Raw genomic sequence first — 109,979 nt, forward strand, 5'->3', positions numbered from 1 at the left:
AGCTTCACACCAAAATCTCGTAAGAGGTCCTCAGAGTTTATTTTCAATTTTCTGATAGATGGAGGAGGGGGCGGAGACAGCTCTCTCCAATGTTTTTAATATGAACTGCAGTACCAATTTTAAACAATTTTAAACTGGCATACAGTCAGTGGCAATACTTACTCAGCCCAGGAAGTTTATATAGCTTTGTATTTGGATATCAATACTTCACTTTAACTCAGTTCCCACTTTTCAGTTTTCTGTGAAATAATACAGCTTGACGTACAGGCTGCCTCTGTTGTTGAGGCATTTCACAATGTCAGCCTTTTTTGCACATCAATCTATAATCTAGATAAACTTTAGTTTGGGCCGCAGAAACACCTGAGGCTGAATATTTTCACTTTGAGAATAAAAAAGGGAAAACAAGTTGTCGCCATGCTTGAATTTTCAGGGAACATCTTCAGCACTTCGGCTCGGATTAAGACATTGCTGACTAAACAGCTTGTAAGTCTGCGCCTTGAAAGCAAATATATGCAAAGCTGTGTGAGATTTAAATGATGCAGCAAAAGCTTAAGAAATACAACTGATGAGGAAATACTTTTTTTAATGAAACTGTAAATATTTACTTTCCAGTATTTTATTTATAACCACAGGGGCAAATTGGATTTGAGCAGAGCATAGCTTCTAGCTTAAGGCCATTTGTCATTAAAGATTTATGTATTGCATTTGATAAACTAGCAAGTAAAAATATACTCTGTATTATTCAAAAGGTTTTTAACCAGATAAAGCTGGTTTTGGCAGATGTTTACCAATCGTGTTCACTTCTTTTCCGATCTTAACAAGTTCTGAGAACTTTGTTATCTGTCGTCTGTGTTCTCACAGGGTTCATTTCAGGCCAAAAGTTGTAGAAAGTTTATTCAGTGTGATATTTCAAAGGCTTCTGTCAAAAACTCTCCAGTAAAATGAAATAAGATAGAAAAGAGGATCTCATACCAATCTCTTTAAGTTGAACTGACGTCGTTGTTCATTTTAAACTTGGCAATTGCAGATTTGTAACTCCTTTGATTAGAGCACATGTTTGAAAACTGTAAGGGACTCAGCCAAAGCAACATGAGCATTAAACGTTTCTGCAGCTAAAAATATAAAGTTATAGTTTACCACCAGCTGACACTTTCTGAGCAGAATACAAACTTGATAGCAACATTTTCCCTTCAAAACTTGATGAACAACTTGAACCACTAACAGTTGACAAGCTACCGCATGTCACTAAAAAAGGAAAAATCTTACATAGATGACTGCTTTTTCAATTGGCCCAACTTGGACCCTTGATTATATAACACTCTCATGCTTACAGGTATGCGCTTATCCATGCTAATTTGTAATCAGGAAGAGGTTCATTATTTCAGTACTTAGCACACTTTCAGCAGTTATAAAAGGAAGGAATAATTAAGCGTCTGGAAGGTCCCCAGAAAAGGGATTTTCTCTTTGAAATCCCAGTGAACTCTCACACTGACATTCTGTCCGAAAAAAGCGAGACATCATAACTGATGACTCATCGACTAGAAATAACCTTTACAGCAAAGTAATGTTTGATTGACTCTCATCAGGCTGAGAGATGTTGATTTGATAGAAAGTAGTTTATTTTAAAATTATCTACACAAAGTGTGAAAATGTACATCTAAGCTCTGAAAAAAAGACACAACATAATTATCATTTTACTCTGGTTAAAAGGGACAAATTGTTAGTGAATGTTGTAAATGTTAACATTTCAAGTTCACTTTTTGGGATTCAGGACTCTGAACTTCATGGGAAGTAAAACAGTCCCAGACTAATCTGGTAGTCACTGTTGTCCTCCCTCAAACATCTGAATCAACATGCTACAATAAAGATAACTACAAGTTTACTAACAACGCCATGTCAGTCACTGCTACCATTACACCCCTCCGGATCTTGAAGTCTAGACAATTTTGTCCAAAACATTTTCCTTCAGAAATGTAAAGCAGATGCTTTCTGATTACAGTCCATATTTCCTGAGTCATAAAGTGAAAGATTTATCCCCAGGCTTCTCTTGTGATCCTTTTTGGGGGTCTCAAGCCTCAAGTTGGATATTAAAAAATAAGATTGAACTAGCTCGATATTAGCATTTTTGAGTGACACCTGCAAAATCTGGTTTCACAGTATTGATTACAAGAAGTTACAAGAAACCAATGTCAATGTAAAACTCTCATATGCAATTGTTTGGGCTCCAGTCATTCGTGAAAGGTGAGAAGCCATTACTATCCTCGCAGGCTGGGCAATGGTATTAATCTTTAGTAGCTGCTGCTTCTCCTCACTAATGTCCTCATCTAGTTCAGTATGGAGAAAACAATGACCAAAGTGAAATTACGTGTGCAGTTGTATTTATCCCTGCTTTTTCCAAGAAGGTTACGTTATCCGTCACAGCCTGCAGGCTTGTGTACATTATAACACATCTCCATTATAATGAGTTCCGCAATATAACACTTTATCTAATAAGTCCTAAACAAAGGCAGGTTTTCTTTTTTTTTTTGCACACAAGATACAATGGCTGTCAGCTCTAATCCTCTTCACAGTTTCAAGTACATGATTATATCAACAGGCGGAGGAAGCTGTTGACACACTGTACACACTGTACACACACACACACACCACATGCCTTTACCATGGGTGAATGTAAGTACAGACACACACACATGCCTGCTGTGTTGCTCTGCACATCAGGCTGCAGGGTTCATAAGCTGCAGCACACTAATGTGCACATGTCACAGTCGGTCAGGCACCCATGTAAACTTGTTCTCTGCCCTCCATGACTGTTCCCGTGGCTCGTATCCATATGGTGACCAAGGCCTCTTGCTGAAAGAGCTTTACTGTCTTCACTGTCTGTCTCTGTATCACCACGCAGCACAATTTTCTAGAGAGAAAAACTGTCCACTGCATATTTAAATGAAACCACTTTTAAGATGTTCCTCTGAGTTTCGGTCTTACTTCTTGCGTCTGCACGAGTTGACGTCTAATAATGTCTCTCTTAGTCAGAGACTGTCTTGTCTCTAGGTGTAAAGCTCAGTAGGAAATGTGTTGTAAAAATAGAAAAGGTAACAGCAAACAGGATTATGTGCAGTGAGTAAAAACACACTCTGAATGCAGTCATATATTTAAAGCGCATTCGGATGTTTTGCTGCAGAGAGGCTTTAGGCTTCAACTATGCACTGTTGTTTATTTATTGTTTCACTCACTAGACTAGAATTATTAGCTAATAAAATCAGTGTGTGTTTGTTTTTGCCTAAAGCAAGTGCCTCCTGTGCGGTTTTATGGATTTATCCTGCCATTAGATTAAAGAACTGCAAAGACGGTTCCTTAGGTAGTTTGGACTTCATTGTGAAATCTATACATGAATCAATCTGACATATTGGCTAGATCTTCTCAAGTGAAGGGAAATCACTTTTGTGAGGCTTAAATAAATGTTCTCTCAACCTTATTTGAATCAATATGTTTATGGTTTCTTTTAAAGAACTCCTTTTTCATAAGTCTTTGTTATATGAAGGCAGTTTCCTCTCATATCTGTCACCCTCCGTTCCCCTGAGCTCACCGGCATCACAACAGCTGCTGTATTTCTTTATTCCATGTTGCTATCGGCTCTTCCCTTTTCACCTATTCGTACATTTGGAGTGCTAGTATTTCCATCCCACAGGATTATGGACCAAAGAATCTTGCAATACATCAGGGTTTTGTATCTCAATAACAGATAATACTGAAGACACAGTATAGACCCAGTATACGGCGACCTCGAGTCACAAGCCTGAGAATTAACAAAAAGGACCTTGGTGTTCTCAGGTTGTTTCTTTTGTTCTTCTTGCCTCTGTATGGCATTATTCTGTGACAACAGGAGTTGCTTATCCCCTATAGAAATCTATAGGAAGTGTACTGTACGTGGTTAGGAGCTCAATAGTTAGTTTGCGTTTCCGGGACTTTATCTTGTATGACTATGATTTTCTGCACATTTCTTTTGCTTTGTGCCTCTTTCTGTGCAGCATACATACAGAAGAATAAACATATAGCTCCTACTGTCAGTTAATTTAAAAACTACAGGAGCTCCTTCACATAAAGAAGGAATAGAAGCTCCTGATCAATCAGATACATCAATAACAAATGTTATGTTAGCTAAGCATTGCTTCTCACATTCTGCTAAGTGTCTTCTGTTTTTGATGTGTAATGGTATTTCTACATTTAAACTAATTCTTTTAATATTTGATCACAATGAACACTATTGGCTTTTAATATTTGACCTCATCGGTTATGAGGTCTCATTAATGCCGCTCTGTGTGGTGCCTGTCAGATCCAGGTGCAGAAACTACAGAGACCGTCGAATAAAAAAGTGTCAAAGTCTCGAGAAATATGTCTAAAAAACATTGACGTTAAAGTACCAATTAAAACCCGATTTTAGTTGACTGTTAATAGTTTTGTCAGGCTTTAAATGAAACCGTGAAAATATGATGTGCTCTATGTTAGGATAATCCAAAATGCAGGCAAAGATAAGACAGTTTACTAAGACACGTGTTTTGTTCTTTCTTTACTTTTTTCTTCCATTTTAACCTAGTTATTAAATATTATTTAATACAGTAAAGAGTCAAGCTTATCTTAACCGTGTGAAATCACACATTCATTCAGAATGGTTTAAAACAAGTCCATAGAAGTATATCAGAAAATGACCTCAAATCTCCCTTGCTTTAGTACCTTGCTGAACATTTTCGGGAGTCAAGTCTTTTTTAATACAATAATGTTTAGTCTGTAAATTATTGACACATTAACAGTAGAATAACAGACGAGCATGCATAAGTTGTCCAGTTTTACAACTAAAGTGGCTCTTATTTTACAGCTGGTTAAAGAAACCATTGTGGTCACAGTTTGTCTTCTGTATGTAACCAGGCTGATGGCCTCGCTGATGTCATTTGTTCTTGTCACAGCCTTTGTGGACTCTGTCGTGGTCAGCTGTTTTCACCGAAGCACTAGCACCCGCACCCGACATAATTGGTGTGGAGAGAGCACGTAACGACTATGCAGTCATAAGAATGAGATTTTCAGTTCTCATAAATAGGAGGCAGTAGAGGAGAGATATGATGCAGAAGAGGAGGAAGGTATTAGAGTAAAGTCATACATTTGATACAAGGTTTGAAGGCTCTTTTGTACGAGTTGGCAGTGCGTGGTTGCGCTGAATTGCGCTGTGTGTGCATGCGTGCGTGCGTGTGTGTGTGTGTGTGTGTACATGTGTGGCATGAGCCGTTAGCATGAAGTGGGAGTCTTCTCTGGAGGCCTGTGTTCATTATATTGCTGTGTTAATGCACTCATGCATGTCTGTGCCATGGCATCAATTTAATGGAACCAGAACATGTATGCATTTGGTGTGTGCTTCTATGACTGTGTATGTGTGTGTATGTTTGACAGAAAAAAGAGGGAGTGAGAACTGAAGAGGGGGCACGAGATAAGAGAGGAGAGCGACATGAAGAACACTACTGAACAAAGACGTCAGGCTTTTTTTTAAAGATAACACAAAAAAAAAAGCAGCAGTAAGTCTATTCAACAGCCTCTTCTGAGTGTGACAGCATCCTGGCTTCTCGTCTTGATAGATAGATCGTTTTGGAGTGTGTGGACACTGAACTAAAGAAATAAAAAAAAAAGGGGACAAGTCAGATAAAAACAGACAAGGACACAGAGACAACACCAATTTTGTCCCTTCAATAGACACAAGGGGAAAATAGCATGTTTCCCCTTGTCTATCACTGGCTCAAGAACTATTAGCTTAATTATATAGAGGAACTGTAGACTGTAGAGACTTGTGCGTGCGTGTTTGTGTACTTATAGAGCTGACAACATCGGGACAGAAACTAGGATTGCACAGTCTTAACTGGACCATTGAGTTTTTTGTTTTTTTATTGAACATTACACTTTAAATGTACTTCCTGTTTTAACGTCACTGTGACATTCTCTTCTGGCTACAGCTGTTGATTATTAGAATCTTCCATAAACCCTATGAAACTTGATTCCAGTAGCTTTTTTCAGTTGTTTTTAATTCGAACATGGGTTAGAAAAATGTTTAACTAGTTGGGATTAAATAAAAGGGGGTGTATATTACTCTCATGCATGTGCATTAAGTGCAGACACTGACCTACGAGGTGGTTTTGACTAGCATAAAGGAAGACAGATAGTCTGGCTCTGTCAAAATTTACATCTTGACAAAGACAAAATGACTACTTTACAGGAGCAATGGCAGCTTAGTGGTTAGTTTGTGCGCCCAATATATAGAGACTGTGGTCTTCAAAGCAGCCGGGGTTCAAGTCCGACCTGTGGCTCCTTTTCCACTCTCTCTCGTTTCCATTTCTGTCCGCTATCCTGTCCAAAAAACACATACTTTCAGTTGACATACTCTGAATGTCGCATTGTATTTTTGTAACATTTAGGGATACAAAATTTAGTCCTATCTTCTTTAATAATATGCAACTGACCTTTGTATTGTGGAAGTACTGATAGAGGCCAACCTCAGAAATCTTTGTTTGGTTGTTTATCACGTCACAGTTAGTAGGAACATTGAGTACAGTGGTAGACTTGGTTGAATATGTAATTTTTTTGTTTGTTCTGAGACCACATCTTTAGCGCTTCCTCCCCCGATGCCTTCTAGAGTAGAAGACAGAGGAAGTTGTCTTGACCCCATCCGAGAAGCAACAAATGGAGTTCCTTCATGTTTGATTCTCATACTGCTTCAAGAAAGAAGATTAGTGATCTGTTGGCGTAAAAACCGCAGGACATACTTGAAGTCACATCAAGATCACAAGGAATCATGGGGGCTGTAGGTAGATAGCTGTCGAACTCTTCAACGCATTGCTGATACAAAGGTTTTTTTTAAAAAGAACTTATTTTGCTTTCAATTTATTGTCATTGAGAAAAATGAAGAATATCATCAGCCTTATCTGTCAAGGTTAGCTGAATTCTTTTGGAAATGAACGCAAGTCAATAAAATGGCCTCCAAAGTGACAAAAACAAGTGTGTGTGTTTGTGTGTGTGTGTGTTTGTTTGTGCGGGCACATGTGCGTGTGTGTGTGTATGTGTGTGCGTGCTGCACGGATGGTGGGGGGAGTGAGGCAGAACAGTCACATGCACAACAGAATGTCAAGGAATATCTCCCCCTTGCTTCTCTCTCCCACTCTCTCTCTCTCTCTCTCTCTCTCTCTCTCTCTCTCTCTCTCTCTCCCACTCTCTCTCTCCTCTCTCTCTCTCTCCCACTCTCTCTCTCCTCTCTCTCTCTTTTATACTTGACTCCATCCCTCCTCATCTATCTCCTCCAGTCTGCCGCTCTCTTCTCCCCTCTCTCTGCTCCTCTTTTTTCATCTCAACTTGAACTGTTCGTGCATTTATTTTTTAAACATATGCGTACAGCTATCCCTCTTTCTCTTTTTCCCTCTCTCTATCTCTGTCTCTCTCTCTCTTTCTGTGTCTTCCTCTCCCTCATCTGTCCCCCCCCCCCTCTCTCTGTTTTTTGCTCCTCTTCTTGCCACCTGTTAGTTAGTCTCCCTCTCCTCGCTGCACTGGAATCCCCTCTTTTTTTATGAGGAGTTTCACACTTGCGCTATCAGTGGGGTAAGTCATCCTTTTGGTCCTTTTTTATGCAGACAGGTTCAAAATGTACATGTTGTCATCTACATTTATGTTTGCTTTTATTTTTTCTGCATGAAAAAACACCTCTATGAAAAGAAATCGTTGTGCTCTGTCATTATATTTTCATTTTCCTTTTTTTAAATGTAAAAAACTAATGCAGCAAGAACTGGACTTAGTGACGCACAGATTAGTTCTGCATCATTTTCACACAGCAGGCAGGTGCAACATGTGTCTTCCTACCCGCTTCTTCACTTTTTCTTTCACACCTTCAAACATACGTAAGAGGCGCACACTCGCACACACTGAAGTTTACTCAGCTGTCTGAAAATAACTTGGCTCTAATTGACAAGTGCTCACTGTCACTGCACCTTGCTATAAATGATGCGCTGACTGTCAAACCCTAATGAGTAGCTACAGTGTGTGGCAACTGTACTATACCATCTGCCTGTCAGCCGGCAGCTTGTTATTTAAAGGTGAACAGAGACCGCCACAGGGGCCCCATTGTATGTAGGACACAAGAGAAGAAGAAAAAGAAGAAGAGGAGGACCAGCCCAGAGGGAGGAAGAGGGATAGATCCTCTTATACTTGGGCTACAGGTGGAATTATGGTGGTCGTGAATGACTGAAGGAACAGTAATGACTGGAAAAAAGAGGGGGGCCAAGAAGAAGAGGTGGATTAGAAGGTGGAGAGGAGGGGGTTTGAGGGAGGGGCGTCCATGCTGTGATGTGACTCTAATTTAAAGTGAAGGAGCAAAAAAAAAAAGAGGAGGAGGAGGGGAGGATTAATGTTGCACAAAGATATTCCTTGTTGCTGGTTTTTGGTGGCTTTATTCCTAGTTTTCTCCAGAGCTATAAACCAATGTAACTGATACATATGCACATTCAGGGAAACCATGTTATAGTATCGTATGTGGTTGCATAACTAACAGCCATGGGGCTACTGTACATTGTAGCTGCTCTGGACAAGTTGGACTAAAGGAATTATGCAAAGTCTTTCTGCCATGTGCTCCGAGGCTTAGAGTCGTGCAGAAGCTTTAACGCGCAGAAATCTGCAAAGTGTGAGGTGAAAGCCGCACCTCATTATTGTGTGAGCGTGTATTGTCACTCTTGTCAGCAACAAGCGGATGATGAAAAGAGAAGATGAGAGAGAGATTCCAGCTGGCATCATGAGGGCGATCAATCATGAGCTCTCTGTGAGCTTCTGCTTCCCCACAAGCGGCGAGCCTACGGGCCTCCAGGCTGTACGTGCACAGCCTGGAGGCTGCTGCTGCTGCTGGTTCTGGGTGGTGCTTGTGGTTCTCCAGTTTATGGCCACATCTGCCAGGACTGGGAGGCGACTGACTGTGCACATTATATCAGCCGATGCAGGCTTACAAGCCTGCTAAGCTGCTGTGCGTGTAGAGAGATGAATAAATGATCTGAAGGAAATGTATCCGTGAATGTATTGTAACAGTGTGTGTGTGTGTGTGTGTGTGTGTGTGTGTGTGTGTGTGTGTGTGTGTGTGTGTGTGTGTGTGTGGATGTGCACGCGCTTTGAGGGATTATATTTCTCTTAAGAACAATCATTATTATCTACTCACCAAAGTTTATTCATCTTTAATTAATTCTTGCCACATTTATCTTCATCAAAGGGAGTTTCATTAACTTGTTTTCACCTTCTGCCTATTATTTTATCTTCAACTTCACATTGTGTAGGCTACTTCAGTGGAGGGCTGCACTGTTTTTATTGTCATGCCAGACTACAATGATGTAGTAGCTGTGATGAGCAATTATTTTTTTAACTGTCGTTTAAACTTGACTTACAGTGTCTCTTCCTGACGTGTTATCTCCACAAAGCTTAATTGGATAGCGATGAACTCTGACCTCCTCAGAAGTCATTAAATCTGCTATTGTAGTCCTTAGTGGCGTTGTTTCTTCAAAGGAAAATACGTCAATCATGTTCCATGCCAAGGCCAGTGGTCTGTCAGAGTCCTTTCAGCCGGACGAGTCGAGGAAGTTTGCTTGCTGGCAGACAGCTGCTGCATATGAAGTTTGTTTCATCTGCAGCCAACAGAAAGCTGGATGAGCTGTGTGGTGTGTTTCGATCACTGCTGTGCTCACAGTATAAAGAGACCGGACCACACATGACAAACGACTCTCGTCTCCTGTAATTCTGCTAAAGGTCAACAGTCAGAGGCAGCAATTTCAGAGCCACTTCAAGCCCCGGCGCCATTGGTTATACCTGATGACTCAGGTGTCTGAAATCGGAATTTTTTTACTGGTTTGGACCACATGTCTATACGTAAGCCATGGGGGAGGAGAATTTCAAGGTTCTGAAGACAAGTTTGGGATTTTATTCTCAGAGAAGATTAACTCAACACCTGCACTCTGAAAATATTTATAGTCAACAACTTTAGAACTTTATAAAATTGGTTCTAGCCTAATGTTTCAGTTGCCGTTCAAGCACTTGAGGTTAGCGTTAGCTAGCATGCTATTGTTGACAGACATTAAAGCTGTAATTGATGACAGTTAAAATCTTACCTCGAGCTCTCACTGAAAAACAGACAATCCATGTTGTCCACATCTCCTCAGCCATTTTTTTGATGTTTTTTTTTCTCTCTGCACAAAGAATTAAAATTGCAAATTTAACCGCTGGCTCCATTGTTTACGTGAGGTCACGTGAGGTGGTGCGCTCCTCCGCCGGCCGCAGTAATCTTAATAGAATACTCTATGAGGGATGTGCTGTTATTTTCATATCCTGAAGGTCACTTTATCCTGATTTCTTTAGAACCAAATCGCAAAGCCACTTTTTATGCTTGTCTACATGTCTCTGTCAACTAATGCACAGTGTATGTTGTTGCTTGGTCGTTAGTTGTTGTTTGGTTTGTGCTTGTTGTTGCGGTTATATATAAATTTGTGTGTGTGTACCGTGTACCAGCAATCTGCCAAGAGACTACAGATGGCTACTATCTGATATTTACATGTTTGTGTTCATTAATGTGCATAGTCCCTATTTTAAATGAAGAAATGAAAAAAATAATACAAGCTGAAATAAATCCCCATAGGACACTGTTCTAATCAATACAAACCCAAAGTTCCTCATAGGATCTTCAACTTAGCTTGGCCTAGTTTAGTTCAGCGTACGCTTGAACATAAAGGTTAGTTAAGGGAAAGCTAAACTAAACTAGGGTAAACTCAGCGGAAACCTTTTCCTGGTTCTATTGAAATAACACAAATAACATTACAAAATTGTAAAACAGTTTGGGACTATTGCTCAATTGGCGTAGTAACTTTGTGAATTATAGGAGGGTAGTCTTGACAGATATCTCGAGAAATCAATCAGCTCCTACTTTCAGCAAGAGAGAAAAACAATGTTCTCTCATGGGTGCATTTTAAAGGTCGTCCATTTCTGTGCAACTGAATTACATTATCGAAAAAAAAATAATGTTCTTGATTTTTAACTCGTATTTACTTTCTATAGTCAACAGAAAAAAAACATGTACTCTTCCAAAGTATTTCTTGAACCTCTCTCTGTGAGTCTTCATTTTTGATTTTTTTTTTTTTTAACTTCACAGACATTCACCTAACAGACAACACAGAGAAAGTGCAAATATCACAGTGCAAATATTCACTTCTCAGTTTCAATCGATGATTGAGAGAGCAGAAGGTAGTCCAAGGGGGGATTTGTTCAGTATTGAGGACAAAACGCCCCCTCAAGGGCTGCTGTCTTTAGAAAAGCAAAAGCTGTGAGATATTTGTAATCCACCCCCCTCGTTTTTATTTCAGGAAGAGAGCAGACACATCAGCCTTGTGGTCAACTCCACTCCCTGCTACCACAACTTTATATAATCACCAGAACTCTTCACTGCTTCCGATTTGCTGAAGAGCCTGTGAAGACTTCATCCTGTAATTACTTGTCTGTCTGTGGAGGATTGTTAAGCACTTTAGATAACATGTGTGCCTCGTAGGCTCACACACTGCAATTTTATCAGGAATGATTAGAATTGGGGGAGACCCCTTTTGTCTATTATCCTTTTTCCTTCTCAATAGGCTGGATTTTAATCGGTTGAATTCAATTGAAATGCAAATCTGAGCACGTCCTCTGCTGTGTTTGTCAGCTGATGAGTAATGTCTTTTTTTTTAAGAGATCTAATTATGTTCAAGAAGATTTCAGTTTGAGATAAGTGTTTCCTAACAAGTTTTGCTTCTTATGCAGCAAATGAGAAACTTCTATTTTGTGTGATGATATCTTGGAGAAGGCAAGACACACAAAAATACCTTATTTATCTACAGTCATCTTACTAAGCCCTCCCTGCTAGACTTGGATTATCAAAGGGGAAATTGAGAAAAACCATATCTGAGGATCAATGTCTTAGCTCTGGCTTCGGCTGGATAGATTCAAATATATTTATCGCTGTATTCTCTAAAAGTGATATGATTTGACTTTGCTAACTCTTCCATCATTCTTTCTTGCTCCTCCCGTAGCCCCATGACTGTGCGAAAAGGAAAACCTTTAGCCATCTCCATCCAGGAGAACATGGCCATCGACGTGTGTCCGGGCCCCATCCGCCCCATCCGTCAAATCTCTGCCTACTTTCCTCGCCTTTCCCCCACTTCCTCCTTCACCGAGCCACTTTCGCCCAATCACAAGGCAGCCCCCACTTCCCTCAGCCCTGGTAGCATGGGTCAAGGCGGAGGGGCTGCCGGGGGAGGAGGAGGGGGCAGCAGCCTGCTGTCACCACTGTTACCAGGAGCTGGTGGTGGAGGGGGGTCACTGTCAGCCATGAGCAGCATGGACACCTCCATCGAGATCGACAGCTGTGACAGCGATGACAGCAGTGAGTCACCTGGAAATAATGATCTGGTTTAACGACAGCGGCCTGAGACAGACAATAAAACTAACTCTACACAGGTTTGGCATCAGGAGAAAAGGTCACACATATAACATCATAAAAGAAGACCTATTGTACTCATCCTTATTTTAAAACATGCATGTCATGTTAAAATGATCGATATCCACACTGAACCACGGGCAAATTTTCAAATCATGAGTTTCACATGTGTGGGCGTATTCTTCAGACTTCTTTTCTGGCTTCTCTGAACATCCTGTTTCAAGAGTTTCGCGTGAGTCCAACGAGTCTGGTCACAACCTGGCATCATGCTCTACGTCATATACGGATAAGGACGCTTCCTTATGTCTCCACCCTGTAGTTCAGCACAGTTTTTAAAGCTTGCAGATACAGACAAAACGTTGCAATACCACTGGAAATCATGGGGGCAGTGACGGACAGTGTAGCCAACATTTCAAGCCAGACCAGCAAAACACAATGAAGAAGAATACTTTGGAAATACAGTAGTGGAACTTTATGAGGAAAGATTTTGAGAGTTGGTTAGGAACAACAAACACATGATGTTACCCTGCCTGGGCACAGGGAAAGACAAGCGCAACAGAACATCTGGGCAGAGATTAGACAGGAACTGAATGTCAGCAGCGAAGGGTATACGCAGGTCTTTGCAAGAATGCGCCCTCTAGTCCACCACAACTTTAGCGACACGTGGGTTTAAAGGTTTTGACAGTTATATTGTTTTTATTGTGGGTATCTATTTTCATTCCTAAAGAGAACATAAATAAGACATGAAAATAGCCCATCCTCTGGCAAGTTCAAGAAAACACCAAACCCACAAGGCTTCCAGAGAACTCGACCAAAAAGAAAGAGGGCATTTAGGGAGGAGGGATGAGATAAGGGTTTTAAAAGGTGCTAGTTAGAGATATGTCGGAGTATATGGAGTTTTTGTTTTTTTGCTTTAAATCTTGCAAAGCTACTCTATGTGGTTCCCAGAGTGACATTATGAAAGTTGAAAATGGTAATAATATGTCTACTTTAATACCAAGCTCTGAAGTCAGCTTCCCAGTTAAACACTTCTCCCATGAGAAGAAAGCGTTTTCTTTTTTGGTTTGAGCAAAAAATGACAACCAGGTTAACTTTCACAAGACACAGTTCATTCCCTGAGATGAAAACAGAAATTGAATTGAACAAATCAGCCCAAGGTCTATACCTTTACCATGGTTACTCTATCCAGCTATGTGATTCAGTATTAGACTGATACCTGAAGAAAAAAAAAGTGTATTTCTGTTTATCAAGTTTTAAAACAGTACATAATCTACAATTATGGTTGTAGCTGAAACCAATTTTTGTTTACAGGTCTTTGACTTTTGGAGAAAAAAAAGGAAATAAGAGCCAGCATATCATTTTAAAATGACAACCACTGTCTTTGAGTGTAGATTTGACAACTATCATTTAAAATTATGCAATGCGAACACACCTGAATGATTTGGTCTAAAACTTGTTTTAAAAGAAGAACCTGCGTATAGGTTATAGACTTATTGCTCTCTTGCCAGGAGGTGTAGGAAATTTCCCTTTCTCTGTCCAGAAGCTCCATATAACATTTCTAAAGCTAATTTAACCACTCATTAATTTTAATGCCCTTTTGAGACTATACAGAGGGTTATTCAGTGTACTACTACTTCGTCAGAAATGGTCACCTACTGTGGTGTTAGCTGGATTAGGTAGCTTTACATGTGCAGGTTGTGTTGTTTCCAGGTTATGTTACACTAATTGATGAGGATCAGGAAGAAATTGACCAACAGTATCCTCTAAAATGATTAATGTGTTTTTCAAAGTGTCTTAATGACCAAGGGGAGGCTAGACAGGATATTTAAATCACATCACGGCTTCTTTCCTCTGTAAGAAAAAGATGTTGTAGGCTCAAAAGCAATAATCAAAATAACTGAAACATTTGATGAACTCTCTTCCAGCCTCGTTGGGGACGTTACAGTTTGACCTACTGTATGAAAGAGCCACCAGCTCACTACACTGCACAGTCCTGAGAGCAAAGGTAAATACTGCCCTCTAAAAAACTCCTTTTGAGCAGCTAGTTTGACTTGTACTAAGCTGACAGTTCTAGTTTAAACAGGTCAGGTTTGTATGATATTTGTACGTTCAAAAAAGCTGTTTAACTTTTATTTAATCCTAAACTCTGCTGTGTGATTAAGTTGATTGTGAGGTTGAAATTATTACCATGAAACATCTTGGCAATGATTGTACTTTGTGTTTAAAGATTATTACCAGTTGATAATATATTAAACAAGGACTGTGCACATGGTAGATGGCAACTTTATACCTGCTACTTCAACATGTTTGCATTGTCCATCTGAGCATGTAAGAATGCTAATATTTACATTTAGGCCTACCTTAAAGCCATTAGAAACCCAAATCCATAATAGTTTATAATACATAAGGGTTTCAGTTCTATAATAGCAAGCATAAAAACGTTTTGTAAATAAGTTTACCTTGAAATATTCTCCATTAATTGTCTGTAAACTGTATTAGGCCTTAGTAATGTTGTGAGTCGTGTATTAATACTACTGTAACTATCTCCAAACCATTCATAGGAATAATTCTATGGCAGCCATTAGGCTATTTACACCTATTAGCATCATCCACAAGTGAATATAAATGACTGGTGAGGATTAATGTCAGCAAGTGTCAACCCAGTTGTCCCTTTTCACTAGGTTGGGCTTAGTGTGAGCTGTTTATGATATTTTTGATGGTGGGTGTTTAGTGCTGTCAGGTACTGTAGAGTTGGGTTGTGCAACAGTATGATACTGGCTAATGCTATATTTAGCATTTAGGTTCAAGATATCAAATTGTTTAGGGCTGCAAAATTCTGATTGTCACATACTATGTTAGGAGCCAGAGAGATGTCAATCCAAAACTGATCTACCTGAGAAATGGTCTAAACAGCCATTTTCCTAAGAGCTATCATTATTCATTTTCACACAGATTTAGTTGTATAAAACTCTGATATAAATATTCAATTGAACTATGTGCTTTGACTTCAGCTTCAAAGAGCAGCTTGGGTGGCAACAGAATCTCTGTCCTATTTCTAGTTACTTTGAATAAATAGCAGCAAAAACGGATGTCAATGCATAGTCTAGTTGTTTGGGGGGGAAATACGCTTGGTGTACTCACAGGTCAAAGGGACCTGTACATGGGGAATTACTGTGACAGTATCAATATGAAAAATTAATTGCTTTTGTCGTGCACCTGTTGGTACTGCAGGTAACGTTTGCATAAAGAAATGTCTCCATCTGAGGTTTCTTGTCACATATCCTGTCTCCTCAATTCTGCAGTCTGTAGCAGAAACAGCTCAACTGATTTTCATTTCATTTATTTAAGACAGAGACATTGCACATGATTTTAGTAGCATTATGCAGTGTTAATATCATTTTTTATTATTAAGTGTACCTCTTCACCACATGATCCTCACTGGTCAACTGTCTGTCAAATTAAAGCCCCCCCCAACCCCAACCTCCTCTATGGAGCTCTGTGGGTTATATTCAATTTGTCATTGAACCTTTCACCTCTTACTCGGGGTAAGGTTTCACAATTCATTACTGGTGCTGTCAGTTGTGTTCCCCACCAATTATTACGCAACCCTCCCTTAAATCTTCCCTTTCTGTCTCTATTAGGGTCTGAAGCCGATGGATTTTAACGGTTTGGCTGATCCTTACGTCAAGCTGCACCTGCTTCCAGGAGCCTGCAAGGTCTTGTTTTAGTAGCAGATCACAGTTTTGTTCCTGTTTTGTTCTTTGCAAATGAAAACGTGATTTTTGCATCTTCGACCCCAGCACTTTTTTGAGTGCAGATTTTATTTATTAGCTATGATTTTGAAGCTGCATGATGAAAATGCAACAGCACAGCAGTAAATCTGCACTAAGATAAAATAACCTTGCAGCCAGGAGACAAAATGTTTTTCTTCAGAGATTGTTTTGTGGTTAACGCCTCTAAAAAAAAAAAAAAAGGCTTTTAGTAAAATGGCTGTTTTCCTTTTTGCTTTGACTCATAGGCCAATAAGCTGAAAACCAAGACAGTACGCAACACGCTGAACCCCGTTTGGAACGAGACGCTCACCTACTGTGGAATTACTGAGGAAGACATGTACCGCAAAACACTCCGGTAAATGTTTGATTTAGAGGCCTTCCTGCTATTTCTGGCTCCTTCTCTGCACTTTTTTCTGATCTGTCAAGCCCATCAGAAAGCCCGCTATCGTTCACAAAGGAACTCTTATCATGCATCTCAGTCTCAAGAGGGTTGTAGCACCCAGTTTAAAGGCTTTTATCTTTCTCTGGTTTCAGTGTGATCCCTCTCTTCTTTCATCACCACTGATCCTTTGACTCTCCTTTGTCACCTCACCTCACCTCCCCCCCCCACCTTGTCGTCCGCATCTCCTCTATCCACTAAGATCAGAAAAGATCTCCCCTCTCATCTCCAAAACCATCCCTCTCCAATTGTCTTTCCTTCTGTCCTCCCCCGCTGCCTTCTTCTCCCTCCAAGTTACACTGACAGATTGAGGTCAGACTAAGCACCGTGGGGTGTTTTAATTTCATTGACCCACTCCAGAGGTGACGAAAGCTGCGAATTGTCGCTGCCTGTGACTAAAACTTTGCCGATGCACACGAGAATGGGATTTAAATAGGATTGACGGGGCGATCTCTCGAGGGAAATTAGACAAACTGGCCCTACAATCGGCTGACAACACGGTGTTTACTTGGAAGAGGCGTTTAAAAATCAGGAGACAAGAAGTTTAACCTGCTATAACATGCAAACATGTTGACATCGCTCACTGCAATGCATCAATGCCAGAAACTGTCTTAGACATCCACGCACGTGGATCTTATTTTAGATTTGTACGGTGGACGTCTGGACAATAATTGCACTGGCATCATTAAAATCTTTCTTCAATCTTTCCCTTTAAAAAAAATACTCTGAAACTGCTTAGTAACATACTTATTAGTCAAATGTCCGACAATAACACTTTAAACAGGTAACGGTTTGTCAAACTGAATAACATTTATCAGCCTGCTGCTCCATCATTATGTAATCCTTTTGGTGTAATGAGAAATGTGTGCTGCCATTAACATGCATCTCATACTGTGTACCTGCTGAACTGCATCAGTCACATTGTAATAACGAGCCTGTGCATCATTCTTCATGTAGGCCTTTTGTACTTTCACTTCAACCTCAAGCGCTTTTGATCACAAATGTGCTTTACTCATACATCTATCCCACCATCTTTCACATCTCATCTCCCTCATTCCCTCAGCTCCTTCTTTCTATTCTACTCTTCTTTCTTGTAGTATCATTCTTTCATATTTTCATTAAAGAGTTCAGGTCTGCTTTTTGCACATTGGCTCCTAGATCAGAAATGACCTCTGGCGATGTCAACACATATCTGCTCTCCCTCAGGTTATTGCACACTCTACATTTCTGTAATGCTGTGGTTAATAGCAAAGACACATACGTGTGACATACTGATGTTCCACTTCTGCCTATAGAAACGCACATTTGCATGCATAAATGACTCTTCACACACACTCACATTTGAATAAATTCATGCATTTTTTATCTTCCCCTCTTACCCACCTCACTCCATCCTTGGCTCGGTGGCTTTTGATTTCGGCTTCTCTCTATCTCCTTCATTCCTCTCTGTTGCTTCCACCCACTTATGCGATTTGTTGACATAATGGCTGGTGTAAAAGTTTGCCAGGCCCATAAATATGGATTGACTTAACCTTGCATGATGCACTTCCACACTGTCTAAATTCCCAGTGGAGGGAAAATGGTAATTGTTTGAGCAATGTGTGTATACAGATGCAGGATCTATTTGTGTGTGATTTCTCAGGTCAGGTGTATGTTGACGATATCCTTCCCTCATTATAATGTAGCCGACATTCAGAATAATTGAATGGGTCATAATATTTGTCATAAATTACAATATGTTATCTTTGTGACGTCTTTTAACCCCTGTTCCTGCTTCCCTCATTTCCCCATGGGTCTCTCGTTTTTCCTCCCTCCTCTGTCTCTCACTCCCAGGGTGTCCGTGTGCGACGAAGACAAGCTGACACATAATGAGTTCATCGGGGAGTCGCGGGTGGCCCTGCGCCGCTTGAAGCCTGACCAGACCAAACACTATAACATCTGTCTGGAGCATCCACCTCCTGTGAGAAAATGAGAAAGAAAGACGACATGGGAGGATAGGAAAGTGGGAGATAAAAGGGAAGGGAAGAGGAAAATGAGAGTTTATGAGGGAGATGGATGACTAGAGGGTGCAGTTATATTCAATATGATGAGGCTGTTTGACTCATATCCTCATCTATTAACGTAGAGACGAGATAGGAGGAAAGATGCAAAGCGAGGCTTGAACAAGGTGAACGAAAAAGGCAGGAAATTGTTTACAGGCCAACAGGGAGGCATTAAAATGTCGATATTCTGTAGACATATCAATCAACTCCAATAATGACACACCTGGGTCTGAGAGAAAATAAAACACCAGTGTGCCCGTACAATCACTGCAGCAAAGCCTTCATGAAAGCATTTCAACACAATCAACCCAAATTCAAAAGATTCTTCCCTTTATTTGATACTGAAGACTCTCGCTCCGTTGGAAAATCTTTGATTTGGTAATAATAATAATAATAATAATAAAGTTTGATATCATTGAAATTCTTCAATGACGTTTGGTCCGTACTTTCTTCATCTGTTTTTGACTTTACTGTCAAATCAATCATAACATGTACTCAGCAATTTTATCACCCGTTAGTCGAAATATAAATCAATTATTTACAAAGGGCAAATTGTGGATGTCCAGCTAATCCCTAAAGATCAGGACTCTCTGTAGAACGGTAGAGAGCTTCCTCATCAACTGTCCACAAACTGCTGCTGCAAAGTTTAAAGCAAACTCTAATAACTATTGAGAGCAAACTGAAACAAACAGCCCCAGACTTTGTCTCCCTAAAGGACAGTGGTGTCCACATGCTTTTGGCCGAATAATATACTTTGAATTTAGCCTATATCAGCCCAGATTAATATCCCACTGACATAATGGAGATGACTTTGGCCTGGAAATTACAATTCTTACATAAACAGAGAAGTGGGGTTTCTATTCTTACAGTCCACAAGTGCTTTTCTGTGCAGGCTAAATGTCAGCATTGGAAAAGGGTAAATAGAAAGTGGGAGAATAAAGGAAGAGGAGAAAGAGCGAGAGGAGGGGGGCCGTCAATAGACAGAGGGAGCAAGTGAGGGAGATGAGAAACAAATGGATTAAAAAATGAAAGAGGTGCATAGCGGGGTGTATGTGTGTGAAAAGGGGCAGGAGGGTGGTATGTTTTTGTTCTCCGTGTGTTGGTTCTAGATTGCCTCTCTGAGGCTGGTGGCCACTGTGCGATCAAACGCTGAAGCAGCTCTGTCATCCTGCGAGCCAGATGCCATGTCAGGCCTGCCATTTTTAAAGTGGATTCACCCCCCATCCAATACTTCTAACCCTCTGTATTCTTTTTTTTTTTTGTTATGGAGCCTGTTTGTACAGCTTTTCTGTCAGACATATCCATTCATTTTTAATATTCCTCTTTGCTTTCTGTCCTCTCTCCCTCCAGCTGCCCTCACCTACAGCCATGAGCACAGCGCTGAGAGGAATCTCCTGCTACCTGAGAGAGGTGAACTCATGACTTCTTTTGTTCAACATGATCCCCCTCCTGTCTGTCTGTCTGTCTGTCTGTCTGTCTGTCAGTCTGTCTGTCTGTCTGTCTGTCTGTCTGTCTGTCTGTCTGTCTGTCTGACAGGAAAAGTCTGAGTTTGGTCACTTAACCCAATATTAAAGTACAGAATGGTTCCTGAATTGTATCATTAAAGTAAAACTAACTTCTAAAAGTAGAATAAGGCTGCAAAAGTTAAATTCTCGATCATGTTTAATTCTGACTTTAAAGAGCATCAGATTTAAATGTTCAAATTTAGCTCATGCTGAAACAGGAAGCCAGTTAGTCATTAATTTGCATCAATAATTGACTGATTCTTGATTATTGATCAATCATTCAATTTACTTCTAAAGCTTAGTCCATGTGAGACTTTTTCGCTTTGCTGTATTAACATTATAGTAAAAAGATTGATGGATTGTTTTGGAAGTACAACGGCCTGCCACGCTCCAGATTCTCACTATCAATTGAGTTGTCAGTAGCTCATTAATCCAGAAGATATGATTATGATTAATGCCTTACATTTACACCACTATACAGCCGAGAACACAGCAGTACATCTTGACTGCATTAGCGCTTCCTACCCTGAGCGTGTCATTACGGAAAATGGCCGCAGTGTGAATATGATAAATTAGAAGCAGAGCTGAGGGGCGACATTGAATCCAGGTCTTAGTAACACATCTATGAATCAGTCAGACCTTTGTTGGAGCTGGGACATGTAGTGTGTTGTACTCTTGCTGTGTGAGACTTAGCACAACAGTCACACGTGGAGATGAATCATGAAGTCAATGAACTGAATTAGTAATTTCAGCAGGCCTATCGCAGCAGACACTGTCTGCCATTTTGGCTCACAGGGCGATTAATCCACTCTAATACACAGCTGTCTTGTTCTATCTGTATGCAGTCTGGTTCATTATGACTTACTTCAATCTGAAATTGGCTCTGTTTTATTTTTGTATTCCCTTTTTCATTTGTCACTTGATCAACAGTTTCAAAGCATTTTTTTTGTAAAACTGAATAAAAGAAACAAACATAAAAACACACAAATACTGTCAATATCGTTTGTGTAGCATAAAACCAGGAGAGTTAAAGCACAACTGGATCACTTTAGAGGAATCTGTAAGTGTTCATTAACCCAATTCATCCGTTCCTATATTGATCAAACAGGACCATCATGTGTCTCAGGGTTACATTTGCCCATCACAAAGACTCCATGCATGATGTAATCATTCCTCAAGGGACAGTCAAGTGTATCGTTGTCTTTTTACCGTTACGCTGTATACTTGATCGACGTTTAGAAATTGACTGTATTTAGTTTGTAGTCTGTTTATAATTAACTGGACCAAATAAGGCTGTAGCAGCACCAAGTGTGTTTGTCTGTGTCTATGAATACATCTACTGCTGTTGAAGTTTAACGGAAGAATTGTATGTTTAAAAAGAAAAAGGTGAATCATGCATGAATTCTAGTTATAGAGGGAATACTTGCAAACACACTGGTCTTAATAACATAATGTAACATAAAATGACACATAAACCCTCATAATCAATAACGTTATCAGGCCAATCCTCTTATCACAGTTTTGGTAAATTAACAAAAAGGGCCAAACCAGAGGGTAGGCGAGAATCTGTTAAGATAACAGGAGTAACACAGATGCCTCTGTGTTTCCCACCATATCCCAGGTTGGTTAATGTGCCTCGGCTGTTCTTTAGCCTTGCCTTCCCACCCACAAATGTATCTGTTTCCCATCCGTCTGTCACTGCATGTGTGCGCGTGTGTGTGTGTGTGTGTGTGTGTGTGAGTGAGTGTTTGTATAGCTCCACACTGACGCATGTTTATTTCCGCCTCCCTAATGAGTTGCTCTCTATCGATCTGTGAAGGTCTGAGCTGTTTCATTACCACATACCTGCTGCAAATTATCCCCATTAATTGCAAGGTTTTAAAGTCAGCTACTCAGTCACGGCAGATGGAGGACTGGCTGTTGGCACAAATGATGATTTCCCAAAGAGAAACAGAAAAGGGGGAGGAGGGGAAAGAGAGAATTGGAAAAAGGAACGGGGCAAGCTGTTGAGACAATTAGTGAAAAGAAAGGAGAAGAGTGAGATATTGATGGCCCTGTGTCCACCACTTGCCTGGAGATAAGACTTAATGAGAGATGAAATGATAGGAGAGCAAGGAGAGACATTTTGTGAAAAATGCACTCAAGGAGTGATGGAACTCATTTTAAATTCAAAAGACATTTCAACAGGCAACAGAAAAAGCTTTTTTTTGTAGCCATTTTCTCTGGAGAAACATCAAACATACGTTGAAGAAGAAGAACCTGAAGTGATGAGAATCCACAAATAGCAAACATGCGTCTTTCCTATAAATAACATAAATGTATTGGTGCTGTCGGCTGCAAGGGTGAGTCACGGTCCTGTGAGAACATCATCCTCCCCTTCCCCAACCTCTGATGCTGCTTCCTCGCTCTCTTTCATCTGTCACTTTAAATCTGCGCCGTTGATCCGCTTGTTGTCAAATGATCCTGCAACAGCTTGATGTTGTCCAAGGAAAAACACTCCAGCCAATGCAATAATAACATGACCCTGAGGTTGGTCCGAGACAGGTCTCTGCTGTCAGATCGACTGCACTCCTTCTTATTTGTGATGGTAGTTGGAGTTTGTTGAGCTCAAATGAATGTAGGTGAATGTTGGTGAGCTCCTTAGCGTTGTCTGCTCCTGAGAGAAGAATAGGTGAACCAAATCACAGCAGAGGACTCGAAGGACATTTTAAATCAACACCACGATAAATAAAAGGTGGAATAAACATAAAATGTATACACTTTAAAGTAGTTTGATAAATACTTATCTGCCCAGGTATGGCCAGTCAGATAATGGCCATTAATGAGTCATTGTGATGCCTTTATGACTCCTCTATACTTGTATACTTTTAAAAGTTATGCTTCCTGATCAGAGACAAGCAGTCTAGTGTCAGTTGTTTGGGGGGGGGGGGGTGTATGACCTAGTAATCTTACTTCAAAAGGATGCCTGTACTTATTTATATGCATTTATTCCCGTATATTTAGTTTGTTTGCGAGTTCGACAGTGTGCAGGAGCTAACCTTTAAGTTTTGATGGACCCATTGCTCGCTTACGCCCCTGTCCATTTTGAACACAAACCTTCATGCACTTTCAATTTTAATTAAATGAATCTTTACTTTTTCATGACTTCATGACAGAGAAAAAGAATTCACAGCATTATGGATCTGAGCAGGTTCAGAGACGCAAGACTTTTTCCTATTAAATCAGTGTTCTCACAGTAGTTTGTGTCAACCTTTTTGCCGTTTATTGATTTTCTTTTTTTCAATTTTATTTGAAGTTAAAATAATTGAAGTTTCATAGTCTCCTCAGTGTTAATTTTAGGTTAGTTTAGGAACATTTCGGAACTTGTGTTTGTTCACTTCTTCTCCAGTTAATAAGTTTTATCAGTACTCATTTTTTTACATTTCCTTGTCTGCTTGGAGAAAAAATGTCTTTGGCCACCTTTGGTTTTTGGCCAGTAAACAATGAAGTCAGGCACACAATGAATCTTGGATTGGTCCTAAGTCTCAGATTTGTCAGTAACCTGTGTTTATTCTGACTGGGTTTTAAATACATGGTGGAAATTGGCTAGAATCATGTTTTTGCTTCAGGCCTGCACAGATCTGTGTTTAAGCATGCGCGTTGTCACTGGTAGCACTACTAGATGTTCTGCAAGAGTTAGCAATCATTGCTTTGATTTCTGCTGCAGGAAGATCTGCTCTGAATTTCAACGGTTTATTTTTTACTGCAGCTTTAAACCTGCCTCCATTGATTTGTGGCCTCAGTAAACACAACATTGATGCATTATCACCTCATTCAGAGGGTATGGTGAGCTTGCAAGCCACAAGCTTTGCTAATTTACACAGTGGACAGACGTAGAGCGTAATGAGTATTTATTTGAAGTTGTGTCTCAGTCAACAAGTCCAATATTCACTCAGCTTTTAAACCCTGTTTTAGTCTGAAAAATCAGACTATGAATCTGCTTAAAAATTCTCTTTGATCACCGGCAAGTGTGCCAACTTTGTCTGTTTGTTGTTGTGGTGCTGACCAGATTGGGAACAGTGGGGTTATTCATGCCTTTTCCACTGAAACAGCTTCCTTCAGTAGCTGGACACAACGCTGAAAAGAGAGTGAAGAAAACAAGGAAGATGTTGGCGAAAAAAAACAAAACAGGGAGCTGAAAGTCACGAAACTGCTCTGCATATTTAAGCCACTAGTACAATAAAAATATAAATTACTGCAGCTTCAAAGAAAAACGAAAACTTTGTTGCCTTTTTTATAAACAGGTCACATGACGTCGCTTCTGATGCTTCAGAGGCCTCCTGTTTAAGCCTTCACCTTAACTCGCAACTTGCAACATTTTTCCTGTTGATTCTTTCCATTTCAATCTCTTTTATCGGCTCTTTACTCTCAGTGGGAGACCGAACAGCATCGAAGTCTGGAGGAGAGAGGCCGCCTGCTGCTCTGTCTGCAGTTCCTCCCTCCGTCCGCCGCTGATGACGACGTCAAGGGCGAAGCCAAGGAGAGGGCTCGTGGAGGGCTGTGTGTGGGTGTCAAACGCTGCGCCCACCTGGCAGCCATGGACGTCAATGGCTTCTCGGACCCCTATGTTAAAACGTAAGAATGACATCAAACCACTGACATGGGATTAAATTGCCGGGTGAACAGATTGCCACGTTTACTGCTGCTTCTATCTTCTTCTTTTTTTAATATATTGTAAAGGCAATATTTTTCAAACATATAAAGGTTAAAGATCCCGTCTGTAGTTTTCAAAGTTTTCTATTCACAGAAAACAAAAGTCTGTTTTAGTCCGTCTCAGTTTCACATCCTTACTTATGGCGGGGGAAGCACAGCGCCTGCTTGATCTTACTGAATGTGTAAATCTATAAAAACACATCAAGAAATCTGAGCACAGACTTTTCCTCCAGCAGCTGGGAACTGTAGTTCTTTGGTTTGTTTTTTGTTGCAAACTAGTCAAACAGGTAGGAATACTTTCACCTTATTGGGGACTATTTCTTCTGTGGATGAATACACATTCAGATTCAGATGACTTTATTTATCTGAGAAGGGCAATTCAGTTCCACAGCCCACCGAGGCTCATTACTTCAAACGCCTGGGTAGACTGATAGCTAAAGAATAATAAGTTATATCAGGCACAGAACAGATTTTTCCTTGCATGAAAACTAATAATTGTGGTTTATTTTAGCAATTGACCTCAACACAAGCACACATTCTGACTCAGTTAAAATAATCATCTTCGACTGATGGATTGTCTTTTCAGGACATTATACTCACAACAATTTACACATGGCCATTTCAAAAGCAATCTCCATCTCCACCTTCAAACCCGCGCTCGGTTTTCAATGGCTGTTTTCTTATACTGACCCTGTGAACCATCGTTTGTCGCCACTCACAGGTGATAGACGCCACCAGTTTACCTCTGGTAAAATAATGGTGACAAACGTGGGCTGTTTGTTTTATAAGGCATCATGAAATATAGCACTCGTTCATATTATAACACTGTGTGCGCGTTATTGATAGCCTTCAATAAACACCTTCAAAACAGAAAGGCATGATCTAATATTATGGGCAGACTGTATCATGGGGGGGGTTGGTGTCATGGAGGTCCCTCCGAGTTTCATTACTCACTGATGAAAGAAAAGCAATACTGAGGTTGTCAGTGTGTGTGTTGGTGTCTCGGCCAAGGAGGGCAGGAAGGTTGAGTCATGAATCCTAACAGAAACTGGACAAATGAGCCATAAAGTCCTGCTCTTCCTCACTCAGTGTTCTCTTGATGGCTGCTTCAGGATTTGATGCTTTTTCTTGTGCGAGTAAAACCAAACACACACACACACACAGACTTTCAGTACACACTAATCCCCTTTCCCCTTTCCTGCCATGCCTCAAACTCAGGTTTTATCCCTCCGTCATTACACCCACAGAGCCTTTGCTCACACATCCCTCACACATCGAGCACCTTGTTTCATTTCACATGCGTACATGCATCTCTGCCCTTTGGCGGGAGTTTTTTTTTTTTCCCAGATGCTTTGTTGTGTCTGTGAGCGTGTGGGAACATACGCTGTGCGAGCTGTGGGTGGTGGGTGGAAAGCAAATGTGAATAGAGATTTCGCCACGCTCCTTCCAGCTGGCTTAAAAATATCCTGAGAATTTAATGACACCCTGCGAAGGCATGCTGGGCTGCTTCAATCTGTGCTGTGCTGCTGAAGGTTTTGCTGATCAGTCCTCATACTGTGTTCTTGTTTCTACACATACATCTTTACTCGTTCGTAAACCTTTGTTTGGACAGTTCAATAATTTGGGAACTACAATAAATTTGTTCACTTTATTTACAGGCAAACAAGAAAATGGACACTGTGTTAGGCGATGAGGGGAGTATCAATACAATTAAACCCAGGGAACAAAAGTAGGAACTAAATATTAGCGAATCTTAAAAATGATTTATGAACAAACTTAAGACAAATGTTCAACACAAAACAAAAGAAAAGCCAATTTGCTTTAAAGCAAAAAGTCAGAAACACACTCAACAAAACAAGTTATGTCTGTACGGATAATATGAAGGTAAAGCAGCAGCTAGGTAGATTAGCTAGTTAGCATAGCTTAGCAGAACTGGGGCGCAGTTCTCTAAAAGTAATCAGATCGGATTTATGCTTTTGGATAGTGGATTACCAAATTCGGATCAAACCAGAATAAACCTTAATTCAACCAGGGGAGAACCGCTTAAGCCTGACTCTGTTAATGACTCTGCGGGTTAATGTATTCACTTTTTCTCCGAGTCAAGTCTATTCTAACGGAGCTAACCAGCGGCTGGCTTTAGCTTTACATTAACCATACAAACATCTCACTAAGCAGTATAGCAATAAGGGTATCGAAGGGTTGATAATATTCAGTTTTAGCCAATATCAAGTATGCTGTTATTTTCCAGCTTATTTTGGCCTATTTGCCGTTTCCAATTCTGAAATATGCACATATATTTCCATCTTAATGCAGTCACCTTAAAGTGGAATTAGCATAAAGCCTAATCTTGTGGCGGTCCAGAGAAAGAAGCACACAAGAAGTACAATGCTTTTCGAACTCTACACACTGTCACTGAACAAGAAAACTACTTTGGTTACATGTGAAAACAAATGCCATCGTTTTTTCATTGAACAATTTGAAAGGGGGCATATTGCCACCTAGTGTTCAGTAGTGTGTATTGACTTAGATTAGATCAACTGAATTGCTGATGGCTCCTGTCTCCAGACAGAGTAGTCCATTTGAAAGTCCTCATCTGCAGATCATTTTGTGTATTACTGGACATATTTCCCCCAAATTTCAAACTATTCCTTGAATCACAAACTTTCTACTACAATTCTACAATTCACTTAGCAGACGCTTTTATCCAAAGCGACGTACATCAGAGACACTGAGTCACCTGTTAGTAAAGAAATCACAGTGAATTATTAGAAACAGATGATGTTAAAAAAGACATAATTGATCCCTCAGGATCGTAATTCCTTGGGGAACGTATTGATTTTCTACATGCATGAACTTACAGTGACCTTTATATAGTCCTCTTCTGGGTTTTCACTCACCAGTGCTTTCATGTGAATGATCATTTGTGGGTGTCACTTTCCTCCTCTTCCTCAGGTACCTCAAGCCAGATGTTCATAAGAAATCAAAGCACAAAACGGCGGTCATCAAAAAGACTCTCAACCCAGAGTTTAATGAGGTAGACTTGCATGTTTGTGCATGGCAGCTCATTTATGCTCCCGCAGTCCTCGGAGACACTGCATGCAAAGTTTCTGCAACCTATTTGTAAGATGGCCAATTACTTTGTGAATATTTTTATCCGCTGCCTCATTAGTGCAGAGGTTTATAGGCAAAGAGCAACATGTGAGTTGGATATGACCTTTGCATCCTTTCCCTCCTTTGTTTTTCTCTCTCAGGAGTTTTTCTATGAAATCACCTTCTCAGAGTTAGCCAGCAAGACCCTGGAGGTCACGGTGTGGGACTACGACCTCGGAAAGTCCAACGACTTCATAGGTGAGAGGTCACAACAGACACACGCAGCTAAGGGCTGCCCTGATAGTGCTTTTGTGATTACTGATAAATAGACTGGCTGTTTAATGAGCCGTTGAATAATGTTGTACCCATAGCAGATGTTAGCTGTCATCTGATCAGTCTGCTGGAGTGAAATTGTTAGGATTGGATGCAAGGAAAGGATGGTTTTGACATTTGGAAGTATAATTTTACCATGGTATAACTTTAGTTTTTCTATAACTTCATGTATTAACAAATCCTGTGTTTGTCCGTCTCTGTCCATGGCCAGCTTCTTTTTACAGGTGTTCATCTTCATCAGACTCCAAAAGTAGTTTCATTTTTTAAGAAATCATTGACTCCTTCAACAGTTGTCTGTAGAAATGAAACTTCAAATGCAATTATCAAACAGAACTAACCTATTTCTGTTCATATGATTGTGTAATTAACACTTTTTGGTCAAAAACCTATATCCAGTTTGAACTCGTTTAAACTGAATCTCTTCATTTGTCCCTTTTTGAAAAAACTACAAGTAGAGTTTAAAAGAAGAACAGACCTTGTAACAGAGTACTATCTGAGGAGGTCTTTTTTTTATCATTGGGCTCAGTTTTAATCTCCAAAGTTTCATTAAAAAATACAATATTGAATTTAGTGAACAAAGTTGGTTATGCGCGCGGATTGATGATGATTCCCTTTAAAGTGCTATCTAAAAACACATTTTGAAATGACAGTTTTGATTTGGTTATAAAATGATAACAACATTTCTTCTCTTTTGGTTTCACTTCTCTATTTATTTATGTATTTAAGTAATTACTACACAGTTGGAGGGAAAGAAAAAAACTAAATGTGCTAAAGCTGCAATTTGAAAAAGCTGGGGTTGTTCTTATTTGTTGATTTCAATTGTATTTTTTTTTTTTGGGGGGGGGCTTTTTATACCTTTATTAGAGATAGGATAGTGGATAGAGTTGGAAATCAGGGAGAGAAAGAGTCGGGATTGACATGCGGGAAAGGCGCTACAGGTTGGATCTAAATCTGGACCGCCCACTTTGAAGACTATAGCCTCCGTTCACGGGGCGCACGCACTAACCACTCGGCCACGGGCCCCCCAATTTCAATTATATTTTTCACCGTTAAACTGTGACATAAATTCTCCGGTTAATAACAATTCATTCTTAGACTTCGCTGTGTAATCAAGCTCCCCTGCGGTGCCTCAGGTGATGCCTGAATACAAGTCACGCTCTCTTACTTTCCAGGTACTTTACCAGCCTCTATGAAGGTCATCAGTGTCTGTCCCACAGCGTGGAAATGTCAAACCCCTTCTCCCCTTGAGGAAATAAATACCGACAATTAGGCCACTTTTTTTTAACATGCTCTTTCCCTTCACCTCACACTTACTTCCTGTGCGGTCTCTGCTCTGGTCAGGTGGTGTGTCCTTTGGGTGCCACTCACAGGGAGAGACTCTGCAGCACTGGATAGACTGTCTGAAGAACAAGGGCAAGAAGGTGGAGCGCTGGCACACTCTGACCAATGAACTGCCCGGATCGAGCCTGCAGGAGTGAACTGATCCTTCCTCACTGCGCTCTGACACCGGAGAGGCGGCTAAAGACTCAGGATGAGGGACGATTCATCGCATGCTCTGAGGAATGTTCTGCATGACTATGATGAGGATTCACATCCATCTTACTTTGTGTCATAAATGAGATCGTAATTCATAACACAATGCGCCCAAAGGGGTCACAGTCAAGCATCAATACCGCAATCTTGGATTTGAATAGAGTTGATGCAAATGTGGGGAACGCGTCCTCAGCGTAAAGCTAACAGTGTGAGAATTTTCATAATGATATTCATAGAGATCCATGTCTCTTTTGTTCATTTTTTTGGTAATCTAAATGCTCCTCTGTGCAGCTACAAACTGGTCAGATCTCAATCAACGGGAAAAAATTGAAAACGTGCAGAAATATAATGAAGAATTTAAAATATTCTGCCTGTTATTTTCATTCCAATTCATCCACCGTCCCCCGTTGCACACACCTCTCCTTTGCAATAATGTTTTGCTGAATGCTTCCGAAGATTTCCAAGTGGTCTTAAGGATGCCACAGAGTTTGTATCTGAGATTGATCTGATTGCCACTGGATGGTGTGCAGACAGCACAGCCCAATAATAGAGTTGGCTCTTCCATGTTGTTGTTGTTTTTGCATGTTTGATGTCGATGGTTCAAGCTATAAGACAAAGATGTGCTGCAGGAGGAAATCACTGTTCCCCAATCCTCCAGAGGAAGAGATTGTTAATTACATTGAAGGGTTGCCACTTGTTAGTGTTGTTCACAGTTGTTTCTCATGTCAACTCTAATAAACAGTGTCAGTTTCTCTTAGTGACACGCTGATGTTGACATGTGTTTGCTTCTTAATCCCTGGTGTATATGGAACAGTACAGAGGTGTAATTAACAGGAAGGTTTCAGAGCAGAGAGATGGATATTGGGGACAGCCATGCATTGTAATATCTAAATTACTCTGTTGAATATCTAAATTACTAATATGTACTGAATGGTGTGTAGAGCACAGTGTTGTGTGATGACTCTCCATGCTGAAGGTTGTATCTGTGCTGGGTCTCATGTTCTCAAAGAGACATGCCAAAAACACTAACGGTGTTTACATGTAAATATATCTATTGTGTTTGCTTTGGATGTTTGTCTTTTGGAACTTCAGGTGTGCATGCCTGTTTGATTTTTTTCATAAAATATTCATTTTGAATTGTTGTGTGAGTTGCTGATTTATTTCATTATATTTGATACATGAAGGGGTGGGGAGGAGATGGGATGAAGTAGTATTTTTCAGTCTTTTCTGTAAACATACAGCACAGTGGAAATCCAGTAAAGCCAACACTGCCACCTAGCCTTTAGGATCCGCAACTGCAGCAAGGGTGAAAAAAAGAAAATAATCAACAGCATCAGAGTTGGTTTAACGCCCACATGATTAAAGAAAGAACAAATTAAAGATGATTGGTCAAATTAACATAACCCTTTAGTCAATAAGTGTAACCTTTCAAAACTATTACATGAGCAAGATAATTATCAAACACTTAATAAATACTGCATTTATACATCAAACAGAAAATGTTAACAGAAATATTTGATCACCTGATGTGATGTGACTTGAATTTTCACAATTTCAGATTTCAAGTTTCAGAATGCATCTTTAAGTAGTTCAGTCTGTCGGTCAGATATGAACGAAACAGTTGTAAAAAACAGGATAAAAATCAAGTTCAGCCCATTTTGTTCCTCTTATTCATGGCAGAATGGAGAATGATGATGATTGGACGGACTTTTTGGTGTCTAAACATCTTCCAAAGACAAAACACTTTCACTTGACTAGAATTAGAGACACTTTAAAATATGTTATCTCATTCTCTCGCTGTGATCGTTATATCTGCTGCTTTGAATCATCATTAACACTTAAAGTCTTCATCAGACAAACATGTATCTTTTTCTGTATCTATTTACCTCAGTTAAAACACAAATTAACTATCTTTTTAAAAATAAATAAAAGTTAAGCATCTGTGCTTTGTTATTATAAGAACTTATTTTTAGATTTCCTCCTTCAGTCTAATTGAAATATTGCTTTTGTAAAAGTGATCAAGCTAAATCACTGACAAAGAGATTGGATTTCTTCTTTTATTGTTTATTGATTTGTTCCCACAATGGCGCAATAGGCAGTTGGTTTTTAGCACTCTCTATTGATCTAGTTTCATTTGACAAAAAAGGTCAAAGGTCATCACCAGTGTCAGGACATCAGGGTGTTTGTTATGATGCTGCTCAGACTCGTAGGTCAAGGACGAAGCTCGGTTTGGATATTTAATAGAAGAACTACAGAAGTTCATTTTTGCTGCAGAGTTTGTGATTATTTTGAACTTCTCGTGTATCCTGAGTGGGAATTAAGCTTTTTATGGAATCAGAGAAGGCATCTCTAGTTTCATCTTAGTCACTGTTTGTCCGTCACTCTGCTATTGGTCAGACTGACAAACACTGCGACGTCTGTCCTCTGCAGATCCTGACACTGCACTTAATGTGGGAACAAAGATAATCAGTAAGTAGCATGGACAAAACTACAACATATGACATCATTTAATTCAAGCTTCCTTGCGTAGAACAGACATTCAGATATTATCACACACTTTATGATCTGTGACTTCTTTGGTGATCTTCTGTCTTTCCTCTGGCTCTACCATGTGGTTCACTTGGTGGTTTCAAGGAAAATATCTCACAAACTATCACTGCCATGAAATGTGTGCAGACTTTTAAGCCCCCAACAGCATGAATTGTAAAAACATGAATCATCAGGTCAAACTTTGAGTTCATGACAGAATTATTTCAAAACTAATGACTACCGTTTCCATCAAGGTAACTTTTAAAGCAAGAGTTTTTCCAGCACACTAAACTGCATGGTGAACTTTGTGGACATTAAAATCGTTTAGCATCATCAGGTAGGCTTGCTAATGTATGCGTTTAGCTTAAATGACCTCTGTGCAAACAGCCTCAGAGATCTGATGATGATATGTAATTATGTGACAACAACTTTAATAAGATGAAAACCCTAGAGCCATCAAGTTTAATCAATTGAGTCTATAGAACATGGTTGGCAAACTAAGTGGGGCCAACTCTGGCATTTAACTCTCTCTCTCTCTCTCTCTCTCTCTCTCTCTATCTCTCTCTCTCTCTCTATAGCTGAGAAGTTTGAGGTTCTGTGGACTCCTATTGAGAGTGTTTATGGTAACACAGATACAAAACACAGTATGAGCTCTAGTCTAGGTGTGATGTAAAGCTTTTCACATTCAAAGGTCTAATCGTGTATTCACTTTAGGACATTGTTAGAGGACTGTCCATTGATTTAAACTGAGATTAGGCCTACTGTAAAAAATGGGCAGGTACGTTTAAAAACAGTAAATATTCTTTCTTTTTTTTAACTTTCTGCATCAGAAATAATATCAAAGATAGACTTTAGTGACAAAGATGTTAGATGACATTCAATTGATTCACAACTAAAAGAAGAATTTATCAGACATCATGTGATGACATTAAAAGACGATAAAGGAATTACTACAAAGTCATTTTCAGTGTAATTACTTTTCTATTGATGCAGACAGATTCTAACATAGCTGCCAATAATAAAAAGGGTAGTGATGTTTAATCTGGGAGGATTACTCCAAAGGTTAAGCAGATTTGTGGGAAACCACAGACATTTATTTAAACCAATCGACCATGTCCTCCCACAGGGACAAGTCCAGCAATACTGCTGATTGAGAAAACACAATATGGATAAGGGTAAGAGCTACTGTTAGAGCAACATGTCACACGATAACCATCTGTCTGTGGCTAATGCTTTGAAATGGTTTGATTTTAATAAACCAAAGAAAATATGTCTTTACTTTTGTACATGTTATCAAGGCTATACTCGGACGTCCACTAACTCTAAGTATTCCATCTGAAGTACTTTTTCATGCTTTTGTCTTTGCTGCTTCGATGCCACTTATAGACAGAGGATGAAAAGAGGAAAAAAAACACCATGATACAAAATAGCTCTTTGAAACTAAGACAATCTGAGCGCCATGGTGGAAATATTAAAGTGATGTTACTTCACAGAAAAAGGAGCCTTCAATTCTCTCTGTTCTGTAAAGAAGTTTCCATTTAATAGACATTCATGAGCACTTTACTGTCACCTAGCCCACACTGTTATGAAGAGGTAGCAGCTAGCACAGATTGCTTACATGTGACAGTAGATATAAGGAGTATATTGGGCCAAATATCATCCTTGAGCTCACATCATTAGTCAAGATCTGGAGAAAACAACAAGACTTTCTTGTGAATCAAGTCTAAGAATGCATGTTTGCCTATGGGGCTTCTGTTATTCTCTCTGTTTCCATGCAACATAAAATGAATATAGTGTTGCTGTCCTTCTTTTGTATATTCAGGAGTTAAGGATTTGACATCAATTAATAAGGTTAAATAATTCACTGATGACATATTGCATTAGTTGTTGATGATTTGTTAAGACAAAAGTAAATGTAGATTCATTTAACAAACTATACCGTCAGTGAAATTGGAAGTTTTTGTTAAACACTAGTGATGAAGAGACTGAAAGGTGAATTTGTTTCTCAAGGAAACTCAGTTCTGACATTTCTCTTCAGGATTCACGTGTCAGATTAAGAAATGTAAAATTCACTACATGATTAGCTACATAACAAATAAACATTTTGGAACACTGCTGTTAAAACTCTGATTAAAATTCCCAAAAATGTAAATTTCTAAAAATGCCTCTAATTTCAAACCTAACCTCTAACCTAGCAAAGATTCAGCAAGATTCCAGAATTTTGCACAAAATATTCCAAAACATTTTTTAAATAAAGTTTCTCAAAGTTCCTGGAAATGTCCAAACGCAAATTGGGAAATTTTCAGGAATTACCTCAAAAAAATCCTGCAAAATGCCAGTTGAAAATTCCTGAAAACTAATGGGGAAATCGAAAATGTTTGAGGAAAAGTTTCCTAAAAGAATATTTCAGACCTGCATGTGAGACTCAAATGTTTCCAGGAATTCCTCAAAGTGCCGGATAAATCCTAGAAAATAATCTTACAGGAAAATAACCAAAAATTCCTCACCAAATAGTAACATTTTGGGGCAAATTCCAGAAAATTGCTGTGAATTTCAGAATGATATTCAAGCCAAGTCTAGGGAAACATTTTGGAATGTTTCAAAAAATTCCAGGACAAATTATTTTAAAAGATCCTGAAAATTTCCAATGAAACTTCATGAGAATCTTAAAGGATTTTTTTCTTCTTTTTTCTCTCTCAAAAAGAGCCTAAATATCATGAACACTTCAAGAAACTTCTTATAATATTCCTGAAATTTCCCCAAATTCCAACAAAAGTTCCTTTGTATCTCTCTAAAACTTCTCGAAATATTGTTAAACAGAGTCATTTTTTTAAGACATTAAGAAATTCCTGAAACTTCCAATAGTAATTTAGAGAATTTCTGATGAAAGTTTCTGAAACTTCAAATGAACGTTACCTGTAATTCCAACAAAATTTTCAACAAATGTTTGAAAATATCTAACAAAAATACCCCAAAATCCCCTCTTCATCAGTTTTATTTTTAAGCACTGATTCCCTCAGGAAATAACCCTAACCCCAGGTCAGTTATTTTTAGTCTCATTATGTTGTTATTTTCTTCTCATACTGACAGGATGATTGTGATGCATCCAAACACTCCCAGGCTGACTCACTGCCTCAGTGTTTATATGACCCAGCTGGATTATCCCTGACCCACTTACTGCAGCTGGATGTGTCCCTGTCTGATGTGCTGATCCCTTCATAGCCCTGTTCACTATAGACCTCCTGTTAAATTAGCTGACTACAAAATAAATTACCTTTTGCTGTCAGAACAGTTACATTGGCAAAGGGGAATTTGCTGTTGTCAGATGTTGTGTTTGCAGTAATATTTCTTCTACTGTTGATTTTTTTTCACTTTGACCTCTAGAAATCTTGTTCATACAGAGAAGGACAGGTTATTTAAAAAAAACATTTTTTTATTTCTAATAAGTGTTTGACAAGGACTCTCTTCATCTTATAATGGAAATTATTTAACTGTTCCTTTCCATGACATGCATTAAAACATATCTTAACTCCCAGTAAATTACATTGTTCTTGTGAATGGTGAAATGTTCAATTCATCATACTTAGCTGTTATCTTTATGTTGTATCTAGTTTTTGTTTGTTTGTTTGTTTACAACATTTTATTTTAAATTGTAAAAGAAAGAAAAAGGTTTCTTACAATGTTTCTAAATGCCTTTATATACCTCAGCATGTCGAGTTTGTTCAACTAATGATCAAAAACTTCTAGATGATGAAATTACTACAAAGCAAGGGAAAGGTCATTAGGCAGATTTGAGCTGATATGGCTTTTTGAAATCACAATAACAGCAGGATTGATAGCGAGGGTCTTTGATCCAGACATAAATTGTTCAGAGGATTGATCTGTGTGACTTTTGTTAGATTTTGGCTTTTCAAGAGCCTCACCTGTTTGCAAATTTTTGATTGTACACCTTCCTTTTTTCTAGATTTATTTTTGGGCTTTTTGTTCCTTTATTGTATAGATAGGAGAGTGGAAAGAGTCGGATATCAGTGAGAGAGAGAGAGAGAGAGAGAGAGAGAGAGAGAGAGAGAGTGGGGATTGGCAAAAAAATATTATTATAACAACTTATTTATTTTATTGAATAATTCCTCTAACAACAGTTTAGCTAACCTGAGTTTTTAATACAACTTTATAATTTGTTATGAATTGGTGCTAAAGGCCTAAATAAAGATTGAATGATGGATTGAGTTGCCAATCCTAAGTGTTTTCATTCCTTCACTGTCAGTATTAAAAAAAATACTAATATATGTTTTATATCATATTTACAGACTTCTCATTTTCCATTCACGGTTGATATTGCTGAATGTTTGTCTTTGACTTGGTTGAGGTTATCTGGAGCTTTAGCTGCTGATTATTCAGTGTATATATATTCTTGGCTGAGTACAGTTCCTTGGCTTCTTACAGCGTATTGCTCTTCCTGCTGTCATCACTTCACTGCCCACCAACAGTGTGCGTTTCAAATCCCTGCAGCTTACACTCTATCACTGAACGAACAACTACAGCACGTTAATACTTTCCTGGGTTTTTTTCTTCTTCTTTTGGCTCTGCAAATCTCTACAGTTTTCCTAAAGCTCTCAGGATAACTTCCCCTTCTGACAATCATTCTCCCTAAGGACAAAACCCAACTCTCTTTAATCTGCTGCTCTTTGATCACTTTAAAACAACAATGAAAACAGTTTGCATGCATTGTGTCTTTATTATGAATGTGCTGCAGAATTATAATATTCCAAGTGCCAGCCTATCTTTGTCATTTTCAATTTGTATCATTTTACATGAATAAAAAACCCACAACATGCCAATAACCACAAAGATTATAGAAGCCCCATGGTAATACAACGACTGTCTGGTCTGACAGCTTGTGTGCCTATGTTAGATCCAAACTACTTGATGCTAACTCATACCAACTAGAGAGTTATCACAATAATAAGATCTATATCTGCAGAACACATCAAATGCTGATTACAATTAAATGTACATATTAAGTACTAACAGAGGGAGAGAAATGCCACATTCATCTTTACAAAATTGTCTGCAGGTGTGACAAGACTTTGAGGTTGTGGTGTTTCTGTACATGATTTAAAATCCAGTATAAAGCAGATAAATAGCATTTGACCCATTCTTGATGTTTCAGTTCACAGTGAGCATGACAGGTAGATAAGGATTAGAGGTTAGTTAAGGACACACAGGAAATAGAACAATAGATAGAAACCAGATTGAAACCCATGAAAGCATTTTACCTTTAACCTGTGGTTTACAGATTCACCTTGTAGAGAAGGAATCCTCCTTTGGATGGCAACTAAACAGGCATAGTAAGAGTGGTGGCTGCTATATATTTAAGGGGTTGTTATTGGGGGGGTGGGATTGGGGGGTGGGGTGGGGGGGGGCACACTGTCTGCTTTGAAAGCTCGGGCTAGTGAGACTCTGAGGCTACAGCCACAACTCTGTTTGCAATCACAAAGCTATTAAATTTGTTAACCAAATACGATCTCCCTGTACATACAATACTTCCACCACCTGTCATCTGCAGGGCAGCCTTTCAAAAGCATCCTGTTTCATAATCCTGCTAGTTTCAAAATGTTTTACAAATATTATCAAAAGTTTATATATGACGTAGCATAACTAACTTCTTTGTAAAAACAATTATGTTTGGTTTTTTTTTTTGCTACAGAGGGGTTTTTTTTGGTGAACGTGTACCCTTCCCCCCGGCTCACAGTGGTCACATAGAAAGGAAAAGGTGCAGCAGAGCAAAAAAACACGTTTTGATGTTCCTCTCTGCAACAGCAATTCTGTGATTAGAGTTGGGTCTTTACAAAGCAAGAACATTTCCCTCTAAATTCTTTTTTTTTTTCCTTACAGTTCTTCCTTACAGTGATGACTGTGACATGTGTGTGAGACTTTTCATAATCCCTTTCGTTTTAGCACTCACAGCTAGTCCTTGGTAAGCCTCCATTTCATGCTCTTTTACCAACCGTACGCCCGCTCTCAAACACAAGAAGACATGGGATTTAGAGAAGTGAGTCTCAAACAAAGTGATGCAGAGTGACACATTTGGTTTTTCCATGTGAGGGATGAATTTCTTGCTCTGTAATTCCAATGAGGCCCCAAATTTCCAGAGCCTCTCCACGTATCCGAGGAGATTTAACAGGAAGCTGACACTCTGATAGGTCCAGTCCAGGCGGATATTTGGTTGGTACTTCTATGTGGAGCTGAAGTTGGGAGTACACTTTGTACCCCATCCGTTGGTCTTTGAGCTTTCTAGTCCACCTCTCTCTGAGTCCCTTCTGACTGATGAAAGAATTCTCAAAGAGTTTTTTGTTTTTTTTCTGTGTCTTTCTCGAGAATCGTTCTGAATGTGTTGACCAGAATACAAAGGGACTGATTAGACTGTCTTCTCCCTTCTCACCAGACGGACAACCCCCTTTTCCCCACCCTTCCCCACCCCACCCCACCCGGCCAACTCAGAGCAGCAGCATTTGCATATTTTATTTTCCTCCATTAACAAAAGGGATTTATATAGATTACAGAGATATAAGTAAGCACTGTATATCGGGTGCATATTTGTCACACATCCAGGTAATGACTAGGCGGTAAAGACGGTGGTGCAGGTGCGGGCCGGATGGTCAGTTTTCAGCCTTATCCAGTTTCATCCTGGGATGAAACTCAGGTTTTCACATTTACTAAAAACAGAAAAGGAAGCGTATTAGATTAAGAGCTATACATTCTGCAACTTAATATGGATGTATAAACTTTCATAGACCACAGAGGACAGTTATATAACGAGAGAAAAACAAAACAAGGATTGTTAAGTCCCAGAGCGTCTAAACTCAACTTTAATGTGTGCACAAATGCTCTTCTAGTCATTAAGTGAATTAGTCCATCACTTGGCTTAATGAGACCCAACAGGCTGTCACTGTGTGCATTCAAGTCACACCAGCTTAAAGAATCATTTAACTGACTGACCCTTGATTCATGTGTTTGAATAAACTGTAAGAGTAATGCAAAACACACATACTATTCCCTTTCTTTAAAAGTTCTGTAATCAGAACCCTTTTATTTGCCAGGTACAATAAATCATTAGTGAGCAGATCAACAACTCACACGCTGACATACACTTTATGTAAGTATACATATCATACAGGGACAACAATGACTTCACTTTTTTTTTTTCTTTTCTTTTTTCTTTTTTTACAAGCAAACAGAGCAAGGCATACAACAGACACGGACTACACATATTTCACTCTACAGTTACACAAACAGCGGTCTGAGGCATGCATTCAGTTACAGCTGGAGGCCACCCTGTGGGAATGGAGAAACATGTCAGAAAATGTAGATTTGACCGGCGCAAATGTGATTAATATGTTCTGATCTTTGTGCAGCGTTAGTTCCTGAAGGCTAAAGTGCTGCAGTGTAAAAAGACTCGTGCAGGCTTGGGAACTGGTGGAAAAATTGTGCAAACAGTGACGTTAATAATATCATTGGTTACAGTCAGACTGTGCTAACACAGCTACATGTCATGTTGTGATGATATAAACAGTGACAGTAGTAGGTTGGAGCAGCTGGATCAGGATTGAGGACACACACACAAAAAAAAAAAGAAAAAAAGGAGAGTTCAAGAGGACGTTTGAGCTGTGCAACAACTACACAGAAGGTAAAAGAGTTGAGGTTACGGTTTAAAGGTCAGATTTGGGACACTCACTGGCCAGGTTGACAATGCAGGCGATGATAATGACCGTCCCTCCTACTAGTGACACCATGGAGAGCATCTTAGCCACTCGTCCGAGGCGCACGGCTCCATCCAGGTTCCCCTGCTCCAGACTGTTCTTGGACTGAAGTAGAGGATTCAACCGTTAGCATGATTACAGTGTTTTTGTTTGCTCAAAGTCATTTACCAAAACTCGAGAGCACAGCACGACTGATATATTACACAGCAGACATTATTGGGCCAATGTGGGCCTTTGACAGATGTGTCATAAAACACCATTAATAATAATAGTTAGAAAACAATGCTATGGAGTAATCATGAAGCTTGTCAAACCAATTAGGTCCCAACTTTATGGTTTACAATACTCTAAGCACGTGCTGCACTGGTCTGCACTGCAGTTAATATTAATGCAAAATCCCCATACAAGCTGTACAGGACTCCATATTGGTATAGGATTTAATATGAGTGTTGATTGATTTAACATCAAAACAAAAAACATGGACGGTCAGTCTCTCTGGACAGCAGGCCGAAGGTCCTGTTCTTACCATGATGGAGTAGACAAATCCCACGATGTTGATGGGCCACACAGGGCAGAAGCAGGCCAGCACAGACAGAAGGAGGTAGTCTTTGACTTTGGTGCGGTCCAGAGGTGGGTTGGTGGCGATGCTGGAGTGTCGAGAAAGTGACGGCCTGGGTGAGAAGGCGGTGTAGCCGATAGAACTCGCCCTGCTCCCCTTCCTAGTCTTGCCATGATGGGGGTAGGAGATGGAGTGCTGTCTTCTGGGAGGGGAGGAGATGACTGGAGAGGAGCTCTCAGTAGGTGTTTGGTGGATCCCATTACCTACACATGAGGGACGAAAAAAAGGACGGGGGACTGTTTGAAACGCTGCAGGAGCTCAATGTGCATTTGCCATCCCAGGAGCGTTTTCATGCACTGCAGTTTGACTTGCCCGCTGTGAGCTGACTAAGCAGATGTACGATCCCACCTATCTCCCTCCACCAACCCAGTATCTTATTAAAAGGTCAAACTCAGTCACTTACTGTTCTTCAGCTTCTCGTTGATCACTATCACTAGCTCTCCTTTGGATTTGCTGCGAGGGGGTCTTGTGCTGGCTGGGCTGCTGTGGATGAGCTGGTCACCGCTGACTGGTTGGCCCTGCAACGAGGCGGGGGCTTGGCTCGACAGAGAGCCCTCCTGGTCCAGCAGAGACGGCTGTTCTTCCCCTGGCCATATGTCAGGGCCTGGCATCATGTTTACAGCCATGCTGAGAGCAAAATCAAGCCTCTGTTTGTGGTCTGGTCCTGTGTGTGCTGCCTGTAGTTACACATGAGGGACCAGAAGTGGGTTTAGCCATTTTAAACTTAAGCTCTTCCCTCCAAGCTGCTTAAGAGACTTCATTTAAATTAGTGAGGTGGGAATAGGAATGTGAAAAGAAGTAAATAGTGACTTATTTATCATTTATAAAAGGGTCATGTTTTTCTCATTGCAAAGTTAGATAACATTTCTCTGAAAAAAAAAACAACTTCAAAATTTTTTAAAAAATTGTATGCAAAACGTATCATAAGGAGTGTATTCTCAGTATATTGTGTCTACATCAGGGGCTATTCGTCCTAATTCAAATCAGGTTGAGGCTACTGTGCCATTATCTACATTTTGAGGAACGGTCCAGACTTTGCAAATCCAAAATGAGATCACCATTAATTACAAAGAGCTAAATGTTTTTTTCACTCGCCTCATGTAGTTCTAGTTAACACTTGGTTTAAAATCGCTTTGATGGTTTCAATATATTGTTTTGTTAATTCTCGCCCCATTCCTGTTGACTGATTTGGCTGCTATGTAAAAGACATACTATTATTATTAAAGGCACAGTGTGTCATTTCAGCAACGAGGTCTCTCAAACAAAAAAGAACAAAAGACGCAGTTTGACGACTTTGGAAGTGCTGGATCAAGGACATTGTTGTCATTGTCAACGACCAATTATTGCAAATAAATCTATGTGATTTTACTTTGTGCAGTCTTATGTTGAGTATAGGCATCTATATTCATGTTTTTTTCATTAATTCTAAACAATATATGCAAGTTTTGACAATAACTTAAAAACTATGATAACTAACGCCCTCATCTGTTTCCCAGAAAACAGGAAACTAAATGAACGTGCCGTTACCTCATAGATTAACAGATATATAAGATAGGAACATTCTTGAAAAGATTTCAGATACCAAAGTCTCTCGGGGAGCCGTTTAACTCATTTGAAAACATCGTAAAGAGCCTGAGAGTGAACTGTGACAAATGTAAATTAGAAAACACAGCCACTACTATCAGCAGAATCTCTAGTGATTGCGTTGCATCGTGGGTAATTTAGGCGCCAGGTATTGATTATAAGATTAAATGGAATAAATAAAGCATACGTCTTGCTTACATTTGGGCAAAAGCAGGAATTCTGGAAATGATTTCATAATGTCAGTATAGTATCATAGTGGCATGTATATTTTATTGAGGCATGGGGAGGAGGAGGAGGAGGGGGGGGGGGGGGATTGCATTTGTTATTCTAAGTCAATGTGAGGTCCAAGGAAAATGGAGGGCCACACTTTCAAAAATGTGAACCTTTCAGCACACTACTCTCACAATGATGAACCTGAAAGTAGTCTTGAACCCTGTTTAGGCTCAATGTCACTTTAATCCTCTTTTAATAATCCACTTCCATTATTTGTTAAATAACTCCTTACGTCATGTTCATCAGTAAATAAAGCGAGTGAGGGTAAACAGATGAAATCCACACATGTTCCAGTGCAAACCAGTCCTCCATCACGGCAGATTATTAAAACAGCAAACAAGCAAGGGAAAAGGTGAGAACAAAAAGCAGGTCACAATGACTCGAGGAGCACAAAGGCATGGCAGATGGAGGCAGGTGTGTACATACCATTATTTCATCGTGTGGACACAGGCTCATTGTGGCATATGGAGGCCGTGATGGGCCCAGAACAAAAGGTAAAAGGAGAACGGACAAGTAATAAGGGTGATTACAAAAGGGGGAGATTGTCAGACAGACGGGTGAAGGAAGGGGACGGAGAGGAGCATTAATTATCTGCTGGGGGTTTGAATTCAGTGTCTTGTGGGCTGCCACCAAGAAAAAAACAAAAAACATGCTTTTAAATGAAAACAAAACCACACAATAGGAGTAGATATACGCGATGGTTGGTTGTGCATTTAAGGGCATCAAATAAAGGGAAAGAAAAAGAGGTCATAAAAGATAAATCACACTGACCTTTTTAATTCCGTGCCTGTTTCAATTCAGCCGGAGCGTCCCTGGTTTTTGCATCGTGGTAACGTTATTCTCAAAACCCCCCAGAATCAGGCAGCATCTCTAAAGCCACGATGTATTTGCAAACAATGTCTAAAAAAAAAAAAAAAGGAAGAAAATCTGTGGAAAATCCCGTTGCTTTGTCGTAAATGGAGCCGGAGAGTGAGTGTTTGTGGCGCCGTGTTGCAGCGCAGAGTGCTGAGGAGGAGAGATGGATGGTGGGGGAGGCTCCTGGATGTCAGGGTGGATCACAGAGGAGGGGGTGTGTGTGTGAAATGGAAAGTGAAATCCACAAGACTACGTGATGTGGGAGGGAGGAAGGAAGGAGACAGTGGATTGAAGCATCCTCCTTCCTTCACCCCGAAACATGCATGCTCCAATATTCTTATTTCTGTCCTCTGATGCTGCCGGGGATTTAAAAAGGACATCCCCCTCCCCGCCGTAGAGGACACGAGTTCATAAATGAACTCAATATAGGGTTTCAACACAGAAATGGGTTGTTACGTCTCTGACTGAGCGTTCATGGTTCAGGGTAACTGTTATGAAGGGCCATAAGATGTGATATTGACCATAAGATGTATGCATGACCATGAAATAAACAGTCAAATATGCTATGTCATTTAAAAATTTTTATTAAAAGCAGTGGTACGCCACCAGCTGGAGCAGAGTGGCAACTACAAAAACAGAATTAAAACCAAGCATAAAATAACAAATAAAAGTCTTTGAGTAACAATTTATATACATAACACAGGATATAGCTAAAGTAAAACAAGGTCATTTCCCCATGGCACTCAGGATGTTTGTCTGGAAAAGAAAAAAGAAACTAACATTAGAACCAAGTGAACACAAGACTAATCCAAAAGCTTCATAATATGGTTTTACATCCAGCCAGAGTCAGCAGCCATTAAGAGGCCGTACCAGGACACAGAGAAGCTTTCAGATAATGCTAACATTTGCTAATGAACATAAAAGTCTTCATTATTGGAAATAACAATGTCAATTGCTTCCCCGTCATGTTTTCTCTTGGGAGAAGAGGACATCATGTTTTTGTCAATATAGAGCTCCAGAAAATGTGTTGGAGACCCCTTCAAAAATATGTTTTTCTCTGGTTCCACTTATTATAGGTTTATGTTTCCAATATTTAACCCTACTCCCAGACCTCCAAGTGAAATATTTTCATATTAGAGTAGGTATTGTATTGGAGCAGGTTAAGAAAAAAAAAAAATACAGTATTTTCAGCCAATACTGCAACAAAGTTCCTACTCAATTTTAAGAACAAAAAAGTATTATTTTTAAAAAAGTAGTGAGACTTCAGAAATCATATTTGGTGTAATAACCCTGATTATAAACTTTTCATTTTATCTTTTATTTTAGCATGTTATGCAACAACTCAAGCAGCGAGGCTTTGTTCAATGGCTTGTCAGTTGAATCATCACCTTTTGAAGTAGAATGAGATGTGCCTCCGTTTGATTTGATCAACATTAGTAGTAGTCTCTTCATTTATTATGAAAGCACCCCCCAAAATAAATCTAAATAAGTTGGTCTGAACTCTTTCCGGGTAATAACATTATCATTCTTTTTGTTTTAAAAACAAAGAAAATCATATGTTTTGGATTCATTGTTTGCAGCATGAAAAATACTGCTGTTTCACAGCTGGGAAAATATTTTGTCTGGAAGCTGGGAAAATGTTGCATATAGTAAGACGCAATGCTCACTTTATTTAAAATAAACCTTTAAAAAGTTTTTCAGGAGCTATAGCTTGATAGATAGCTAACAGCACTAAATGTGACAACTTTCAAACTGTTAATTTCTAGACACTAGGCATCATGGGGAGGGTCATAAAAATTTGAAGACCTCAGAGAGTGCACGATGAGTCAGCAACATTTTTGGAAAAACGGTAAAATTGCTTAATATCCAAATGACTTTGTTTGACCACTAACAGGGGCAATGGTGACAACTGACTATTTTTGGTGCAAAAAAAACAGGTGAAAAAAGAAAAAAGGTAAACCATTTATTCCATGGGAATCTATACAATAGTTGAGTTTATTGCATTGCATTCATGCGCAATTATTAAAACTAATAGATTATTATTCCAAATCAAGTCTCACTTAGCGCTCCCCTGAAGCCTATTGCACCTTGGTGTGAGATAACTGGAGAGGATGTTTTTTTCTGTTGCATTTTGATTTGAAGTATTGATTTTAAGCAATGCAATTATTCAGTGTTCAGTTATTTTTTATTTGGAACCCTTGAAGCTATGACATTAAATATACACAAAGGTTCATTCAGTCTTGGCTTACCTTCATGAAGGAGGAATATCGCTTTTCTGTCATACCCTCAACTTTTCCCAGATCTTCCAACTGCAAAATACATCATTTATAGAGTCAGCATGAGTTACTTAAACTCTACACATATCACATTTTTAAGATTGAAAAGTCCCTTAAGAAAAAGGGATTGTTCTGATTACACAATAAAACAAGATCTATACTCATGCATTTCTCAACCAACCTTTGTGAAGTGACCGTGGATCTCCCTCCAGCCCAGTATGAGCTTTGCCTTCTTGTCACCGATCTGCTGCAGACCCTTCAGGTCTTTGAGGGAGCCGGTGTTAAGAACCTGCAGGATCTTCTGTCTTGACTGCTCCAGCACCGATGTGTCGAGCTGGGACTCCCAGCCGTGCTCCATGATGTTTTCTTTACCATCCGGGGCCTGAGAAAGGTGAAGAAACAAATCAAACGTTATGAAAACTAGATTTACTTTACACACTATCCAGACACATTTACCAATGATTTTAATATATAAACACTCTTTTAGACATTTGTATGAAATGTTAAGTATCAGTACATGAAAATCTAGTTCATGTGTCAACTTGTTTTTGTCCACATTGGTCGAGGAAAGAGGTTAATTTTGTCACAACAAATTTGAGATCCTGCAGCTCCTGTCTAGTCCAACAACAAATTGAATCCAATGCACCACGTCAGCTTGTTTGTGATGCTTGCAACTCTGCAGATGTGTCAAGCTAAGCACAGCCGAGGCTCGGATGCTGACCTCAACCTGGTCTGAAAGCTTCCTCTCCTTCTTCTTGACGCAGACGGACTGTTTCTTGACGACTGCAAGCTGCTGAAGAGGCTGGAGCTGAGACACTGGTGGAAGAAAAAAAAAACACAAGAGATTAATAGATGTATTTATGTTATAAAGGACAATTTTCTCAGAAGTGGAATTAAAAATGACAATATTGTGATGAAGAGCAGTCAAAAGTTCTATTTTCGTTTTGGGTGTTTTGTTTTGGCTCAGAGCCAAATGCATGAGACATTCATCCAGCAAGTGATCTCGCTTACTCTCCAAGCAGCTTACGGTTGTAAAAATAACTCCTCCTCATCGTCATTTGATATATTCCCCACCTGCAGTATCACAATGCAGCTCATCAACAGCTTCTCTTATTCAACATGACTGATCTGGCCAGTGACAACTTTTTGTTAACCCTGAGCTGCAGAGATTTCTACCTCAGGAAAAAACATCAAGGGTCAAGGGGAAACACTGTATTGCTTACATTTTGTTAGCTCAGACTACAGTTACTCTTTTAGCACCACAATGTTACTGTTCATCATACGTCGTCATCATCGTTACTGCTATCATTAGGAGTTCTACTTTGCTGCTCTTGAACAGCAGCAGTCTCTGGCAGGCAGTATTCATCCATGGTAAGGACTAGATTCGAAGACTGTCGTAGGGGGATTATAAATAATGGAATCAAATTAGTTTATAGGCACACCCTTGCTTTTACTCATACTGCAAATAAGACAGTATGAAACTTTGTTGTACTTTCCTACAACTTGAAATAGATCAAGATAATAATTTTACTTTAAAATCAGTGAAGTTAGTCTCAGCTGTTAAACGGACCTTTAAGGGGTTGAACCACAGCCTTCTGCTTATTAGCTGTTGTTGCAGTTGACGGTTTTCTCTGCAGAGGAGCTGTGTTGTTCTTGAAGACGGACTCCTTGGTGGCAGCAGACTTTTCTCCTGCCAGGCGACTGAACAGCAAGGCCTTGGTCTCCAACTCCTTCTGCTTCTCTTTGAGCACCTGCCAAAACAAAAACAGCAGTGTGGTTGGATATCAAATATCCATGAATGAGTTGATAAAGATCATACAGCATCAGCATCTGGTACATTTCACACAGACAGAAGGGACTGAGGTTGAGCCAGGAGTTCCTATCAAACTCCCAGGAGGATAAACTTTACTTTTTTTGTACGCGTGTCATCACCTGTATCTCCTTGCGAGACTGGGCTACATCTTTAAGCTGCTTGTCTTTGTCTTGGCAGCTCATCATCAGCTTCTCCAGAGCGAGTAGTCTCTCCATCACCGACGGACTGAAAGAGAAAAACACACAAATAATAAATTGTCAAAGTTATGTCAGACAACAAGGGGGGGCTGCACAATCAGGCGCTTTGAAATGTACTCAAAAGTAAGCATGTCGACTACGTTGAAGTTGATCAGATTGAAGGCCCAGACACACTTTTACACCTGGTAACAGATGGCATGAAATCAGTGCCTGAATGTTTTTCCAAAAGGGATCCCAGTGGGCACAGCAGCTGCAGCCAATCAGAGCACAGCATACAGTTGCTTTAAGGCTATGGCCTGTTTGAGGTGCAGCTGTACAGCCTGGATTTGATGCAGTAGCTTGGGGCAGATGTGGTCTCTAGACAGTTAAACATCAGAGTTGCCAAGTCTGATAAAACAGCCAAACAGTTAGCCTCAGTTGATTTGTGTGAGTGTGTGTGTGTGTGTGTGTGTGTGTGTGTGTGTGTGTGTGTGCGCTGATGTTAACCTGTGAATTTGTGCAGAGGGGGAGGAACCATCTTGTTCTGTTTTCCGCTCCTCTTTCAGTCTCTTCTTCTGTGGCTCGGTTACAGACCCCCGTACCCCGTGGTCCTCTCTGGTCCGCTTCACTGGAGATGAAGGCAAAGGGGAAATTAACAGTTTAGTATTCAGTGCAGTCATGCAACGTCGTTGTGGGGGTTCTCTAGAGGGTAAAGCGACTCAGATAAGGATGATACCGTATCAGTCGAAGCTGGCATGCAATGCCTCGATTAAAACAGAGGAACTGTGTCTGGGATGTTTTTAAAGGAAAATTTTTTAGGTTAAGGAGTGGATTGAAAAAGCTAATTTTAGAGGTGTTAAAAGTATATAAACAATGTCAATCACATCCAAGCTGCCTGGATGATTACACTTTAAGGCCTCTTTAATTTGACACTGGCACCCTCTATTGGTCTTGCATCGAACTGTCAGAATGTCTTGTCTACCTGTTTAATTTCATTAATACTTCAAAGTTCTCAACATAAAAAAAAAAATGTAGTTTCACTCACCTGACAGCACAGGTGCGGCCACTGTTTCACGCGTGAAGGGCTTGTTCACAATGAGCTTGGATTTGGCTGCAAAGTTCAGTGCATTGAAGGTATCAAAATAGTATTCGTACTCGGGTGAAATGTTGGTGATCATGACCGAGTGCGCCGAGCCGCCCAGAGAGTCTTGTAGCAGCCGTGTCAGTTTACTGTCTCTGTACGGCACACGGACGGCGGTGCCCGAGTTAAGAGAGTCTACCACTTTGCTGAGTGTGAAGAGAGACAGGTTGATGGCGCCGCTCTCCTTCAGACGGATGCCCTGGTTGCCGGTGCGACGGTTGTCCTCCGAGCCGGCCAGATCGACCAGGTAAAGCTTTCCTGTCTGTTGTCTGTGAGGCAGGTCACGCTGAGTCCGCACGACCTGGATCATTGAAAAGAAAAGAACGGTTTAGCCGTGACACAGAGGTGAGAAATGATGGAAGCAGAGAGAAGAAGAGAGGTAAGTGTAGACAGCAAAAGAGACTGGCATTTTATGATAATTATAACATAATAAATTATAAATACATTGCATTAGCATTTTGCTATAAACACTAAGAGCAGTGTGTCAGGTGTTTATGCATGGTTAAATGTTAGAACACCAATGTTACTGTATGTCCATGTTAGAAAAACATTAGGGGAAGTAAAATATTAGTAAAAAAGGATTGAATGACACCAGTTTGTTTCTCTCCCAGTAAAGTCCCAGAAAGAAACCAGTTGCTAGCAGGAGAGTTGCGAGAGAGAATTGATGTTAGCACCAGCTACCAAATCCTGGCCTACTGCTCAGAGGCCACGACCTGTTTAAGATGCTTTAAAAGATTATAGATCAATAATAATCTCTTCTTCAGACCTTGAGGAGGAGGACAGCATGGCTGCGGCTGGATCGCTGGTTCAGTTTTGTAGAAGCTGTGGTGCGGTTGAGGCTGGCAGGGATAAAGTGTTTGTCAAAATCAGCGAAGGAGGAGATTGTTGTGAGGGTGAGGCCGGGGATAAGGATGTTTTTGTCTTTGTCCTCTCTGATTGGTAAATCCTGGGAACCTGGTGATAGCAGATCGAGCACCTGAGAAAAAGAAAAAAAAAAAAAGGAAGCATTGATGGGTTGTGCAAACAGATCTACAAATTATGCTTCAAACTGCTAACAAAGGATGCATATTATTTGGTCAGTCAATAATCACACTTATCACAGGGCTGGATCCAAACATAAAAATATATTTATATTATAAATAAAAAGTTTAATTTATAGAGGGGAGAGGTTATGATTTTATTAAAATGTGGGGACTGGATATATATTTTAGAAGAGAATTAGGTGTTCTTAAGACATGAGGAGTTGAGTTAAGAAACAGTATACAGAAGCTTTTTAATGGATTATATTACTAGTTTGAAACTTAATGTGGAAATTGGTTTCCATTATTTTCTAATTTAAAGGATTAGGGACAATAGGACAGGACGTGGCCATTTTTTGGTATGTACACATAAGTGACATTTGGCAACCTTTCTTACCTTCTCGTTGTAAATTTCTAAATAAGACATGCCAATGCTGTAGTCCCATCCGCCTTCCTCTTCTTTGGCTTTGACCAAATTGAAGACCTCACGCACGGCGCGGGGAATCACGCCAGGCTGCTCTTGACTGCCCAACATGGTGTGGGTCTTACCTGCGAAATAGGATAGAGCCATTTAAACACACACACACAAGTTTCTCAACAAACTGCTCAGTGAGAGGCCAAAAGTTGCTCTGTGAAAGCTACGCAGGTCTAATACCAAACTGTTGATTTGAAAAACAATAAGAGACAAAAGTATTAAAGACAAGTCATTCATGAAATAGGGGCGGGTTCAGCATGAATACCATCTCTATTACATCAAGTTAACATCAGTGTATCATACCAGCTCCTGTTGGTCCATATGCAAAGACACTGGCATTTTGTCCGTTCAGTACATGTTGGAGGATGGGCTTCACTGATGAGCGGAAAACCTCTTGCTGTGTTGTTTGCTCCGCATGGAAAACATCAAACCTGTAAAACATCCACAGGAGTCTCAGCATTTACTCTTGAAAGGTGATTACAAGAAATTAAAAAAAAGGAGCTTAGCTGTGGACACTGACTGGTATTTGACGGTTTCTGTGGCGTTCCTCCAGTTGACTATCTCCAGGTTCTGGGAGTCCAGGCCTCTTACACATGGTCCTTCGTCCTTCTCGTGTGAATTCCCCACACAGGGTCTCAGACGAACAGCTACACGAACTCTTGATGTCTTCTTGTTTCCTCCTTCTGCCAACGCCACGCGCTGAGCCATGTTTGACCTCTTGAAAACAAAAGCCTGGATAGTCACAGATACATGTTTAAACAGGAGACCTTGAGATATGTTTCACTTCTGCTAGATTTAAAGCATTAAGAACGATAATAATGCGGATTACCCCCCCCAAACAAAACATAGAAAATGTGCAGAGTTTGGATTAAGGGCCTTTAAACAGCTAATGCTAACAACAAGCTAAGAAAAGTTTGGCCACGAAAGCTTTATGCATCGTACACAACAATGTTTCGGTCAGAAAATACAACTATCGACTGAAATTCATTACAATTCTTACCGGTATTATGTGCAGACTCCGTGTTCGAAACTTTTGCTATTCTCCCAGTTTTACTTTAAGCAACATAACGAACTCCCGACTGTCAACAAAAGCGACGGAGGTAGAGCCTTCACTACTAACCATAGCTACTAACCGAACATTTTCAAATGTAGAGCGCTTAAACCGGAAACGACCATTAACCAATCAGAGGCACTGGCGCCTGTTCGACGTCTGCGGTGCTTATTTATAATCAAAAATATATCGAATATACAAATATATGTTGCGATATATAAACATATATCTACCCCTTCAATTAAGCTATTATCTAAATGGGAAAGCAAAATAGGTTTATCAGGAACCACTTAAAGGCATTCAGACTTTTATGCGCTTGCGCACTGAGCAGGAGGCCACATCACTAGATCGCTATAACATTCAGCGAAACTGATGTCGCTTAGTCGTGGTGTCGCTCAACCATCCACATGGTTTTTAATCAGTTGAAGTGCGCAGGATCGCAAAAGCAGGCAGTCACACCGTTCTTGGAGCCAAAATGGCGCTATGTTTACGTCTCTACACAAACGTTTATTATCCTTAGCAAGTCCCGTGGAGAGCTATGGTGTTTTTTCTCATTGGAAAAGATAGCTTAACAATTAGCGAAAGCCCAAGGGATCCAGGATCAACCGGACATTAGGTAATTGCGATTTTAATTCTTGTATGTGGTCTAATTGTATTTTACTGTTTATAAATACTGGACGGTCAGGCCTGACGTTAGCTAGCTAGTTAAGAATGAGCACACCGTTACAATAAAGTTGTGTGTTTGTTCGTCCGAAATCAAAGCTAAGAGCTATCGAGAGGGTTTTATGAATGACTCTTCTGGCTTTCTAAAAATAAAACCTGTTCTCACGGGTTTCTTGATGTGTATTAAGTTTAACAGTACTCTTTTAAAATCATCTTTCTTTAAATAATGTTTTTTTTTTTTTTGTACAGATTTGCAGCAATAAAGTTAAGCAGCAGCTGGGAAGGCTACAGGCTGAAAGGATGCAGGCAGAGGCCAAAGAGTCTTCGTTGACAGAGGGCGAAGAGGCTCTGGGTGTGAAGGACACAGAAAAACCTGCAGCACGAAAAGAAGAAGAAGAAGAAGAAGAAGAGGGCAACACAGAGACACAGGACGCGGAGATGACTCCTGCAACAGAAGATGGCACAACTACAAAGGAAGAAACGGGCAAGTCCAACAATACAAAATAAGATAAGATACTTTATTCAACCCAGCAGGGAAATGTAGGTGTTCCAGTGGCCAGCATACATACAAACAACACAACACAACACAACACATATATACATACATATACCACCCATACAAAAAAAAAACATGAGCCCACAATACATAGCCAGGATAAAAAAAAAGTGGTATGGATGGAAGTAGCTGTTACTCATAGATAACAGTACAAAATACTAGCTCTGCCAGTGCATAGTATGATAAATAAATAAAGAATTATGATAAAAAAGCAGTCAAGTGTGCAAATATACAGGTGCAAAATACAGTTTGATATATATATATATGCAGCTCAGGCTAAAGTTCAAAAGTTGTCCTTATGTCTTCTGTCCTTAATTAAAGGGGAGTCGTTATAAAGTGCAATTGCAGTAGGTAAAAAAGTATTTTTAAATCTGTACTTTTTGCAGCTTAGCCTCCCACTAAAAGCACTCTTTTGTTCACACACAAGATTGTGTAAGGGATGCATGTTATTGTCCATAATGTTCAACAGTTTCTGTATCATCCATCTCCCCAGCACAGAGCCAGCCCTCTTAATCAGCTTGTGAAGCTTTGTAGAGTCCCAAGCCCCTGATGATGCTGCTGCCCCAACAGACGGCTGCAAAGAAAATGGCACTTGCCACGACAGTCTGATAAAACATGGATAACATTTTGCTACGCACATTAAAAGACCTAAGCTTCCTCAAGAAGTAGAGTCTGGTCTGACCCTTCTTGTAGACAGCCTCTGTGTGGTGCGTCCAGTCCAGTTTTAGTTTATAAAATATAAAATAATAATAATGAGAGAGGGGAATCTAGTATGTGCAGCTTAACATCGCAAAAACGAGGGATAATTTTAATGAAAATGACTGCACTGATTCTGCTGAAGATGTGAATTGTACTGATTAATAGCAAATCTGACGAAAATGCTTTTAATTGTCAGGGATTAAAGGTACCGGGTAAATAGAAATCAAGTAAAAAAATAAACCTTCCTGAAACCCTTGAGACTGCAAAACAGTCGTTCTGTAGAAAGCAACTGTACTCTCCCAATTTAAATACATTCAATCAAGCCTGTATGTACTGTGAATCTTACTACACATTTGTGTACACCTCAGCAGCTGTAGCTAAAGTGGCTTTCTATGTATTTCTCTTTCTTCTCAGATGGAGACATGGATGTGTCGGAAGGAGAGGAGCACAAAGATGACGCTCAGTCAGATGCTGGATTGGAAGGTGACAAGGGAAAGCAGGCTGCAGTAACAAATGGTGAATGGGAAATTGCATACAGCGACGAAGAAATGGAGGACCCCAAAAACTGGATGCCACCCCCCGCTGAGATTAAAAGACTCTATGAGCTCCTTGCTAAAGGGGAGATGCTGGAACTGAACTTTGTGCCCCTTCCCAGAAGGCCACCTACACCTGAACGCACCCCGTCACCGGAGAGAGATGATGAAGACGAGGCAGCGAAGGAAAGAGAGAGGGAGGAGAGAGACCACAAGTCAGTATTTTATTTTTCAAGGTATGTTTGATCGTGTACAGGTCAGGTGTATGTGAAGCCTCATGACCTTCTCTCTTTCAGGCCTGTAACTCCGACCGAGTTTGACTTTGACGAGAAAGAGATGCAAGCAACTCCCAAAAATTCCTTCATCAACAGACGCAGAACACCAGGTTAGTCAGTCAAGAACTCATGATTTACAGCAAAGTGTTGTGTTGGCTATTTCATGGATAGCCCGTTGATTTCTTTTTCATCTCCCAGGATCTTCAGCACGCTCCTCAGTGAAAAGGGAAGCTCGGTTGGACAAGGTTCTTTCAGACATGCAGCGCCACCGCAAAATCGAGGAGCACATCATGCGTACGGGTCGGGACCTCTTCAAGACTGAGAAGAAGCGGGAGGAGGCTCTGTCACCGAACAGCCAGAAGGAGCGAGAGAAAGAGAGGGAGCGAGACAGCAACCCCAACACCATCTTCTCCCCGAGACAGAGAAGATACTGAAGTATTAAGAGATGATCGAGGATTTGCTGAGGACTTCTCAAAACTTGAATTTTTTAATGTAATGAATTTTCTATGTTTTCTATGTGTGTTTTGTATATTGGCAATAAACGATTTAAACCTAGACGATGTTCACTGATCTATTGAGTGTCATCTTGCATGATTGTAAACTTATTCTGGAGCCTCCTAGTGGCTACATATAGTGGAGCAGAGCATTTCAATAAATAAACATTTCAACAGAGCAGAAAAAAAGACAACACTGGAGGCAGCTCAGGACAGAGAAGTATATTTTAGCTAAGTTTGAGTAACAATACAGCCTTCACATACGGCTCAGAAGCATATAGTAGAATATGTATGCATAAATATGCATTCAAAACCACAAACCAAATAAATAAATAAATAAATACTTACAAATAAATAACAAGCAATTTGTGGAATATACAGTACATCAGTTGAAATGTTCTAGTAATGTCAAGAAGCAGTACATCATGAGTTCATGAAACAGGGGAATGCATACTCTGTGTTCAACATGCCCACAGATGGTTTTTTGGCACACGCTGCGCCCTGTCTTTATGGTTTTTGGACTGTTTTTATTTATTTTTATAGACCCATTAGGATAGTGAATCTGCTTAAAAGAAAACATCAAATGATTAAAAACTCAGCAGTTTGTTCATAATAGTCCATAGAACCAGAGGATCAAATGAAAACAGCTGGATGATTGAAGCAAACTATATAATGTAAAAGGCTTTAACAACTCAAACATAACTCAAGAAAGGTTAAAAAAAAAAAAAAATTAAAACTAAATCAGAAATTATAATGGACATGCTGCATGTCAGTCACAAGGGAATGCTTCCCTAGATTACGTTTGTTTCCCTTCAAATTGCATCATCAGGAGGCCCCTAACAAAGCTAAAACATACTCCAATCTCATGGATCCCTTTGTGAAACCAATCACAGAATATTTGGAGATTTACAACAGCATAAACAAAAAACAAAAAAGACAAGTCAATTAAAAAAAAAAAAACACGAGTGCATGTGCATCACTTCCATGAAAGCAAAATGCAAAACACACTTTGTGATAGCGGTAAATGGAATGAAGTCGTATCTACACTGAAACAAGAAGCACAGCCAGAAGGTTTGGGGAAGAGTTTGTGTTCACAGAGTTTCAAAACTGAAATGTTTGTTTTTATGCTGAAATGTCATTGTTGAAAAAATTGCGCAAAAAAAAAAAGAATGAGAAAAAAACAAATTAACATCGACCTAATACTGACGTGGAAATGACAACAATTTTACATCAGCTATGTACACATGTCACATTAGTCTGTCCAAGGGAGCCTATTTCTTCTCTGAGAATCAAAGTAAAGTAAAATGTAAAGAACGTGTGAAGAATGGGAGGAAAGGGATAAGGCAGCAGAATACAGTCTTAGAAGATTAACTCCCTTCTATAAAGGGTGAGTCAGTCTGCAGGTTGGTTACATTTTGTTAAGAGTGACGGTGACTACATAGAGGATACAGATAATAAACACTAACAAGTCAAAATACTGCTTAGCCGGGATTTGTTTCTTTTTTGAAGGTCTTCTTCATTACTAAGCTGAATCAGGCCTTCCATCTACAGCAAATGTACTAACATACAATATAATACATTCCTATTTTCCTACTCTTCCTGTACGGTGAGGCAGAGAGGACTGAATTTGATCTACATGAGGGAAATAGCCACCTATGCTTGCTATTCATCCAGGCAAATTCCTCTCAGGTCAGTGCATGTTCCTATCTATCACAGTGCCTGATGACATCTTTAAATACTGAGTGCACTAACACTTCACTTGTTTCCCACAAACTGAGAAGCTGAAGTCCTTGAAGGCCAGCAAGCAAACATTTGGCGTTTACAGTTTGACTGCTGGCCGCAAAGACTTTGGCGCAGTTTGAGGCCATAGTCTGTAGCTTTCTTCATATTGCTACTTGTTTCAAGTCTCCCTCGTAGCTTTCCTTTCTTTACATACTCATTGGTACATTCGCCTTTGTTCCCTCCCCCCCTCCACCCTTCTCAGTGAGTGGCCAGCTCAGGCTCTGTGGAGCACGCACTGTAGCCGTTTGAGGGCTGCGACTGTGCGTTGCTATCCGTCTGCTGCTCCTTGGATGTAGCTATGCTGGAGCGCGGTCTCTGAGAGCGAGAAGAGCCCGTGAAGAGTCGCAGGGCGCCCCTGCAAATTAAGGAGAACCAATAGAGCTGGGGGGCCATTAGCAGAGCAGCGCCAAGGTTACAGTGCCACGGCACAGACAGGGGAACCATGTAGAAGGGAATGGACGCGTACCTGGATCCAAACGCAGGAAGACACTCAGGATTAGAAAACACACGTTTTATGTCTCATTTCCAGAATCCATTCAGTAAGAGATCATGTGTAAGTTGCTGAGCAAAGCTCAGGGAGAGAGCAGAGCATGAGAAAAAACGGAGACGGAAAGACAGACATACCTTCCATAGACGTAGTAGAGGTAAGGGAAGAGGAGGACTCGACAGATGAAAAAAGTGATCAGCATAAGAGCCCCATTCACTTTGTGCAGGAGAGTGTGTTGCTGTTTGTACTGAGAGCGGAAAAAAAAAAACAGAGGGAGAGGTCGAGAGTGAGGGAGGAAGAAAAGCAAGCAGTACAGTTTGGTGAGAGCTGATGGAGGTTAACTTATTTGCCATTTTTATACTGTTAATTACAACATTGTTATATTTATCAATAATATCCTCATTGACTAAGGCAGTGGTGATGGCATAGGTTGTATGAAAACAGGACAACCCTCCCAGGGGGACACCAAAACACCTGAGCTCACCCTACTAATTGGCTGCAGTAAAGGTCATAAGCTCCACCTCTTTCATGTGAACAGATGGGACAAGAGTCAAACTATAAAATCAATATACACTCAATAACATTTTCCTCAATGTTTTTTTATGTCCTTATCTTTAGTTTAAATCATGTTGATTTGTGTCCAGTTGCTCATTTTCCTGAGAAGTGGTGTTTAAATTATTTATTTGATGCTATAAAAAGGATTCAACAGCATGATTGACAGAGCTGTTGACAAATGTGGCTCCTGTGGGACTGTGTGCACCAGGTAAGGAAAACAGTGGAGGAACGGTGAGAGAAAACGTGAGGAACACCGACACAAGAGTCACTGACCTTTCCTCAATCGTGAGAGTCTTCATTCAAACTGACACAAGAATCTGTTTTGCTCCGACCATCGACCAGCAGAGGGTTTTTTTTTTTGCTGTTTTATCAGTCAATTAAATTTGTGTTTTGGTTACCATCAGAAACACGGCAGAGTCCTGGTACAACTTTGCATCCAAATGGCATCACCAGTGTCAAGGCCCGTCATGGGGGGGTTACTTACATGTTGTTGAACCCCCTAAGACAGGGGGACGAGACATTGGCTGCGTTTACATGGACACAAATAATCGGAATAAAAGCCTGAGTAAAAATGTTTCATGTAAACATGTCAATCAGAACAGACTGATCTGATCAGACTCATTCGGGAAGAGATTTCATTCCGATCGAGAGGGGTGGTTTATGCCGATCAGTGTTCAGATCAGGATCCATGTACACGTTCGATCTGATCGTGTCTGCCTGACTGGGGTAAAATGATCCTTACTGCGCATGTCTGCCCCACATAACCTGACGGGTTTCCCTTTTTGTCACACCGGTATTAAAAAACAAACATGGCGAGAGCAAAACAAAAGTGGCTGGTAGCCGAAACCACTGTTTTGCTTGAAACTTTAAAGGAACTGAGGATTATAGAAAGGCTCGACGGTCGAAAGGCCAGAAATAATGAAGTATTGGTTAGATTGTTGTCAAACACAGGCGGAAATGTCAGCTTCTTCTTCTGATGTTTCCAGCAGATAAGACAGGTGGGACCAGTCTGTGCATGTCAGAATGGTTTTATCCTGATTAAACACCGATGCATGAACGCGCACGGCATAATCCGATCTTTTTATTTAGCGTCCACGTAAACAGTGAAATCAGAATCCCCAATCGGAATGATTTCAATAAGAAATTGTGCACATGTAAACGTAGCCACTGTCCATCTTTGAAGACAGTCAATGGGCGACGGAGGGCACACTATGTCAAGCAGCTGGCTGAGACCCTTGTGTTTAGCAGTTTTATTTATTTACAGCAAATGACTAAACTTTTGTTTCCTCCAGTCGACCTGCTTCAGTGAGATAACAGTTGAGTGAGGCAAGCTTGTATGCACTGCTCTAAACAGGTTTTCCTTGTTCCCATTCAATACCCTATAATGACATGTCATCTCTTCAATGATTACTATTGTTTTTATTATAAACATTCATTGTCTTCTATTCTACAGGTACAAGAGGCCACATCTATCAGCCCGTTGTTTATCAAACGACCACATGCACTGTTGTCAGGGACAGGCGGGGCTGGGTGCTGAGTGATAGCGGGAGGGAGGGAGGACAAGCTGATACTGTATCTGCTGAATATCCCATCTAAATACTAGTGGCTATATTCAGAGACTAACAGCTGTGGGAGCCTCACACAGGGGACAAGCAGTTAGCAATGGAGGGGCGGCCTTCATCCTGACACTCCGTATACACACCAACACATGCCTACAACAAACACTGGGGAGGGGTGCAGCTTCTCTTGTTCCAAGCATTCAGTGTTACCAATTTAATGATAGATGTTTCTGACGGTGGTGCTCGCGTTGGAAACAGCCAATCGGCATTGAACAAGCTGCATGCTGGGAATGACCAAGAACATATTTCCCATTGAATGAAAAGGTGAGGGGGGGAAAAAAAAAAAAAAGATGTGAAGAATGCAGAAGAACTTTAGTGGGACAGATGCACATGCAGCAACTCACTCCAATCTTCTCTGAGGACGAAGTGATGCACTCACCTGGATGAGTATTTTTCCTAAGCAGACAGATGGAGTGCTGAGCTCAGCCATGAACATTACACCCTGGAAATAATCTCCCCGTCCTTGCCGCCAAAACTAGGGAGAAAAAGGAGGTTGATTAATTGCCTAGAATGTAATTACAGCATTGTTCCTTTGTGGATATCATCAATAAATACTTTGATATGATTAAAAATCAAACCAAAGCCGACAAGAAGAACATTTGAAGTCTTAAATCCTACTTCCCCAAAGACCGATAATCTTGTACATGGCTTTTTTTTTTTTCAATGTCTTGACAAGCAGTCTGTTTGCAGGATGACCTTTTAGTAACCCATAGATATCTATGTGACACAAAGCAACTCCTCTCCAGAGAGTGGTATACTGCTTTATTTTTAGGTATAATGAAGATTATATCAAAGTTCAATCCACAGCTATTGTGCACTACCAAGGTGGAAAAAATATCTATATAATTTTAAGACGCAACAATAAGTTGATGAACAGTAAACATGTAATCTACTAAGCGATATATTGATAAATCATTTAAATAATTTACTCAGCACGAAAAACTTAAAATTCACTGAATTTACTTTTTCTCAAATATGACATTTATTCGGCTATTTAGTTTCCTAACAGCAAAGGGAAGGGAATTCTTTTTCTGTTTTTTTCCTGACATGGTGTAGACAAAATGTGTAATAAAAGAGGAAAACTGGGAGAAGAGTTAGAAGAAATAATTAAAGCTGTCATGTTGAAAAAAAGAAAATATCTTGGAAAAGGTCTTCCTGAATACAAAATGTCTTTTTAAAGAATCAGTTTTAAGAAATATTTCAAAGGAAACTGTAAATAACAGGCCAATATGCCAAAGTGTTCATTTTCCACAGAGCAGATGTTCAAATGCAGCACTTGGTATGAAGATTGAAACACGTGTGACAGTTACCACAGAGACGGGGAAGCAGACGGTGACCATGACAACATGGTGCAGCACCATGAGGAATTCACGACGCAAGTAGCTGGTCATGGCTGAGCTCATGCGCTGGGGTGCTGCCGAAGCCTCCTCGTGACCTTTGACCCGTAGCTTGTACCAGTAGCACATGAACATTGCGTAGATGTCGTAGACGAAGTAGGGGACAGCAAACAAGATGTAACTGCTAGTCAGCCAATGCCTGGGTAGACGGGAAGAGAAGCAGACGATGACAAAGAAGTTAAGAAATAACTACCATTCAATCAACAGCATGGACTAAAAATTCTCAGAGATTTCTTATCATGTTACTTAAATGAAACCTTCATTCAGAAAAGTGCTGCTTCTACACTTTTACATGAAGAATTGCTTTTCTCCTTTGCATTCCAGTAAAACTATCAAACCCATCTCACCTGAATTTAAATGCGTGAGGCTAATTTAAAAATGTTAAAACCCCAGCGATAGCTAAACTAAAAATGACCTATATACACCTCACATATGCACCTCATATTCGCAGTTACTTTTCAAGGGATGAAAATCCATTTACACTTTTGGCTTACATTTCATAGCTGATGTATGACCAGAGGTCCAAATCCCTTCCTATTCCTGTTTGCGGGGCATCTTAAAGCCTCAGAAATTACAAATCCTGACAGCTGACTCACAGGAAAAGCTGGGTGGATGATATGAAACCCATTCTTATGTGAATTTCTTGACTTACTGGTCCTCAATGATGTCCTTGCAGGAAGAAGAAATGATGTAGCCAGCTGAGGAGGCCATGACTGCCTGAACTGATGACACCAACCTGGGAGCATGGAATGGCAGGTAAATGACAAAAATGTATTTCTAGATAGCACATGTGGTTAAGGGTGTTTAAACATCTACTTCAAAAATGGCAATGCAGAATTGCCTTAGTGCTTTTATGCAGGAACAATACAGCTAAAAGTACAGGGTAAAAAACACCTAACTGCAGCTGCAACAACCTTTAATCCCTGAGTCGTGCAAAAAACTGCATGTGAGCTTAAGTCCAAAACAACTTGGATGGTAAACTGTGATCGAAGAAGTACAAGTACCAAGAACCCTGACAGATAATATGCCAACATGTCAGACCACACAGAAAAATCCCCAAACAACTTATTAGCCTTTTTAGAAGGCCTCACCTGGCAGATACGATGACTGCATCTCCTTCGCTCCACCTCAGCGCTGGGATCGACTTCAGGCATTGTTTGGACAGCAGGAAAAGGCCTGGAAAGAACACAGACCCAGCAGCTAGGATGGTCAGCATGGTCCCTGGCAATTTGTCAGCGAGGCGAAAAGTTCAGTTGGCAATCTGGTCCTTGAGATCCGTCACTCTTTATGCCCTCTCTAAAAAAAAATAATAAAAAAAACACAAAGCAACTATCACTGAATAAGTTTGTATTGATCTCTTTGACATGTGGCGAATCCAAAATGTAAGCAATTCAGCTGCATTAACTTATATCACAAACAGAGCTGACTATCAAAGTCCAGTCTGTACTGCTTATTGGAGGTCTTACCAAATTCCCAATAAGATAAACATGATGGTGATAGTGAGAGGAAGAGGGAGGAGGGTGGGATGTTTGTTATAAAAGGGTTTTTGCAGGGGACCTCTAAAGCCGAGTACAGTGACAGAACATCACACAGAAGGCCCCTTTGTGCAGCATGCTGCCATGTCCATCTGATGACACTGAATGCGTTATTCACATCGATTCCTGGGGCTACCATGTGGTTTAGCAAGTTTGATAAGACTAGCTGACTCATTAAAAGTTCAGGTCCATTAGTAAAATACGCATTGCGCCTTTTTTTTTTTTTTTTTTTTTTTTTAAATCCTGGACGTGGAAACTATTGATATAAACATGAACTGCTGGAGCTCACAGGTTCTGAAATAAACCTCAACTAATGTGACCTGTATTAAAAAGATAAACCAAATATTCACAAGTAGACCGGCTGTGGGGTTGACAAACCAAACTTTACACTATCAAATCCTGGATTGATAAACTGTGATTAATGTTTGCCATGTCGACTTGAGTCCAGTGTCCTTTATCCTGAGCGCTCACATGTTAATGAACTAAAGCTAACGACGCTTTCAACGAGGTTACAAGTGCTAGTTAAGATATATTCAACTCCAATCACCTAGCTTTACATGTTTGGGTTGTAAATGCACAAGTAACTAGGTCACCCAGTTGCGAAGAAGAGACACTGTTCACCTCGTCTTCGGTGAGCATGACCGACCCGTCTGCAGCGTTAACACACCGGCTAACAATGACGCTAACGTTAGCATCTCTCCGCTAGCTTTAGATAACGGTGTCGCTGAGACCTAATTCAGACACCGATCATTACCAAGATGGTGACCCCCTCCCCTCCCCCCTGTACACAAACAAGTACCTGCACACACAATTGCCCATGCTTTGCCAGTCATTCTTTGGGTCACATTTCGTGCATGTCGAAGTGTTTTTGTTAGCTTGTTATTTGTTTGTAGCCGCTGAGCAGGGCTAGCCGACACCGTGAACGCTAGCCCCCCCCCCACCGAAAAATAAAATGCTAACCCTGACTGGACTGGGAGTTCACACACACATGTGTTGGAAATAAATTGATATTTTTTTTAAGCAGCATTTACACAAGTCTTCGGTGAGTCTTCCGGTCAGCGGCCACTCGACTCTCGTGTCCCACAGGCAGAGTTTAAGGTGAGAGATGTCCCGGGGGTCTGCGCCTCGATGACCCGCATGTTTGTGTGGCCACTTCAAATGTCTGAAGGGTAGCAGCGTCGAGCTAACGCTTTTTTTTTTTTAGCTTGCAGCTAAGTTAGATCTACATCTATGAGAGGGCCAGCTCAGCGAGAGCATTGAGTGGGGGGCGGGGGGGGGGAAGCACCCAAGCGAAACAAAACACGGCGAACTAGCGGGGTTTTAAAAAAAATAATAATAAAAAAAAAAATCACATCCGGGTGTCTACACAGCGTTAGTTGTCCCAGCAGCTATGTCATCTCTTAAGTCTCCCCCACACAGCACAGCAGTGATGCCTCAGCTTCACTGATGCATCCTTCGTTGACTCGACACTGTGGTCTGCTGCGCCAGCTGGTTCCTACAGGTCCAGGCGGGCACCTCATGACATGACGAGAAATTTGCACCAGTCACTGCACTGCATTTTCCATTTGTCGTCAATGCAGGGGGTGGGGTGGGGCGGGATGGGGGTCGTGGGGGGGGGGGAGCGTTGAATGGATACCTCGTCCGGAGCATTCACAATTATTTTGCAGTATCCAGTCTGCCAGATATTTAACAGCAAATGACTTTTTCCTTTAATGTATTTTTTTTTTTTTTTTTAAATCTGATTGAATAATTAAGTAACTGATAGTTGCCGAGCAAATTGTGTCTAATATAGATTCTCATTTGACCTTTGAATGAAACCAACATGTGCACAACCTGATCAATCATCAATCCTCAATGTAATCAAGAGATGATTGTTTGAAAGCTCAAAGTCCTTACATTTCACAGCCCTGCAAACATTGAGACGTGGAGATTACATACCAGTAAGTCCATCACCAGTTCAGGCTTTGAGTGACAAACCAGCTCTTTGCAGCAAAGTTGATTGAAATGTGTTGTATAAATAAAGGGGACTGGATTGTCATTTGAGGTTCGGGCATGAAGAAACTGTAAGGCTTCACATGTTCCTACAACAGGTAGTACAGGAAGTAGTTTTGGGAGACATTTCATTATTTATTTTTTTAGCAAAGAAGTGGAACATCGGCCAGAATGTAACACATGTTGTGAATAACTTTTGTTTTACTCCAAGCTTGGGCTTGGGAGTAGTGTAATGGTAGTCCCTACATCCAGACAGAAGTACACACTGTATATGTATACAGAGCATACTTAAAGAAACGTGAATACATTGATACATGAAAATCATTTTGGATTCAAGTTCATTCAAACTTGAGTGAATATGTGAGAGTTCATGCCATGAAGATATAGAGAACTTAAAGAGAGGCGGATAGAATATGTTGTACTCTGTAGCATATAGAAGTGCAGTAAAGGTGAAGACACACTGTACTGTACCTTCAACCACTTCGATAATTAGGTTGACTGGCAGGCCCGTTGAAGAAGACTCTTTGAAGTATAATGTGAACATTTGTTCAGAACAAACAGCTCTGAGGTTGAAACAGGAACAGTCTTGGTGTTTCCATATTGAATGGGACACCTGGCACAGTTAACATTAATTACAGACGATCACAACATTTTTTTTTTTTACAATTCAAAACGTTTTGTTTTTTCTCTAGAAGACCTAATAATGGAAAACTCTAAGGAGTAACAACATAGCTTTTTTGTTTAATCTTTTTCTCATAAGTACTTTTCCTCATCAGTGTTAGAATCGTGACTTTAATTGTGTCTGCAAAAGTTGCTTTGATTGGTACTTTAACCAATGTTTACGATTCCTTTTTGCTTTACCAAACACTTGAGAGAACATGTCTGATGTGTCTTTTTGTTTACATTTACAGACATGGTGCCAGTAATAAAAGAGTAAGAGAGAAATAACAAGATTGTCAAGTATAGGAAAACTCACATATCATTCCATGTTTTCCTCCTGTTTTCATTTGCAACCTGTTCTGGCCCCTGTCATCAGAGGATTACTTCCTATGCACGACTTTTAAACACTGGATTTATATGTTACATCTCACAAGTATCACAAAGGACAAGCGATTTTTCACATTTGTTTTCTTGTTGCTAGTCCCCAAAAAAAACGTCCCTGCACACTGACAAGAGAAAATGCATTGACTTGCTTGTTTTTTTTTAAGCCTTTGTGAAGCCTTTCTTCTCTCAAACTATTGAGTATAATAATGGTGAGTGCTGACAGTGTGCAGATCCTGATCTTTGATAAAAGGTAAAAATTGATTATTTTATGTTTGCTGGGAAATACTGTTGCTGTGCAAGACTTATATTTATGTGAAGTCATATTGGTCAAATATCCATGGAGGAAAACATTTACTGACATTATTATTTCTACAGGGTTGATTTTTTAAATCACATTTTCTAGGTCATGTTAACATCTAAAGAATAACTTAGGTGAAGCTGCTTCATGTTTTAAACATATTTTCTGTATTACTTCAGCCAGGCTCTGTGAATGTATTGCTCCAAAATGTTCTCTTTCAAATGTAAATAGTAATTTGATGGTGTAAAAGATGACCTGTGAGTAAACACTGATTTAACCATGAATTTTTCCAATATGCTCATAATGATGACAGCTTTACTCTAGGGTGCATCTTGCATTATTTCATGCATCAAATCATCATGAGTCATGCATTAATTATGAATTACTCACGCGTGTGATGTGTACTCTTGTTATAAAGCGTTATCACTGGAGATGACAAAATGGCTGAGTGAGATTTTGCACAATAGAACTCCCTCATACGTCCAGTGTCAAATCAACTATGTAGCGTAACAGGGAACAGATCATCACACAAACACCCGTTTACTCTTTTACTTTAAATTGTCCAAATTACAAAATAATAACATGATTTCTACTTCATCTACAAAATAACATGACTGTAGTAAGCATCATTGATTTGTTTTTTTTGCTCTAACAATCTTTTAGACATGCATACTGTTGAGAAATATAAAAATATAAATATAAATACATCCCATTATTATTCTTAATGAATCCATGACTAAGATCTGAAATATTTCATCATAAAATAATTAAAATGCAGTTGAGTACGATAAGGCATTAAGATGTATCAGAAGAGCTGTACAGAATCCTAGAGTAGAGGTATTAATTTTTTTAGTGTTATGAAGAAAAAACCTAAAATGAACTTTTTTTAAGAGATCACTACTTTTCTCAACAGGAAGAACACATTTCCAAAGAGAGAAGAAAAGGAAGAAAGAAAGAAACTACTACAAATTTCAAGGTAACATATCAACACAAAACTGAAAAAGCACTCCAGTACAAAACCAGGTTTGTTTACAGCATACCAAGTGGTGTTGTCAGACTCCAAATGTACGTAATTTTCCTGACTAATGACTTAATAAGCCCTTTCTCGACACCACATCACACAACATAACTCAGAGCAATTAAAGATATCCAACAGACGTGTGACATGATGAGAACGATAATGACTTGCACTTCGAACATGATGTGCTATACAGAGTTAAATGACTAAGTCTAATGCATAAGTCTCACTCATTGGACAGGTACAGAGAGAAAATAAAAAAAAAAGGACTATGGCAATGACAGTTACAATCAAATTAATTCACCAGTTACAGTACACATAGCTGCCATTTTCCTCTGACATCACAAACAGGATAGGAAGCTCAAATGCTGCGTTACTGTCCACACTGCTGAGTTACAGGTCGTGAATCCCATAAGTGTAACATAACTAAAAAAAGAAATCATCATATCACATAGCCTCAATTAATCAGCAACTAAAAAACAATAAAAGGGAAAATCTAGATGGACATTTGGCAATATTTGGAGGTACGACAAATTTGATGACCCATTAGCAACCATTAAACAGCTAATGTTAGCATTCAATAACTTCCAAAGCAACACTACCTTCTGCTAGGTTTATACCTTTCTTATTGTACCATCTAACACATGCAAACTGTGACGTTAGTGTTTAGACATTCTCTAGATAACACAAGCAAGGAAGAAGAATTTTAATGTTAGCTGTTGCCTAACTTTGGCTAACAGCTTGTTTAGTCTTTAGAAAATGGTCTTGGTCCCTATAACGTTTCACTATTCATTGTCTTTATCACTTGCCGATCTTGAGGAAGTTGTGATATGAGAAGAACTTGTCAGATATCAAATTTTAGGGATAGCCCATACAGCACACAGCTGTGAGACGGCTCACACATTAGCATCGATTCAGAGGAAAATGGCTGCCATGTGAATATAGTGGCTGACTATGTCTTGTTAAAATCAACACTTTTTATAAATATAATTGTTTACAGCCAACGTATTAGAACTGCTTAGTGTTTCTTTTGTCATGACAGCTCCCTAACAATAAGCATGACTGAGCTAGCTTACTTTCATGCAAAAAGGTAGTTTTCAGGCGCAGGAGTTGCCATGTCAGAAGCCAGAAGAAGAGTTGAATTGCAGTTAGGTCTTTCTTTCTTCTTTTTTTCTTTCTAAGATGGCCGGACCCAGAGAGGAAGACTCAGAGGAAGAAAAATCCTAGAAATCTTAAACCCCATTTTGATCACCACTGAATCAAACAACAACTATTTAAGGTGCTTGACACTCCTGAATATATCTCTATTCTTTTCTCTGTACCTTTAAGAAACAAATAAACGAATACATCCCACAAATCCATACTGCCCACAACACGAATGGCGTCCTGTCCTGGTCTGTAAACTTACAGCTTTGAAAATCAAACATTGATTTTAGCGTTATGATGCTAACATGCTAACACACATCTTCCCTCCCCCTAATGTGTTACTTTTTATTCTATTCAAACTAGTCTCTTTCTATTTCTTCTTAACCCAAGCCATTTGGATTTTTTTTCGTGAGAGAGCTACAATATGGAGGTAAGATCAGAGCTGGTGTGAGATATACAGTACTTGGTGCACTTGCAGAGAGCAGCTGATGCCAGGGGTGAGGGGGGGCAGAGAGAGAGGGCAGAGAGGGAGAGTAATACACTAGATGCTCACAATATCACATTTTTCTTACACAAATATTTTGGCAACACAACTATGTTTATCATTGGTGTTGCTGTTCTGTATTTAATTCCCTTCTCCCTTAATCCTAACCTTGCCAATAATTGAAGACTTTACAAAAGTGAAACCAGATCAGCATCTATGTGTCACTTTGACCTTCTCTAACCTTGCCCTCTGTTAGGAAACCGAGGTTATTATTGCTGAGCTCCGTCCTGCTAACTGTGAGACTGTGGTGCTGCAATACTAGAGCAGTCCGTAACAAGCAGGTCCACCACTGTGTTACCCGTGACGTACACTGTAGGTGCCGTCACCATGTTGCTAAGGGAGACAGAGCTGCTGGAAGCCACATTCGAGGTGATGGGGTTTGGGACGCCCTGGCTGTTGTTATGGGTGCCCATGTGCCCTTGGAGCTGGGTTGGGGTCTTGCAGTGGACACCACACAACTGGCAGACGAGGATGCCACCTGTGGTCGTGCCGCCGAAACCCCCAGGACTGTCCTTCCACTCCTGGCCATGGTGCTTCTGGGCATGGACGCGAAGGTACGTCAGTGTTGTGAAGCCTAAAGGGAGAAAATTGGGACACTAAGCAAAGAAGTGATCTCTAAAGCAAAATAGTGAAATGTGAAACATTATTTTTATTACAACACGTAAAACATGCTTCTTTTACACAGCTTATACACAGATCCAGCAGGTATGGAGCAGCATTGGCCTTCTTAAGAGTTGGGTATTTGTTCTCCTGATGAATTAAAGTCCCATATTAATTCCCCATTTTAGCTTTCTTTGATCTCCACCAATTTCAGCTCCAGACTCCTCCTTTCTGATTCTTTTGGCTGCTCAATGCTCCACTTTCTTCACCAGCGAGTACCTAAGTCTGTGTCAACCTGTTGGATGCTGAGCAAGTAGTGTGCATTCAGTTTATCTCTTTTTTTAAATTAAAGGTCACATATTATCCTCCTTTTCAACAAGTTTAAATAAGTCTCACAGCTGCCAAAAACATGTCTGTGAAATTTCTTGCTAAAAATCCACTCTTATCCTGTATTTGATCATGCCTATGAACCCTTCTATTTCAGCCCTGCTCAGAACAGGCTGTTTCTGTGTCTGTAGCTTTAAATGAACGTGAGCTGTGTTCAACCACGCCCCTCTGGAAGGTGATGTGGCGCGGGCTTTCTTGCACCATGCCAAATTGTTTAAGGTGAGGAGGCAAACTAAGAGGGCAGAACAAACACCTAGCTGTAGGAGTGTCACCCACCTAGGGGAGGGGTTACTGCCCTTTGTGATGTCACAAAGGGAAAATGTCCAAACTGCCTGTTTAAGCACACATTTTCTGAAAAGTGGAGCAGGCAAGAGACGGAGACGATGGCCTTTCTCATAATTGGGGGGTTTGTAGACAGACTAGGGACACAACAGTTAGGGTGTTTCCTAGAAAACCAAAACAGTCAGTGTAAAGATGCTACCTAGCTCCTTAGAGCCAAAGAAAACCAATGATTTTAAGTCAGATAAACACTTTCCAAGAGAAAAATAATGACAACGGTCGTGTAAATTTAACTATTAAATAATGGCATCTGTTCTTACTGCGGTTACAAAGATGGCAGGCGTGGTGCTGTGATTGGTTGTGCACCCTCATGTGGTCAGTGATGTAAGCAGCTGACAGGAGTTTGCCACAGATGTGACAGGGGACCTTTTCCTCGTGGCGAATCATGTGCGCACGCAACCGATCCTTTGTGGCAAAGCTGGACTCACAAGTCTGGAAAAAAAGGGGGAAATCAATGACTGTAAGAGAAAATGAAGTAAAGTAATGTCCTAAAGTGTGGGCCCTTTAATTCAGACAGTGTGCTGACAAAGCATTCCTTATTATTATAATCTTTATAATCCTTACTTTAACCCACTAACTTAATAGTACATAAGCATGCATACAATACACATATTCTATAAATTACCAACTATATTAATATATATGATATATGATATGATAAAGCATTTTTGTCATGCTTATGTAAACATCAGGCTTTGTGCTGTTGCATCCAGGTAAACAATCTAACTGTGAGCAAAGTAGACAAAAAAAAAAAAGCATGACGCACTGGGCATTTAAAGGGACGCTCTGAGGAGTGCACCTGTCTGACGTGACTGTTGAGATGGTCCGGCCTTGGGAAGTAAAGAAAGGTAATGCATTAGTTCAGATAAAGCTTCACATGCAAGAGACAGAAATACTTGTGGTTCAAATAATAATCACAGCATCAGATTTTAACTCTTTCACCTGGAGAAAGCCTTGCCGCAGTGGGGGCAGACATACGGTTTTTCAACGCCGCCCTGGTGCGAGCGCACGTGGTGGCTCATGCGGTCCTTCCTCTTGAATCGCTGCTGGCAGATGGGACAGGAGAACGGCTTCTCGTCTGAGTGGGACAGGCGGTGCCGGTTGAGGTGGTAAACGTCCCGGAAAGCCTTCCCGCATGTTTCGCAGGCATGGTTCTTCCTCACCGGGTTGGGGTTGGGATTGGAAGGCCGCTGAGGCAAAAAAAAAAAGACAAGCAGATAAACAAACTCCAGAATTTAGACAGGAAGTGTTTTCTGCACAGTTGAAAACAAAGAACGAGTTACAATCAGAGGCAGCTATTCAGATATTTTAAAATCTATTTTCTTGAAACCATGCAAATACACAGATTGTTTTTACCTTACTTCCTGAAAGTTTTTGCATGTTAGGTCAACTACTTACAGTTTGATTTAAGTCTTTTTGTGCGTTCACACTCTTTATGTTACAGAGAACATGCAGGGGAGCGTGGGGGGGCTTCTAGCATGGTGTTTCTCAAACTGGGGACCAGTGCCAAAAACTGGGATGAACTTTACTGGTCCCTGAACAGATTTCTGTAGACATTCAGTCAAAGATACACAGGAGACCTCCAGTCAACCATCCCTGTGGCTGTGCAGCTAAAGAAACAACATGCTGGAAGGTTCGGGGTTGACGACAGCCATCTCCACAAGGCCCTGACCCACCTGTACTGTCGCCCCTGAGGCCATGACGACAGCAGCAGGAGGTGGAGCGTGGGGGTTAACACTAGCCATTACGTTTGGCATGGCGACCCTGTCACCATCCTGACTACCCAGGGGAGGCTGCTGGGCCCCCGCCAGCAAGCCGGGAGGGGCGAGAGTAGGAGGTGCGGAGAGATGCAGCAGGGAGAGGGGAACAGTTGGCCTCTCCGCCCTCCCTCCGGCCCCCACCGCCATCGCCAACGGGGCCGCCACCGCCACAGTCAACTGGCCGGCCGCTCCCTCCTTTGCCCCCTCCGCCTGCTCTCTGGCCCTGTCCTTCATGCGTACCCCAGTGTGGACCGACTGATGCCGCCGCAGGTTGTAGTTATTCTTGAACTGCTTGTTGCAGATGGCACAGATGTGGGGCACTCGGGCTGGACGAGACACGGGCTTCACTAGATCCATAGCGAAGGGGGAGGAAAGACAGGAAGATTGAAAGGTGCTAATTTCATTCATGCGTATCTTAAAAAAGCAATCATAAAAAATAAAATAAGATTGATCAGATATGATTTCTAGTGAATTTTAAGGACCCCCTTAGTGTACCTGGAATTCTTCTTATTACTATTGATCTTACACAGTTTAAATGTGGATTTTGAATAATCAAAATTAAAAAGAGACATTTTCAGCTAGATGCTTTTGAAATTAAAAACAGTTAAGCCGTATTTACATTTTTTTCTCGCTGCTGCATAAAAATATACTGTATGTTCATATGAGATTAAACTTCAGTGTTACATGTAAAGCAGTGATTACGTTTATATGGCAATGATTGGTCTCTATCTGTCTCGTCCTCTCATCTGTGAATAACAGAAACAAGAATTTGTGCGCCTATCTGAATGACAAACTTATGCAAATGAGGAGTAGTGTCGCCTTATCTGTGCTGCTGACAGCTCCACAGGTGTACAGTGTGGTGTGGTGTCTCTCACCAGGTAGGGGATCCTCACTGAGAGCAGCAGTGTCCACAGTTGAAGGAGGCTGAACTATGTGCTCTGTGGGTGGGGTTTGGGGAGAACTCGTATGCACTGACATGAGCTCTGATTGGAGACTCCCCTCCACTTGGTTTTGGGTGGGAGTATTCTGGAGAAGCAAAGCAGGAGGCCATCACCAAATGTAAACACAAGTCTCAGCTTTATCTATAGGTGTAATACAACGTGTGACGATGATAGGGCTGCTGGACACACACACGAACACACACACACACACCAGCTGAGAGGCCATGTGTAAGTGAATGAGAACAGAAACAGAGGTCTGCTCATCAAGCTTACCTGGAAGAGGAAATTGCTCCAAGCAGCATCCATTTTGCGGCCACAGCGATGGAGATTATAGTCAGCTCCTTATTGAGATCGAGGAAAGAAACATTTGCATTGTTTCGATCGGCTCGCCGATGACCGAGGCAAAAAGGACAGACGCCTGTCCTGCAGCAGAAACGACGGGCTCCCGGATTTGCTTTAAAAAAACGTAATTAATGTCGTCTGCAAAAATATGTTTTTCTCATTGAGGTAGCCTAATGCTGTCCATTAAAATGCACGCACTCACGCAGGCTGCAGCACGCAGGCCAGCTCCAATAATGGCCGGTTTCTATTTCACTTGTGTTCCTAACTTTAATTCGTCACTGAATTCCCTAAAACGCAAAAGCGCCCAACTTAATTGCTTCAAAAAAATAAAAACGCATATTTCAGTATCATATTTAAGCAATAAGCAAAACACTACACATGACTTAAAAATGCATTTGTAAGAAAGATACCAAATATGGGCAATAACACACGTATCTGATAGCACAGCAGGTCATGCTTTGTTTTTGATTTATGAATCAATTTTTTCCGATTTCTCCCGATAGGCCAATCGGGTGTTTGTCGAAGCCTCGCGTTGGATTCAAGCCCTGACCCCGGCGCGAGGCGCTCTCGCCGGGCCGCAGCCTCTCGCTCCACCTCGGCCGCTCAGCTGCGAGGATGTCATCTTTCTTTTTTTATCGCCCGCTCTCCCTCCTCCCTCCCTGTCTCTTTCTTCCTTTTCTTTTTTAATTCCTCTTTCTTCTCCCCCTCCTCTCCTTTTCTCGCACCGCTATGTCCCACTTGCTCTTAAAGGGATAGGGTTTCCTCTCATTTCCGTCTCCCTCCGGCGGAGCCCGTCCTCCCCCCCCCCTTTCCTTCCTGGGTTTAGTCAGCCGACACAAAATGCAATACCGTGTGTTTTTTTTTTCTCCTTCCCCCCCTCCTCCTTCTCCTCAGGCAGCTGGAGCAGATCTCGTCCTGCACCGCAGGAAACAGCCGGGGTGACTTTCCATTAACGGCGAGATGACAGACGCATCTTAAAGGGAAGTGCGCGTCGATCCTCCCAGTCGGCCAATAATAATGATGTCAGAGACAGAGATAGTAAACAGGACGAATAACAGCTCAGCGTGCACACACACAATAGACGAGATTAATAGTCAGCATTGCATGAACACTGATACACTGTCTGCTTAAGGTAATCAATGTAAAACACATTTTATACATGATATATGATGTCTAGGATTTGCCTTGTTTTTTTGTTTTTTTTATCCAATTAAAGTGTTTAAATCAGTGAGAATATGATGTAATGGCTTCATAGTTTAAGTCAATTCTAGGTTTAAATTTACCAGATTTACTAGTTTCAGCTTTGCAAACTTTTAGAAAGGATGCTTTATAACGTTGTTAAACTTGGCATAATGCATGCTGTTAATGTGCTTTCGACTAAAAGTGGGACAATGAAATATATTTTGTTAACTTAAATTTAGGGCGAACCTTTTTTTTTTTCAGAAATGTTTGACTTTCGTGCCAAATTCTGTTTTGATAAACTGAGAAAACAAGATTGTGCAGTTTTGTTTGAAAACTGTATTAGTCATGGCTGAAAATTAAAAAAAAAAAGTTTTTTCAATTAGTATTTGAATTTTTTCCTTTTGTGATGCCGACCATAAAATCTTACACAAAAAAAACCACAGAAGATATTCAGTTTAATGTAAGAGGCAAAAAAAAAAAAAAATCAAGCAAATGTTCAAAATGTAGAACAGAGGGTGGTACTGGATGATCATTTTAGTTGCTGATTTAAGTCTGACCATTGAATCTATTCTTTGTTCTTATAGGTGTAGCAATAAACCAAGTAAAGTGAAACAGCACAAGTTAATGTGTTAATATCAATTTTATTATCTTTTTTTAAATTACTTTTTAAAGCACCCCACTTCTTTTCCAATACATGTGTTAAGACCCTTCACCCTTTTCCTCCTCAAGCTTTAAATTGCTTGACGTGAATATTTAATGATTTCAACCCCCGCCCACATCCCCTTCCACGCCCACCCTCCCTCTGCCCCGAAAACTCTGCAAAACACAACGTCTGTGTCGCTTCTTCGTCTTCATGTTAAACCAGGCAGTAGGTGAGACCACCCGCTCGGACACAGACAACAGCCCGTCTAAACGCACTATCACACTGACTTCCCCAACACAAAGGCCGTCCCCGATCCCGCCAGTCTTAGTTTATATAAGGAGTTTCATGCATGCACTGAGATTTCAACCAAGCATAAAATAGTAGGTTATACAGGGAATTGTCTTGAGCTGGTGTTTCTGAGTCATACAAACAGCAGGGTGATTATCTTCTTCTTTTTTTCTTCAGGTAAAACAAAACAAAAAGTCCAGTGATTTCTAATCCCCTTCAAGTAAATGACCCAAAAAGAGGGAGGAAAAAAAAAAAAGAGTCTTCAGGAGCCTCATGTGCACCAGGAAAACACTGATTGGTGTCTTTAAGTGTGGGGACGGGTTACTGCGGTCACTGCTGCTGCAGGATCACAGCAGCTCAGTCAACACCCGTCCCTTTTTCTTCTCCTTCTTCACCACACACTTCCAGCTCGTTCGCATTGATCACATGCTCAGATTATCAACAACGATTGTGCAGATTCCTGTGAGATACTGCGTTGAAAGGTAAACCCCCTGAACCGAAAATAAAGAAACAAAAAGGGAAAACCAGCATTTACATTCCAGTGCCCAATTATGAAATCATTGAGTCTCTCTGAGAGTCCAAGAGAAGGAGGTCAGACTTTATGTGGGATGTCCTTTTAAAACTCCGTCGTTTTGTCTTTAAAAAAAATGTGGCAATATAACCAGACGTCACTGCTCGACACATACATAAATAATTAACAATTATTAATAATCGTCTCTTATTAATAATCATTAATACCTTGAACACACCATACCTGACAATGCAACAGTTTTTTTATCAGCTTTTTTTGGAGTCAAAAGTGGGCCCTTTGTGAACATGATTACAACAACAATAACATCAGGATTAATTATGGTAATATTGACACCTATAGAAAATGCAGTTGGAGTTTTTCCACTTCTAACTCTTGAGTCCCGTACTCATTTGAATAATATCAAAATTACTATCATTATCTTTGTTACTCTATAAAACCAATGACTTGTTTTTGTTTTTCATTTTTACCATAAATATGTACAGTAAGAGATCAAAAAGTGTGGGACGAGTGATCTTAAATGCCAGTGAAACTTGGACAGGTACGGTACATTTCAAATGTGTTTGGTCATGTTTACAAATGTTTTTTTTGTTTGTTTTTTTTGTACATCTATCTCATGCATTGAAGTGACTCCCATAGACACCTAGGTTTGTTTAGATACTCAATATGTCATGGATGCTGGAAAGCTTGTTTTTGGTGTTTGTTTGTACATATCCACACAATGTTTCTCCTCATTCCAGCTGCATTTTTAGAACAGAGTCTCTCGCCTTTACAAACATTCGGTGTATTTTTTTTTAAATCATCTTGCAGTCATCAAATAAAAACTTTGATGGCAGGACATCCCCTTTAAGGACTCCTTAAAGGCATTGGTGACGTTCCAAGCAACTTGTTTTTGTGGGTTGTATACACTTCATATAAAAACAAAAAATCAACAACAGTAAATCAATAAAAAGTGTCAGCAGGAGCTGGAGACTAAAGTCAGCCATGTTTTTTGATTCTCCCCTTTCCCTACCTGGAGCAGAACTTAAGAGTGCTTGCTAGATATATTCTGGACACTACCAACCACATACAAGAACAAACACAATGCAAAAAAAAACAAGTTTTCTTCCCTTTTTCCCTCCATCCTGTCCTCCAGCTTTCTCCATTCCAGCAAAGAACATCATAGAAGAAGACATGGCTGCCGTCTCTCTTTCCGCAGCTCGTGGAGGGAAAAAAAGGCAGCTCCTTTCATACTTTTGTTTCATTTTATACAGGCGGTAACAAAGATAAAAACACTGAACACAAACCTTCTCTTTTTTTTCAACATCTGAGATCACCTAAATCTGGTGGTTTCACAGGTGGTTACATTCCTCCCTACTATGCTTACACCTGTGAGAATGGGAGAAAACCTCTCAAGCCACCCTGAGTCTGAAGAAGCAGGGTGCAGCTCAAAACTGTCAGTTCAACCTCTCTCGTTGACCCCGAATCCTTTACATTTCAGCTAATCTTACAGTCAAGGTCAGCCCCATTAAAAGGGCACAAGTTGAGGTGTGAAGCTGAGAGTGTTGAGATGCAGCCTGTGATAGCTACCTTCCTAAATCACCTCCCTCTGTGCTGCCCTCCTCCTCTCATCTACGAGTAGGAGATGTGGGAGCCGTTGGAGATGTGTGAAGTGACTGAGGTACTTCTGCTCAAGACGCCGTCGCTGCCCCCAGCTCCTCCGGGCCCACCGCCAGAAGCCGTCCTCCTCAGAGGCTGGGGGCTGTTCCTCAGGGCCATCAGGCTCGGGGCACCGCGTACACCGAGCCCAGCGCCGCTGTAGATCCCCCCCTGTGAGGAGGAGGAGGAAGAGGAGGAGGAGGACGGGCCGGAGATGGATGGAGGAGCAGGTGGCGGGGGAGGTAGCATGGCCAGGGACTGGGAGGAGGAGCGTGAGGGCAGGTGATGGGAGAAGGGCAGGGGGTGTGGGTGGGCCAGGTCGCCGCCGGAGCCTCGCACTCCAGCCCACTCCCGCTCCCTCTCCTTCTCCCGCTCCCTATCGCGGTCCCGATCCCTCTCGCGCTCCCGGTACAGCTGCGGTGTGCTCTGGTGGTGGTAGTGCTGGGGCAGGTGGTGGCGCTGGTGGTGGCTGGAAGAGGAGGAGGAGGAAGAAGAAGAGGAGGCGGAGGAGCGGGACGAGTGGTGCATCTCCCGGCTGTCTCGCCCCAGACCCAGAGCCAGTCCAAGAGCGTGGGAGGAGGATGAAGACTCGCTGCGGCGGTCGCTGGCTCCGCTACCACTGCTGATGCCGCTGCTGCTGCTGCTGTTGTGGCTGCGGCGGGAGTGTTGCTGGGGGGGAGCCATCTGCGGGTGCAGGCCATGGCTCCAGTGTCCAGCGGAGCGGGAGACAGGGGGTGGGACGTTGGAGTACCCCTGCATGGGGTAGGCCTCGCTCGGGATGCCCGACAGAGCCATATTACTGAAGCCAAGACGCAAACTCTCGGAGTCGAAGGACTCGATCTCACTGGCCTGTCGCTCCAGGAGGGTGCGGATACGTTCAGAGCGCTCATTCTGCAGAGACAGCATCTCCTCCTCGATCTAGGAAGAAAGCAGATTTACACTTAAAAAACAATGTTAATCATTTTTCATCGGGGCTATAAGATGAGTTCAGATATTTTCCACGTCATTTATTTATGTTTAAGCGAAGTGAAACTCTAAATCACTCAAATTCTCAATTTACAAACTGTATTTGGGTTCATGGTCAGACACACAATCGTTTTAACAGTTGTAGTGTCCGTAATGTCATGGAAACATAAATACTCTTTTTTCATGTTCTGAAGAAAGGATATGATGGGATTTGAAAAGTCTGGGACATCAAGTGAGTGGACCGTGTAGAGTCCACTCACATTTGAAAAATGAACTTATGCTAAGGTGGACCAAAAGTCCTTATAGAAGAAGTTGCGATGCGACTGAAAGCTCCAGAACTGCTGTCAGGAGGACTTAGTGCTGGAACAGGTCACTACAGAGGCTGCAGAAAAAGCTGGTAGAAAGAACAGCTTAGAGTTATATCTGAATATCAAAAGAGCTATCGATGCGAACGCTAACAGGAGCGGTCCACTGTTAAGATTGTGATATTCAGTTTACAATCTTCTTCACTTCTCCTGGCTGGCTTCCTTAAACTCATGACAGGCTTTCATGTTTTGCATTCACAGAATGAATTGCTAAAGGCCTCTAACCCTCTGCTCCAGCAGCGCACGGCGGATGGACACCCTCTGCTCCAGGTCCTTGACCTCCCGCTCGTGCTGCGTGTCTGTGTGGATCTTGATCTTGCTCTGGTAGGCGTTGAGCAGCTCCAGCTCCTGCTGCAGCTGCATCCGGAGCACCTTGTACTCCGCCTCCTGAGTCTCATCCAATCGCAGCTAAGAGTCAGAAGAAAAAAAAACAAGAGGGAGTGTGATGACAAATGGATTTGGCACAATTGTTTAAACCAGAAACTGTGCTTCAGTGTTGAAGGGAGAGGAAGAGTTTGAGGAACATAAAAAAATATAAAGAGAGAAGAGGATCAGGAGAGTGAGAAACAGATTGTTTAGAGTTTTGTTTAATCTATGTTGTTTTTATTGAGGTGAGTTTGTTCAGTCTTGGCCTCCACATGCTGTCTTTAAAAGAAACTTTGAAACAAAAATAAATCTGTAAATGTCAGACTATTACAGCAAACATGGCAGAAATACTGTTGGTGGGATGAAACGTAATTGACTATTCAGATATAATTCCAAAAAGTGAATCTAGTAAAATGCTACAAAGTGTTTTGAACTGCTTTGACCTGTGTGTGTGTGTGAGATGTCGTGCTCTACGCCCAGCTCCAGGAAACAGATTAAAACTTCTTCTAAAAACACAAAAGATTTTCATCTAAAACCTGTTTTTTTTTTTCTTTCTCTGACCTTCGGGATGGAGTTTTAATCAGTGAGCTGGAAACCTTCCCAAAAGAGACTTAAACAACAGCAGGAGTGGATGTGCGGACAAACAAGGGCAGCGGGGATTTGGCTTACCGAGCTTACGTGGCTGGCTGCCATGGGAGGTAATTAAAAGTAGCACAGTGCGTTATATCACCGATAGGAAAAGATGGTTTATAACGACCCATCCGACCCCGACTATGTTTCAATCATTTAAAAGCCCGGGATTAGAGTGTGGAAGAGTCCGACTGTCAGAGAGCAGGGGGTGAGTGAGGAGTTTAGTCCTAACAGACTACTACTTACTTTAATAATACTTGTTAAATGTTCAGCTGTCACATCTCATAGTTTGGATTTTTGGACATTTTACCATAACCATGAACAAACTATCAACATGATCAACAAACAGCTTCTCTTTGGATATAACACGTCGAATGTAGTCGTTATATATTTTTTCGTTTTTTTTTAAGTTATCACAGTAGAAAGATCTGATCAAACTAAAGACCCTCCTCAAATCAGCACCATCAGGTAAAGTAAAAAAATATATAAAACTCCTTGTGTTCCAGCCTCCACCCTTTACCATTATTTTACATCCAGTCCATAATGGAGACAGGAGTGAGGAGTATCTCAGGTCACTGTCATCTTCATGTGGAGCTGGACTTAAATATGACCCCCATGTATTATATTGTAGGTCATGTGATATGATATGAAAGCTTGAAGGGATAATCCAGGACCTTAAAGGGGGAAATCCACCTGAGAGAAGTATGACATGATGATTTCATCAGGGATTATGCAACGTTTGTTTGGGCCGAGAACCAGAGGTTTGATCGTTTAAAATATAAGCAAATCAAAAATGAGCTCAGTGACCAAATCCAGACAATCCAGCTGCCTTGATAGTAACGTAGGCAACATGTATTCATCTGTGATTTTGTTTTTCTTTACCAGAGCAATACCATTTAATTTGGACATCTTTTTTTTAAGATGAACTGATTTTACTGATTTAGTGTCACTGTGTGGTTCAATATCATGGCTTTTAGTCTTTAAGTTCTGTTTGAACTTTAAACACATTGATCCTCTTTACTGGAGAGGACTTACACAGAACTTGGGCGGGCAACAGGATGGTGGACATCGTTTGGTGTAAAAACAGGTAAACATGAGTTAAGTTGGTGATAAACATTGAGGGAGCAGGATGAGGCTCGTTGGCGGGCAGACAGGAAGGCAGGCGGGCGAGCAGCAGGCGGGCGGGCGGGCAGGACGGCTCCTGGGCCAGGCACGGCAGTGGTGGTGTGGTGCGTGTGTGTAGTGAACGACGTCTCTTGCCTTACTCACAGCCTGTGTGGACAGCATGTCATTGATGGAGTGGTCATACTGCTCTGCCAGGATGGCCAGCTTACGGGTCTGCTCATCCTTCAGACGCTTCAGCACGGCCTTGTGGTCCGATTTGGGCGTGTTCTCCAGTAGGTGGTTCCTCAGAGCCTTGTACTGACGGGTCTGGATCTTACACGTGTCCTGGAACTGACGCTTTATCTGCAGCTCTTTGGACTGAAGGAGAGAGAAGAGAGATGCAGGCAGCTCGTCTAAAGAGTTCCCTATTTATAAATGAATATGTGATTTTAAAGAAATCAGGAAATAACCTGAATATTGACACATTGTGTTAAGTGACTAGAATCTATCTTTTAGTATTTTTTACAAATCTTTCTGCTTGTAATAAAAAAAACTATAATTCAATTCAGTTTTGGAAATTTTTGAATTAAATACAAAACCTTAAGTGTCTGCTGATATCAATTTCTAATTTGTGTTTTTCTTTCCATTTATTGGAAGTGGTCCGTTAACAATTTACATAAAGCATGAATGTTTTAAAGTTGGAAACAAAATAACTATGAAAAAATACAAAGACTTTAAAGCAATGCAGACTATATATCAAAGAGTCGGAATTCCCAATTATGTTTGAGAATATGTTGACATTAAAACTGACTCATACAAAGAATTGAAGTCTACATTTAACCCACCAGACTGAAAAATACATTTTGTTTTGTCAGGTGAGAATTACTAGAAAGGGCTGTTCACACACGTAATGTAAACAAACGTCTGCAGCTTCATAAAACCAACTAACTAATTGACTTGATTAATAGGTGCTGGTATCTAAAGGGAAAAAAGTGGTTTCCTTCATCATTCGAGCCTTTCTGCTAGTCGTGACTGACATGAAGAATCCTTCTTTTACAAATCACTGCACTTTTTCTACACCCACATTGAACTTCAAACTAGTCATAAAACCTACATGTAAATTTAACAGCCTTCTTTTGAGGCCTCAGATGATTCAACTCACCACTTAACAATGTCAAAATATTATGTTGTAAAGTAAGACTCAGTAAGAGATCCTGCTTTCATTATTTCTGGTAGGTTTAAGAGGAAGGGAAGGGCACAGTATATGACAACAGATATAAAATATGTGATGATAGGGGGAAGGGTGGGTGAACAAATAAATATGTAATAATACTGTTGGATAAAATCAGGGAAAAGGTCCACAAATGAGATGTAATGGAAATAATGGAAACAAAAATCATAAAAACAAACAAGACAATGATTTCCACACAAAATATTTTATTTTTTGTGTAAAGAAAAAAAAAACTGAAGGTATGACAAAATACGTTTCTATGCTTGGAAGCACAGTCAGCCATACGTACACAAACACTCATGCAGCGGAACTTAGGATCAAAGGAGAACGAATGGCTGCCGAACACAACAATGCAGTACTAGATGTATAAATACTGCATCAATTAAATATATTTAAAAAAAAAAACTCAAAGTGATAGAACTCTCAGACAAAACAGAATACCAACATGTAAACAAACAGAGGAGCATGGAAATAACTGGAACTCCAATGGAAATCAATGGCAAATAAGTTACATTCAAATAAAACAATGTTGGTGGTGTTTTTTTTTTTGTTTTTTTTTCAAAGCTACGCTCAAAATTAAAATCAGCTGATTCACTTCCTGCTGGTCAAATACAGTTAACGTTTCCTACTCTGTATTAAACCTGGTTTATAAATGTATAAATCTTAAATATCCTTCTTTTACATACATGGAACTTTGCGTCTTATTACATAATGAGCAGTTATGAGCATCAAGCAGTTTCCACGTCTGACTCTGAACCAGGTTTCATTCAAACATAGGCCGATTCAAAAGATTGAATCCTTATTCTCTCAGAGCGATGCTTGTTATGCTGCGTTTCATTGATCGTTTCACTTCATTTAAATCAAGAAGTCATCAGAGCATTTCTTCTACTACTCCACAACGTGAGATTATAAACAACAATATCAACTGTCAAGTTTCTTTTTGGTCTGAAGTCTTTCTGAAATGATTCATTGGTATGTCATCCATTCAGTCATTTTTAAAGCCAAAGTCATCATTAAACATTGAATACTCCCTGGTTCAAGCTTCTCAAAACAGATCACTTCTTTTCTTTGTCATGTGTTTTTAAATGAACTGGATGACTTTGGGGTTGAAGGACTTTTGGTTGAAGAAAACAAGAAATTAGAAGAAATCTCTAACACTTGTGTTGTTTGTGAAGGGCAGTTCTTCACTTTTCCGTTTTTCTTTTTTTTTTAAATCATAAACGAATAAAATGTTTGCTGCAGATGGACTGCAGAGATGTGTTCAGCCATATCAGGCATATTTCAGCATTTTTGGGGCAGTGCAAGGCTGGACAGATGTTTGCTATTCTTAGGTGATCTCTTCTTTACTTTCACATTCAGTAGTTGCTTCAATCTTTGGACTCATTGTATGATTGCATGTCTCAAAAGATTGTCTATATGGCTTCATATAAATAAAGTTGCATTGACATTTTTAAAAAGGTTTTATTACGATTCTAAAGCTTAATTTTCTTCAGATATAAATTTATAGTATTTTTGCTAACAGTTACAGCTAGGCACTCAACTTTGTTTCGTAAGTATTTCTTATAAAGGGACAGATATGAAAATGTTTACATGGTAAATAAAAATAATATTGCATAATAAGTGCAATAAAATCACAATATCTAACTAAAATGTCAAAGCTAATGTTTTAATCTGATATGAATAATAAGTAATGAGTTGTATCATTGATATTATCATAAGGATATAATAACATAAAATGAAGAACTTGTTGCTAACAGTTTAAGCTAAATGGCTCCAGGTTATGATTTTAAATCTACTTTCACCTCAAATCATGTTGCTTCAGGATGTTCTCACCTGTGATTTTTCTGCTTGGCATTCATTGCACTTTAATCGAGTGTGAGAACTAGTGTTCAGGGTGATGTTAGTGAAATGATTGCTTTCTTCACAGTATTCACTTTGGGGAGTGAAATGATAGCCATAACGCTAAGCAACACTGTATATATAATATTTGTTCAAAGCACTGAGGTAACAGTGCACTCGGTGAAATAAGACCAGAAAAACAAAATAAAGATTGCACAAAAGTGGTCTAAAAAATAACCATTAAAAGATCTGTCTTACAAATTAAGAGCAAAATAATAAAATAATAATAAAAAAAAAAAACTTAAAGGAACTTTCACAAAAAGCAAAATAATGAAATGTTAAAATTTCACTGGGTTTGGTGTGTTTGTTTATGAAGAGCTCACTGACTTCAACATAACGTATGAATGTTTGGATCAGCTTTAAACAGCCAAAATCACTTTCAGCCAGCAGGACCTGTGCAGGGTTAAAATATGTCTCATATTTAACAAAAAAATGTTACAATCGAGACAAGTTGGCCCAAACAAAAAAGACACACAAACGATGGTTGAACAATGGAACATAAGGCATGATAACACACACACACACACACACACGCGCACACAACCCCAGCACATGTGTTTCTGTCTCTCCTTTTGGCTGCGTGTTTATCTCCACGGCCGAATTTTCCCCCTGACAAACCTTCCAGATGAGGTCCTTCTTAACGCACACTCCCACCTCGCCTCCTCACGATAAAGCCTCTCCCTATCCTCCCTCCTCTGCCTCTCTCTCTCTCTCCTCCACTCCCTCATCTCTCTCACCTCCCTAGGCAGTAGACGGGGCAGCCTGCTCGTGGCCTCCTTCTTTAAGAGGCCTACAGTCTGGAGTTTCATCCGGACATTTAGCGGCAGCTTGCCAACGAGCTGTGCAGCTAGTTTTAGCACTATGGAGTTAGCTAAATCTGCCAGGACCCCTAGGGGGCGTCTGCAGAACCGCCTCACCCAGAGAAGACCCCTTGCGAAGGGATAAGAGTGGGTGCAGCGAGCCTGAAACTCTAATGGCAGGCTCTTTAGGGGGACAGGGATCCTGGACTGGCGCACGCCCCAGTTGCGCCCTGCTTTTGGAAACATCTCATAGAGATTCCGCTCAGCCATACCGCCCAAAACAGACTGGCACATGGCAAACAGGGGGCGAGGAAGGCGGAAAAGGACGCGCATACAAAGGCGGTTTACTTTACGAGGTGCGTGCTGGAAGAAGTCTCGGGCCGGCCGGACAACGAGCACCACCAGTAGGTAAAGAGAGAGGAAAAGGGAAGGGGAGCTGAGGAAGGAGGCGGAGATCAGAATCATGGGGATGTAGTAAATCCCCAGACTGAATGAGAGACCTAAACTGAAGAGGCAACTCCCCCAGAGGCTAAGCGACAGGTAGGTGGAGAGAGACAGGGAGCAGCAAGAGCGGAGGAAGAGGTACGAGAAGAAGAGCGCCAAGAAAGCGAGCTCGGCAGAGAGGAGCAGCGAGGCCACTGAGGGCAGAGGAGGCGAGCGGCGGAGCGAGAGGAGGAAGATGGAGAGGAGTAGAAAGGTGAAGTTGGAGGGCTGGGCGGCGGCCGACATGGAGAGGAGGAAGCAAATGGCATGAGAGAACAAGGAAGGAAGGGAGGTCTGGGCGGGGGGAGGGGGAGGAGGAGGAGGAGGAGGGGAGATCTGAGTGGGCTCCAGCTCAGGAGCGTCAGGGAAATAAAACTCTGAGAGCTCATCGATGTCTCGCTCTCTAAGTCGTCTCTTCTCTGGGGTCAGGGACAAGAAGAGCTCTGATGGACATCCATCGGCCACACCCCTCGTCTCTTCTTCATCATCTGTGTCTGCATGTGCTGTTTTACTGTGGTCATCCTCATACTCCCACAGTACCCCCTCTACTTCTCTCTCCTCTACTTCTCTCTCCTCTACCCCTTCCTCGCTTATTCTACACTCCTCATCCTCCCTCTTTGGTTTTTCATCTTCACCTTCCTCATGTTTCCTTTCCACCGTAGACTCTCTCACCCCCTCACCAGCTTCATCTCCGACCTCAAACACAAGCTCCTCCTGACCATCCAACATCTCCTCAGCTAACACCCCCTTTTCTTTTTTCAACTTGTCTTCACCCTCCATTTCTAGCTCCCCCGCCTCACTCTGCCCCCCTGTCGCGGGGCTCCCCCCCTCTTCAGGAGACCCCTGGCTCTGGCTGCTCTCACTCACTTTGAGGCTCTTGGGCTGCTGGCGGACCTCCACGGCGTGTTTCTGACGCAGCTCCTGCTCGCGCCTCTTGTTGTACTCCATTTGGTTGGTGAGCTCCGTCTGGTGCTGCGTGCGGATCAGCTCGGCCCGTGTGTGCTGCACCAGACCCAACTGGCGGAACTCCAACTCCTGGGTGGACTCGTGGTGACGCAGCAGCATGGCGCACTCTAGGTCCTTCAGGGTCTGCTTCTTGTTCAGCTCCTGGAGGATTAAATGAGATGATGAAGAGGAAGAGGGGAGGAAGTTGTAATATATTGAGGGCAGGACACTTATTACAAAATCCACTTTTCTGTAAATATACAGTATGTGACATTTTCACACTGACTATGCTTTTCAGATGTTTTAAGACAAAAATGAAATAAATAGAGAAGATTAAGCTTCAAATCAGTTTGAGGGAGGACTTGTTGATCCATTCCTGACATTGCCAAAAAGAAGGGTACCTCTCGGAGCAGGTCCTGCTCCAGGTTGTGGCGTGCCAGCAGCATCTTCCTCTTGTACTGGCGACACTGCAGCTCATAGTACTGCCTCTGCCTCCGCAGCAAGCCCGCCTCTTCCTCCGCCTGCAGCTGCTGCAGACACTCCTTCTGGTGCACCAACCACTCCTGTTTCTCCCGCTTTGGTGTCGACTGGTTCTCATTCAGTTCCTTAAGTGAAAATACATCACAACTAGTTAACAGCCAATCTTTATGTAAGCTGTATCAGATCAATGTCAAACTGACAGAATAATGCTGTTTGTACGTTTATGGGTGTTACAGTTACCCAAACCAACTATTTAAATTGACCTTCTGTTAAAATGTATTTTTGAATCACTAAAGTTGATGCCAGAGAATTTATTTGCATCCACACTATAGAGTATTTTTGCAATTTTTTTGTAACCAAATAGGACAATATTACAAATTCTGATTATTTATTTTATTTCATATGTTTGCCAAAAGTGGCCAGAGGGATGGTCTAATTCAGAGGTACCCAACAACCAGATGTATATTTCAGCATAATGTGAATCTTAAATGGGGGGGGGGGGGGGGGCTCCTAACAATATTTCACCTTTACAGGTGTAAGTGAAATGCAGGACTCGTTTTAAGTCGCAGGGTAAAGAAGAAGTTACATGTAAAAAGGTATATATGATCAGAATGAGCCGAGTTCCGCACATAAATACTCGTGTGTTAGCTCACTGACTGGCAAAAAACAGCATGACTAAAAGTAGACGTACCTCTTTGAGCTGCTCCTTGCGTTGGCGATACTGTCGTTTCTGGGACTCTAGCAGACTGGTCAGCTCCTTCTTCTGCTGGGCCAGAATGTGCTGCTGGAACTTCTTCTCCTCAGTTAAGACCGCCTTTGTCTTAAAAAAAGGGAGAACAAAACAAACACCCACAGTCTCATTAACATAACGGCTCTGATCCTTCTCTCCGCCTCACCCTCACTCATTCCTCCTCCAGCAGCTCACCTCCTTCTCCAGGATGACCTGGTGTTTCTTGGACAGTTTTTCTCCCTCCATGGAGAAGCTGTTCCTCTGGTTCTCTAGCTCTTTGTCCAGTCTCAGCTGGTGCTCGTCCATCTCTCCCTTCAGCTTGTTCTCCAGGCCCATCAGCTGCTTCTGGTGCTGCCGCCGCATTCGCTTATACCTGAGAGGTGACCGTGCAGGAAGTTAGAGACTCTTCTGAGATAAAACTGACTTTTATTTCAAACAAGGACTTCAATGAAGGGTTTTTATTGCGATGGGGGGTGTCTGTTTTATTTCTAGTTTTATAAAGAAGTCCCTGTAAGGCCCTTTGAAACTGCTGAACCTTACCCAGACATCTGTTCTCTCAGAGCCGAGCCCTGCTCATGTTCCTGGATCTGACGAGTGACGAGTGAGGCTGTCCTGATGGTGGCAAAATGGTCTCTGCCTCGACGACGTCTCCTTTCTCCACCTCCTCCACCACCTCCTCCTCCTCCTCCTCCTCCTCCTCCTCCTCCTCCACCACCACCACCACCACCACCACCACCACCTCCTCCTCCTCCTCCTCCTCCTCCTACACCACCAGCAGCAGATGAGGCCTCTCGATGTAACTCGACCTCTGGCTGATAGGGATCATCATAGATGTTGTCATGGCTCTGCATAGTGGGGACAAAAAATAGGAACTTTCAATTGAAGTCTTTTAGCTTAATGTCATTTTAGCAGTACAAATTAAATATATAGATTGTTCAAGTTTGTTTGGAGCTTTGGTAAATCGCTTCAAAACTTGAAAAATTTGTACTCTCCCCCACTCATTCTCTGTCACAAAATTAACTTTGTTTAAGTTACACACATGCAAATACAGGGCAAGCTTTGGGACAAACTCCCCTCACTCCCTTGGAATCAGGAACTTTTTGTTACCATTGTTTCATCGCACACAAATAATAATGGACATCATAAAAACAGTGAGGCAGACTCAATCAAATCAGTCCATATTATGAGTTATATAAGCTACTTAAACCTGTAAATATACAACTGGTTCAAAATAAATATCCAGACCAGAAAAGGATTCATTAGATCCTGAATACAAAGTAAACGTTTGTACAGTAATAACACAGAACTTTCATTTATAGAGCATCTCCCAAGGTGAACTCCATTCAGTTGCACTTGTTCAATAAGGCAACATTGGAGCAGACTAACCATTTTTAGATTTACCAACCCACTCCCTCTTCAAACACAGTGGTTTGGTTTGGCTCTCAATGAGGAGGGTGTTTCAAACAGAGAGAGAAGAGGGGCGGTTTGAAAATAGACGGTCTACAGTGATGCTGCTATTACCTGTCATCTCCTGTAGGTGGTGCAAATCTGCATGTTAAAAACTGGTGTGTGAACATCTTCCCTTTTGAACCAAATGCAGCCAATTTACATGTTCTTCTCAAAGAAACAAACAACCGCATTTAAAAAGGGACATTCCTAGTCTAGTTCCTGTATGGAATATATACTTGTTTAATCAGGGTACTTTTATCAAATATCTCAAATATCGAAGACAAAGTGTGAAAAGTGCTGCTATTCTCTCTTAAATACAAATAAATACATTTGTAAAACTGGATATTCAATGTGTAACAAAGAGTTTTGAGAGGGAAGAAACCTCCTGCTCAGTTTATCTACCCAACAGACAGAGCAACACTCAGACTGACCAGGGGCTTGTGCAGGACAGAGCTGTTGGAGGTGACTGTGTGCTCGCCCTCCTGCATCATGGCCATCTCCCCGCTGTCATCGGAGCCGTCTGCCAGGCTGTTGACGGAGCTGCTCTGGGAGCTGGCGCTGATGGACATGGAAGGCAGAGAGTGGGAGCTCTCCATGCTGTTGACTGTGCCGGTGCGCAGCATGTACTGCTCCACATCCTGCAGGCAAAGGAAACAAGATTAGTCCAAAGGCTTCAAAGGTTTTTGGGGGAGCATAATGATGATTTAGGTTTCTTGCAGTTTCAGACATAGATTAAATATGAATTATACTGAAGTGAGAAACAGGCTAACACTGAAGAGAAACTGAGCTGAACATTCTCTGAATTCCTTTGTTTCCTTTTTGGGGAACAACCATCTGGAGTTTAAAGTTGCTGGAAACAAAGGGCTTTGTATCAGGAGGAAGGGGTCTGAGTTCACTACATACATGATGACATGTGCAAAACAAAAGCAGGACGGATTTAAACACCTCTTTTCCATTCCAGAACCTGATACATGCTTCTCTCACAGAAATCACTCATCTTTAACTTTTGTTTGACTGGACTCCTACAAATGTCGCAGTTACACCTGGAACTCGGTTTCAGAGTTTGAGCTGGAGTAGTGATTTCACATTTACAGGAACATGTGAAATACAGTTAAAGTTCCTTGTTTCATGTGTCTGGTTAGCAGGAAATGCAATACATGGCAGCACAATGCATGATTATGAGGAAATGCACACACTAGAAAAAAAAAAATCAGACCATTAAAGGAATCCACAATCCAAAATGTACTGTGCACGCTGTGTGTCTACATCAAGGCTGGGTCATATGTACTAAAAATGAAATGTTGGATTTTTTCAGATCAGATGCACAAAAGATTTATGCAAGTTTTGCACATGATGCAAATGTAATAAGCTTCTTAGCCAGTGATGTCTTTGTCTTATAAAATCTGTGGACACTCTTGGCTGTGTGCCTGTTTGACTTGCTGAAATAAATGAGTTGAGCTGATGCTTTAAGTTGCCAAAGAACTCGGACAAACGTTACAGTGGACTGCAAGTCTGAATCACATTTCCAGATGAACGAGGAGCCTTTTAGGGTGCAAACTCCTCTTTTATTAACGCAGGCACCCTGCCATAATGACATTTTTGCTCTGAATGTAGGGAACGATCCCTTTACTATGACATGAAATGATATTAACTCTGCAGTTGTTAAAAGGACTCAGATTGGGATCAAAGCCAAACTCAACCGGGCAATCCCTAGTGTAAAGAAAATATAAACCTACTGTTCACAGTATTAAATTCATCAGTCACTGATCCTCCAACTTTTTTAAAACCTTATTTCCCTCTTCTATTCTCCTTTTCCCCTTCTTACCTCTTCCTCTTCCCCTCCTTCTGGTGCTGGACCGTTGTGTGCCTCATGAAAGAGGATTTTCTTCATCTTCCGGTACTGCAGGTTGTCCAACTCGCGGACAGCATCCTTAGTGCGGGCGATCAGGTCCATCACAGCTGTCATGGGACGCTCTCTGCATAGGAAATGGTGCTGGGTGGACGGAAGAGTTGAGAGACAGAATGGACAGTGACATGATAATTATTCAACAGAAACAGGACTCTGATGTTCTGGGATCTGAATCCCTGGATGTTAGGATTCACTAATGTGAAGCCGTAATCACTGAGTAGTTGGTTGTTGTTGTTGTACAATATCAGAAAGTGTCACAAAATAGTTGGTCACCATTTCCACTGGTAACAAGATGATGTCATCAAATGCTTTTTTGTTTTTTTTCACAACTCAAAGACGATAAGATTGATAATAAGAAGTTTCATAAGAGTGAACAAAGATATTTTAGAGAAAGAGAAGAATGTTGACATTTCTTTACAAATAAAATATAACATTTTTTAAACTAAATATTGAATGGTCATCAAATATTTCATTAAACGAAAAATCCTAGCTGTTCTTTTCCTGATTATGGTTGTTCCTCACACTTTCACATTCTTTGAGAACTGATCAGATCTTTTGTTTCCCATCATCAATCAGCCAGCCTGTTTTTCATGGAAGTGTTCGAGCCAACAGAAAACAACAAATGTAGACATTTATCCCTCAACAAACTGCTGCATGTTCATCACCAGACAGATCTTTTCGTTGTGTGTTGTACCTTGAGCAGCACGTCAGAGGTAGGTCTGTCCTGGGCGATCTTCTGCAAACAGGAGTCCACAAAATTGCGGAAATAATCGGACCTGAAAATGACAAAAAGTCAGTAGAAAAGCAATGCTGGCATAGGAATGACATTTGTGTTGGTCCAACTGAAACATCGATCCATCCATTCAAGTTTTATGTTTCTCATTTTTTCTTAAGACTTGCAGGATTATAAACTCATGAGGGAGAAAAGTGGCCACTTGCAATACACAATAAATGGGGCCAGTTTTAAAAAGCTCAGGTTGAGTAAATGGACTTGAGCTTGTATAGACCTTTTCTAGTCTTCTAGCTCATGTCTCAGCATTTCATACTAGTATATTTTTTGCATTGATACACGGGACGCAGACAACTTTAAAAATAAAAAATATATGTGCGTCTTACAGACTGGACTTTACAGTTTCTTAGATTTCATCAATGATTTAAGACAGTTTAATCTGCAGTTACCAAATAACAAAGGATCTATTCATTTCTGAAGTAAACTTCAAAAAAAGTAAGGTGAAAATACTGACAGCCACATATCTGCAGTGGATTAATTTGATTCTGGCTAATTGAAGACTTCCTGGTTAAATGATATAAAAGAATAAATTAATTTGATCCTCCATCTTTGACAGTTTGTTGAAAAGGCCTCAAAAAGTATTTTATAGAAGCAACATTTATAAAATGATCACGGGCATCAGAACTCAAACTCACTATGTAACAAAGGTCTCGTCTCTAGGTCTCTAAAAGAACATTTCATCGACTCTCACCAGTGATTGGACTGCAGCACGGGGCTCTCATTCTGGGCGATGTGGTATAAGGCACTCATAGCATTCATGTTGAACAGAGGAGGCTTCCTTTCCGCTGCAGAGAGACAAAACATAGAAAAGTAAGACAAAGACAGAAAAGAAGGAGAGGAGAAAGTACAATGTCTTCAGATTTGTGAACACAAACAATAGAAATGAATAAAACAACACACTTGTGCTGTTTTTTTTTTTTTTTTGCCTGTTTCTTACCCAGCTCTATGCAGGTAATGCCAAGTGACCACACATCCACCTTGCCATCGTACTGACCCTCATCCATAGCCAGGATCACCTCAGGGGCCATCCTACATGGAGGAGACAACAAAGCAAGTCAGCCATTTTCAGCTCTTCTCCTTTGATCCAGGACCAACAGAGAACAGCACCTCAGGGCGCACAGTCAGAGTCAATGTCTACAACAGCATAAATAAAGCACAGCCACGGAGGCGAGCAGTCGGATATTTAAAGTTTGGTGGGTTGCACATGAAACTGAAGCTTCTTTCTGTGACTGGGGTGAGGATCGTCACAAATGATGTTGCATTTTCTGACGTCTATTCCCTTAATGCAAACAAGGTGTAACATAAAAATTAAACCTGCATGTTATTAAGCTTATGTATGAGTTATTTTATAGTGGCATTAGTACTGAAGTTATTGTTTGGAATATAACTATTTGTTAACTGTATGGAGTTGTTGCAGATTGCATTCATAAAAGATAGAAACATGAATTGACCCAGTTCTATATTAAAAGATAACATACGGACAGTACAAAGCCATGGGATTTCTATTTATGAATATTATCTTCACTATTCAATTCCCAAAGAGGATTGTGTTTGACAGTTTCAATCAGAAATTAATCTACGTTAGAATGAGATCAGTGACTAGCAGGCTTCAGAGTGATGTTTTGAAGAGTTTTGAGTAGTAGTGTGCATTGTAAGGTATGCAACATTTAACATGTGTTGTTATTAAAAGAAATAACAAGTTTGAGGATAAACCAATCATGAAGGATCAGGAAAAGAAGCGGGTAAAGATAAGAGGCCTCCTCTCATCATTTCATCCACTACGATCGGCAGTGTAGGCATGAAATGTTGTAAAGCCAATAGAAGAGAGAGGATTAGCTAACTCCTTCATAAAATGTGAGGACGGTCAACGATTCATTTTAGAATGCATCTACAAAACGAGACCCCAATCATCCAAAAAACATTTACTACCCTATGGGAACTCTGGGAACTGCAGTTTTAACCCCACAGCCTGTTTCTATGGAAACAACGATGGCACAAATTCAGTAAATCAACCAAAACTAGGTTTTGTAGCATTAATACTTAAAACAGCTGTAAGTGGATTATTATGAAACATAGACATACGGTACTTATTTTTCCTAAGTATTTTCTTCAAACTGTATCAACCCTTTTGATAATCTTATAATCCTCTAAGAGGGACAAGGTGCATGCTCTGCTGGATCACAATTTGTAGTAATTCTTGTTAATCCTCTAGAGGTGTCTGTTCTAATCTAATGAGGAACATTATGCTGCAGTGAGTAACATGTCTGATGTCTTACCAGTAAGGTGTTCCCACAAAGGAATTGGCTGGAGCAACGATGGAGGCGGAGCCAAAATCTCCCAGTTTGACCTGACCTGGCTCTGTTAGCAAAATGTTTCCTGCCTTCACGTCCCTGAGAGAGAGAGATAGAGAGAGAGAAATGATCAGAGAAAAGAAAATGCCTGGTCAGGACAAATTGTGAGAAAGACTAAAAAGATAAGAACGATATTTAATAGAGGCAGAGGTCCAAATTGTGTAGCTGTACAGTGTGTGGAGCACAACCACCATTGCATAAATGTATCCTGGGCAGCACATTTTGTGCCTTCTCCACTAGATTTGTTTTGTCTCTTTTCCGAAGTGTGGGCGAGGAGAGTGAGTGAACACAGATAGTGAGAAAAGGGACAGTGGTTACCTGTGAATCATGTTGTGAGAGTGAAGATACACCAATCCCTGCAGTGCACCATGGGTTATAGCCGCTATTTCCACTTCCTGCAGGGGTTTCTTGTGGACTGTGAGAAGAGAGATAATAGGGGAAATGCGGCGTTGTGTATGTGAACGAGTCATTTGTGTTACTTTATCACCTAACCCTTGTCTCCCACTTACCTTCTAAGAGGTCTGAAGCTGAGCCCAAGCAGTACTCCATCACCAGCTAGGAGACAGACAGGGAGTGTTAGAGCACAGGATATTTAAGAAGCTTTATGCAACAGGACACTTGATTTTCAAGACGAGTCAAACTTTTCCTGAATGGAGAAGTGTTTTCTTGTTTAAAAAGGAGGCAGTACTCCCTGAGAGTTCAATGAAGTGTGAGAGGTGATGTTGAAAAAGGGGCAGCCCAGAAAGGAGATTTAATGTCCTGCTAAAAAATAAAGTTCTTTGCATATCCGAAAGTTTGCACCAGATGTAACAGCATCGTCTACATTTAGTGGGCATTGATTACAAAAAATACAATTGGACAACTGGCAGATTTTTTTCCAGGAGTCTTGGGGATAAGAAGGGGAAAAAACTTGATTTGTTTCATTCAGTCTTGTTTTTTTCCAGAGCAAAAAAAAACATTAAACCCTCAACAGATCATTTACTGTGGAGGAAGGCAATCTGGAGTTTTGACTTCTCTAATTCCCCCTTTTATCACATCTATCTCAAACATTGCAGCAATAAAACACAAAGATGAAACACACACACACACACACACACACACACACACAACTCACCCATGCTGTGTGCTCTCTCAGGTAGCAGCCCCGGTACTCCACTGTGTTTGGGTGGCGCAGCTTCTGGAGGAACTTGACTTCCTTGATGATATCCTGCCATTTCTAGAGCATTAACAATCACAATCATATAACTGCTCTCACTTCTACATGTGGTGAAGGATAAAGACAGCTGTCATACCTCATTGGACTGTTTGCCGCCATAGGACATCTTCTTGATGGCCACCACCTCATTGGTGCGGATGTCATGAGCCTAATGTGGAAAGGTAAGGAAAAATGATGAACCAGAATAGTAATAATAAATAAAATATAATAATTATAGCCCCTTTCACACATGCACTGTACAACTGAAAATGTCCCATAATAAAGGCTGAATTATTCAGCCCCAATATTTTCCAGAATTTTTTCAGCAAGCCTCCTAGTCAGCAAGACGTCAAGGGGAAGCCGATGTGTGAACGCAGAAGCTTACTGTCACCAGAAATTCACCATGAGTGGTGGTGAAGACGTGGAAACTCGTGGTATCTTCGTGCAAGAAACGGGGCAGCTTCATCTTCTTTAATACTTGCAGGAATGTTCTTTTTCACTCTTTCGTCAAAACTGTAAATTCGTCCAACTACATTTCGTATTGACTTCAGGCAAATACTGTCATCACAGAGCCGGACTCTGCCGCTTCGTTCGCCATCTTGGATATGTTTTAAACATTGCACTGTGATTTCTGCAGCGTCCTTTTTTACGTCATGTCCTGCCTCCTGAGACCCCTTCTCCATATGACAGCGGAAACCTCCCGCTGTTAGGGACATGTGTGAAAGGGAAACTCAGGAAGAGATCAGGATCAGCAGGTTGGCCTAATTCCTTTTCACAGAAACTGTACGGAGTGCATGTGTGAAAGGGGCTACAGTCTTTTATAATGCAGAGATGCTCCCGTTTTGTATTTCTGGGTGCAAACACTGGAGAACTCAGGGATTTTTCAGACATTTTTACCTCAGGTCAACTGAAGAAAATCACTGATACATAAAACAAACATTTCTGCAGAGCCTCTTCTCTTCCTCTCTCTCTGTGGTTGATCCCTTCATCCATCACTAGCTCCTTTTCACCCTTCATTAAACAGGCCTTTTCTTCCAACACATCCACATTATTTGTCCTTGACTTCTGCCATGTTTATACCTTTTTTCCTTCTCTCTTTCTCTTGACACTTTTCATCCCTCAATGGGACCCCATGAGAATGTAATCTCTGACACAATCTTTCACTTTCATCGTCGTCTGTCAGCTATTCTCCTCTGTTGTTCTTGGTTACCTTCTTATAAACCATCAGCCACTCTAATACAGAGCCGAAACAACACAGTGACTTTATCTCAATAGAAGTAACACTACGATAAAGATGGAGATGGTACCAGTGATCATTTTGATAGTTTCATTATCATATCTTAATCTAATTAATGTTTTAAGTTATACATGAATATTGAAAGACTTCCATGATTCATGAGTCAGCAGATCCCAAATTCCAAAGTAGGAAGTAACAAGTTCAGTTGTATTTTGATCTAAAAAAACCATGATGAATAATCTAACACCTCACTAGCGAGCTTCACACTCCTGAGAAGAACACGATATGAACCAAAAATCAGCTCCAGAATTTTTTTTTTTACATTTCCAATGAGTAAAAGCAGAACCGAGCGAAAGAGAAGATCAACCTGCCAATAAAAACTTTCAATGTGAATGTATTTGTTGTACTTTTTTCCTATGTACTCAAGAATATAGGTGCAGATGTTCAACATTATTAATCATCATGTTGCAAATAATTAGATGTACATTATCATATTCTAAAGTTTTGTTCAGCACTAAGTTTTACCTGCAAACTTCACCTATCTGATTTATTCTCTTCTCTCTTCTTCTAATAAATGATGTGTCGTAAAACCTTTCGGCCTCCAAGAACTAAAGTTAAATATAATCCTGCACCGTTAAAATGAATAAGAATTTAAATTAAAACACTTCTATCCATATAATTCAAAACAAACATTTAGGGCTACAGGAAGCTGTAGAACATTTTGCATACATACAGTGTGGTGCGTACATCCTTGATCTTTACAGACTGAAACACTAAAAAGTGAACTCACGAAGTAGACCGCTCCGAAGCTTCCATGTCCGATCTCCCTCAGGTCTGTGAAGAGCTTCTCAGGATCCTCCCTGAAGAACAGCTCAGCCACCTCCGGGTCCTTCAGGCTCCCGGCCCGCACACTCGATGGCATGGCCAGCGCCTGGTGAGGGCAAGGAGACACACCGAGTTGGAACAATCACACTGACATATATGCATTGGGAACTTGAGTCACCTAGGTAACAGGGACGCTGCATTATTACCTTTTGTATTATTTTGTATATTAACCATTCAATTTGTTGAACTAAACAAGGATCAACTGAATTGTCACATCTTACTGAAAAGGTTTAAATCTCTTGGGGAAACTATTAACATTGATGTCATTGATGTAGTATAGTATGTAGTAGTATTTTTTTTAAATATCCAGTACAGTCCTGTTTGGAGTACTTTTTTACATACAAATTGATAAAAATGCAAATGTGTGTTGGCTCACATCGCTTCAAATGACCATCCACCCACCCACCCGTTCATTCATCCTTCATCATCCATCTGTTTCTCTACCAGGAATATAAAGCAAAACAAATATTTAAACATTTGGGTTTTTCAATGTTAACAATCCTCTCTACAAGTGATTTGAACATGTTATGTCCGAACTGCTCCTTCATTAGCCGACACACTCAGTGGTGGACAGCATGTATGAATGCATTGGTGTGTGTGTGTGTGTGTGTGTGTGTGTGTGTGTGTGTGTGTGTGTGTGTGTGTGTGTGTGTGTGTGTGTGTGTGTGTGTGTGTGTGTGTGTGTGTGTGTGTGTGTGGGGCCAATATTGGCCCTGCTGACAGACGTCGGCACATCTGCAAATTCACATTTGCATTGTAGGTGTCTTGCACCAAAAGCATTCATGAAACAAATGTCGGTATAGGAATCGGCTAAATTGTTATTTCAAGCATCTGCCCTGATTCTCTAAAAAGAATGCTCATCAGCTCTCAATCTCAGTTTTTATCCTACTGGAAACTTGTCCCATCTATATCCAGAATGCTGTTGTTTTTTTAACACTTAATAGGTACCAATAGCTAAAGCTTCATCTGGCTGTATCATAGTGGTGTGAACTTAAAGCAGTGCTGTTAACGCATGCTGAGTACGAACGCATTGTCAAATATTTTTTTCTTATTTATTTTCTCAATGCAGTAAGTGTTTTAATGTGAGTATTCATATCATCATAATGATAACGTGATCAATTTCACAGCTCCCATGTAATTCTGTATCTGTTCTTACATTTCATTCTATGAATTGTAATGGGTTTTTCTGTCAAATTCATGATGAAAAAGCTTTGTACTTTGTTCCTGTCTTTCTCCCCTGCAAACTGGATTGGATTTTTTTGTCTTTTTCTGAGATCAACAAAGACACAAAACAGAATCATTGACAGCATCAGGGAGGGGAAGTTTCCCTGTCTTGCTCTGGTATACAAAGAAATGCCTCTTAAAAGCAGCAGACTATAACTTCCAAACTGAGATTACATTTCCTAGTTCCAGTTTGGCAGGTCCATGGTTTGCTTATCATGTGTCAGGTGTTACCTTTGTTTTCAGTGCAATAAATCCTGTAACCAAAACAGAGTTTCAAATCTCTCTAGAAAGGTCATCAGAAGTTTTTTCTGACCAATTATGGAAATCCAACCAAAAGAGTGATGTTCATAACAGGGAAGCACTGAGGGCAGAATGTCTGTCATAAATGTGTGGCTGAAGGAAACTCAGATAAAGCAATGTAAAGGCTAACAGACTCAAGTTGTACCTCTCAATTAGCTGCTTTCATATCTCTTCTATTCATATTAGCTGACGTGCAGAATTCTGTTTCTTGGGTTGTTGGGAAATTCCCTTTATTTTGCATTGGAAATGATAATCACTCACAGGATCGTAAAAATCTGGGATTATTACTTTACTGCAATGTGATAACATCATGTCGCCTTGTCTTTATGATTACTACTTCAGAAGACATGAAACATTATTTAACTCGCCGTTTAAGCCTGATTAGACTGAGTTGGAGCGCCTGTGGTGCTTGTGTATGTAAATAAGTCTCACCTTTTAAAAGTGAGACTAGGAGACTAAAAATATTTTAATAAAGTATTATTTGTGCGTATTATCTGCCTGTAAGTAGTGGCGAAATGGATCACAGCTGAACCTGATCCATTTTGGATCACCCCCCCTGGATCAGGCCACACGTGATCCTTGGATCGATAGAATATGTATCAATATGGCATAAGATCAATGTACTTCTGCTAAATCACCGTGCAGAGTCTCTTTGAAAAGGAGAAAGTGTTTAAGAAGTGTGTGTAGGTGCAATGGGGATCCACTGTACAAATAGGAAGAGAACTTTTAGGATTTTAAAATATATATTTTTCACGCTTTGACTTTTCTCCATTTCATGTTACCGTGTCTGCATTTGTCATGCAGGTATCCGCTAGTGGCTGCTTATAACATCAATCACAAACTAAACATCAGTGACGTTACTGCTGTGGTCTGTTGCTGGTTATTTAGCCAAAAATAAAATCTGTTACAGAGCCCTGTGTTAGCTCCAAAAACTGAAGATATAGTCCTTAAACATACACTTCCTGTTATGTGTGAATCACAAGCGCTGCATGAGCAGACACACACACACACAGACACACACACACACACACACACACACACACACACACACACACACACACACACGGGCTAAATGAACGGTGTGTGTATGTTACCTGTTCAATATTCCCCAAGCTCATACAAGAAAACAAAACGTGTTTTTGTAGATTACAGCAAACGTATTATTCTGTTGTGTTTGTAAAGTTGATGTTACACATTCTGTAATTGTGAAGATGTTTCTGTTGATGAAGATGTTTAGATTTCTGAATAAACAGGGAGTTCAGGTTTATCTAACTGCTTACAATCTGAGGAGTTTATGCATTCTTAAGAATCATGGAGATGCATTTTCATTTGTAGTGTTTTTTTTTTTTTTTACAATGCACAATTTAAGTCAGGGGTAGCTGAGAAGTAGAACAGTTCTATTACAAATATATTTTTAAGGCAGATCCAAAATCCTATCCGATCCATGACATATGATCTGATCCGAACTGTGAAATGTTGATCCATTGCACCACTACCTGTATGTGAAGCTGTAGTGCAGACAGTAACATCCTAGTTATCTAGTTGCGGTCACCGTCAGGTTAACAGCCTGGCATGAGATATATTAGCTGATCTTTCCAATTTCAAACAATTATTTTGGCAATGTTTCACATGTTGCATATTTATTTTTCATACATTCTCAGTCACAAAACAATGTGGCCTTGGTGTCAGTGTTTCCAAACACTACATAATAATCACCAGATCAGACTTTTGTTTACGGACATTTTGTAACAGTCAAAGAGGAAGCATGCATCTCTGTTCTCTAAATCTCGCAACCAAGTCCAAAAGCAACCTCTCTTGTGTATTTTTATACCTCCTCATTAAGGCCGTCTTCAACAATGAGGCAGCAAATGCAAGTCATGTGGTTTCATCCGAAGATCAACCTCCACACAACATACGATTTTTTATTTTTTTACAACCTTGAATCCATCTGGGAATCTAAATGGGAAACACAATGTGAATTGCTCTTTCCTGCTGAAACGGTGGAGTAAATGATCTGAGACAGGTGGCAGCATCAGTATCATGCAGCTGCAGTGTGCAGCTCACATACATGGCGTTTTGCACTTGACTGGTCAATTAGGCTACCTTTGCTTTTGCTCTCCGAATAAAAAGAATGACATATATGCAAAAGTAGACGACGACGACAACAACAACAACTCCAGGCTGCCCGGGTGTTCAGGGTGCAGGGCCAACAACAAGCCTTTATGTCAATGTCAAAATGCAAAAAAATGTGGGAGTAATAAGACGAGCTGGAAACTGATGCAGGAGGCTGCTTTAGCATGCTGAATGATTTATAACATGTCTTACCGTGGCTTTTGGGATCCACTGTAGCTAGCCCTGAAGCTAGCCGACTGGCCTGGCTGGAAATTATTGGTCTCACTCCCCTTTCCTCGACACTGGTGTCTATTCAACACGAACAAACCACATTCTGCCTGTCGATGCTTTTACTCAAATGGCTCTCCATCCTGATGCTCCCAACTCAACTGGACAGCTAGTGTGTCTGCAAGACTTGACATGAGGGAAGTGCCAGTCAATTACAGTGACAGCAAGCTGACTGACGGCTGCCAGCTAAACGAGCCAGGCAGCTAACCAGCAGAGAGCCAGAGAAAATCAGCGGCTAGCTCTGGCTGCTGTTAGCAACGCCGCTAACTATATAACGTAACGCCAGGAGCTGCCCGGGACGTTTTCAATGGGACACTGGTGCATTAATTTACACAGGTCCGCTCCCTGCGCCGCTGTGTGCTGTCATTTCGTTAGTGTTGTCGGTGAATTTCATCTCCAGTCAGTGTTATATCCCCATTTTGCTTTACTCCCATCCGTCTTTTTTTTTTTTTTGTTCAGGACTTCATGATGGCGGAGCGGGGCGGGAGCCGAAAGGAAAACGGAAGTGCTCTTCTTCGGTGGACTAAAAAAAAAAAAAGAAGAAAAACAGGCACCTTGGCCGCAACTGCGACTCCGTGTGTTGTGGTCGAGGAGTTTAATCTATGGACATGTTAAAATCTAAAATGTGATTTTCCTTTGTGAATGGATTCTTTAAAAACAGATTTGACATTTCAATTAGTTATGATACAACCTGACATAATGATTAACTGGTAAGCTTTCACCTTTCACCTTTCACACTCACCTGTAAGTCATACTTCAAATGTCTTGTGTCCCCTTGTCCTGGGGTCAATCTGACCCAAAATTCAACCTTTTGCCGTCACATATGTTTTTTATTCATCAAATGCTCTTCATGATTACAGTAAATTTGAGGTAATTTGATTGAACTATGTTTTGTTTTTTTTAAATTGAATTTACTAACGTCTGTTGTCCTCTGGGGTCAAAATGACCCCGCATCACAAAGTGGTACATTGGAGCAAATGATCACACCATACTGCTTTCCACAACATATTTGATCTTGGATGTTTGATGTTTGGGGGTCAAGCAATAGTTATGACAACAACAACAAAAAAACTCAGTTTCCTGCACTAGTGAGGTCTTTGACTGCATTAGTTTACGAGTAGAGAGTTGAAAGATTTACTAGTAAATTAGTAGACAGCTAAAATTCTTCATGTTAACTAGTAAGGTGCAAAATATCTACAAGTTAACTAGTGAGGCTCTGCATGGCTAGCCCTTTTAACATTTAATGAGTCCGGCTGACAAGTGGCAATTTAGTTTTCACTATTGGAAATTACATTTCAACATGTCAAAATGTCATTTTGGTTAACATAATTTCGACTAGTAAGAATTGCATTTTAGATATCTAGAATTAATTTGTGATATCTGTAATGTAAGAACAATTGTAGATATCATAAATGAACTTTGTCACTCGAAAGAATTGAATTTTTGATATCAAGAATGAACATTTCTAATGAGAATTGAGTTGAAAATGACATTGTGGATATGTCGGCTTGGAATTCTAACATGTCAAAAAGCAATTATTGATATCCACAATTTCTTAATGATTTAATGTTAAAAGAACTTGCCATAGACTCGGAAATGTTTACTAGTTAACTAGTAGTAGCTAAAATGTCAACTGGTCACACTAGTGGGAGCAGTTTTCACCTTACTAGTTTATTAGTAAAGCCCCGTACAGTTTACTAGTAAATCAATAAGTGCTTCGATGTCCACCAGTTAAAATAGTAGGTATCTTTTTGGCCTCTGCAGCAGCTCCCCCTCACCCAGCAGCCCCTCCTGGCCCATCACCCAAAAAACAGGTGCAAATTCTGCCCTCGCCAGAGTGATCTCAAAACATCGGAAATGTGCCAAAAATGCAGTGCATATAAAGATCATGCCATTACTACCTGCCTCGCATGCATAAATGAGGTCTTATTGGCCTTAAATGGAATAAAAAAAATTGTGCTAATGTGTTTGAATGAAGTTGTTACTAAAGGTGTAACACAGAATTGGGTAAAGAATCCACTTTATGTTCTTTAAATTACAGTCAAACCGGACGGGGTTGATTTGACCCCGGAGGGAAGCAGGTGTGATTATTTGCTGCCCTTCAAAAAATTCAAATGATTCAAACACAGCATCTTCACTAAACTTATACTTAGACATAGACATATACCACTCTGTGATAAAAGAGTCAAAATGATATACATTTTAAAAAATTGGCCTAATTGGTCTATTGGCCTTAAAGTAAAAAAAAAGAAAAGAAAAGGAAAAATGTGTGGTAATGGGTTGGACTGAAGTCAGACTAAAGGTGTAACACAGAATTCATAGAATTAATTTATGTTATATGCCTCAAATTACAGTTAAACCAGACGGGGTTAAAATGACCCCAGAGGCAGCATGGATTATTATATAATAGTTGCAGAGAAATAAATGCCTTTTAGATAACTGTTTCTGATGTGTTCGAAAGTATGCAAAACCCTGCTTGGGTTATGAAATATAAAACATGACTTTCAACTATTAAACTATTAAACATGCAAATCCTGAATGTATATTATTTAAATGTAGCTACCCAAGTCTTATAGATTCTTTTATCACAATATTTCTTTTGTTTCTTCTTATGTGAATGTTGTTTTTTCTTTAGTCAAGTTGGTTTGGTGACAGACAGCCCTTCACGCACACACACACGCACGCACGCACGCACGCACACACACACACACACACACACACACACACACACACACACACACGCACACACATCATCACAATCACACATACGGCTTGTTTAGCCCTCCCTTAGCTTGATTAATCCGCTCAGATTAAACTCTGTTTTATGAACTTTTATTTTAAAAACCACACAAACATAAGAGACTATAATACCAGGCATGTTCTCTCAGACGCAGTTAAAAATCAGAAATCAAAACATTCAATAAGGATTTGCTTCTTTGTGCTGCAATAGCATCTTCACATATTAAACTTTATTTTATTCACCCTCCAATTTCTAATCCTCAAAAACTTCTTCAGAACAAAAAATTAAATCTGTGCACGCCTAACCTGCCCTGCTTTTCCTCCCCTCACTTTTCACACACATCCATCCTGCCGTCCACTTCAACAGACATTTTGCACAGCCATGGGTTTGATGGGTTTGGCCTTGCATAACTTGTCAGCTGGTGGGTAAAAAAAAATAATATAAATGTCTATTTCCCACTGCATGGCCAAGCGGATTATGAATCTAATGCAGACAGATTTTATGATGAATTTACATAACCGTGAAGCGAGCAGAGGGGGGTTTAAGGGTCAGAGCAGAGGACAAACACAGTGAAGGTCTCAGCTCTGACAGACTGTAGGAAGTGAAGATTGTCCCAGCGGCTTTAATCCCGGACGTTGTCATGATGAGGGTACTTCATGGAAATAGTAATCATTTTGTTTCCACGCAAATGTAACCGATACTCCTGCAGATTATCACACATTTGAATATTAGCTGTAATTGGCCTTTAATGCATACAGCCAGTTTTATGACAGAGGAACACAGTTAACATTTTTTCTCTCATAACAGAAATAATACAAGATATACAAATGAATACAAAAAAGAAAAAGAAAAACAATAATTTTTCTGATTGGGATAGAAAATAAAGAACATAAAAGGATCATCTGTCCTGATCCAGAGAAAGCATATAACAATTGATAGAAGAGTTGGCTTTGAAGATATCACAATCTGTAATCTAAAATTGTGTCTGTTTTTTCAAAGAAGCGTTTCCTTGTGTCTCTAAAAATTGTTACAATATGAAAAATCAAATGGAACGCTTAGGTGTTACCTAACCTTTCAGTTCTTTGGGAGTTTGTATCATTATTATATTTGTTATAAGTAAAATACTTTGGAAATTATTTCATTTAAACTATTTTTTTCTGGTGCAATCTTTTCATTTTAAACATTTGATGAAAGAGGAATGTATTTAAAGATCCTTTTACACATCCATTTAAAGGGGTCGGCTTATTTCCTTGTGTTATTAATCCACTATAATCGCTCAATCGTTGAACATGAATGTGTGTTCAAGTTTTCATATTGTTATCAAAATGTCTATTTAAAGAAACACAAATGCTGCATTGACCTGGAAAGCCAACAAAAACAACCTGCAACTGGACCTGTGTGCACTGATAGTTTCATGGGGTTGGCCAAAGGTTCAGATGACAATCTCATTTACTGCATGATGTCAACACAGCACTGACTCCACCCATCAGTCATACAACCCTGCATGCAGCCACACCTCCCTGACATTCAAAACTCCTGCAGCATCCCTAACAGGCCGGACAGAGCAGGTCGCGCTGAGGAGGGACACACAGACTCTCACACAGAAAAGAAGATCAGTAGACAGACGTGTGGAGAGAGAGCGAGATAGAGAGCTGCAGAGGGCTCGTGTATGAAGCAACTGGCTAATGACAAGAACTCACCAGAGGAAGGTAGGAGCACAGAAAAAAAGTCACTTTATTCTAAAAAAAAAAAAAAAAAAGATAAGCAACTTTTTTCTGTAATTCCCAGAAGCAGTTGGACTCTTTGTAGTTTTTACTATTGCGAAAAGAAAGTATCTTTAAGTGTTTTGTTGAAGTTGTGGTTTGAAAATGTAGCCTAAATGTATTGGAAATGTTTGATAGTATCAGAAAAAGAAGACACAACATTTTAATCCTGACTTTCTGGCTTTGAAAATCGTTCCCAAAGCTCTTTATCGTGTGTCAGAAACTGATTAAAAAATACATGTATTTTCAATGATTAAAGTCATATTTTGTGCTCTCTTTCTGCAGAAATGAGTTTTGGGGCCGCATGCATTTTCCTACGAGGAGGCAAAAACATTGTAAGTGCAGACGTGACGGCCTTTTCCTATTTTTGATGGGTTTGTGCTGATCTTTGCAAATTCACAGAGAAGCTGGAACTAATGCATGGCGATAAGTTTACTGAGACTTAACTGCAAATGTAGCTATACTTTAATCATTATTGTATCTTTTTGTGCCTAATGATATTCAACACTGGAATGCAAAAAAGAATCCATTATGTTCATTTTGTGGTTTTTGAGTTTCTTTTTTCTTGTTGTATGTTTTTACTGTTTTTTAAGGGTCCTTATCTAACGCACTGATTTTTTCTTTCAGACAAGGGAACTGGCTGATGATGAGATTGATGGTAAGTAATCTTCATCTACATATTCTTGTGTTTTAATCACTACATCTGATTAAACTCATTGTTTTGAGTTTGATTTGTTTTGATAACACGTTTATATATTTAATATATCTTATCGTTGACTTTCTAAATGTCTGATTGTCTCCTCTGCAGAGCTGCGTGATGCGTTCAATGAGTTTGATAAAGATAAGGATGGGCTGATCAGCTGTAAGGACCTGGGCAATCTGATGAGAACGATGGGATACATGCCCACAGAGATGGAGCTGATCGAGCTGAGTCAGAACATCAACATGAACCGTGAGTCCTCCACTGAACAAACCAACCCCAAAACATTGAAGTAACAGTTTTCATACAAATATTGTTTTCGAAAAACAAAATAGTATGGACAAGATGACATAGTGCACGGCTGAATTTGTTTGTTGAAAATCAAATTATAACTTTTATTCTGGACTAAAATAACCATTTTTTTAGTTGTTTATATACTATACCAAACACTTTATTGTCCTCTTTCTCCTGGACTCAAAGCGCTGCCAAACATTCAGCTGCTTCCACTAGAATCAATCAATAAAACACAATAGAGAGAGACACATCCACAAGCGAATAGAAAGACACATACCAATGCAAAACAACATATACAGCAAAAGATCTGCAAACACACAGCATCAAAGGTAAAAAAATATAAAAACATGTTTGAACATTATGGCAAATCCCAGCATTTAAAAATAGACACAGAAGTGACAGAATCTTTTTTTTTCTATTTGATAACTATTAATACATTTTATTACTATACTGTAGTTATTTTTAGTTTTATTTGTGTACCCATGAAACATGGAGGGTGATGTTAGATGAGACTTGAAGTCTGAAGGGGCAAAATAAAAAATGTGCGTTTTGTTCATATACAATGATTACAAAATAATGAACTGATGGAAGAGTCAGGGATTTTTCTTAATTGTTGCATTTATTTTTAAACATTTTTTCTCCAGTGGGTGGTAAAGTCGACTTTGAGGACTTCGTAGAGCTGATGGCTCCAAAACTTCTGGCCGAGACGGCCGGGATGATCGGTGTGAAGGAGCTGAAGGATGCTTTTAAAGAAGTGAGCGTCACATTCTTATGCTTTAAAGAGACTTGGATCCTTTAAAAAAACAACAACCTCAACGCCAGATTTCCACCCAAAACTGATTTACTGCAAACATGCTCATCTATCTTATTCCTTCTTCTTTTGTTTCATGTTTGACTCTTTTTTTAAATTTAGTTTGACATGGACGGAGACGGAGAGATCACGACAGCAGAGCTTCGCTCAGCCATGATTAAGCTGATGGGAGAGCACATGAGTAGGAGGGAGATAGACGCCATAGTACAAGAAGCAGATGACAACGGAGATGGCACAGTAGACTTTGAAGGTAACACTGAACGATCAGTCTGTCACAAACAATGACAACAACACGAATTAACTCCACAAAACAATCCACTAATCCAATGAAACTTCTTCTTCTCTGCTTTAGAGTTTGTCAGAATGATGTCCCATCAATGACAGTCGAGGAGCGTCATCAAAGAAAGCACCTTTGCACCTATCATTAGTCCTGAAGCTATCTGTGTATGAAGGATTCACTTGTATATATTAAGAACGAACACTGATGTTAAGTAATCAAGCAATATGAAGTCGACCTCAGACATAAGTTTATAGCTATGCAAAACCTGACCGTCATGTGCTGAGACATTTATAAGATTTAATATAATCTAAGAGGATGTGTGAATATATGGATTTGTTTGACGATTTGATGATTGTGTGTACAGGAAGTCTTTTTGGATTGATTTGCTGAACTGGATTGAATTTTGCTAATGGAATATACCGTATTTATTCTGACAGTGTTTCATCATTTATCACTGCAACATTTAAATTAAACTACTACACTTATACGTTTACAGTATTTATCATGGACTTGTTGTATTACCTACCTTAAATTCAACAAGTTAGACCCTGCTTGCAAGCATGTGCAGATATAAAATAAAACATGTTCACTTTGCGCAAGAGTTTTGATTTGTATCAGTGCGATGTGATGGACGCTGGGTGTGTGTTATTTAGGAATAAATCTGCCTGAATTTGTCTTTGGTTTTGTCATACATGAAGAGTAAAGCTGATTTATTACCTTGGCAAAATTCAAAGAAAAATACTTAACATTTTGTGCGTGACAGAAAATCTGTCATGGCACTATGTAATTTAATCCAAAATCCTTCATGACTTTTATAATGACTCAACTTGCATAATGATTCAAAACTCTCTGGTTGTATAATAAACCAAAGCAGTGATTTGTGGATTTCGTGTACCCAAAGAAGGGATTTGGAAACCGAAAACATCTGTGACGCTGCTGCACTGTGAGGTGGATATTTGGAGGATTGAGTAACTCATCTGCCCTGGCTTTTGGAGGACACGGGGATAAAGAGATTTTGTGACAAAAAACAAACAAACCCGGAGTGGCCACTGATTTGATAAGAGTATACATCAGTCTAAAATTGTGACATGACAGATTTCTTAGAATTAAGTGTTAAAAAAAACGGGATTAGGAAGCACTCTGACCAGAATTCATCTTTTTAAAGAGTGCGTCCTGAGAATTCTAAGTAAAAACGATTAACTGTGTTGTGAATTTGAACATTGGGGTAAAATGAGGGGAAGAATGACAGAAAAACACTGTAAAGAGACACAGGAATGGCTAATGGCTAACACTTAGCATAGTTAGCATAGCTCCACTGATAGTCACAGTTTTTTTTTATTAACCTATCATTAGGTTGAACCATGACAGTTCTACATACACGTTCATCATGTTTTTGTGCATTTGGATGTGAAAGTAAAATGAGGGGAAGAATTTAATGAATTTAAAACTTTGCCTCTGTGTGACGTCTGTCAGCTCCTCTGTCTGAATGGACTTAAAGCTGTTAGTTAGCACTAACTTCTGTTGTTTCCTCTTCTCTGGATCCTTATTGTGTTGTACTTACTCTCTGATATACGTCACTTTGGGCATCTGCTAAATGGATTGTAGAATTCAGGGGTAATAGTGTATATTTGTATGAAAACATGAGAGTCTGAATCAGAATCAGAATCAGGTTTTATTGCAAAGTATATTTACACATACAAGGAATTCTTGACTTGGTGTTCTTATGTAAAACAATTACCAAAGAAATGAAGCAAAAAGAATAAGGGGCTAAGGGACATTAGCTTCACTAGAATAAAACAAAACAAGCATTATAAATATATGATAGACGTATAAACAACAAAATGTACAACAGATGCAATGGATGAGCTGCAAAGTTGTGCAGGTACATTGTGTGTGCAGTGTGAAGTCCAGTGTGTGACACATACAATCTGATTTAGCCTTCACATTACTTAAATGGTTTCTGACCGTGGGGCTGGATGAGAGTCTGTGTCATGAAGGGGGAGGGCAGGGGCATTATTGATGGCAGCAGAGGGGAAGAAACTTGTGGCGTGAGGTTCCGATCCTGAATGACCGCATCCTCTTACCAGAGGGGATGGTCTCAGTGACAAAAGGCACAGCAAATCACAGCTAGTTAAAGTAGCTAGTTATGTATGTTACTGTGAATTTGGACATTGAGGTAAAATGATTCGAAGAGTTCAGGGACATCAGATGTATTATGAACAAAAACATTGTGAAAACACAGCAAATCACTGCTAACTAGCATAGTTAGCTGTTCTCCACTCACAAAAACATTAATTCGCTTTAGCTTCTTCAAGATGGGATGAGAACTTTGATCACTTTTAAATTACTTAGGTTGAGGTTTAAATAAGAAGAGTTTGGGGTCATAGATGTTTTTTTTCAATATTTTAATCATTGAGCGGAAGTTGTTAGGATAGTTAGCTAATCTCCACAAATATAATTTACAAGTTATCATGGTGATTTTTTTTGCTGAAGAATACAAATGACGAGTTGTACATGCTTTTTAACTTTAAAAGTGAGGACATTTGAGTGGCAGAAATGAGCGGTATTAGGTGATCTATAAAAACATAAAGAGAGATAGCAAATCAGTGCTAGTACGCAGTAATAATAATTAGCTGATCTCCAGCGACATAAAGTCATATAATGTGAATAGTTCTTTAAATAGCTGCCCTGAGAATCCTATAGGCCGCAAATTATCATTATATTATTTTGTTACAGGTAGGATCATGGTTAGGTATGTGGACGGGAACACGGTGCATCCTGACTGTCTTGGGAACATTGGCCATACAGATGTTATAAGGTAAAAGCTGGAGCAGACCTTTAACATATAGGCAGATGGAGCTCAACGTGAAGGCTTAG

General features: G+C 40.4%; 8 protein-coding genes and 1 long non-coding RNA gene across 16 annotated transcripts; 4 read left to right on the top strand and 5 right to left on the bottom strand.

Annotated features, from left to right (window-relative positions):
- Positions 1–7,290: 7,290 nt before the first annotated feature.
- Positions 7,291–31,055, top strand: LOC109988040 (double C2-like domain-containing protein alpha). 2 transcript variants are annotated; one of them, XM_065949409.1, is made up of 12 exons: positions 7,291–7,623; positions 11,406–11,525; positions 12,105–12,457; positions 14,437–14,516; positions 16,153–16,227; positions 16,530–16,639; positions 18,557–18,683; positions 20,116–20,175; positions 24,682–24,884; positions 27,915–27,996; positions 28,214–28,310; positions 29,727–31,055. In XM_065949409.1, exons 3-12 carry the CDS (start codon positions 12,109–12,111, stop codon positions 29,861–29,863), a joined length of 1,320 nt encoding a protein of 439 aa, XP_065805481.1. In that variant the 5' UTR covers positions 7,291–7,623; positions 11,406–11,525; positions 12,105–12,108; the 3' UTR covers positions 29,864–31,055. The 2 variants fall into 2 exon arrangements, with proteins under 2 accessions (XP_065805481.1, XP_020495029.1); XM_020639373.2 differs by lacking the exon at positions 11,406–11,525.
- Positions 31,056–36,661: 5,606 nt separating this feature from the next.
- On the bottom strand, positions 36,662–43,793 carry prrt2 (proline-rich transmembrane protein 2). Its single transcript, XM_020639691.3, has 5 exons — positions 43,455–43,793; positions 41,230–41,503; positions 40,734–41,029; positions 40,183–40,312; positions 36,662–39,163 (listed from the first exon to the last, which is right to left on the bottom strand). The coding sequence occupies exons 2-5, from the start codon at positions 41,450–41,452 to the stop codon at positions 39,147–39,149; spliced, it is 666 nt and encodes a 221-aa protein (XP_020495347.1). The 5' UTR covers positions 41,453–41,503; positions 43,455–43,793; the 3' UTR covers positions 36,662–39,146.
- A 311-nt stretch (positions 43,794–44,104) lies between these two features.
- On the bottom strand, positions 44,105–51,720 carry kif22 (kinesin family member 22). Of its 2 annotated transcripts, none has more exons than XM_020639198.3 (13): positions 51,439–51,720; positions 50,959–51,155; positions 50,742–50,869; positions 50,361–50,512; positions 49,711–49,920; positions 48,849–49,245; positions 48,311–48,431; positions 47,747–47,852; positions 47,385–47,565; positions 46,536–46,630; positions 45,996–46,196; positions 45,788–45,847; positions 44,105–44,294 (listed from the first exon to the last, which is right to left on the bottom strand). In XM_020639198.3, exons 2-13 carry the CDS (start codon positions 51,144–51,146, stop codon positions 44,265–44,267), a joined length of 1,869 nt encoding a protein of 622 aa, XP_020494854.1. In that variant the 5' UTR covers positions 51,147–51,155; positions 51,439–51,720; the 3' UTR covers positions 44,105–44,264. The 2 variants fall into 2 exon arrangements, with proteins under 2 accessions (XP_020494854.1, XP_020494848.1); XM_020639192.3 differs by having other exon boundaries at positions 50,959–51,170; positions 51,439–51,718.
- Positions 51,721–51,905: 185 nt separating this feature from the next.
- On the top strand, positions 51,906–54,770 carry pagr1 (PAXIP1 associated glutamate-rich protein 1). The gene is made up of 5 exons (XM_020639646.3): positions 51,906–52,105; positions 52,402–52,636; positions 53,822–54,155; positions 54,237–54,325; positions 54,414–54,770. Exons 2-5 carry the CDS (start codon positions 52,453–52,455, stop codon positions 54,647–54,649), a joined length of 843 nt encoding a protein of 280 aa, XP_020495302.2. The 5' UTR covers positions 51,906–52,105; positions 52,402–52,452; the 3' UTR covers positions 54,650–54,770.
- A 146-nt stretch (positions 54,771–54,916) lies between these two features.
- Positions 54,917–63,641, bottom strand: tlcd3bb (TLC domain containing 3Bb). Of its 3 annotated transcripts, none has more exons than XM_020639614.3 (7): positions 63,116–63,641; positions 61,641–61,845; positions 61,202–61,285; positions 60,463–60,688; positions 59,532–59,627; positions 57,116–57,225; positions 54,917–56,957 (listed from the first exon to the last, which is right to left on the bottom strand). In XM_020639614.3, exons 2-7 carry the CDS (start codon positions 61,763–61,765, stop codon positions 56,690–56,692), a joined length of 909 nt encoding a protein of 302 aa, XP_020495270.1. In that variant the 5' UTR covers positions 61,766–61,845; positions 63,116–63,641; the 3' UTR covers positions 54,917–56,689. The 3 variants fall into 3 exon arrangements, with proteins under 3 accessions (XP_020495270.1, XP_020495278.1, XP_065805485.1); XM_020639622.3 differs by lacking the exon at positions 63,116–63,641 and adding an exon at positions 62,884–63,051; XM_065949413.1 differs by lacking the exon at positions 63,116–63,641 and adding an exon at positions 62,016–62,821.
- A 2,312-nt stretch (positions 63,642–65,953) lies between these two features.
- Positions 65,954–72,568, bottom strand: mazb (MYC-associated zinc finger protein b (purine-binding transcription factor)). Of its 2 annotated transcripts, none has more exons than XM_065949407.1 (7): positions 72,427–72,568; positions 72,088–72,238; positions 71,129–71,559; positions 70,395–70,642; positions 70,252–70,282; positions 69,713–69,884; positions 65,954–68,700 (listed from the first exon to the last, which is right to left on the bottom strand). In XM_065949407.1, the coding sequence occupies exons 1-7, from the start codon at positions 72,457–72,459 to the stop codon at positions 68,357–68,359; spliced, it is 1,410 nt and encodes a 469-aa protein (XP_065805479.1). In that variant the 5' UTR covers positions 72,460–72,568; the 3' UTR covers positions 65,954–68,356. The 2 variants fall into 2 exon arrangements, with proteins under 2 accessions (XP_065805479.1, XP_020494962.1); XM_020639306.3 differs by having other exon boundaries at positions 70,219–70,282.
- LOC114920499 (uncharacterized) lies at positions 72,479–74,779 on the top strand. The gene is made up of 2 exons (XR_003808815.2): positions 72,479–72,619; positions 72,999–74,779. It is a non-coding gene; the product is annotated as an uncharacterized lncRNA (long non-coding RNA).
- Positions 74,780–74,964: 185 nt separating this feature from the next.
- Positions 74,965–101,012, bottom strand: taok2b (TAO kinase 2b). 3 transcript variants are annotated; one of them, XM_065949405.1, is made up of 20 exons: positions 100,440–101,008; positions 96,496–96,636; positions 94,566–94,637; positions 94,388–94,489; positions 93,783–93,828; positions 93,592–93,688; positions 93,199–93,312; positions 91,860–91,951; positions 91,614–91,707; positions 90,827–90,908; positions 90,049–90,216; positions 88,655–88,861; positions 87,315–87,619; positions 86,970–87,147; positions 86,736–86,864; positions 85,966–86,169; positions 85,487–85,726; positions 80,372–80,584; positions 78,332–78,514; positions 74,965–77,693 (listed from the first exon to the last, which is right to left on the bottom strand). In XM_065949405.1, the coding sequence occupies exons 2-20, from the start codon at positions 96,625–96,627 to the stop codon at positions 76,749–76,751; spliced, it is 3,603 nt and encodes a 1,200-aa protein (XP_065805477.1). In that variant the 5' UTR covers positions 96,628–96,636; positions 100,440–101,008; the 3' UTR covers positions 74,965–76,748. The 3 variants fall into 3 exon arrangements, with proteins under 3 accessions (XP_065805477.1, XP_065805476.1, XP_065805475.1); XM_065949404.1 differs by lacking the exons at positions 74,965–77,693; positions 78,332–78,514; positions 80,372–80,584 and having other exon boundaries at positions 81,627–85,726; positions 86,736–86,858; positions 100,440–101,012; XM_065949403.1 differs by lacking the exons at positions 74,965–77,693; positions 78,332–78,514; positions 80,372–80,584 and having other exon boundaries at positions 81,627–85,726; positions 100,440–101,011.
- A 3,767-nt stretch (positions 101,013–104,779) lies between these two features.
- cabp5a (calcium binding protein 5a) lies at positions 104,780–107,696 on the top strand. The gene is made up of 7 exons (XM_020639755.3): positions 104,780–104,963; positions 105,303–105,352; positions 105,645–105,675; positions 105,826–105,969; positions 106,656–106,765; positions 106,925–107,072; positions 107,175–107,696. The coding sequence occupies exons 1-7, from the start codon at positions 104,924–104,926 to the stop codon at positions 107,201–107,203; spliced, it is 552 nt and encodes a 183-aa protein (XP_020495411.1). The 5' UTR covers positions 104,780–104,923; the 3' UTR covers positions 107,204–107,696.
- Positions 107,697–109,979: the final 2,283 nt, after the last annotated feature.

This window comes from Labrus bergylta, chromosome 21 (genome assembly GCF_963930695.1).
Source record: "Labrus bergylta chromosome 21, fLabBer1.1, whole genome shotgun sequence".
NCBI classification, from domain to species: Eukaryota; Metazoa; Chordata; class Actinopteri; order Labriformes; family Labridae; genus Labrus; species Labrus bergylta.

What these genes read in the sequence shown, in the direction of transcription:
- LOC109988040 (XM_020639373.2), top strand. Translation starts at nt 7,592, where the DNA reads ATGAGGAGTTTCACACTTGCGCTATCAGTGGG. An exon ending in TGCTTCCAGGAGCCTGCAAG is followed by an intron (nt 16,228 to 16,529) that starts GTCTTGTTTTAG and finishes TTTGACTCATAG; the next exon opens with GCCAATAAGCTGAAAACCAA. An exon ending in TCGGACCCCTATGTTAAAAC is followed by an intron (nt 24,885 to 27,914) that starts GTAAGAATGACA and finishes CCTCTTCCTCAG; the next exon opens with GTACCTCAAGCCAGATGTTC.
- prrt2 (XM_020639691.3), bottom strand. Translation starts at nt 41,452, where the DNA reads ATGGCTGTAAACATGATGCCAGGCCCTGACATATGGCCAGGGGAAGAA. An exon ending in CAACGAGAAGCTGAAGAACA is followed by an intron (nt 41,030 to 41,229) that starts GTAAGTGACTGA and finishes CCTCATGTGTAG; the next exon opens with GTAATGGGATCCACCAAACA. An exon ending in GATTTGTCTACTCCATCATG is followed by an intron (nt 40,313 to 40,733) that starts GTAAGAACAGGA and finishes CCTCTACTTCAG; the next exon opens with TCCAAGAACAGTCTGGAGCA.
- kif22 (XM_020639198.3), bottom strand. Translation starts at nt 51,146, where the DNA reads ATGGCTCAGCGCGTGGCGTTGGCAGAAGGAGGAAACAAGAAGACATCA. An exon ending in CCCTCTGCACAAATTCACAG is followed by an intron (nt 47,853 to 48,310) that starts GTTAACATCAGC and finishes TTTCTCTTTCAG; the next exon opens with TCCGTCGGTGATGGAGAGAC. An exon ending in TCCACGGTCACTTCACAAAG is followed by an intron (nt 45,848 to 45,995) that starts GTTGGTTGAGAA and finishes TGTATTTTGCAG; the next exon opens with TTGGAAGATCTGGGAAAAGT.
- pagr1 (XM_020639646.3), top strand. Translation starts at nt 52,453, where the DNA reads ATGCAGGCAGAGGCCAAAGAGTCTTCGTTGACAGAGGGCGAAGAGGCT. An exon ending in AACTACAAAGGAAGAAACGG is followed by an intron (nt 52,637 to 53,821) that starts GCAAGTCCAACA and finishes CTTTCTTCTCAG; the next exon opens with ATGGAGACATGGATGTGTCG. An exon ending in AGGGAGGAGAGAGACCACAA is followed by an intron (nt 54,156 to 54,236) that starts GTCAGTATTTTA and finishes TCTCTCTTTCAG; the next exon opens with GCCTGTAACTCCGACCGAGT.
- tlcd3bb (XM_020639614.3), bottom strand. Translation starts at nt 61,765, where the DNA reads ATGCTGACCATCCTAGCTGCTGGGTCTGTGTTCTTTCCAGGCCTTTTC. An exon ending in GCAGTCATCGTATCTGCCAG is followed by an intron (nt 61,286 to 61,640) that starts GTGAGGCCTTCT and finishes CCATGCTCCCAG; the next exon opens with GTTGGTGTCATCAGTTCAGG. An exon ending in CTCTACTACGTCTATGGAAG is followed by an intron (nt 56,958 to 57,115) that starts GTATGTCTGTCT and finishes GTTTGGATCCAG; the next exon opens with GTACGCGTCCATTCCCTTCT.
- mazb (XM_020639306.3), bottom strand. Translation starts at nt 72,459, where the DNA reads ATGGATGCTGCTTGGAGCAATTTCCTCTTCCAG. An exon ending in GGAGCAATTTCCTCTTCCAG is followed by an intron (nt 72,239 to 72,426) that starts GTAAGCTTGATG and finishes TTGCTTCTCCAG; the next exon opens with AATACTCCCACCCAAAACCA. An exon ending in TGCGGCAAGGCTTTCTCCAG is followed by an intron (nt 70,283 to 70,394) that starts GTGAAAGAGTTA and finishes TTACTTCCCAAG; the next exon opens with GCCGGACCATCTCAACAGTC.
- taok2b (XM_065949403.1), bottom strand. Translation starts at nt 96,627, where the DNA reads ATGCCATCGAGTGTGCGGGCCGGGAGCCTGAAGGACCCGGAGGTGGCT. An exon ending in GCGGCAAACAGTCCAATGAG is followed by an intron (nt 94,490 to 94,565) that starts GTATGACAGCTG and finishes TTAATGCTCTAG; the next exon opens with AAATGGCAGGATATCATCAA. An exon ending in CATTACCTGCATAGAGCTGG is followed by an intron (nt 91,708 to 91,859) that starts GTAAGAAACAGG and finishes GTCTCTCTGCAG; the next exon opens with CGGAAAGGAAGCCTCCTCTG.
- cabp5a (XM_020639755.3), top strand. Translation starts at nt 104,924, where the DNA reads ATGAAGCAACTGGCTAATGACAAGAACTCACCAGAGGAAG. An exon ending in TACGAGGAGGCAAAAACATT is followed by an intron (nt 105,353 to 105,644) that starts GTAAGTGCAGAC and finishes TTTTTCTTTCAG; the next exon opens with ACAAGGGAACTGGCTGATGA. An exon ending in GGCTGATGATGAGATTGATG is followed by an intron (nt 105,676 to 105,825) that starts GTAAGTAATCTT and finishes TCTCCTCTGCAG; the next exon opens with AGCTGCGTGATGCGTTCAAT.